Here is a 144,179-nt window from a genome sequence, read left to right as displayed (position 1 = left end):
AAGGTCTAAAGTCCGCGGTGACCATTTTTGGTCTTCTTTAACTGGGGGGAAAAAATCTGCCTTCTCATTATAGCAAAAATAATAAACAACAAAAAAAATTCCTTTGCCATGAAGGGCAGATGTAGTTTTTTTACTCATTCAATGACAGATAAGTGCACATTTATGGCCTGAACACTGGCGACTTTATTGGATAAATAGGTGGCACATTTTTTTAATGTTGTTTGTTGTTGTTTTTTTGTTTTTGTTTTTTTTTTTAAACTAATGTTTCTCATCTTTCAGTTTACAGTGAACAACCCTCTGGATAATTATATTTTTACACATATACATACAGCTCCCACAAGGCCTTGATTGTAGTTCAATGCATGATTCCTTTAGCATCAGCTAAAACGGACTCTGACAGTATCAGAGACCAGACTGCTGAACAGTGTAAATGTAAACCGATCTAAATGTGGATCTAGTTGTGAGGCTGTAGAAAATATAACTTACCTTAGATGGCTACAAATTGAGCTTTGATATCTATATACTGTACCAGACTGCAACAGAAATTGCACCAGCTTTGTCTTGACTGCAGGTGAGAGCAGAAAAAATACCCCCTCAAAAAAGAAATTATACATAACATAATATTCTCAACAGATGTTTTGTCTATTTCCTAAAGGCTGATAACACATTTAAAGAGTAACGCAAATGGCAGAAATGTGACTAATCCTCACAGGTGACAACATCTGAAATGACCTCTATATGTGAATTATTTTTTTATACACGACACATCTGAAATAAATCTCAGGTACGAAAACCTGCATTTCTAAACGCAGATCGCGCCTCTAAAATAAATAAATAAATAGATAAAAATAAGGCATTTTATGTGTGCATCCATTCCTACATGAGATAAAAATGCAGTAGAGTTGGAAAATTCCATCCATGGGTTACTTGGAAACTACTTCTTTCCCTCCCCCTTCTGTTCATCGAACACAATTGTTGTCTACTAATCCAGTTTTGATAGCATTTGGCACACTTTCTTTGGATCACAGCAAGATGCTCAACTTCCATTCTGGTCTCCCCTAGGAACCTCTGAGCCCAAGAAAGCAGCCGACACCAGGTCGCGCCAGAGCAGGGGGGTTCTCTGTGTCCTCATAAAGCACAGAAAATTATTTTTTGATTCAAGTCACCCCTTGCCACATGCACACACACATGCACACATGCACACGCGCACACACACACACACACACACACACACACACTAGCTTGTCAGTCTGGTAGTTAATTCCAGATATATGCTGAATATGTGTTTATTCTTGTCAATCTGTTATTTTGTTGAATGCTACAATCACCTAATGACCCCCCTGTAAGGCAACAGAATATAAAATATTATGTCAGGAGAAAGCTTTTTTGCCTTTGTCCCCCTCTGTATTCCCCCATCCAAATGGACAATGCATCACTAGGCCTTGATGCCTCAGAAGTCTGGGTTCATTAAAATCTTGAACGAGTGCCAAAGCTGTAGTCATAGATAAAAGGAATATGAAAGGATAACAAAATTTATGGATGGCAAGTCACCACCTCACCCTGGCATTTATAATAAACAAATGGTTTCTGTTTCCAATTTAAATTTCTCATTATACTGTGACTTTTGGAAAATGTGTTTTGATTTACCAACATTTTATCTGAAAAACTGTATAATTGATTAGATTTACATGGCTCTGATTTTAATGCTGATCGCCTGCCTTCCCGCAGCAGCCCCCCCACCCCACTCCACCCCCCATCCCAACACTCACCAAAAAAAAGAATGATCTGAACAGCTCCTGAGGCACATTAACATCATATAAAACAAACCTACATATCAAACAGTTTTTTTTTCCTGATAAAATAATTGGTTTAAACCAGCATAGAATCCAATTCATCCCTTTGAAAGAAACCTCTGTGAGGGCAACCAAAAAAAAAAAAAATTGTGAGATAGACTTCACAGCCCAAGTGAGATGGACATCAATGCAGTGTGCCAGCAATGGCTATATTAACCCATGGCTAAATCCCATCACACAAATGTCAGTGTATCCGTTATGAAACCATGACATTTAGATCCAAGGTCTCCATTGTGGTTTTAGAGGGAGCTGATGTTTGTCCATTCTTTGCATCCATCAAACCTGCACACAGCGTCACAGCCAACTGTACTCTAAACATAGAAAGGTTAAAGATCATAAGAGTTTATGTATCTAATTTTATTGCATAATACATAATAGATTTTTTTTGTTGGCTTATTCTTTTTTATTTTTTTAATTTTAATCATTTCTTTGAGAATTTTTCTTTTTAATAATGATAAATGTTCAAGAATATGTGGATTAATAGCGGTGACACAATTTGACAAAGAGCTATTTTATGAAATAAAAAACAAGTTAGTTATTGTATTTGTTTTTATGGCTATTTCAATAAAAGATTGACATTATTAGGTGTAAAACAAAACATTCTTTTTGTCTGGAAAATAATACATTTTAGTCGTGAAATTACAAACAACACAGTGCAAAAAATGCTGTTATATTTCTGAGACCTGGCTAATCTTTCTCTAACTCTTACTAATTTACTTAAGACAGTCTCTTTAAACATCACCACCGTCGCCACAACACACCGGGACGGGCCCAATCTGACACATCACGACTGTTCATAAGTCATGTGTAATGAAATGAAAAAAACACATTCAAGAACTGGACAATGTGTCATAAAGCTCTCATGTTAAGAGAGCAACACCTATAAGCCACTTTGCTGAGAATCACGAGATGTTTAATTATTGCCTCTTTACATTAGCTTGGATCTCCCCCCTCAGGCATCAGTTTGGGGGTCAGGCTGTGGGGTGGCGGAGGGATGTGGGGACCAAGACTGGTGGAGATGGTAAAGAGGAATAAAACCCCTTCATTACCAGGTCTCTCTCTCCCTCTCTGTTGCTGTCTCTGTCTCTCTCTCTCTCCTTCTAACCAGAGTCCAGATCAGGAATTACAAATGATATCATGACAATTTTTCATGCTCTTCAAACCAGTGATGTTTTACCGACTCATTTGCTATGATACCTTGTTACGGATCCAGCTGTGAATCAGGGACGTGTCATGGGGCTAGAAGCCCACCTCCTGCTGAGCCTGGCCAATGACCTGGAAGGCAATAGGGGATGCCAGTGCCTGCAGCATGTGCTGCACTGACAAAGCAGCAGGGCACCGTCAAAAACCCTCTCATACAAACTTTGCAGATCACTCCGTTTTTAACAGATGAGTAAGCACTGGTGCTGACTTTTTTTTTCTCTGCCCGAGCACAAGGTTTATGGATTTCCCTTCGCAAGTGAGTGGCTCTGGTTGACGCATAGCAAAACCCTTGCCCACAAGGGGAATAGTGTAGTGGTGGATCTGGGGTAGAAGGGTGCAGATAGCATGTGGCAGGGTCACTGCGCAGGTTAAGCAACAATTCAGTTGAGTGCCCATAAAGGAAGTGGAGTGTGGTTGGAAAAGACCAGCACACCAGCTAAAGAGGCCTCACAATTCAGATTAAACTTTGGCATTTGAACTGAAAATGCAACAACCTTTCACCTCATTCAATAGCGTATGGCCTGTAACATGAACAAATGCTTTTGAATTTTCCTTATTTCTTTTACAAAACCAGATTTTTGACAGGTTTCATAAAAAATAGTACAAAATTGATCCCCAACAACATGGTTTAACACAGTGAGACAAAGTAGCAACTTAATCCATTCATTAATTTTTGAATTCATCAACAGGAATTCAATGAGGTTAAGGTTGTTTGGGTTTCCAGATGAGAGCCCTCACGCAATCCCAGGCCCCGATGACTTCTGCATTACTAAAATGATGCTGCCAGGACTGATGGAGCTGAGAGTGTCAGGAGGCATTAGCCTTCACAGCCCAAAGCTGGTGGACAAAACCAGACTGCGCCCCCTGACCCAATCCACCACCAAGTTACTGACCCAGCAATCATAAGCGAAACAAGGAGAGAAGGAAGGTGCAGTTCTAGAGAGAAAAGAGACATGTCTGGGAAAACAACCGTGAGTAAAATATGATAATTATGCAATCATAGTGCAAAAAAACAGCAGTGAACAAGAAAGCTTAAGACATATACTGAGCCTCAGACTTTCCTGCACACTACCCACATCACAGGAAATGGTTTTAAGGGCTTTTTTCCCGTTCGGTTCACTCTGATTCTCCCTCTCTCACTTCATTTAACTAAATTAATGAGCAGGTCCAGCCAGACCTCAGAAAATTAACTTTCTTGGGCATTTTCTTGAGGAACTGAGCTTTCAGTGTCTGTGTGAATAATTTGACAATCAATAAACATGTTTTCTGTGGTTACCTTGAAATAGACACTGCTCTCTCCCTCTGAATAAAATATGATTTGCAAAAACATTCAGGATGCAAAATAAGAAAGAAAGATGGACACCTCAGATCTCTCACTTTTTAAGATCTATAAATGCATTGTAGGCCATCCATGCATTGTTTGTTATCTGGACGTAAGCTTATGAATGCTACTCCTCTCTGTACGCTGAACAAAAACACTGGGATGGTGGCCTTGCAACACGATGCTGGTGGACTGAGAGAAACCTACATCAGAGAGGAAATAAAGCTGTGTACACATGGTTCACCTAAGGACAGACCTGCTTGCAGCACAATGTCAATGCAAGACTCCCCGTGTGTGCTCTGTCAAATGCACCTCTGTGATGGCACAGTCGACAGTGTTTCCATAGCATGCTGCGGGCTATAGCATACAGGATACAGTGTTATAGCAGCAAAAGCTGTTTTTGAGATACAACGCTTTTATTTAACGGTGAAACCCAGTGGCAAGAATATGCATGCTTATTTCCATATGTTGTACATCCCATCCGATTTATGAAATGATATGAATTCATTCATTATTCATTTTGGTAGTGGAGTTATTACCATTTTCCCATCAGGCTTGCCACTGACACCATATTATTATGAAGTTTGCCCAAGGCGTTGATGCTGTGAAAAGTGGTCACAATTGACTAGTTAGCATGGGCATGCAGAACAGTGGAGACAAGCACTAAATGCCATACAAGTGACCCGTGAATTTTTAATACAAGCAAAGCGGTGACAATAAGACAAGTGACAGGAGAGAAAAATGACTGTAGAACTGAATATTACTGAGGCAAGCTCTGCTTCAAACTCACATCTAAGGCGAGTTAATACTGAGCTCTGAACAGCCGAGCGGCTACAGCACGTCTGAGCCACGAACTCAATCTTAATGCAGTCCAGGTCCGCTCTGTACTGTAGCCGCACCAGGACCCAAAGTGGGATCAGCAGGTTCCATTTGTAGAAGTTCCACTTTTATAAAGCTAAATTCTTTTAAAATGAATAAGAATTTCACGCCACAGCAGACTTAGTTGTAAGCTAATTTGTCACAGGCTTATCAAGGCCTATTCATCGCTGATCTAGTAATTACCAGAATGAGCTACAGGATAACCCCCCTTTGTCCCCCTCTTTTCTCCCCCCAGCGATGGTCAGCCTGTAAAACCAGGATGTGTTGGCACCTTTATGATATAAATACTCACACACCCTGGGCATAAGAAAGCTGTCAACAGAACATTTGTTTTCCATTTTTCACCACCCAAAGCACTTCAATCTGAGGAGGAAGTAAAAAAGAGAGACAAGGCGTTAAGAACGTACCGCAACACTAACTATTTTGCCCTTTGGTGAATTTTGGTCCTTAAACAGATGGGGCTTGAATTAGTTCCTCTTTTATTTAGTGCAACAGGACTGTGTGAGTTTCCATTCAATAAGCTCTCACCTCCACACATGCTCGGTTGCGATTGGCACACGCGCACGTTCAAGGCATAGACGCACACGCCGAACATTCACACATGCGTGATTATGTATGTGTGCTGACACGTTCACACGGCAGCTGCTATCGCTGCTCTCTCCTAATGCCCATTCATCACCAAACTTTTTGCTGATTGAAAAACACAAGTGCATGTCAAGTGAACTGAAAGACAAGGGATGTCAGAGCTGCATGATTTGACCCACGCTAGAAGTAAGCTGTTATGACCCCCCATCCACCCCACCATAAATAGATCAAAGCACATCTGTTTCTGTGTCCAGCAGCCACACATCTATAATTGCAAACTGGCTTTAATGGCTCAGAGCGACCCATCAGATGCTAAGCAGTTTGGACACTGGAGATACTAAAGCATATGAACATGGTGCAACTATTAGTAATCGCTGGACAGGGACTCTCTGGAGCCACAGTGGCGGCTGTCTGGTCTCTACTGGACTGAAATAGATATCACAACTTCAGCCTTGGGATGGATGGAGGCCCTGAGGAGCCGGAACTGACCACACAGCTGGGATAGAGGAGCAGAGGCTGATCAGTGGTGGGCGAGGGAAGAAAGTTGGCCAAAGATTGCGGCAGGAGTTTGTCAGTGCCGCAGACATCATACCTAACTGAAAAAGTTTTTGTTTTAGGCAAAAGAGAGAAGCAGGAACAGTTAATGGTTTGAAATTAGGTGTGGGAGAGTCCGAGCCGGTCTTGACTGAATGCAGTAAGTACCGAGTGACGAGAGAAGCCTCAAGTTGGCCAGTTGTCACAGTGTGACACTGATTCGGCCTAATGAGCGTAGTGCTGTCACCACACATCTGCCTCTCATTCACTTGTAGAATCTGGCAGATTCAAAACCTGCTGGAGTCGCGGCTAGATGCTGGAACTCGAGACACCGCCACCTCACTGGTTGCCAGATTACAAGGAACCTCGCAAACTAACTTGCGCTTTAACCACAGACTAAAACACAGCAACGTGAAACAGACAGTTGGAGTCATGCCTTGTCATCCACCTAGAATGAAAAGGCATGACAACAACTGTTTTAGCTAAGAAGAAGTAAAAAATTTCAATAACCAAACAACAGCTGTTGAACTAAATACCAAATTCTGATTAAATAAGACCATATTGTTTTTTCTGATCAAACATCTTCTGACTAATCTGTTCAAAAGGATATCAGGGTTTACTTTTTAGCACATTTGAGACACATTTACTGGCAGAATTAGATTGTTTCTCTTCTACAGCACATATTGTTTCTGAATGTATCGGTTTTTTAAATTAAAACATACTGCTTTCTTGAAAGATGGATCAATTGTCACTCAACTGATACAGTATGGGCCACATAGTTTTTCACTCATACTATAGGATGCAATGTACAGTAATAATAATTATAATCATCTATATGTGATATCAGTCTGTGCGTTGATTAGAAGAGACAGCGAGAAAGACTGTATGTCCTTTAAGGTGATAACGATGATTAGGTCGTGGTGTCTCTGATCTGCAGAGGACAGCGGTCCTCCCCATCTGTCCTGACTCCGAAGGCGTCTCTGCAGACCGAGCAGTTACTCAAAAATTCCTCATGGGCATCCTCCTGGAAAATAGCACAAAGGTTTACTAAACATCATTGTGGCGGTGGCACCAATTATTGTTAATATACATCAAATAGCCTCAGCCGAGTCCAAGAAACAGACTGATCACTCCGATGATGGCAACTGTCAGTCTGCTCCCCAATGAAGAGAGCTGTTGAAATAATTAGTCCATGCCCTGTGAATAAAACAATAATACAACAGCCAAGATGACATTCAAAATATGCACATCGCCTCAGATGACCTGAAAAACCTGCCACAGCGCCAACCGTGGAGCAAGGCAACGTCCTCAAACACAACCTGAGTCACTGGAGACAAATGAATACAGGCTTTGTTGAAGCATAGCATGTGCTGACGTAAAGAGCAGTAAAAGAGGAACACATAACAAGAATGCGACGCTTTTGTTTGACCTTCTGTCCATGAGCTTTCATCTTTACGCACAGTTTTCATCCAATCAGAGAGTTATGTGACAAGATTCTTGTCACATAACTTTCTGAAGAACTTGCTGCACTTCAGGCTTGTATTTCAGGCCTAATTTCAGAACAGAGTTAAAAATTCAACTATTTTACAGCAGAGATGCACAAATATGAACCCTGGTCAGATATGTGCAGGGCAAAAATTAAAAACAAAAATTAAAAAATGTTAGTGAAAAGCATTAAGCATCTGCCACATGTTATAGCACAAGCAAGATTAGGAGCTTTAAGTATTATTTCAATGCAGATCCTGAAGATGGTGCTGCTCAGCTGCATTTCTCATCTAACCCGGATTTTAAAAATGAAAGCCTTAATTTTGAATTAAAAACCAAACACCCCAAACCACACTACAACTAGAGGACTGTTTTTTGAGATCTCCCTTGAAATGACTTCAGATCTTGTTTTGGCAAAGGATCCATGCTGTTTAAAGTCCCTGAGCAAGTCCCTGAATCCCATCACAGCCCAGTGATGCTGTACTGTAGCTGGCTTCTGATTCACCTATGAAGAGTACAGAGCTACTTTACTGTGAGGTTTAATAATTAATCACATTATTTTTTCAGTAAAAACCATAAAAAAAAGCTGATGAGTTCAATAAAAGTTCAAGACATTGTGTATTTGTGTTTGCAATGTGTGTTTTTGTTGGTCATTTTGATTATGATTGTCTTTTTTTTTTGTTTGTTTTTTTACTGTACACAATAGATGAATTGTGCACCTTAAACATTAAAGTTTCACATTAAATATTCAGAGTCCCTGGAGCTTTGTGGATTCTACAAAAAAAAAAGTTATGGTGCTTACGCTAAAAACTTATCTGAAATAGTGTATACAGCAGTGATGAATATACTTTCTATGAAGGGCTGTTATTGAATGCACTGGTTTATAAAACATGTCTGAAAATGGCTTGGTCATTGTTTTGCTATGCTGAAGCAAATAGATTTTGTTTCCTGCAGGGACGTGCTGTAACCTTAAATTCTTTCTGTTCACAACTGGGCCTTGAAATCTTGACATGCATTTCATTGTGCTGCATAGTTTTTTTTTTCTGTTTGAAACCACAACAAAAGCTTTTTCTATTATGCCCCGGTGCTTCTTATGAAAATTCCCATGAGCAGCAACTTTTTAAGGTTTTACCAATCAAGAAAACTGAATCCTTTAAATTTTGTAGGCCAGTCAGAGCTCACCTTCTGAGGAGACTTGTGTGGTTGACCATGACACTTTCCTAACTGTGGTAGAAAGGTGGAGTTCGCAGCATGCACTGGGTGTGAAGTCGTGAGCAGTTCAAAAGGACACCGAGTACAATGAGTTGGTGTGTGTCATTATCAACCAGCTATAGTGTCAACACTGTGACATGCTCGATTAAGAAAGGCTCGTGATGAAATGATAAAGATCGTAGTCATTCTTTAAGAAGCTGTCCATACACACTTGTGACAATGATTGTTCTTCACACTCACGCAGTACTCAGCCTTCCCTTCATCTTACGCTTGTTTTACTCTCACATCAAGTAAGGCCTGTCCTATACTTGTCTCCGTGAAGCAAATGTGGGACTACAGTGCTCGCCGGAAAAAAACAAAAAACAAACAGCTCATCAGCGATAAAGGTGACAAACATGAAGCAAAGTGTGAACGGAGAGTGTTCACGCGAGTGTGGTGGTGGTGGTGGAGGGGCAGGAGACAGGGCCTGAGCAGGGCAGGCGGCTGATGCATGGGGGGGGAGATGGTGCTGATGAGAACAGACACGAGCCACATGAGGCCCCGTGACAATGCAGGAGTCCCCTGCGGTATGTCCAGCAGTCCACTGATACACGCACACACACATAACGCACACAAGCATGTTATTTTAGCACTACTTCACCAACTTCTTAACAATGGGGAAAATTACTTGTAATATGTTGATATAAATGTAATTTTTAAAAAAAAGAAGAATGAAACCTTCTAGTGTAATGAATTTTCCTCTTTACTGTTAACTGTTGGATTATTTCCTTCTTCTGATTTGTAATGATTGCACCCCCTCTAGTGGTGTCATGTTTTATAGCAACTAACTCGAACATTGCAGCTGCACTGCAATATTGCTAAACACATATAAACAGGCATTTTTTTCCTTAATGTATGTATGAAAAGATCTGTGTTGCTAAAAAACAACTTATTGTCCATCACCAGTTTCATTTTGCAGCTGAACGAGTCAACAGCAGCACAGTGAAGTCGGTTTCATAAACTGGAGTTCAAAGTGCGTGGGGGAAGTTTTATACACAATTCATTTTGGCAGCAAAAAACATCCCAAATTTGGTTAGGCACCGTTTGTGGAACCACGCTGGCTATTCCACACACGTTGTGGACACCAGAAGTCATTCCCAGTTTGCCTCACCAACACACCACTGGTTCCCCTCCACCATGAGGGTGCCTTTAAAACGATATGCCCTCTGGGGTGTTCTTTTATGGGCTGCAGTTGCGCCATTGACTATTGTATAATTCTCTTCAAATCAGTTTGTTCCCCTCCACTCCCCCTTTTCTTGCCCACCCCTGACTTAACAACCAGAAAAAGGTCACATTTCTGAGAAGTGACTTCCATGCATGTTCCATGCTGGGTCGTCACTTTCAATTTCCTAAGACCTTTCATGTCACAAACCCATCAACCCAGAAAACTGCAAACACACTGCTGCACTCTACCATGTGCAACTTCTCATTGTGCTGGTGCAATATATATGTTAAAAAAAAAAAAAAAAAGGTCATATATTCTTAGCTTTTGATCTCAGACATTTAAGCACATTTAGGTATTAGTGCAAAATATCATGTAGGTGCACAATATGAATAATAATGGAGGTCAACATACAGGTGAGTGTCAAAGACATTGCTCTTTTTTTGCATATCTTCCGTTTAAATCTCTTCATGGGTATACATTGCAGAAGCAGATTTTGGGGAATAAGCAGTGAGCATGCATGAGCTGAAGTGATCATCTCCTCCTTAACATGTCCTCCTGAGCTGCAATATTTAACACTAAGAGACCCTTGGGACGCCTCATGAGTGCTCAACAAATGACTGTCGTTTCCTTTTTCCCGCACACTGTTCAGATGGTATAAGATGTTTAACTCTGCACACAGAATTAATGGAGCATGAAATGCAGGCCTGAAGTGCAGCAGGCTCCGAACCTGCAGGTGACATTGTCTACATGAAGCTTTTATTGTGACCTAAGTGAGCTGTATTATAACCGCATTTGACTGGTGACAATTAGTGACCTTTTGCCTATCCAGCAGCCATCCATTTCAATTACACCAACATGGAAAGCTTTGGTGGGTGAGCAAGATGAGATACTGTAGCCAAAGCGCTTCTACTGTACTTCTATTGTCAGCTTGGCTGCAGTAAGCACAAAACTAGGCTAAGGGTGGAAGGAAATTTGGACAGCTGTCACTGTAAAATAATTCTGTTTTTAGAATGATGACAGACAAAGTATTCAGGAGTAGTCATGTAGTAGTGGGGGTCAGTGTGTGATCCATCAGATGCTTGAAGCTGATGTTAAAGAGGAAGAATATCATCGCTAAAAACAAAAGCCAAACACATAGTCTATCACTCACCTTATTAACATTTACTGGACAACATACAGTAGAGAAAATGCTGATGTCATTATTCATAAATGCACAAGTGAAATGTCATTTTTTTGTCTCAGTTTTTGTATCAATACAAAATGTAAAAACAAACAGAAAAAACAACAACAACAAACACACGAGGTAACCTGTATAATGTATATGCATGGTATATCTACTAGCCAAGGCTCATTACTGCCTCATTAGCAAAAACATTATCCTACCATTATCATTACAACACAAAGCTCTCATGCACCCAGGCAGTTGAGATGATCCCTGGATAATGGGATGAATACTTTGAAGAAATAGTAGCTATCATAGTTTTTACCTTTTAAATGTATCTACAGTAAATACCAGTATATCTCCCATTCAGCCTCACCCTGACCAGTCGAGGCACACGGCCGCCCTCTCTGAGCCTGGTTCTGCTGGAGCGTTCTTGCTCAAAGGGAATCTTTGGATTTGTTGGCTTTCTCTCTATATTATAATAGTGTACAGTCTTCATCTTAGATGTGAAGTGACTAACGTTTTGATTTAGCATTACATAAATAAAATTGAACCAAATTGGACTGGATATCGTATTGTATATTAAAAAGTTTTTTGTTTTTTTTTAATGACAAGTCTGTTACAAAAGTAGGGGCTGCAAGGTGGCTCAGTGGTCAGCACTGTAACCTCGTAACAAGAAGATCACTGGTTCAGTGAGGACAGCCAGGATCTGTCTGCATGGAGTTTGCATGTTCTCCCCATGCGGCATGGGTTTTCTCCGGGTTCTCCGGCTTTCTCCCACACAGTCCAAAAACATGTTGAGGTTAGTTGGTGATTCTAAATTGTCCGTAGATGTGAATGTGAGTGTGCTTGGTTGTGTGGCTCTGCGATAGATAGAGACTTGTGACCTGTCCAGGGTGTCCCCTGCCTTTGCCCTAAGTCAGCTGGGATAGGCTCCAGCCCCTCGCGACCCTAGTGAAGATTAAGCGGTGTATAGTTAAAGGATGGACGGATGTTACGAAAGCATACATGACAAGCCTGTTAGTTCCCTTTGTACACCATGTTGTTGTTTAATGTGTACTAAATGACTAAGAGAGTACTTTATTTCTACATTTCTACTTCCTTATCGAATGAGCTTCTTCCTTTGTACCCATCATTCTGCGTTGTGGTGCCTGGTGACTTAGATTATAACTCATGTATTTACACAGCTATTTTAAGATTATCATCTAAAGCTGATAAAATTACTGAGAATTTCACACCGACAACCGTTCTCAGAATCTAACACCATGCTTTTTTTTCTTTCTTTCTTATCTTTTTTTTTTTTTTGGTAAGTTTTAGACTATGTAGAGTGTTATGCGTTTTTAGTCTTTTTTTCAGGGGTTGGTGGTTTATATATGACATTCTTCAGACTGTTGGTGTTTCATCCATACATCATAGGATTGTGACAGATTGTGACAGCGCCAGCATTACTTCTGCTTCCTTTTGTATCTTCCATCAGCACCGCAGCAGGCCTGCCTACATTCACCTCAGCGACAGAGAGTACAAACTTGAGAGGCATCAGTGGCAAGAACATGAAATGAAACCTCACACTCTATCACTTCATCTAACCTTTCTCAAAACATGCTGCACGTACTGCACGCAGTAGCGCAAACACATGTGCTGTTTTATTAAACTGGAGCCACTACAAATCACATGGCAGGTGGTTTTGTTACAGCAGTTAAATGCGTTCAACCTCCACAGGGGCAATAATCTATGTCCTGCCTTGCAGCTTTGGCCAAAAAGTGCCTGAAATTAGAGAAGAAGAAGAGTAGTTTAAAAATTTGATGTCTATTTAGAATCCTAACATCATTTGAGGCACACAGTCTTAAATATTATATCTGAGAAATAAATTCTATCTTCATAGCCAAAGCACTTCATATCATGCAATTGCTGTCTCTAACACATATTTTGTAGTCATAGTTAAGTTTCTTACAATCACAGAATGTATCAAACCTTTAGTAAAACTCATGCTCTCCCTTTTGACTCATTGTATAACTGCAGGATCACATTTTCACAAAATTACATCACTTACTGGTTTTGATACGTACTGTCAAATACATCGGAGAATTCTCTCTTCTTTGGTTTGCACCATTCTGCAAAAAAATAACTCTTCGAGAAATCACTTGAACCAGGATTTTAATAGTGTTTGTGGTTTAAGTTCCTTTCTCTGAACATGTACAATAATGTAAATGAAATCCCATATGAGAAAAGGTTCTACATCCATCATCTATACACCGCTTAATCCTCATTAGGGTCGCGGGGGGCTGGAGCCTATCCCAGCTGACTTAGGGTGAAGGCAGGGGACACCCTGGACAGGTCGCCAGTCTATCGCAGGGCCACACTGAGAGACAGACAACCAAGCACACTCACATTCACACCTACGGACAATTTAGAATCACCAATTAACCTCGGCATGTTTTTGGACTGTGTGGGAGGAAGCTGGAGAACCCGGAGAGAACCCACGCTGCACGGGGAGAACATGCAAACTCCACGCAGAAAGATTCTGGCGCCCCCACCGGGACGCAAACCGGCGACCTTCTTGCTGCGAGGCAACAGTGCTACCAACTGCGCCACCCTGCAGCCCAAAGGTTCTACAATTTTTCACTTTAAATACTTATATGAATGGTCAGAATGTTAATCCCTGATAGGAGTAATCATATACATGTAGATTTATAGTGAATTTTTATTTGACCAATAGGTTTATTCTGGCTGGAAATGATATAAGCAGGTGACAGAAGTTAAGAAGACATTGTGTTAGCGATGATGATTATGAATTGTAGCTATATGAAGTGTTTTTGACATTTTTATTAAAAATACCACATCCAAAATTATTCACACATGTTCTCAGTAATCTCTGACAACACCTTCATTTGCCAACTGCTAACAAGCGTTGACCATCACTCTGGTTTCCAGTTCCCTCCAAAGGTTCTCAGTGGGATTCTGGTCTGGACTCTTGCTGGGCAGCTTCAAAATGCCGAAAGTGGCTCCTGTTAACCACTTTGACTGTATGTTTTGGATCGCTGTCTTGCTGGAAGGTCCAATGCTGCCCCTGGTCAGGGTTTTCTGCAGACTGTCTGATGTTTTTTTTTCAATATACCTTGACAAGGGTGTCTGGGCCCTCGGTTAAAAAACTTCCCCCAAAAGCATTACATTGCCGCAGCCATGCTTGACTGTGAGGATGGTGTTCTTGAATGTTTCTCCTGTATTTCATAAAATGGAAGCGACGTCCCTGTGTCCAAACAAATCCATTTTCAAATCATCCAACCACAGAACTGTTGACCAAAAGTTTTCTCCTTTGTTCAGGTGAACTTTTGCAAAGGCTCGGTTTGCTTTTGTGTGCCTGTCTAGGAGAAGTGGAGTCCTCCTTGGTCTATGTTCATGAAGACCAGCCTCGTACAATGCCTGCTGGAGTGTCTCCTGAACTGTTGGTACCAGAATGCTCTGATTAATCGGGATGGCCTCTGTGGTGATCTTTCTTGACAGCACAGTGTCACTTTTGGCTTCCTCCATTGAGATTTTTCACAGTTTGGAGCTCCTGGTGTTTTTTTTATTCACTTAAAAAACACTAGGATATGGCTTTATATCCTTTCCCAGTCTTGTGAGCAGCAACTTTCTCTTAGTGATGAACCCTGATAACAATAAGCTCTCTAAGCTCTTTGGTTTTAATCATGACTTGCACATGGCTAATAACAGACTAGATACAGTCATCCTTAAATTTATTCATACCCCCCCATTAAAGAAGAAGAAAAAGAGCTGATGCTGAAATAAGCTGAAATTGACATAAGTAATAATAAATAAAAATTTAATGAAAATCATGACATTGCTTTTGAATTGTGGTTCGAACAGAAATAAAAAAAACAAACAAACAGAAACAAACAAACAAACAAGCAAACAAGCATGAGTGGACCCGTAAACTAATATTTTGTCGAACAACCCTTTGAGCCAATCACTGCAGTAAAGTGTTTTCTGTAACTCTCAATCAGACTTCTGCACCTGTTGACAGGTGTTTTGATGTTGGCTCACTGCTCATCAGCAAAGTGCTCTAATTTGTCAATTTTTTTTTTAGTTATTCTTTTCAAACACAATTCAAGAGCAATGTCCATTTTCACTATATTATAATTTAGCAAATTTTTATTTATTATTATTTTTTTCCGTTTCTAGTTTTTGGAGTTACTATTGTAAATTGTAAATTGTATTGACTGTAAATACTGCATCACCTGCTCTCAACTGATAGTGTGTTAGAATACTCTGGAACAGGACAAAGATTACCAGGACTATTTAAAACAGTACAGAAGCTGCGTACTATTTTTTTAAAAAATGAGACCATTTTATCATGACATGACAGTTTTCACAAAAATGTGAAACAAAAAAAAAACAAAATAGTTAAAATTCACACACAACATCTTGCATTCTTTTTTGCATTTGAGCTCAAACACAGGTTGTTGCAATTTAAAGTCCTTTAAAAGTGACTGACAGGCTAACAATGAGACACATAATGAAAAAGAAAAAGAAAAGATAATAAAAAATATTTTAAAAAAAACATTAAAAAAGTAAAGTTCAGATTACTATAAGTCAAACTTCTTTCAAAATTGTCAGCCAGGAAGTAGCACCTTTGTCTGCAGAACTGTTAGTGAAGTGTGAAAAAAGTTTAACAGACATATGCCAACAACAAAAAAAAAAGAGGTGGGATTTTAACACGTCACACAACCATTTGTTAAAGGTATTTCTGGCATCACATCACAACTTACATCCACAGCCAGACCAAGCAGCACTGACAGAAAATTAACTTGGCTTCTCCATTTCTTACTGTAAGTAATTTTTATTCTGATTATCTTTACCTTTAGAATAGTGCACTGGTGTCTTGCTCCTTCATGCACTCTTCCCTACCTGTAAAGATGTATTATTTACTGTGTGATCTTGTCTTAAAATGACAGGTGGGATGGCTTTTGAAAATATCTCCCTGGACTCAGCTGAAAACTCACCAAACCAGAGTAGCTGCGATGTGTTTGTCTACCAAAGAGCTGCAGTGGTCATCTTCCCTATTTTCTACTCTGTGGTTTTCATCATCAGCGCCTGCAGCAACAGTTTGGTTCTTTATGTTATCTGCCAGAGAAAGCAGAAGTTCAACTCCACTTCCATCTATTTGGTCAACCTTGCCTTATCTGATGGCCTGTTCACACTGACGCTGCCTGGCAGAATTACCTACTACATCCGTCACTTTGACTGGCCCTTTGGTGACTTTCTCTGCAAATTGACTGCAGTTCTCTTCTTTGCAAACACATATGCAGGTAAAATGAGAAATTTTATTGCCAATTTGCCATCATATTTTTATGCATGTCTTTCCAGTGTGAAGCCACATCTTTGTATCCCATTCCTTTAGTTTTACATTCAGCACTTTATGTGTGAGAGATGTCAGCATGAACAGACAACAAGACAATAGTGTAAGCTTAAGGGTGTATTTACAATGGCTTGAAAAATATGGGCACAAGATCCTTAATATGTGGAGCCATTCGAGTTATTATCAGAATGGGGCTGTGATGGTGAAAGCCAAGTCATTGACTCTACTTTTGGTTGTTATGGCTGTTATCTTTGTTAACTACAGCTGTGTTGTACATCCAGGTATTGGCTTCATGACCTGCATCAGCCTGGACAGATACCTGGTCATGGTGCATCCACACCGTCTGCAGTGTTTGCGGAGTGTGAAGGTTGTTCGCAGGGTCTGCTGCCTGGTCTGGGCTCTAGTATGTCTGGAGATATCTCCTCTGCTGTTCCGCAGTATGCTGCGTGACCACCAGGGAAAACGGACCTGCATGGAGTACTTGAACTTCGAGGGCTCCCGCTCCACCCCTTATCTCCTGCTTCTGGCTTGCGTCATCTCCTTCTGCTCTCCCCTCGCTGTCATCATGGGTTGCTACGCCAAGATCAACCTGAAGCTTCGAGGTGCAGCCAAGCAGAACTCCGTAACTGGACGGTCAAGGAGAAATCATAGGGCCAACACTATCATTCTCCTCATCCTCCTTACCTTTATCATATGCTTCAGCCCTTACCACCTCAACCTCATGCAGTTTATGGTCAGAAAAATATACCACCAGCCAACCTGTGAAGAACTGCGTGCCTTTAAGATGTCTTTACAGGTAAGAACTGCCTATTTTCAACTGATTTCAAATACTTCTCTCAAGATTTCCTTTTCATAATCCTTGCTTGCCCTGCAGATTACAGTTTCCTTCATGAACTTCAACTGCTGCTTGGATCCAGTCATCTACTTCTTTGCCATTAAAACCTACAAGAAGCGGGTGACGAGCCTGTTTAAGGACTATCTCTATACTTCCGGTGCCTCCCCCAAAACAACAGCTGACAACAGCAGCAGCAACACCTGAGAGAAACCACAGCTGAGCTCACAGCACATACGTCTACCATGAGTGTCACAGAAGACCTAGTTTACCACGTTAAACTCAAACAGGCCTAGTCTAGTCTGTTGTGTTGGTTCTGGCAATGGAAATGACTAAAAAGTCCTTCCAGATATTGTGTCAGTTGTGCAGGAACATATACTGTTTATGTCACTTACATGCTATCCTTCAAACTTTAAATCAAATGTACTAATCCATCCAAAATAATATTCTCTGTACCTTGTTATAGTGTTGACAGCAGTGTTTGTACAGTATGTACAGTCTTTTTTCTTTTTCTTTTTCTATGATAGTTTACAGTATTGCTTTCCTTATTGTAACAATAGTGTCAAAATTCATTAACATTAATCTATGTTTGTGTATTAAATTGTGCTTTGTATTTGTGCAGGGTGAAGAAAATAAAGAGTTTTTGGATCTCTTTAAAAAAAAAAAAAACCTGTGGTCTTTAATGTAGCACAGCAGCAACTTTCACTTCCCTACGCATGCGGTCAAGTCATCTGGCATGCAAGTGGATGTTACGAGCTGCTGGAAATTTGAACTATGAAACAAGTTTGCAATGTGTGCTCTCGTACTATTGAAAACATTATTCATACACTGCGCATACTACCAAATATTTCACAATATACGTAAACTTTGAATATGCCAAAATGAGAACATGTTGCGCTTCTCTGGCGCGTACCCACATCTGACTTCTGTGTGGGTGTGCGTAGATAAAAATCACCACTTCCTCACCCACCTTTCCTGCTCCCCCTCACAGGCCTCATTCCTGCTGGGTCCCACATCTTGTGGTGAGACTGCTGTGTGTGCGTGTATGTGTGTGTCTTACAAAATCAAGCAGGTGCACATCGTCTTTTTATAGTTCAGAGTCCCGTATTTAAATTTAACCTTTAACATTTCCTGAGTTTTTGGAAAAGCTGCACTATTATTTTGCATAGAAAGCAACGTGCACAAACTGTGTCGTAAAGAAAGATTAAGCTGGTTTGAATGATTACTGATGTGTTCTGGTATAATCGGGACATGTACGCATTTATCAAGACACAGATTACGCAAACAAGTAAACACAAGAAATTATTTAAATGATTCATTTAGGGTCCAGACTCTGAGACAGTAAGAGAGAATAGCATGCATGCATAGCAGAAAGAAACCCAGCATTTATTATCAAAGCATTCACAGTGGACTACAAGTAAGCTAACTAAGCTATTAACTTCACACTGTAAGTGTGACAATGCAGTTGCACACATGGCATCCGGTTTATATGATACAAATGCGATAAGTAAAGGTGTCAGCCTGTGGTAGTGCAACAAATGAGGACCCTCTGATAGTGTGTGTTTTCCTTTGTTTACAATAAGCTCATTGTTGCAGATGTTCAAGCTTCTTAAAGTAAGCAAAATCATGTGGGAAATCAAAGATGCTAATGTGGGTATCATCTGCATAGAATTTGATGCCCAGAGTTTTACAGGACATAAAAAGGACCAAACACAGAGCTTTGAGGTAATCCACATTCCAAAATAAGAGACTGTGACAGTTTAAGATAACATTCTGTGTTCTTCCTTGTTATGGCTGCTGGCCCTTTCTTCTTTGTATTTGTGTTTTATTCTTTATGAAAATGACAGTGTGTCGTCGCCGGTCGCCAACTGGGCCAGGGCAGATGGGTGGAGACGAGCCAATCTCTCCAGATCCAATAGAACGTTTCAGCTGGTGATGGTGGCCTGTTCATTTTGGAGCAGCCCTGTTGTCAGGGTGACTGTACTCAGTGTACCAGTGCCTTCTTTTCTTGTGAGAAAGGTATCATGTGTAAAGTTGCACGTGTTTAAGGCACTTAGTCAAGAAACTGTCTTGAAACAGGACTAGCTTCCTGGTTAAATAAAGGTTAAATAAATAGTTGTGTTGATTAATATTATTTATTCCCATTTAGGAAGGTGTTTTTCTGTGAACTTTGATTTTTGAACACGTATTTCTGTTGTTAGTTGGTTTTACTTTGTTCTTTTGTTTTGTCAGCTGTGAGCTATTTACATAAGATCTATCATCTTACTTGTATGTTGAGTTAACCTCGGACCTTTGTGCCTTGTTTTCTCTCGGTTGGCAATTTTGTTGGATTTTGTTAAACTCAGTGAATAAATAATTAATACATTTAAACTAATTACATCTGGTTTTGTTGCTTCCCTTCTCCCTTCAATGAGCTGGGTTGTAAAATTCCTTTTATATTTTATCTGTTGATTTTATATTTATGAGGCAATTAATGAGAGCCATAAAGTGTACAGTTATTTTTTTCCAAGTCTTTCTAGATGCTGATTTGATGCTGAACCCATCAAACTGGACACTGTGATGAGTAGGTCTTTTTAAAAAAAAATTAAGTTTTTACTGTCCTACTTGCACGTCTGTCGTCACCTTCAGTGAATAGAACTGAATTAATATTGCGTTGGACTGTTCTTTTGCACGTATCCGGAGTTAAAAGGAAAGTCGTCTCATGTAGAGAGGTCAGACAAGGTCTTCTTCAAAATCAAAACATATGTAACCCTGAAACAACTCCCACGCTAAATGCTGTCAAACAACTTCTTCAGGCAACCACCAACAAACCACTTTTGTTTTGTTTACATTCACCAATTGCCATGAATTAGCTTAAATCAAATTCACCAACTAGGGATTTGCAGAACCGACAAATGCTAACATCCTTGTCTAGCAAGATTTCTTCACACATACCCCAAAGGAAACATTCTGTTTAAGTTTCATTGAAATTACTGCCACATTATTCACAAAGGTATTATCATAGCTAGACATCATTTCCATCAGTGCATGAATCTGAACCTAACCTTACCCCTGAGTTAGAACAGTTGATACATCAATTTTATCTCAACAGAAATGTTATAGGCATGAGAAATGCTTTCCATTACGAGGAAATAGACAAAACACCACTAATGACTCAAATGATACCTAATTAGATAAGCACCCACAAACCATTTGCATTTCCTTTGCATAGAACAAGTCTGGTACAACATGAAAGTTCACAGTAGTAGGAGTTAATACGGCAGCAGACTTTCTTCTGCAGCTCACAGGTGTCATGTTTGTTGAGGAAACACACTCATAGGTACTTTTTGGACTCCAAAAATTCCACTTTCTCACACTACATATTGTTTGCTATTAACCATCTGCTTCTTTATCTTACAGAAACTTTGCTGCACAATTGTCTTTGCATTACAAAGACATCCATGCAGTAACCATTCAATTCCACAAATGAAGGCATGGCAGTGACGGTTTATGCAGAAAACTTTAAAATATTCAGTTTATGTACTGTTTGCAGAATTTTTTGTTGGCATGATAGAAACCCAGCCTTTACTGCTACTTAACTTTCTATCTTACAATGCATAGGTTTTAGCATGCAACTAAATGATCGATTCATGCAAAGTCAAGTGAGGCATATGTTCCTGTTTCTGTCACACAGTGGTTCAAATCCTGCAGCTGTGTATAACATTGGTGACATTTCTGAAGTTGTTTGTCTCAACAAAGATCAGATGGTATCTAATAGGAAATAGGATTTTTGCTGTTTTTTAATGACAATATTCTGTCATTAATAAAGAGCTACTCAACTCCCCCTTGAAAATCAAAGTAGCCTCTGCTGTCGTCTCACATCTCGCACGTCAACGGCGATGCACTGCACACATTTGCAAGACTGAGGCGGGGGTGTCGTGGTTACGCAGGGCTGTTTTTTCACAGACAAAACTTAGGAGTAGGTCAAGAGCCATATTTGTGTGGGGTTTATTCTCTATTTTGGTGGTTTCTCTTAGTTGCTATGTACATTGGATTTTAGTTTAGTTTCTGAGGAAGGAGATATTAACATACGCCATGTGAAATTGGTAAGAGGAAGAAAATTTATTAACATATAGCTGAATATAGTAATGCATACAGTGAGTCTTTTCTGTGGGTTTTTGGTCTGGCGCTGTTACTTTTAGTAAGTCAAGCTGAACAATATATGAGTTTTGTAAGATACATGTAATAAATGACATCCATGAAGCAAAATTGTTGTATATGCTTTAAACCACAATGGTAAGCGGAATAATTGTAAAAGGTTTTTTTTAGTTGTTTTAATTGTGATGAGCATCTTCGCACAAAAAGAAGTTAAAATATTCCTATTAATGTTCATTTCATTTTCGATTAGCCACAGATTTGCGAACTATGGCATCTGCCTCAATTACAAGTAGGTTTTAGCCAGAGACTGGATAATACAACATTTATAGAGATTTCTTTTGAGTTTAGCACTGAATCAAAACGTATTTAGAGGACAGTAGAGCAGGTAAAGACATTGCTGCCATCCTGTGACTTACTTTTGTCATAGCACTAGTTTTTGTGTTTCGTAAACTCTGTTTACTGCGTGTGCTTAGGTGACCTACACTCTTTTTCTATCCCCCATTGTGAATGATGCAAGCATCAAAAGCTGCAGTACTTTTCTCCTGCCAGAAGAGAGCACTGTTGAACTGAAATGAAAGATTCTGGTTTTGGATGATCATGGCTTACAGTGTTGGTCACAGAGGAATGCAAGGTTGTTGGTTTTTTGGGGTTGTTTTTTTGCCAACATGGTATTTCAGATGTTCTTAGTACTGCACACTGAGAAATATTGATTGTAAAGCCTGAGACACAATTACATAACCAAGCAAGTTATAAATTGTTGGATAAATTGTGTTAGTTTGGATAAATTGTTGTGACATGTTAGTGAGAACTGCAGCAACACATGCGTTTCAACAGGCCCTCTGTTGTAACTGGAGCCGTTTTCAGCTGATCTTTAGTATAAGAACACATAATGCACAGTTTAAGGACACTGATATCCTGCTCATTGCTTGAAGTTAAAAGTATATTTGAAGGTGTTCACATCTGTTATGGCTGAACAGTCAGTCATTGATCAGAGCAGGATTCATCGCCCTCTAAATCATTACAGAAACGTTTAGGCATCGTAGAGTTTCACCGTTTCTGCACAGTTCATTAAATGTGGATGTAAGCAAACATAATAATCAGTGACCTAGTGTAAATTAAACATCATTGTAATTTAAATGTACTGGAGTCAACACAACAAGAAGTCATCACTGTCACAAACATTCTGACTGTAGTTTGCACAAATACCGCAACAAACCTCCTGCTTGATGAATGAAAGTGACAAATGAAGTCTAATATCAACAGAAAACATCAAATGAAGGTTAAACAGTTTGGAAGTTCGAAATGGATGTACGCACTCCACAACATACGCAATAAAGATCTGTGTGTGAAAAATGATGTAAAACTATTGCCTTTTGTTTCCACACCAAAACACCACAAATAAAGAAACACATTTGTAATTCTTTAGTCTGTGTTTTATGTGTCTGAGTCACGTTACTATATTGTGCCTTGAAATATTAATACAACCAAATGTTGTAGTGTGTTATAAGTCTAGACTGATGTTTGTTACTTAACCTTTTCTCTTTTTTTCACAAGTAAAATGAACAGCCGCAAAAGTTTCCTGTGCTGTTGCAATCTTATCGTACCACGTGTCGAGCAAAAATCAAGAGACCTGCCCTCAGACCATTGACGCTATTTATTAGGATGTTGTCACAGTTTTGTTCTGTTTGCGGTACCAACACAAAATACTGTATACTCTGTAAATATAGCATCTCTTATAGGGCATTTGGGAAAGATGGTAGACAGGTGAAGGCTATTTTGAGACTTGAAATGGGTACTATATATAATCAGAATGTTGTTGTTTTATTTAATTTCCAATTTTAGCTTAATGTTAAGAACCACATATATATACTTGGCACTGGAGAGCAAACGCAGTGCTGAAATGCATTCACCTCAGTGAGCAGAGTGAAACTGGAAGGCTTTACCCTGAAACACTACCTTTACACTACGTCTGAGCTGGTCACTGTTAGTTTCATTGACCTCCTGTGCAAACGACAAGAAATATATCAATTAGAGCATCAGGCTAGAAGAGACGGCGAATCCATGGCAGAAAACGATGGGTTTCATCACATACAGCTAAAGAGGATATCCTTTTTCAAGTTTCTCACTCAAAACTTCCTTTATCAGGCACAGGATGTACACAACACCGATCAGTATCACATTTTCTGATAAATTTGCAACAAAGGTCACAGTCCAACCTACAGTCTTTAGTTTATGTAATTATTTTTTGGGATCTCGTTTTCATGATCATTGAAAATATATCTCATTTGGAGAAAATGACAGATTCCAACATCTGCAGAGAGCATAGTGTAAAGACATTTCAAGTGACTTTTCTTTGGTATGGAGCCCCATTGTCTTCTATGAATAGCAGTTGCAAAATGCCATGTCTGTTGTCTGTCAGCGCTGGGTGTGATCAGGCCGTCTGAAGCCCAGTGAGTCAGATCCACAAGGCCGTGCCATGAGGAAGTTAAACTGCTTCCTCTGCCTCACCACCGGATTTGTTTTTAACGAAGGAAGGTTGTGGCCAATAAAGAAAATATATATATATAAAATTTCTTCAGACATTCTATTCAGTAGCATTGAAGTGGCCACACAATGGTTCACATGCACACTTTTTTTTTTCTCATGCTGCAACATTTTCTTTATTGTAGTTTGAAAGCAGGTGAAGTCAGTACTGAGCACAACCACTCACTTTGCTTTTATTGCCGAGAAACTGTTGAGTTCACTGGAAAGTCAATAAGTGGAGGTAAATGAAAAACACACCAACATGCATGTGCCATCATCGTGTACATCCGGCAGCTGAAAATGCGTTTAGTAGAAAGCGACATCCAGAAGGGCGGGAGTGATTTAAAGGTGTGAAAGCCACAAAAGAGCAGTTGGTGCATATAATTTCTGCTCACATCTGCGATATTACCCTTTTACCTTGACAGAATGAAACATTTTTAATGAAAATATATCCATTTGAAGTGAATATTTTTCTCTTTCTTCTATGTGATATATCAAATCATGAGCACATACTACATTTAAAGTAGTTTCTGATGTCTCACTCCAATGTATTCAGTTTTTTAATTAATTATTTTTTCACTGTAAATCATAACTAGCTATAACTACTATAGATAGCTTACATTTGTTTTGCAGAGGACTTTTTAATGTCATGTCAGTGTACTCTTGAAAGCATTGATGATAGGGAGTAGAAAAATGTCATTACAGCTTTGATCACTAAACTGATTATTTGATCATTTGCAGCACATGAAGTTAATAAATGACATATCTCAGAAGAAATAGAAGAAATGAATCAGAAGAGTGGTTTCTCTGTTTCTGAACGTCATCCGGGACTCAAAACATCAAAACAAAGGTGTCTCTGGAGCAGAGGGGAAGTTTCTCATACTGCTATCACTCATTTGTGTCTGGAGGGAAACAGATCAGAAACAAAGAGACAGAATTTAAATGAGGGATTATCTGAGAGAAGTATAATTATATTTTTAAAAAAAAGAAAAAAAAGAAACCCATTTTCTTTACACCAACAGCACAAGTTAGGTGTAATATTTAAAAAAAAAAAAAAAAAAAAGGGGGCAACTGAAGCCACATCCTCCCATGAGGACAAACATGTCATGTCAAACCTACATTTTTTCTTTCCTAAAATAAACCACAGATGGCTCTACAACTGTAGCAATCACAAATACCAAATGAAATAACTTACGACAGTTGGTTAGTGTCACATGCTGACGTTGGAAAAGTTTTTGCATGCAATAAGTGGGTGTTTCAAAAGTGTTCTTTTTTTTTGTGGCCAGATAGAACATTTGAAAAGGTTTAGCAAAAGTAAGAGGTACGGAGACACATGTGTAGGCAAAGACAGACAAAGGAAGAGAGAGAGAGAGAGAGAGAGAGAGAGAGAGAGCTACAACAGGATATTATGTCACTATGGTTACTGGCAGCAGATACTGAACACGATTTCTCTCTGTCATGCTGTTTTCACGCAAGCCAGTGTGATTGCAGTGCCGCGAGGGGCAGCGCTCGTAGTTGTGAAAAACTTTAGACCAAATATTTCCACGCGCTCTGGGTCAACGTGACTTCAGGAACTCTGAAGAGCAGCATATTCCACCTTTGAGGTAAGCTTGTCTTCCAAACTGTACTTCATTTATTTATTTATTTGGTGAATTATTTTGCAGTATGTGACAGTATGAGAACAGCTTCAGTTGACCTATGCAGATTGTGAAAATGTGCTGGATGCCATGGTCAGATTATTACTACATGTGGGACGCCTTCTCTTGGAAAAGAAACTAAAATTCTTTCCAAATGATGGAATGGCGTTTTTTAATGGCATACAATGATATCTTTTTACTGTTTATGCATAATATATTGGATTTTAAAGCCACATAAGTCTTCAACAGGGGAAATCTGTCCTAAAAACATGCCAGAGTGAAAGTAACCAGTCACATGATTTGAATAAAAACAACTGAAGAGTTCATTTGCAAAAACAGATAACTCCATCTTCGCAAACCGTCAGAAAACCCACCTTTCCATCATCTACCTGAGGCAATATCAGTCAAACTTAAGTTATCTCTATTTTTGTCGTGTCATTTCTACTGAGTCAATCCACTCAACTTCAGTTTGATTGATAATATGTCAAGCAAACAACAAAAAAGAAGGTTTTCTAACTGTTTTAATCTTATTGCAAATATGCAAATCATAGAGCTGACGTAAAGCACGGGCTGGTTTTCAGCCTTCTAAATTCATCTGTTTAATAGCTTTGTGAAAGCATTTGCATGTTTGCCCACAGAACCCCTTCATCTGTTTCAGTGGACTGGGAAGCGTGTGCAGTACTGTCCGTGCATGCGTAGGTAGCTGTACTGTAGCCAGGGCGCTTTTTAATTTTGGCTCCAACAATATGACTTTCCAACGGCCTTGCATTCTAAAGCAAAACACCCTGGGGAAGCTGACTTCCTCATATACAAGGCCATCTCTCAACACCAAGTATTTTTTATGGTGTTAGTGGGAGAGTGCTGCAGCTGCATTCAGAATCAAAGTTAATCAGAGTTAATGTATTTCCTTTATGCCTCTGTATTTGGTACAAACACCTTCAAAAGGTGTAAACATGTGGGTGTTACTGGTATGTAAATGAAGGAGATCTGTTCAATCTTTACTTATTTGTTTTTCTTTTCTCTTTATTGGCATCTTTAAATGTAAAAAATCAAAATTCTCAAAATTGTGATTATGATATAAAGATTTTAAAGCCATAAACTGCCTTCATAACCAAAACAACTAAACAAAGAGAGCTCAATAAGTATATCCCAATTTTAAGTGGAAAAGTAAAGCTGTTTTACTGCTGCAGATTTGACTTATGGCTTACTTTTTTGGATTTTTTTTTTGTTTAATCTTGAACTTTACTTTCATCTTTTGTTTTGAGAAATGCGAATGCCTTGTTGTGCAAACCCCAGTTAGCAGAACTGAGGCAAAAGTCAAGGTAGAGTTTGGTCTCTGCCGAGCTTTGTTCAGGAACCACAAGAGGGCATCATACACCACAAAAACAACGTGCATTTGACAGCCAAGGTTGTATTTCTTTATTCAATATGCAACTCGAAATGCTAATTAACTTGCTTGAAGCACAAATTTGTTAATTTGATTTGATTAGCCCAGAGTAAAACAAATACAATCACAGTTATTGTATCTTTATTTTTTTCACAACAGTTTTCAATATCAAAGCATCAAAACCTTTTCTTTGTTTTTTTAAAATAATTTGTTGCAATTCCAGAAACAAGAGTTATTTTTAAAGAGAGGCTGCTCTCTACCTTTTAACCAAATGACACAATTAGTGCATATGAGCACAATAAAAGTATAAAGCGCTCATATTTTTTTTTTTTTTTTTAACATTACAGCCTGTCTGGAAAGGAGTAATGAAAAATATTGCAACGTCTTTTACTTCCTTTTCGAAAGCAAAGTGTTATATTTGTAACCCCCCATGTGCTCTTGTGCCATGCTCCGAGTAGGCAAAAGAGTTTCATTTCAACATATAATACAATGGCTCAGTGTTTCAGTCTCCTTTTTTGTTTCCTTAATTTAAAAGAAAAAGGGAAAGAAAATGTACATTCATACTGAAGTTTACCCAAAGTTTTATTTCTTTTTTTGCAGTTACTGGTTCCTAAAATATCAAGATGGGTTCTGCCGCTGTGCCTGAGACCATGACCATCTCCCCCTCCAACAATAACTCCAATAAGACCACCTGTGACACCCTGTACGCCCATCGGGACTACACCAGGATCGTCATTCCTCTCTTCTATTCCATTGTCTTCTTTGTGGGGCTGTTCGGTAACTGCCTCGCCCTCCATGTCATCCGCCCCAACCTGAAGAAGATCAACTCCACCACCTTGTACTCCCTCAACTTGGTTATATCCGACATCCTCTTCACCCTCTCTCTTCCTGTGAGGATCGCCTACTACGCCATGGGCTTCCACTGGCCTCTGGGCGAAGCTCTGTGTAAGATCTCAGGCCTCATCTTCTACATCAACACCTACGCTGGGGTCAATTTCATGACGTGCCTCAGCGTCGACCGTTTCATCGCTGTGGTTTTGCCTCTGCGCTTTGCACGGCTCAGGAAAGTCAGCAATGTGCGCTACATTTGTGTTTGCGTGTGGCTGCTGGTCCTGGCTCAGACCCTCCCTCTCCTTGGCATGCCCATGACCCACGAGGAACCAGACGGCTTCATCACCTGTATGGAATACCCCAACTTTGAGACGGTGGACCATATTGCCACTATACTGATCGGTGCAGTCTTCTTGGGTTATGTTATCCCTGTGGTCACCATCCTGGTGTCTTACTCTGTTTTGTGCTCCAAACTCCACTTTACAGCCAAGACTAACCACTTGACGGAAAAGTCCGGGCGAAGCCGCAAAGCCATCGGTGTGATCTGCTGTGTGTCCCTGGTGTTTGTCATCTGCTACAGCCCCTATCACATTGATCTCCTGCAGTACATGATCCGCAAGCTGGTGTCAAACCCCGACTGCGCTGATCTCACGGCCTTTCAGGTGTCGCTGCACATCACTGTGTGTCTGATGAACCTCAACTCCTGCTTGGATCCGTTCATCTACTTCTTTGCTTGCAAGGGCTACAAAAGGAAAGTGCTGAAACTGCTGAAGCTGCAGGTCAGCATGTCCTTCTCCAGTGCAGTGAGGACGTCACCTGAGGGCTCCTCCAAGGACTTCCTCGACGGCAACAAGATCCAACTCAACAGCTCTACTGTGGGTACAACCAGCGAGAGACTCACAGAGAGGAGATATACCGGCACCAGTAAACAAAGGAACAGAGACATGCCAAGTTGCATAGAATGAAAAGGAGATTTTATGTCTCCGTGGGCCTATTTTAATTGGAACGGTGTCTGAACCAAACTGGTCTGAACTTTGAAATGGACTAAGTCACGTCACCATGGATGCCAGGCAGCTACGAGCAGCTTCGCAGCACCTGGATCCAACGGAGATCAGCTCATGAGGTGTTTACATTTTTTCTTTTCTTAATATGGGTGAATTGTACAGTAGGCTCCAGCCCCCCTGTGACCCCAGTGAGGATTAAGTGGTGTATAGATGATGGATGGATGGATGAATGGATTGTACAGGAAATCTGAGATTTTCATGGAAACAAAGGGAAATGTCTTTTCTTTTTTTTTCCTTAAAAAAAAAAAAAGAAGAAAAAAAAAGCATGCTTGTTTCCTACCAGTAAATTCATGATACTGAATGCATGAACTGGTAGTGAAGGTTTAGTACATGTTATAGGAAGTGTTAAATTCCTACAAGCTGTACACTCGGAAACACCTCAGCATCTGCAACTGCACACTGACCTCATTGATCCCTCCTGTGCAGTGGCACCACAATGAACTGAGACGATAATAAGGAAGTAGATCTTGTATTAGATTCATTCTGAAATGAAATCCGACTTACATGAATTTTGCTTGCGTTTCAGTTCAGCTCACAGTTGTAATATCTCAGGAAAACTGATAAGGTGGACAAATAACATTTCAACTGCCTGTCAAATAAATTAATCTTAATTTTTTTTGCAAAAGCACCATGTATTTATCTGCATTACAATTCATTTCCTTTGTTTGGACAATGATGTGATTTTATTCAATAGCTTGTAGATGGGGCGGTTTTTGAAGTACTGTCGAAACAATAAAAAGCATTTTCCTGATGTGGTTTTAATTGTAACAATTTGTCATGTTGAATCGGTGCACAATTCTGGATCAATTGATATAATTATTGGTTATAAACAAAAAGCTTCACAGCTGGTATACTAAAAAACTGATGTGTTTCAGGTCAGAATTTCTCTGTATTTTAGCTCATAATAGTGTAAGTGTGGGGTCTACATACAGAAATTGCTACACATACAACAGGTCACATGGATAACAGTCCTGAATCAAAGTGTACTGTATTAGTAATATTAAAAAAATACCACTGCAGTAATGCTAAATAGAAAATTCAAGATAAATTGATTGATACAGTTTCAAATGCAACTCTATTCTTTGTTTTCACTTCATCTAAGAGCCACTGACAGAGTTTGGACAGCAGAAGGTTGTGGGGACTGACTTGTTCACTTTGAGACTGACAGATACAGATGGGTGGCAAATTAAAGGAGAAACCTAACCTTTTGACCCCTATAGTGAGGAGATCTGGTGGCTCTGTTATGCTGTGTGGGGCATTTTGCTCGTATGGTTTGCAAAACAATAAGTGAGGGAATATCTTTAGGTGGGGTAATGTTTCATCTCTCTGGCAGAGTTCCAGAGACTTGTAGGATCAATGCCAAGGTGCACTGCAGTCAAAAAACTGTTTTGGCAATATGTGTTTGCCCAACACATTGTGTTGATTTTTCCTTTAAATTGTCACTCAACTGTTCGTCTGAATCATAGTCTACCTTTCACTCTGCTCAACTCACCTCCGATCACCCCTCTCAGCTCCTGTCACAAAAAACTGAACAGCTGAGTGAGGGTCTTGATTGATTTCAGGTAAATGAATTAATAAATGTTTCCCATATTAAACACAACTAAAACTGTTAATTTTACCGACTACTTGATTTGATTTTGGTGTTTTGTCTGTTTGCTGTACTATGTATGAAAAGTAAAACCTTAAGCTGATGCTGTTTTTGAACGTATCCTCTCTCTACTTTACGTGCATAAACCCTGTGCAAAGTTCTGCACATAGTTAATAATTAGCAATAGACTACATTTCCCCATGACAAAGAACACACACAATATAAAAATGGGGAAGCTAACAAAACTGGATGAACGGGACTTTGTTTTTCTAAAAGGCGGTAGAGGGATTTGTCCCAACTACCGCCCACTGAATCTATCAGAAGAACAGAACAACTAAAGGTTTTGTCCGACAACACAACTTAGGTGGGAGTCACTATTTTTAAATGGGGTGGTATGGGGGAAAAAAAAAAAAAAAAAGAAACTACAGCTTAATTCTCAAATTCAGACACTCAGACTGAATATTTCCAAAAGAGGTCAGCTGATGGTGCTGCCTCCAGAGCCTCACTCCCCTACTGAGAGGAGAGCTGCAAACCTCTATAGAGTCTAAGTGCCAGGTTGATTTCCAACAGCCCACAGTGGAACTCTACTCCACAGGTGCAGCAGGTCTAGCTGATGAGCAGGTGAGCTGTGACCTGGCTTTCGTGAAAGAAAGAAAAGAAAACAAACAAAAACACAGCCTTATCGTATCAATCCATAACAGACACATTATCATTTCTCTGGAAACAGAATTGCATTGAAAAATTTACAAGTGAATCGGAAGGTGTTCCAGGCGCGTCCCACCAGGAGGAGACCTTGGGGAAGACCCAGGACGCGCTGGAGGGACTATGTCTCCCAGTTGGCCTGGGAACGCTTAGGGGTCCCCCCGGAAGAGCTGGGGGAGGTGTGTGCGGATCGGGAAGTCTGGGTGGCTTTGCTAAGGCTGCTGCCTCCGCGACCCGACTCCGGATAAGCGGGAGAAGATGGATGGATGGAGTCGGAAGGCCGTGTAATGAGACCGGGTGTACCTCAAAGATTTGTTGTGGGACCTTAGCCATTGATCATTTCAAGTCATGTTAGATCCACTCTGATCAACAGAAACTTTTATACAAATACGTATTTGAACACAGGACTGTCAGCTGTGGCTAAACAAAGCTGCATATTACAGAATATTAGGATGCTTCCAACTATTTTAGGAGGAGCATTGATTTCTGCAGTGCAGCAATGCAAAATACAGAATAGCTTTGATGAAGCTAGGTACCTTAGTACCAAACTAGGGACTTAGTTTAGGGTTAGTTTATGGTTAGCAACAAACATGCATTTACCTTGCTAAATACACACACATATATATAAACTGTACAAAACAGATGCAGCAGTCAAATGTATTAACCTGAAGGTGACTTTGCCCTGCAGCTGAGAATCTCTTACAAAGTCTTGCTTTTCACTGTTAAACGTCTACATTCAGATTAGTGGTAAACAATGAAAAATACATTAAAAAGTATGTAATTTTAAAATAAAAGGACCATTTTTTTCTGACAACATACTGAGCACAGAGCCATGTTTTGCAGTGACATACATCCTATCTCTTTACACTTTTCAGGAGCATCATTGTATACTTGCACCCAACTCTTCGTAAAATCTGGCAACTGAAATGAAATGAAAAATACTTTATTTATCCCAGAAGGGAAATTCAATCTTGTAAAAGCTCACTTTTTTTTTTTTTTTTAACCGAATATAACATATATTATATACAACAATAATCATCATTCAGTCAGTTGGATTTGTTTTTTAAGGAAACTGCTTAAGCAAATGTTATTTTTACTATCTGTCTTTACATTTAGGTGTTGTATGATTATCTGATTTTCAATAACAGAATGAAATACTTTTGAAGTACTGTTGCACTGCCGGTAATATTAATGCATCTTAAGGAAATGAAAATAAAAATGTATGTTCTTTTCGAGAGTCACTAAATGTACATACTGACCGGCCTCCTTTAGAGGGTCATAAATTATAGTTAACCTGAGGAAAAAAAGCATAACACACTACAGTTTTAGAAAAGGAGAACAGAAACTTGGCTTTCAAGAGCTGAAGGCAGAACACGACTGAGTCAGGTTTAATCTCAGTTTCAGATTTTGCCCTTGGATTTGTTTACCCTTTTGCTCTCAGGTGTAATAGGGTTGGCTGATTTGGATTAAAAATCAATGGACATTTTCTTATTTACAAAGCCCTTGCCAGAAAATCGTAATTCTAGGCGGGTGAATATAAGAAAAGAGAGATTCATTGCAACCATTTCTCGTGCATCATCACAGCTAGGCCACACATCTGCCAGACACTGATGAGACGGCACAGATGGCACAAAACGCAACTGATGATACAAGATAGTCAGAACAAAAGAACTTGTGAAGAGTTCGTGCTTCAGTGAAACCACAGAGTGAAACAAAACACTGAAGTGCTTACAGTCAGCAAAACAGAAAACTCGACATTACCGTAAGTCTGAGCTGTAGAGTAAATGTTTTTTCCTTAATATTTATTGCTCTTTTTTTTTTTTTTTTTTGGCACATGAAATATACCAAGAGGATTATTAACCGTAAAATCAGAGATGTGTGCAGTAGCCAAAAATTGATTAAAAGCATGTTCCTAAGTAGAAGCATAGGCAGTCATCAAGATAATTCCTTACATAGGAACATTAAAGTATGTTGAATAGTGAATCAAGTAATTTACTGTTTTATGAGGATATGACTGATCACAGATGTTATTTGTTTTTTCACACGCAAAAGAAGACTTGAACACTAATTACCTGTGTTACGGAAACTTTACGTTAAAAATTAATTTCCAAGTAAAATCTGTCACCATGGAGATGTTAGCTGTCTCACAACAAGCTCCAAAAACATTTACAGTGACCAGGTTGCTACTGTTTATGTAACTGCGTCTCATTTCCTGCATAACCTGATTTTGTAGACTGGTTTCCTCATTACTTTTTGTTTTGTGAGTACTATATTCCATGATGTCAACATAATTTGAGGCTACTGGTTTTACTGAAATGTGATCTGCGTCTTTATACTTCAAACAATCAAACTAAATATGTAACATTAAATGCTTGAAGAGGTACAAAAAGAGCAGAGCTGCTCATTTCTGTGTTCACTTTGTGGTTACATCTTCACCTGAGGGAGCTCTGCTTAGTCATATCTCGACAAAGTGAATGTTGTCTGTCTTTTTTCTGTCTCTCTGTCTTAATCAGGTTATGCAAATTATAAAAAAAATACATGTTCCATACATAGCAGTCTGGCTTATAATTACAATATATTGAATTCACAACTGGTGCTTGATGTTATCTGAGCTGCAGCCTGTTTGTACGAGCTGCTAGTGTTGTTTGGAAGTCAAACTCAGACAGTAGAAAATTAAAGTAGTAAAAATTAAGTGCAATTTACAGAAAAAAAAGTCACTTAAGTACATATACGATAACAGAGCAGATCTTGGTTTAATGTGTTACTACCCCAAAATAGTTCTCCATTTTAGGAACAGCACAAGCATTTAGAGTTGGAGCAGACAATCAGTCAGGCAGACATTACTCATCAGCTGTCTTGATGATCAGTTTCGTTTGTTTTTTTTTTTTACTCAAAAAACCCCCCAAAATATCACCAGTTCTTCCCAGTTCCTTCTTTTCTTTGGTCTTTGTGATGATGTATTAAAGGTTATTAGATTGCATTCTGTTGATTAGTCAAAACAAGACGTTTGAAGACTCCACCCTCAGCTTTATTCATTTGTCATCCCTATTTTATGGACTAAACGATTAAATGCCTTCATCAAAGTAATAATCTGCAGATTAATCATTACTGAAAGTAGCTTTAATTGGAGCCTGAACAAGAAAATGACACCATGAACCCTCTGGCTGGCTCTGTTTTCTATAGGTCTGCCCATGACGTCCAAAGTTTTTGTACAGAGGCAAACACTCACTCTCTTTTTAACCTTTGCTGCCTTTCTGTTTCTTGGCAAACCGACTCAGTTGGCAAATGAATACAGCTATCCTGCTTTTCATGCCAATCAAGCATAACACACAGTGTATTATTATATATATATTTGCATTTTGACCCCTTCGTATAGTTTATTTTATACTTTTTTTTTCATTTGGTTTCACTGAAACCTGTCCCTTGCTGATTGTCTAGCTACTTTGTTTGCAATAAACACTGTATTTCACACATATAATTGCCATCTGCTTTATCACAGCTTTTTTTTTTTTTCTCCTATCGCCCGAGATCTTTGGGGATTGAAGGAAATGTGTTTGTTTTAAATGGATGGTTTGGAAGCATGAAGAACTCAACATAATGCAGCAATTTATCAGAGGCATAGATGCATTCGAGTGATTTAAATAATATGGAGGCTGGTTTAGTCTTCTGATGAGGAAAGTTTTCTTATGCACACTTTAAATTTCTGATTGTTGTTTTACAATTAGTTCGGTTCAATATGCAACTTACATACGAATGCAAAGTGTAAGTTTGAAACCTCCACAAAAATGCAATGAGAACAGACTTCGAAAACTCTAAAGATTTACAAATTCATTTTTCATTGAGAAAGAAGGACGGTTTGTGGCCTGAAAAGGGCCTTTAACTTTTAAGTTGAACAAAGTTATATGTCTCTCCACTTGGCAGCCATCTTGGATAATGCCCCTGGGCAGTTGTTTTGGGCTAACAAGATCACTTTTCTAAACGAATGTAGAGACAACCATAGCCTGCAATTTAAACTGTCACTAGGACATTAAAACTGCATCTATGAAGTCACCAGTCAGTTCTGATAAAAACTGCTTAAAATGTTTGGTAACTTTGCCCCAAAATAGGGTTTAAAAAAGTGCTTTTCCTTGCATGTGCACAGTTTCATCATACTTTGCTCGCATCAGTGCCGCTACATAGTTGGCTTCATGTTTTCTTATAAAGTAGGGTGACCAAACGTCCTGCTTTCCCAGGACATGTCCTGTTTTCACGTCCTGTCCTGGCCGTCCTGGTTGTTTTTAATAAAGTGATGTTCTGGTTTTAAATGTATTGAAATTATAAGGAATCTTTGAGTAAACTTTGAGTATCATTTGAGTATCTCATTGCTGGGCCGAGTGTCCTGGCTTTCAGTAATCAAAATATGGTCACCCTATTATAAAGCATATTATTGGGCTTTTATAGGAAACAGCGCAACATGTGTCACACACCTGACATCGTAGGTGTTATGTAATCCTCCTACAGGTTTAAATTCAGGACTTTTTAAATGATGAGTTTCCTTCCCCCAACTCAAAACAAAGAGTAATTCAGATAGCGTCAAATTGTGAGGAAAAGGAGACAAGTCGAGGAATGAAATGATAGTTAAGATATGGTACAGTGCTACTCTGTTTTATAAATGTCTAAACTTGATCCATCTAGCAAGTGTGGTGGTCACATGTAGGCTGGAGTCACACTCAGTCAGCACTAGCTGCCCTGGAAAGGTTGCAAGTCAACTATTTACTCTCACATTTACACCTGAAGGAAATTTACAGTCACCGATGAACCACACAGACAGTTCTTAGATCAACTGATAGGTTCAAACCCAAACCTTTCCACGAGGTGAATTTGCAAACGCCTGCACCACAGTGTCACCCTAAATATGTAAACTGAGTCTGGAAACCCTTAAAATGATTAAGTGGTTGCTTACAACAACAAAAAAAATGAATAATTCCAGAGACAAGAAATCAATAGCGGGCAGAGGACACTTTTGTAGTTCTTCCTTTCAGCCTCTAGAGGGCAGTGTAAAACAGCTTAAAGAGGTGATGAGAAAACAAGTGGAATTAGCTTTTCACAAGAAGCATATACTACTTCTAATTGATGACCAACATAACAAAAGAGGATCTATGAATCCTTCTAGTAAAATTTCACTTTTATGCTTATACTTTCAGAAAAAATTTCAGAGGATAAAATGAATGATTATAAAGGAAGAAAATTTAAAAAGAAAAAAAAACGTATCTGTATATCTGCATCGTAAGTATCGTATAAATACACATACTGTTAATTGTACAGGTGAATAATAAAACATTTACTATGGAGTGAAATACGTACTGAGGCAACCACATGACAAGTATCAAAGAGAGGAAAACATCACACAGACTGTTGTCATAACAACATATTGCAATGAACACAAAGTACCATCTGGTATGAGATTTTTAAGACACATCAAGAGGACAAGCCGATAGATAATTATTTTCCAGGAATAAGAATTAGACTGCGGCTTCCAAATAAACACTGAGAATCACAGTGATAAAAAAAAACATTAAAAAAAAAAAAAAAAAACATCATGTGGTGAATATGGAAAGAAGTTTAGCATCGAAGCTGACAAATATGGACAATCAAGACCAAATATGTGACAATAGATGCTAGCTTTTATGGAGGTCAAATAAACAGTGGCGGTCAGTGAGGAGGATGTAAGCCGTGGGAAAGTATGCTGTCTATTTCACAAGCTCTACTACAGGAATGGAAACTATGGTGTAGGAGATTTGGGGGAAGAAGTTTTGATTGCACAACGTTCTCTGCGTCAAATGTCCTAATTCATGGCTGCCACCAGCTTACACACACACACGCACACATTAATCACACACATTAATCTGTATTCAATCCGGGTCCAGACTGACCTTGAGTGTTTCACCTGAGGTATGCGCTTTGCATCCATTAAGTCGATGTGGTGTAAAACCATCTCACAGCATCAGCGTGAAGTGTCTATTACCACCGTCTTATTTCCTGTTTATATGGCAACTGCCTCAACATCCTGTTTTTAATTACTTCTCTCCAGCAGCAGATGCTTCTCACAGCAACCTGCTGTGGATTACTCCCCTGAGAACTAATGTGCTGTGACAGACCCCACTTTTCCAATCAATAACTCGCCCTAAATCTGCCATCTCTCTGCCTGCCAAACACACTCCCACTTCTAATGGCACATCATTTTCTTTAAGGGGGTGTAATTGCAGACTGTGGAAAGCTGTAGCCCTTTGTGTTCCAACTACGTAGATACTGTAAAGGAATCCGAAAGTACAGACAACTACACAGTTGACACAGGAAGTGATGGGGGGCTTTACACTGTCTCGCCACCATTTCCATCACATTACAGCTCGAGATAGTACTCACTTCCCTGTTTTGGCCGTTAGAGCAGGCTGTTCAGCTAAATCTGCCACTTTCACTTCATAAACCAGTCGCTGTGAGCTTGTCAAGATGTTTGTTTGACTTCTTGTGGTAAGTGCAAGATTTTTATTGTCCAGGCAGAGCTACCTGATCTGTTTCACATTGAAAGCGAGGGGAGGGAGGAACGCTGGCAGACGTGTTTTATAGCTACTTGCTCGATGTGTCTTTTGGTGCGAACTTTGACCACAGAACTGATTCAGATGACTGACTTGGTTTACTGTGCATTAAGTGTTTTATTTAGTTTTAAAACATACCCCATAGTTTGGGTTTTATGAAGCCGAGCTACAGCACAGTAGAGTTTTAAAAAAAAAAGTCTTAAATGTTAAACACAGAAGTCACATGATTTCTTATCAAGCTGCGGTATCAATTTCTCAGACATGAAAACTTTCACTTCCAGATTTTTGCTGTAACTAGTTATTACTCTATACATTTCTTTTTGCTGTTTTTTTTAATTTGCTTGTTGATGATTTTTAAAAAATATATATATATATATATTGGAAGGCCACATCTAGACAGACAGCATCTGTTTGTCTTCCCGTCTTTCACAGTTCAGCTGCATCGCTTTTAAAAATAAGTATTTAAATGATCAAGTGTGAAGTTCTGCAAACACTGGTATGCCCATATTTAGAAGAACCTCTGGATGTTTCAGCCTCATTGGTTGGTTTCTTTTTTAAAGTCAAATTTCAGTCAAACACAGAATCTTTAACTGTGACGTCAGGTAAAGAGTTTTATCAAGTTTGTTTGTTGTTTGTTTGTCTTTCAGATTTCACTCATGTGGACTGATGACGGATTATTTGTACATAATGTTCATAAGTAAGTGACGCGCAAGTTCAGTTGCTCCTCAGGTCATCTGAGATCTGAAAAAATATTCTAGTCAAAATTGCAGTTTCAAAAATACATTTGTAACTTTTCTACAGTGTTTTTGTATGATTGTAAGTTATAGAATTACTCAGGTTCATGCAGATGATCAGCTTCCAAAAAGACATAAATAGTGGCCAAAATACATCTTTTTTCTCTCCTTTAGTTCTTGCTCGAAGCACATGAGCCTTTTTGGTATTAGTGTATAACAGCTTCAGCTCAAATCATGAAAACATGTTTGATATATACAACAAAACATTCTATTAACGGTGCTGTTCAGTAGAAATAAACATCAATGTCTAACATTATTCTGTTTTCTGTGATTCTCAGTATGACAGTGGCTCTAAACTCCTCCAACATGTCGGTGGAATCGGGGACTATGAAGCCGGAGCAGGGACCAGTGGAGTACCGCATTGCAGGCCTGGTTTTCTACTGCGTCGTCTTCATCATAGGAGTCATAGTTAATCTCGTTGCTTTATGGGTGTTTGCCCTGACCACCAAGAAGAGGAACTCAGTCACTGTCTACATGATAAACGTAGCAGTGGTGGACCTAACCTTCATCCTGCTGCTTCCTTTCAGGATGGTTTACCACCACCAGGACTACTGGCCTTTTGGAAATCTTTTCTGCCGGATCAACGCGGCACTCACCATCTTCTATCCCTGCATGGCTCTGTGGCTGTTCGCTCTGATCAGCGCTGACCGCTACATGGCCATCGTGCAGCCAAAGCACGGCAAGGAGCTGAGGAACGTCCCGAAGGCCGTGGTGGCTAGTTTAGGGGTGTGGGTCATGACTCTGGGCAGCAGTGTACCCCTGCTTCTCTCTCAGGAAGACCCCGATCACGTCTCCAACTACAACACTTGCGTCAAGATGCAAGACATCATCTACATGCGCCACAACAACCCCGTCAACTTTGTGCGACTCGTCTTTTTCTTCTTGGTGCCCATTTGTATAATGATTGGCTGCTATGTAGTCATTGTGGATAACCTAATCCACGGCCGCACCTCTAAACTCAAACCGAAAGTGAAGCAGAAGTCCATCCGGATTATTATCACGCTTATTATCCAAGTGTTGGTGTGTTTTGTGCCTTTTCATATATGTTTAGTGCTTCGTTTGCTGGGGAGTGGCGAAGACGGGGGTTTCAGCACATGGGCGGTCTTTACCACATTCCTAATGAACCTGAGCACAGTCCTGGATATCATTCTCTATTACATTGTCTCCAAGCAGTTCCAGGACAGGGTGATCAGTGTGATTCTCTACAGGAACTACTTACGAAGTGTGAGAAGAAAGAGCAGGCACACACACACAGGCAGCATCAGATCAATGAGCAACATGACCAGCGCGATGATATGAAACAAAGCATCGAACATCATTTCAAAAAGAGCACAAGGATGCGTCCTGCACACGTTTTTTGTTTTTTTTTGGTACAATGTAACGCTGAATGCATCGCTGTGTGCATGGTTCATTATCAAAAGGATCAAAACTTGCAATTAATTTTCAAGGTGTAATTTACACTCACAGTATGGGAGTGCTGCTGTTGTGGCAAAAACATCTGTGTTCAGAGCTGATTGACTCACCCATGAGACTTGAGATGTTTTCTGTGCTTCTTTGCTCTGGTAGACAAAGCAAGAGTGTCTGTGGCTCAGGTGTAATACATGCAGGCGAAAATAAAGCTCATAATCTTTTAAAGCACAAGCCCGCACCGTCTCTCCGTGTCTGCTTTGTTAAGCACAACCACTGAAACTCTTGTCTACTTTCTTTACCACGTCAGCCAAGAACTATAAAAGGCCTGACAGCCTCCACATGGGGAAACCTACAGGAAACAATGGTGGGTTTCTTAAAGGTTGCAGCTTTTGTTTGATTGCTGCATGATTATTTTTAACTCCTCACCTTAGAGCGCCTCAGTGCTGCAGAGATGGAAGTGAGCAAATCTAACCTTCAGTGCTGCATGATGTCATGTGGTGTTGGTGTTATTTTTATATTTGTGAAGTTAAAGCCCAACTACTTGGTACAGGACATGATTATATCACACTCCGCAGGCGTCGTAAAACTTGTTGTAAATTTATTGACCAGGTGATGGCAGCATGGCACAGCTAGATCCCATCTACCTGCCAGAGCACGGCAACGCAGTGCTTTTCTTTACTTTCGCAAAGCTAATAGTGCAACATTTTCTGCTTTAAACTTCTTCGGTATTTCCGCACTTTACAACGGACTTCATAAAGTGAAATGTCTCCGTTTTTTTACTACTGTGAAATAATCTGTCCGCCTCATCACAGAGAAGTTGTTAACAACAGCTTCCTCAACCAGAAATCAGGCTAAAGTGTGTTTATGGTGCAATGTGAAGAGTATTGATTAGATGTTAAATGATTCAGTCGCTTGGAGTGCATTTACAGTAACATGCTCAAGAGATGTCAGGGAGGCTATTTACTAGATTTAAAGCAACCTTAACCTTAAAAGAGAAAACCTTTTCTACTCAGGGGTACTTCAATGTCAGGTCTCCGCTTCGAGTGTAAGCGCCACGATGCAATTTATTCTCAATTTATCCCTCAAATGACAGACAAGTAATGACTTATAACTGGATGTGTGACAGTTCTGTCCCTGTGAAGAGGCTTCAAATGAAGGGGGGCTAAAAAACCTTCATGTTTGAATGTGATGATTTTGACTGGTGTCTTGCACAAACATCAGCCAAGCTAAGAATTGATTTGGTGTTACCAATTGTAAAAAATAATTGTGTCTGTCACACCAACGCAGTCTTAATTGCATTAGACAGTAAGTCAGTGTGGCTGAGTAACTGTGTAGAGTCTCTTTCAATTAGACAGTTGGGGCACCCTGTGGTGTAACCACATGTATTATAGCAATTCTCCAGTTATCATATGGCTGATCAATTATGAACACAAATACATAAGCTGCATTAGTTTGTCCCTTAAACAGATTCTGACTGTGTTAATGTTTTGTAATTTCTTACAAACTATAGAAACCCTCACAGTGATTCGGTTCATACAAGTTATTATTGGTTAAAGGATAAAAGGGGTTTTGGTTGATTTGTACAGTATTAAAGATGAAGAAGTGGCCAGTATGTACAATAAAGAAGGTGTAGATTTATTCTGTGTTAAATTAGGGGAGGCAGCCTACAAGATTTCCACTTCACATGGAATTCTGGGAACTGCAGTCCATCATACAATGATAGGTTTATTGGCCGGAGGACTACAAGTGGATTTATAACCAAGAGGTCAAAGGTCAAATGAAACATCAGAGGGTCGTCTATCTGTCCCACCTGTTAGACATCAAAGAAAAACCAGCCGCACTGCTCACAGCAACTGGCATTTAAAACAATTAAGTTTCCTGTCAAGTCCCTGTGATGAATTATCCGGAAGCTTTACCCGCTGTAATTCTAAATCTTCCCAACAAGTGCCTTTGTTGTAGAGAAATTAATGAAAACAAGATTGTCTTTCATAGGAGCTGATCTAACAGCGCGACAGCCAGCTGCTCTTCTTTGGGAATAAAAACAGTCAGCATTAAACACAGCTCACACAAAATACTTTTTTTTCCACCACTCGTGTGGAAAACAAATCAGGCGGCAGGCGCAGTGGCCATCTGTTTTGTTATTTGATATGTGTGAATACATGTTGTAATGACTTTGTTTGTGAATCACTCTGCGCGGCAGAACACACGAGAGCTCTCGAAGTGCTGGAGTGTTCAAAGCTAATCATATAATTGGACACAATAGTCGATGACAAATGGAGACGCTTGGAGCCAGCCAGCTGGGGAAGTGAATATGTAATCATTGTAAAATCATATCATTTTTGCATATTTGAAGACAGCTTAATAGAGTTTGCGTGTCAGCACACTATCAAATGATGATCAGAGACAGTGTTGCTGTATTTGTTTTCCAAACCGCGCTTTGTTGGACTATTTATCTCCATCGTGATTAAAAGTGTTTCTCAAGAGTTTGTCTCCTATCGGTTCATTTGTGTTTCATTATGTTGTGAATGTTGAAGCAGATTTGGGACAAATGACCCCCTCTGAATTAAAAAGAAGTACTATAATGCAGAAGTAAACAGCCTACAGCAGTGATTCCAACCAGGGGCACTTCTGCTCCAGAAGGTACTTCTGCAGTTTCCAGGGGGTGCACATGCAAGGATTGTAGAGAAGCTCATCTATTAAAAAGACAAAAATTACAACTAAACAACCATTTATTTCCAGACATTGAAACACCTGACTGCCGTGTGTTGCAATGGAGAGCGTGAGGAAACAAGTGAGCAAAAAGTAAATTGCTGGAACTTGACAAACCGTGGAGACGCAGTCCTTCTGCCACTCCAAGTGATACGAACAACAATCGATGTTTGTCTGAAGAAAGTTACATGAAATTCATGAAAGGTTTATTTTAAAAAAAGAGATTCTATTGATTAAACAATAAAACAACAATAAAAGAAATATATATGTAATAAAAAAAAACATAGAGTCTAAGCAGAAAAGATTCTTTAAGGAGAGGTTTCAAATCTGTAGATAACAAATCTGATCTGAGAGTTTGAGGGCTTGAACTGCAAAAGCACAATAACCTTTAGTCACTAATTGGCCTCCAAGGATAATCTGATCGAAGATGGCAATAGGGTTCATGTGGGGACGGGAGACCCCTGATATAGTTATGGGCTTAAAAATCAAGAAAAAACTTTTAAAATTCATGCAAAAATGAGCAGGGAGCTAATGCAAGAGGGCCAGTGCTGGAGGAATAAGTACGATAGGCATAATCTCGTCCTCTTGACCCGGTAATAATCCTGCCAGCAGCATTTTGAACCAAGTGAAGGTGATAGAGGGAAGACTGAGTAATATACCTGTGTAGAGCGCTTCACAGAGATCAGGATGAGAAGAAATAAAAGCATGGACAAGCAATGTGTGGATCCTCAAAAGATGAGACAGATGTGTTTTTTTTAAACTGACAAACAAGACAACAGACCACCCTAAACATGATCTATTTAATTGTATGACAGACTATTGTCATAATAGGGTTAAATATCGTCCCATTTTGGGTTAAATTAACATTTGAAACAACAGCACAAACTGAATCCGTCGCAGTTGGGTCTGAAGCGCCGTTCACTACACTTTTACTATACCATTAGTCTTCATGCTGTTCCCATTAGAGAGCACAAGGACATGAAAGAGAGCCTATAATGTTATATAGATACTGTACACATCCAGACTCAGCTGGGCCTCCTCGTCTACTGTACGGCATTAGCAACAAGCAGCTGCCTGCATTTACATCATTTAGCGTTTCTCTCAGGGCACTTTAATACACTGAACCTCTCCCCTGGTAAACTTTACAATAGGATGTTGAAGGATACTTCTGGACTGCCATAGGAAATGAGAGGCACATGTGCGTGGATGTAGCGGTGCAACAGTGGGTTCCCCCCTGTGATGCTGAGCTTAAGGGCTGCACAATGAGACTAATGGATTCCTTTTGCAGACAAAACTAGGTTAAGCACATGAGCTATTGTTGTTATCTGTGCGCGGACGTACAATGATATCTTATGTACAGTAGGAACCGTGTGAGGTATCCTTTCACATATTTAGGATAGCCTCTCGGAGGTAATCTTTTCCTCTGGCAATCTACTTCCACATCGTCTTTTGTCTCCATTAAAAGGAGATAATCTGCTGCAAGAGTTTCAAATGCTACTAAACTGACTCCAATTGACCCTGTAGTTAGCAGGGACCAGGATAAGGAGAGGAAATGTATGGCCTTGATTACAGCTGTGTGTCTATTTTAGCAGATTGTTCTATTGCTGATTCACACACACACACAGCCAGCCACCATTAGCACATATAAATAATGTAAGGCCCTCATCTCTCTCTCTCTCTGTTTTTTTTCCAACTCTCTGCTCAGCTAAGTGCCTGTATGGAAACCTTGGCCTCCTCCTTGTCAGGTTCTCCATAGATCAGTGCAAGATTTATTTTAAGTCTGTAAAGCAGCATGTTCTTGACTGTGTTCCGCTCAATGCATGTGGGAATGTTTTTAATTGTATCATGTGAAGTGGAATAGTAGCTCCGGTGGGGACTGTGTCAGGTTGTGTTAATATTTAATCCGGTCTCACTTCAGTTTCCTCATGATCCGCCGCATTGTAAGAGCAGAACGAGAAAGCAACATTACAAGAGACATGAATAGAGACGTCGCAGCCGTGCTCAGGACGCAGCGTCGTGAAAAGCTTGCGAGGGGGACACCGTTATGAGATTCCACCGGTGTCTGTCGTCCTCGCCGAGGCCCTGGGCCGCGGTGCAAGCGCTCCCCGAACAGCGAGCGATATTATGGCGGCTAATGCAAATGCACTTATTTCAGCTGACATCTAAAGAGAGAGGGATAGTTTGTGTGTGCGATGATAAAAGGAGGATACAGCTGGTGTGTGCAGAGGAGAGAAAGGAGGGAGAAACGGAGTGAGGGAAGAAGGAGGGGAGGAAAGAAAAAAAAGAAGAAGAGAGGGAGGCCTTTCACTTCCTCTGTGTGCACATCACGTCTCCTCTCCCTGAGCTCAATTACAGGATTGATACTCAGAGAGGAAACTTCATCATGTCGTACAGATGTCTTCACTGGGAGAAAGAGGGAGACGATGCATGTTGTCATTTAACGTGACATGGTCTGCGTTCATTCAAAACAAACAAAATGAGAAACAGTTGGACTATAGATTTCATTATAGGCTAATAATAAATATGTGAGTGCAGAGTGGGGGGACTCGAGGAAGGAGAGCGCTCACTGACGGAAGAAGGAATCGGAGGATTTAACAATTCTGCTGAGTGAATTAATCTAAAACAATAACTTGTAAACAATAATACTCTTTCAGTGAGCCATTCAGCTCCATCATAGTAAACATTTTTTATAACCCAGACAGCTCTATAAAGTGCTTTAGGCATCATTGGGCACAACCATCATTAGTCAGTGCCTGTGTGTAAATCTGAATAAAACCACTGTGTTCGCTCGTCGCTGCGCAGACACGAGCCCGTATCTATTTTACACTGTTTCATTTCAAACGTGACACAAGCAGAGAACACACTCCACAACAATGGCCGTGTTTTGCTTTAATTTGATTAGGTTTTGTCTCAGCAAATGCCAAGTCCTGTTTTGCCTCAAGAACATATCTCTTAATCACGTTCCATCCAGGCTGTGTCTTTCATCTAAATCTCACAGCCGTGGCTCACACCCAACTTTATTTCGCTGAAAGGTAGAAGAAGAAAAAAAAAAGAAAAGAAAAAAAAAAGCACACACACACACACACACACACACACACACACACCAGCACGTGTACACACACACACACACATCCAACAAGGGGGAATACAATGACAAAAGCCCAGCTCTCATCTCTGTCATATAAAGTGATGTTTTGTGTTTAGCTGTGCGCATTGGAGGTGTGTGCACGTGCGCGTCTGTGTGCATGTGCATGTGTGTGTCTGTCTGCAGGGCTCAGATCCATGTTGTTTGGTTTGCTTCTCCATTAAGAGAGCTGTAAAGGAGAGGGAACAGATGGCTGCTGGCCCGCTCTGTCCTGCATCCTCTCACAACTGCCACACTTCCTGTGCGTCCATTAATCTTCTCTCACTAGTCCTGCAGCACAACTTTATTAAAACAACTCAGGAGAGAGCGAACAACAAGCCCGCGCAGCTGTCAGGAGCAAAAGACAGAACCATTCGTCCACAGAAGAACGGCCTCGGATTTCTAGACGCATCTGTAAAACAGCTCAAGTAGAATCTGGTTGGCTTTGAAGCAGCCTCTGCAGAGCGCTCGCTGTAGTAGAGACACAATAAATGCTCATTAGAACGCAGCTGGAACTGCTGTTGTTGCAGAGTTCATCGGCATAGTTTGTCAAACTTAAACACGTGAGGCTCGGGCTGGCTGTCTGGGACAGACTACTGTGCTAGAAGCTGCTGGGAAATGCTGTGTGACTGTAAAGCACGGGCTGGTTTTTAATGCAGAGCATCCCATAAACATTAAGTTTACTATTAATGTGCCTGTTAAACATACTGCAAAGAATACACACCTGATTCTGTGATTGGATGTGTTGATCTGGAAAAAAAAAAAAAAAGACCAGCTAGAGGAGCAACCTTTCCATAAAACACCACATAAATACCTCATGCTATAATCACACAAAGGCCCGAATTTATTTTCCAGTCTGATTGTTCTCACGAGAGGAAATATATGATTCTATTTAGGCGGCCTGTGCAGATTTACATGTTGTGCTCCGTCATGACAAATATTCTAGGAACGTAGCTCTATTTGGCCCTGCGCTCTGTGTCCATAACAGTCAGTGGGTAAATTGAAAAATCAATTCCAATTTAAATTATTGGAATAAAGAACTCCAGGAGCTGGGGATAAAAAAAAAAAAGAAAAAAAGAAAAAGAAAAAAAACTCCTTCTTCTAGATCCCCTTTAATTGGAAAGTCATTTCTTCAGGGTATTCTAATGGTTCTGAGGGAAGATTGCAAAATAAAGTTGATGAGCTGGGGGGGAGGTTAATAGCGTGTGCTTGTGTTTGTGTGTGTTCCACTGACCCAGTGTGTTTTCTTTGCTCCGCCACACAGTGTTCAGTCTTTCCCTCCCTTATGACAGAGGCACCAAATGAAGACTAATCCAGTGGGCTCACACACACTCAGACACACACTCCCTTACGCCTGTGGTCACTCGTCTCATCCATCTGCTATCTGGGGGAGTGTCAGGAGGCTCTTGGGTCAAACTAAATTAACCATCCCTCGCTCACAATTGTAAAAATGTAATTGACTTAATATAACCAACCCTGGTGATTTGGATGCGCTGGCTGTGAGTAATTTTTTGCAAAAGCTTGCAGATGCCACTTCAGATATGAGGCAGTTTCAAAGTCTAATATTGTATTGATACAGCAGGACATAAAGCGGCGGTTTAAAAAAAATCTAAAAATGATTCAAAGGCGACTGCAGGAACACTGCAGGAACAATGTCGGATATTAGAACAGTTATTTTGTTGGGATTTATACTTTAATTATTGAACTCACTTTAATTATATTTACTGAGATGACATGCAATTAAAAGAACGCAAGTTTTCACACTAAATAGTTCAAAATCTTCTTATTTCTAAGTATAACTGGCAGGATCTGCTTCTGGTGGCTATAATCAGATTTGCCCACATAAATCCTGGTACTTGCTTTTATTAATAAACCCACACAGAGTCTGTCTAAAGCAGTGAAATCAGTTCTCAGTTCTACTAAACTGGAATTCCCAGATTTGTATTCCCAGTTTGCAAAACTTTACTGTTTTGGTTCACTTTCACAGCGTTGTTCTAGGCTGAAAGTGGTGGGGACTAAAAATGGAGCAAAAAGAGAGCAGATGTTGGATTTGTCTTTGTCTGGTGGTCTGAAACAAACCATTAAATCAGTGCTGTTGATGTAACAATTCTCTGCAACAACTCAAAAGGTGAAATTATGTCTGTATGTTTGCTTTCTGTGGGTTTAACATGGCACATGTTGCCTATAACTATAAAAAGTGACAAAATATGGCTTCTCTCTTCGGTGGTTATTAAACGCTGACCATCCCCATCATGCTTGCCCATATGTTAGTGCAAAGACCCTTCATCACCTCCATCATTCCAACTATTATCACTTCAGTGTGAGCCTTAAACTGGCACGTCGCCCTCCACATGCCTGCCTTGTACTGTATCAACAGGGTATTATACGCCACACAATCTGCTGTAAATCAGCCTGCGTGTCATTCAAGCCCCTCTCATGCCAACCTGGTTTGAGACCTTTCCCCGTCGCCTTGTTGACATTAAAGAAAGCGCTGTGCGGAGACATTTCCATTCAAGAAACTTGTTGACACAGTTATCAGGCATCAAAGAGCCTCGTGTCATGTTGAAAAGGCCTTATGAGAGTAATGGAGATGTTAAAGGGCGTGTTGCCCCCCCCCCTCCAAAAAAAATCACAAAAGGATGAGAGGATATGAACAAGCTTCGACTGAAAGACGGAAAGGAGAAAGAGCATAATAATAATAATAAAAAAAAAAAGAAATACATTCTCCAGAGTGAGAGAGAGAGAGACAGAGAGAGAGGGAAGAAGCGCTCGGCTCCATTTCCGCCTAAGAAGCGCAGAGTTAAAAGGTGGCCCCTGTACAAATGAAACTCAATTTCACGCCACATTATCCCTCCCTGTTCTCTTTCCTGGCTTTCATTTTCATTAAGACCAGAGACAATCATAAATTAATAATTACTGCCGAATGTCTAAGCGCAGGCCGCAGTCCTATAGCCCTCCTCGCGCCTCTGTGGTCTTCCATGTTCATGCTTGCAAAATGTTAATTTAGGTAATGTGGCCTGGCCCTTGTCAGATAAAACTGTTTTGTAGTTTCACTAATACATAATGGTCTATCTGATTAGGTGACATTAGTCCTATCTTTCAGACGATCAGCCTGCACCTTCCTAATGTCTCTCCGCAGACTCGAGGCACCACTGAGTTATCAAGAGACATGAGATGTCACTGTTTTCACTAAATGGTCATCTGGTCGTGATGGCGAGGAAGAAATTAGCAAAGCTGGGGTTAACAATGCAGTTATGCTGAAATACAAATACAACTTCATTTCTTTTCTTGTGAAACTTTAAAAAAATATCCTTTAAGCGTCTGTCAGGATGAACATGTTTGCTGGTCAAGCAAGCGCACGGCAACAACACCAAATTGTGCAGTGTGACATTAGGCGAACCAAAAGGAGACAGGATCATGCGGAATAATCACATCTGGATGATGTCTTCATGAGCACGTCTCCACGTCAAGCCAAGTAAATAAAACACACGGCTCACACGGCTGTGAATATGCAATCAGCGATGTGCTCTCCACACCACAGTGAAGTAAAAACGCAACAACACATCTATAATGCACATTTGGTATTTAAAGTCTTCGTGCCTCATGGTCATATTTGTACTGAATTGAATTTATTACAAAATGTGCAGTGATATGAAACATGTAGCTGCAGGGCCTCTTTCCTCAGATGCCAGTGCAGGGAGGGAAAAAAAAGGCATCAGATAGAGAAATAAACAGAATATCTGAGTAATAGCTGCGAACAGGCCGCGTGTTGCATAAAAGCTCACTGGAGGTGAGCAGAGTGAATCTTTCACCGCAGCAAAAAAGAAAAAAAAGAGAAGGAGCGATCTAGCCATTAGATGGATAAAGTGGACGTGGTGTCAGAGTTTCTTTCACTCCACAGTGAGCTCAAGTTCTGAGCGGAGCTGCGACAGTCAGTCCGGACTCCACGAGAAGCACGGTTTCATGATTGATTGCCCATTGTGTGTCATATTGTTCTTTCAAGGTTGATTGAAACTTTAACCTCATTTTTAATAAAAAGAAGAAAAGCTTGAAATATTTCAGGGCCTTGAATTTTTACAATGCAGCATTGAATTATGCAGCAATCAGTCAATTATTCATCTCTGTGGCTGTGTTATGGCCATGCTTTAAAAAGCATGCAAAATGGGAATGGGCCGAGCATGCTGTGTCAACACATTTCACTCAGAATTGCTTACTAGAGAAATTTGTCTCTCAATGTCGATTTCAGATTTCTTTTTTTTTATGCATTTTAAGGGCTGTACCTGTTACAGTTGTTCTGAAGTGATCCCCGTGGATAAGCATTGTCTGGAGAGCAAAACAAATAGTGTCACTCAAGGAAAAGTTAGCACAACTAATCATTAAAAACATAAAGAGAAACGCAGGAGGCGCCAGCAAATGTGTCAATATCACACAGCAGTTTGGAAAAAAACAGTAACACAGCAGCTTCGTAACATCTTAATGTCTCCTTCAAAGGCTCATATAAAGTGAATATTATGATGCACGACCCTTCAGCATGTACAACTGGTTAAAGGAGTGTTGTTTATTTTGCGGTAATATATTGTGAATTAGTGTCATACACGTTAAAGTACACATGAAATAATTTATTTACAGTGAGCTTGGTCACACCCTCATTTACATATTTTATCTAGGATTAGCCTATGCATTTAAAAAACCCCACACTCACACATGCAAGGGCACACACACACACACACACACACTCGCATCTGCACTCAGTGGAAAGAAAGGAAAACGTACACAAGATATTCTCATCATTTGATTATGCATACATTTTTTTTTGTTTGTCTTTACCTCTATACAAAGCGAAGAACAATATGCTCATTCATTTTTCTACAATACAGTATACCTGCAGTGTGTTTTTTTTTTTTGTTTTTGTTTTTTTTATTATTTTATTTTAGGCCATACATAATACATAGAAAAGGGTTAAAAGACTGAGGGCTGATTGTAAATGTTTCCAAAAACCAATACAGCAAAAACACAACAATGATTCAGAACTTGCAAAGAAAGCGGCTGCCCCCCTTTCCCTCGCCTCCCTCCCCCTTTCCAACACTCGCCTACGTTTGCATCGGATCGGTCGCGACGATCCACATGTTTAGTGTATCTGGAATGTTACGTCGGTGTCACGTGTTTTCCACCTCAAACCGCAGAATTCCTCGGGGCAACATAGTTAACTCACATAGTTTATCATCAACATGTTAACTTTATTTGAATTTGAAGTACAATGAAGAGATGATTCGAGAAGCTATATAAGTTATCAGTGACAACAGACCTAGACACTCCATTGAGAACAAAAAGAACAAACACATTGTGAACATGGGACACTCCTCCTCCTCTTCCTCCTCTGCTGATTGTAACACATAAGGTCTAAACTGTTTTTGCAGTAAAAGGACTGACATCAGCTTATGTCTAGAGAATATACACAGGTGTTTCAGCACCAAAACGTCTTTAGGGAAAGTAACAGGAAAATTATAACTTATGAGTTTTGTTTTTTTTTTCCTCTCTCTCGTCAGGATATCATGAAACACTAAAAAACAACAACAACAAAAAAAATACTAGTGTAGGTTAAACAGGGATTTGAGCGATGCAATTAAATGGCATTTAGTTTTTCGAAAAGTCGACTGATTGTATCTCAAGCTGACACGTGATAATAATTAGACCGGATAATTTTTTTTGTTTTTTTTTCTTAAAAAAAGCATTTAGAGGTGCTGATTTCTGAGTGTGTCTCATGACAAAAAAATGTACAGTAAATTCCAAGAAATATTAACCTCTGTTACAAAGATTACAGTACTATCGACAGCAAAAGTCTTCATTTTGAAAGTGAAATGTTTGTTAATTATGTTTTCAAAATCATCCGGGCTTGAGTGAGTCAAACCTAGTATTTGTTCAGCACAATATAGGATTTATTAAATATCATAATTCCAGGACAAACATTTACATGCCTGCATGCTTTCTCACCAAAATGGCAGCTATAGGAAAGAATGATGGCTCAGAGATAGAACAAAACAAAACTGTAGGTTTATATAAATGGTGGTATTGTTTGCCTAATAGCTCTACTGCATACACAATACCTCTTAACGTTATATACACATACCTTATCAATCCACTCGGGTTCGATAGAGTGAGTTTTCCTATCATTATCATCAGATCTTGTATATACAACAATGGTAAAAAGGAAACTTGATTGTATTATCATCTAATTTAGAAAACATGGAAATCAAACATCAGTCTTCTCTTTTGATGAACACGTGGATAGATTCACATTTTTTTTGTTGTTTTTTTTTCTTTTGTCACAAGGTTCATCTCCACGTGTCATTTTTTAGCTTCTCCAAAATTCAATTTGAAATACAAAACAAAAACTTCAGTCGAATTTCTTTTTCGAAGCTTTCTCGCTGGCTGAGATACAGTATAAAAATCTTCAGTGCTGTGATTTTATGAGTTATTACCAACAATGTACCATGGGTACATTTTTACTGTGCTCAATATATATGTTTATCCCTCACGTTGGCCAACCCGGTGTGTCAAAACCTGCTTTATCAAACTATTTCATGTTGGCCTCTTGTGATGGAGAAAAAAGGACTTCTTATTCTACATTCAGACTCAACCTCCTCCAGCATTTGGGTGAACACAGCATTTCCATTGAACTCCTACAAGCAGCTTGACTTCTTTCCTCTACTAAATCAGCCTGGATAAGGGCTCTTGAGAATCTTCATGGGTTTTCTTTTTTCTTTTCTTTCTTTCTTTTTTTTTTTTGTGAAATTTTTTTTTATTTCCTCCAGCTCCTCGTGGCCTTATCAGTACATCACTGTGGTTTTCAGGAACAGTCTTCCATCTGCAACAGAGGACACACAGGAGCCAAAGATTAGCCAACAGCTAACATCCTGCTGACGCAAATGCACTGTTCAGGATGTGATTGTTGATGAAACGTAACTTTGAAAATGTTGCCCTCTAGTCTTCTGATTTCGACGCCGTTACTATGAATTTATAAACTGATTTAGGGATAAGATAAAGTTAGCAGCCATGACAAATATGATTAAACATCATGTAGAGAAATTTACTTCATTACTTGCAACCACTATCAGAAAATTGGTGGTGTCAAGAGGAGAAAAAAAAATAATAAAAAAAATATCTCAAAGTGGCTTCACCTATCTATTTAAGATCACATACAGTACATCAGTTAGGATGTACAAACACAATTACGCTGTTACATGCATATTTTATTACCAACAAAGCACACAACGTAAAAGCAGCTATGATAACTGCACTCAAGGCATTAGAAGCGAACGCCACACATGTTTAAGACATCTCCACTGATATGCTTGTTCGAACATAATACCGCACTCGTGATGTAACACAACTCTCTAAGTGACATTTCCTGCATGGAAATAGTGTTTATTGAAAACGGCAGACATTCCTCTGCTACGTTATCTCCAGACACCTTCCAACCTAACGAGCTTTGTCCATTTCAAGCGAACACTCTTGTCTGAGTGTTCGCCTGAGCGAGCAGCGCTGCTCCGACGCTGAGCTGGTAAAAGCATCTGTTAGGCACAGCTCAGGAGCGTGTTTGACGTTTATTACCTTCACATTTTCTCCGCCGGAGAACGCTACAGTAATGCCTTTAAAGAAGCGCACCTCTCTATGGCAGTGAGCCTAAATAATTCAATGTTAAAGAGGAAACGCACACAAAGACATTTAGCAGCGCAAGTTGTTGGACATGACACAAGCTGTGCAGGAGAGCAGAGACGTCGCTTTGGCTGTATGCTACAGAGTCATGGAGAATACACCTGGATGCAATGTCTTGGAGAGCATTTGTCTCTGCAGGGAGACGTCGAAGCATCAGGTTATTTTCTATAATTAAAAGGAGGGATTTTTTTATTCTTTTTTCAAAATCACAGAATTTTTACAGGTTTTTTTTTTGCTCAATTTCTAATTGTGTTTTATGTATTGTGCACAGAGAGTGGCGACAACAAAAGCTTGTGTGTGTGTCTGTGGGGGAGGGGTGTGTACAAACACACGGGCTAATTACCCAGCGCTGCCGTGGGTCTCAAAGGCATTGCACTCTGGCTGCCTCTATTCAAGCAACAACCACCGAGTTCTGTGTAAAAGTCATTACAGCATGAATGCACCGGTATGAAGAACAGAAAGCCAAAGAAGGGGCCGGAAAAATGCTAAGAGTGTGGGCCCGGGATACACAACCTGACGCACACACACACACACACACACAGACAGACACACACACACACGCCTCTCTCTCTCTCTCTCTCTCTCTCTCTCTCTCGCAACAACAGCAGATGAAACATCACCTCGCAGTCTGTCTAGTCTGCCTGGCCAGCCTCACAGTTGGAGCAATTTATAGGGGTGTTAATGAAAACAAAGGCAATTTGATCACTTGATGGATGGTGACAATTAATAAATTGTTCGAGACGGATGTTAAATATTGCAACGTTTCACTTCGAACAGATGAAATTATCAGGGAAAGTTGGAACGAGCGAGCGAGCGGGGCTTTGATAAGCAAATCGAATCGTTTTTCAAATCAGTGCGCAATATTAGCGCAAATGTTGAAACATCTGCTTTTACATACACGAGCAGGAAAAAAAGCCGGTGACGACACGTTGTTTTATGAAAGAGCGTCTCATTAAAATATGTTAAAACTTTAGTATTTTTATATTCAAATCAAGATGAAAAGTTCATTAAAGAGAATAAATATTTCATTAGATGCTAAATAAAACAAAGGGAATTTTTGGCTTCTCTCAGCATAAAATTCCTTTGAAAGATTAATTAATACATGTAAATTATGCAAATTATGCCCATGCAAATATTTTATGAAGACAATTAAGGGATCCATTAATTACAGTCTTTTTTGCTTCAGTGACATTCATTCATTTAATTTTAATTTCACTTTAACTGTTTTGATGTTTAATCTTGCAACAAAGAACTTTATCTCTGTGCACAGGGTCGTGTAAACTTGCCGAACACATCGAGTGGGAAGCGGCAGGGAACCAGAGAAGATACTGGGGGAAGATATTCGCATGTGCACCGTTGCCAGGCAGTACTGGCGAGGTACAGTCCCAGTAGCTTGCCTGCCTGTGAAAAGAGCCACGTTCCCTCTTGGACCCGATTCAAAACACTGTAAAAGCAATTAATAAACACAGACTGTGTTAATATCGCAGAATTAGAGAAGTGTGACAAAAGACAAATAGAAATAATTAGTTCTCTAAAATTATGCCCTCATTATTTTTTTCCCTCTCTCTCTCTTTCTCTCTCTCCATTCGCCTCCCTGACTTTGGAGTTGAGAATATACCCACACATTTCTCTCGGCTTTCATGCGAGTGATAGGCTTGTTTTTTCCCCTTCTGCTTGTGTAATTTATCAACATCATTTTTTGCCATTTGAGGTTAATTATACAGCGAGGCTTGCAGAGTAGAGTAGAGGAGACATGGGTGGCAGACAAATGCTTCTCTAATTGAACAAAACACAAAGTGCAGCCTGTTATTCAGTTTCCGCCTTCATTCCACTCTTCAAGGCAATGATCAGAGTGATTGAGAGACTGCAAAAAATTATATGCTCCGCGGTCGCGTCGCACTGTTTCAAACAGGGATTAGATTAAAGAAACAGAAACACTGAGAACACAGAGTATAGAATAATTCTGCTTCGTTTCGACCTCAACTGTACGTTCAAGTAGGACAGTGGCTGCTAGCATTTAAAGCTTTAACGCATTTAATTTGACACAATTACAGTACAAAGAGCCAGCTCTTGATAAAAGTGTAAAATATTAGAAATTGAAGTGGCTAAATATACTAATTTGGTATGAAATAGGGGGCTATAATTACACTGTATCTGGTAGTTATCTTTGTATTTAAATGATGACATATGGATTTCCTTTTTTTGGACATCAAACTGTTTCAGATCCCTGCAGTGACTGAATGACATTTAATTAAGGAGGAGTCATCATTTCTCTTAGTACGTTTTACTTATTTTTGCCCTTTCATAAAATATCAGTTCAAGTAGACTAATCAAGCATTAAAGAGTTAAAGGGCCCCCTAACTTATTCTCACATACAAAGATGAATATTTCCCACTTTTCACAGCAAATTACATGCAGCATTTTTTCCCGGATAAATTGGGACCTCTCCCACTGATAAGGGCGGTTCTGAGCAGACGCAGCTGAGGCGTATTAAAGCAAGACGTTCGAGTAATAATGAGGATATTCAACCTCTGCAAGGTGTCTTGTATCTGGGTAAACACAGATAGCAGACAGTCTACAGAGGTTATCACTGGAGCGCCCTTCCCCAAACACATACTGCACCCCCAAGGCTAACAAACAAACAAACCATTAAAAATGTACAAGGCTTATTCATAAAATGGATTGATTTGCCCGTTTATTACTATCAAAGGAGGGATTCCACTGCTTTTTGTGGTTTTATGACTCATTAATGCTTCCTGAGTTGTAAATAAATGACTTCTTTTTTTTTTGTGCTGTTTTTCTCCGCGACCTTCCAGCTTTGGTTATTTCACTGTTTTTGCCTACCGTGTAAGTGGGCAGGTTTAGTCTGTTTCCTAAAAGCGTTACAACCACTAAAAGTCAAGTAAAAGAACAATATTATTTCTACAGAAAACCAATGATCTTGACCTAGTGCTGTGGCCCAGATGGTGAGCTGTATGTCTGAACAGCAGGCACAGAAACACTAATGTTCATAAACTGAAGCGGTGTGTGTGTGTGTGTGTGTGTGTGTGTGTGTGTGTGTGTGTGTGTGAGTGAGAGAGAGAGAGAGAGAGAGAGAGAGAAAGAGAGGAGAGGAGGGGGAGGCAGAGAGAAAGAGAGCAAAAGTGAGAGCCAGAGAAAGAGAGAGAGATTTATTGTCTCATCTGAGCCCCTGTACCTTGTATTGTCCTTTCAGCATCTGTTCTTCCACTGCTGCGGTCACTCTCCATCTCAGGGGTCAGAGAGTCTGAAAGAAGAGAGGGATCACCGCCGTTAAACATCCCTGACATCCACCTATCACAATGCCAGCTTCACAGCATCGTTCATTCAAAACAAGAGACTGAGCCTTCAAGCTATATCTCCGCCGCATGCGACTGAGTGTGTGCGCTGGATGAACTGTGTTTCTCTGTGTGATTACCAAAGCCTTGATTTAACACTTTGCAGCAGTTGGCCTAAATAAAACCAGGAAAAAAGTACTAAAACGCATTAAAGCGTCTGCACTAAATATGAATTGTCATATTGTGATTTTGTAATTGATCTAATAACTCCACACTGCGTGCTGCTGGTGGCAGACCAATGAACTGATGATGAAAGAATCAATAAAAACACAGATTTGATGTGGCTGAGCGTGTGCATGAAACAGCTCTGCATTACTGACTGATGTGGTAAAGTGAAAATTTCTTTGAATTATAAAAGCACAGCTTGCACATAAAAACTAAACACAGTGATCAATAACTGTATTTAGGGAATGTGTTTTTCCTTCTACCTGTATCAGAACATGTTGTGTATATGTCTTACTTGCCCACATCTGGGACATTTCAGTGATTTACTGAAGCACTCTCTGCACATTATCAATTAGTAGATGGAGGTTAAAATAAATTAATTGGCAGATATTTTGATAATCGATAAAGCAAACATGCCCAGTCACTCTCTGGTTGCAGCATGTTAAAAGTGAAACACTGTCAAGAGAAAATATTTGGGTTTTGAACAGTTTTTCAGCATTTTGAAGATGTCACCTTGGATACATTAGACAGAAAAACATGATTAATGAATTAAATGATGAATCAGTTAATCAAGAGCATAATCAGCAGATTAAATGATAGCCAAAATAATTAAAAGTTGTAGCACAAGTAACAAAATTCACAGGATGTAATGAGAATAGAAAGCAAATCTGCTTTTAGATACTGGGGAAACGAGATGTGCACAATTTGAGCAAAACAGCATTTTTGAAATTACCACTACTAAATCATCAATCATCTATTAATTACCAGTGTTTGTAAAATGAATGTTAGTTTAAAAAAAGTCAAACATTTGATTTCCTCTCCTCATCCGTCCCACTAGAATCCACACTACGTGATGCTGTTATGCTGTTATGTACAGTAGCAGAGCCTCACTGTGGCGTTTCTGACCGTTGAGTGAACGCATGCTGTCGGAGGGCGAAGGCTGCTTCAGAGTCTGCTCAGCCTGCTCTCTCCTTTTGGATTCGTACTCCAGAGCTTCTTGGAGTTTCCTCTTGGCCTTTTTCTCCTTCTTCAGACGCTTCTGAATGATTGCTAAGATGAGTGAGAGAAAAAAAGAAAAAAAAGAAAAGCGCACAGCGACAATAAATGAGCTCTGGGGCAAATTAGCGGCGCCTTATTTTTAAACTGAAATCTGATTCTTGCTATATTCTAGCAGGAAAAGATAATAACCATTTTTCTAAATCAAGCATGCTATTATAGAAAAAGGGAAATCAATTAAAGCTAAATATTTTATAATATATAAAGATCTTCTTCAATAAAAAGAAAAAAGAAAGAAATCTGAGCAAATACTGACTGTGACTTAGCAAACTGCTAGAGGGAATTAAAGCTAATTGAAAAATTTATTGGGATATTTTTCATGAATTTCTCTCATTAAACATAAACGATACAGTTAGCATATGACTCTGATGCATTTTACATGAGGCCGAGAGTGAATTTGTATTGAATGTGTATTTCCAATTACGTTAACTGACGGAAGAGCGGGAAAACCGGAGCTACGCTATCGCTTCGTGTCCAACTAAAAGACGCTCGCCGAGGCTTGTGTGTGTTGCAATCAGAAACATTATATATACATGGAGACATCACATCTACATGATCGAGTACACGGTTGTGGGAGCGCACGCTTGCACACACACACACACACAGACACACACACACACACACAGACACACACACACACAGGGTTGATAGGGAGGATTCAGTGCCAGGTAGTCTTCAGGCAGTACCTCTGTTCTTCTGCTCCATGGCGAGCTGCTTCTCCAGAGTCTCCCTGAGCTCCCTCTCTCTGAACAGCTCCATCTTCAGCTCCGTCTTCTCCAGCTGCACCTGCTTCTCCTGAGCCCGCGCATTGTCAATTGCCACTTTGAGCAGGCCCTGCACACACGCACGCGCATGCATGCACGTGAATATATAAATATATATATACACACACACACACACACACACCAAGATGTACAGCAAAAGGGAAAGCGGGTAGCAGGGGGGGAAAGAAGAGAGTGATGTGGGCTATTTAAGCACTTCAAGATGAAGTGACAGCAAACCACACTGAAAGTATGTCACAGCAGTTCTTTGTACTGCCCACAGTAGCAAAAGCAGAACACAGGGCCAAAAGCTGCTACATGATTCCTTTCAGTCAGATTCGGTCCTTTTATCTGTGAAGATGTCATTATCTTTTCAGCGCAACCTTCTTGCTCCACAGCTTCCACGAGATCTAGTGACACGAAACACAAATCTACCAGAGCCTTTTGTAATGATAATTTCCTTTTAAATAAAGGCGGCTGATGTGAGAGTGCTGGGTACGTCTGACCCCTTTTGGTCAAAGTTGTGAAATACAAGTGTTGACAGACTACACCTGTTGGAGCTGTTGGAAGCGAACAACAAAGGAAAGAGAAGTTTGCTTGATTAGGAGAGAATGAAAGAAAGAAACACCACATTAAAGCTCGAGATGAAGTACCTGCGGTCAAAGCACCAGTCTGTCGAGTTGAGGGTAAAAGATTTAGATATTAGCGATGTCAGCTTCTTTTCTCTCCGTTTCAAAAACCAAGATTTATGCATTTCAACTTTTCTTCTAACCTCCAGTTTAACTCTGACAATAGTAACTGAAGCGCTACGAATACACGGTATCTATCACATTTTAAGCTCCTCGCAGCACAGCAGGAATGAATAATGCGAATGACAAGTATCTCATCATGTATCAATTACGTTACTGCCATTTCAAATATACTCCTGACAGTCCTGACTTGAAAGATACTGGTGGTTCTCACGTGGAAGCTGCGCAGCACTCCGGCCGTTTTCATCACAATTATTCCCCATCCACATGCAATTATATCAAATGCACTGGGCTATAGCATACTAATTGTTGATTCTTCTAACCCCAATTTATTCTAAGTTGCTTTATCTTAATTTTCTGCTTGGTTTCATTTTGTTGATTTGTATATAAATATTCAATGCGAAGATCATTATCAAAGATGACTTAGAGGACTGTTGGGAGCTTGCGACGAGTTTACTTGTGGCTTTCTAATTACCACGCGGAGCCAAAGGAGAAACAGGACTCTGATGCCAATGGTACAAGTGCAATGAGAAGGGCAGCAGTGTACACACATCATTACACTCAGACAGAAGGCAAATACATTTATCTTTCTGACTGAGGGTGTTTGAGCTGAAGCCTAAATAGCACTCAGAGTAGATGGATGCTGTTAAGGTATGCAGATTTACAGAGTAAGTGTATCGGAGGTCCTTGCATGCACGTTATGTAAAGTGGAAGGAGGCTGTCGATGGAGGAAAAACGAGCTCTTACACTAATTCTCAATCAAGACATTGACGTACATAATTAAACAGTGAAAACCTAAACTATTATTGTATAAATTGTCAGATGCCTTTATACGTTTGCAAGATTTCATTCTTGGAAGTCGTGAAACAAAGCGATCAAGTAGCTACAAAAACATCTGCTTGGTTTACTTTTTGGCAAGAAATTTCAGCTCTGTAGCGTATTTTTACGACAGAAATAAGACTGTTGGTGGATTTCAAAATGGCCCATGTGAGCTTTTCCAGCTCTACCATACCTATGCTGCTGGTGTGGCAACTACAACGACTAGTACAGACATTCCAATTAACAGCTTTAAACATGTAATATGTGTGGATTTTTCCAGACTTCTTTGAGATAGAGGCCTGGCTACATGAGGTTAAAGTTGTGCTGTTTCACAATGCAAACTGTAAACATGCGTTTCGTGAGGCCTCAACTATACCTGTATGTTGGTGAGGAGGGTCTCTATTGATGACAAGCCGTCTGGGAAGAGAAATGGGGATGGGAAACCAGGAGGCAGACCCTGTCCAGCCAATGACAACCGCTCGTAGCTATCTCTTGCTGTTGGGGTGCACATTGGGTTGTCCTCTGCAAAGAAAAATAAAAACTGATTAATAACTGATTAAAAGGTCTCGAAAACAAGATAAGTGCTGGCACATGTGAGTAGTTTCTGGCCACACTGACACATATTGACCCTAACTGGAGCTGACCAGTAGCAATGACTGGATCTGTATTGATCTCCAGCAGCCAATCCCAGCTCCCCCCATGCTTTAAGAAATATAGTGGACTGACTGGGCCCTTAGAGATTCCTTCGTATTGTTTCTCTTCAAGGCCTGAGTGCGGGGTTAAACAATATCAACCAAGACATAAATCCAGCTTCCCCCATTTAAGAGATGTCATGCGGACTCCAAAATCAGAAGCAGGCCGGCAGTTCGACCCCAGAGGCTCGGGCTTCCTTTGTGTACGCACGCACGGGTGCCTGTCAAACCTAAGATGACATCATCCTCCATTCATCACCGGCAGAAGGGTAGGGCCCTGCCATCTGCTGTCCAGCCTCTCCACCAGGCCTCAGAGGAGGGAAAGAGGAGTGAAAGAGGGAGGGAGGGGAAAGCAGGAGGCAAAAACCAGCAGACACACATACAGCCTGGTCAAACTAAAACAGTATGTCACACACTGCTGTTTGTTGCCCCATCAGATCTGACACATGTTTTTGTCCGACGAGCCTTTTCTCAAGCCAAGAATTTGTAAGTGCTACCATCTTGCAGGGAGACAGTTTATTAAACACACCCAGTGTAAAAAGGTCTCGGCAGGAAGTCTGCACCATCAGCTGTTTGATTGTTAATTTAATGTAAGGGGGAAAAGTTTTATTTGTAATGTGGAACCCTGGCTGTGTTGTGCACAGCACCTCTCTGCTCTCATCCAGTATTCATATCTGTTTATGTGGCAGGCTGAATCTTGTACAAACAGCGAGTGGAGCTGAACAGCCCTGCCTCTCCCTCCCATCAATATTCACCAACGCCAGCCAAGTGCTGGGAACAGCTGGTCTTACATTAATTAGTTTAAAGTATTTATTTCACCCATCCTCAGAGCAGATTGAGCAAAAACATTGGAGATTATTTCAAGCATCTGCAAATGCCCTGGAAACATCTCGGCGCCAAAAGTCGAGTGTTAGGATTCACAGTTTAGGTTTGTAATTTGGAGAACGTTTTTTTTTTTTCTTTTTTTCTTTTTCTGAGTGGGGAAGATGGTGAAATATGCACCGCTGGTCCGTGGAGAGAGTAAACAACCTTTCTCCTTTTTCAGATGGAGTTCACTCCTGTTGATTAATTAGAATGGATGGTTGCCTAATGGATTAAAATTTGTTTATAATTTGACTTCATAAAAATAATGAATTGCCTACTTTTAAGAAGCCACTCCTGTGGTAATTTATTTTGTTTGGTGCAGTCCTGTCTGCATTTTGAGGTGGGCGTTTGGGTGGAGATATAAAATGCACTCTCTTTATACAGTGGCATAACATGAAAGTCCCATTTTATCTCAATAAAATAACTAATCAAAGATCAAAAGCATTACAGTTGGCTCCAGCTCAGGTTGATATAGATGTATTGCATGCATTATATGCATGCATCACCCACCTCCAATAAAATCACCATAACAACTAGAGACGTTAGTAGACCTCGGGGAAAGGTCTGCCGTTGTAGCTTTGTAATTGATTTGTACTGTAGGCACTTTGTCCCTTATTTAGTGTTGGCATTAATCATAAATCATTGCTTTAACAAACTCCGGCTTCCCACTCAGCAGGCCTCCCCTCCAACACAATGTTGGATCACAGAGAATATTTGATGGCTTTGTTGCAGGGGAAACAACCTGTCATGCTCTGGGAAAAGCAAACAGCGTGTTTTGTTCGACAGACTCAAACTACCGTACAGCACCTCTTGTCAGATAACATTTCCACCAGGAGCTGTGCATAAATACAGGCATTTTCAGAAAAAAAGAAAAAAAAAAAAGAAACGGGAAGCTAATAAGTGACTAATTTAATCAATATAATCAAAAGCGGCTTAATGAAACTCAAATGTAAATTCCAGTGGAGCACGATCTAGATCTGTGATTTCTGTGCTTCTAATGTTATTGCCCCCCTCCCTCCAAGCTCCCCCCCTCTTTTTCTCTGTGCCTGGCTGCAAATGCTGGCATGTGTTTGCATGTTTATTTCTCACCATCGCTCCAGAATCATTGACTTCAACTTAATTACAGTGACAGGCGTTGGAGTGATGGGGGCCGGTGGAATGGAGTACTCTGTTTCCAGGTGATATTTCTACACTAGCAAGGCTGCCAACAGCAGCTGTGACAGCCTCTTGTGCTTACCGTACGGTAAAGGTACAGTTAAGGCCCCGGCTATGAAATACTGTGTGGAAAAACACTCGCAGGTCACCCCTGTCACAAATAACATTTCATGCACAACTGTTTCGGTGGATAATAGGAGCCACAAATAAAAATGGGACGCTGTAAATACAATGCATTCTGAATGAAATGCCATAATTTAAAACAACGCCGCCCCTCCTCTCTCCAACCTCCTCCTCCACCCTGCTCTCAATAGCTGCAGAGGGAGTCCTTGACAGTGTGCTAGCAATGATGAATCACCTATCCAGTTAATTTTCTCACTCCTCATGTGTTGTGCTGCTAAAACAGGGGCCCAGGAATTGACTTGACAAACTATGAATGTAAAAAATATCACTTGGAGGGATCTGGGCTTATCTCCAATTTACATGTTATTAGATTTGTGTTGCAAGCGGCACTTGGACCTAGCAAAGCTGAGGCAAAAAAGATGGGGCACATGATAACCAGAGATAAAACATGTCTAAAACCCACTTGAAAGCCTTTGAAATATTTGATGGAAAGTCACAGGGAGTGGAGAGAAGCAGAGGAAACTGGCCTGATTTAAAATGTGACAGACACACATTGCAATCTGTGGTAAATCTAGAAGAAACCTTGGGAAATTTAGCTGCAATCTCTGGATAAATAGCTGTAATTGACCTTGGGAGTTGAAAATGTGCCATATGTTTCTGGTTCCTGTGTTTGAAACTGGGTCCCTCAGGACATTTCAGCTGAGTACTCACACGAAGGCAGCGCGAGCTGGAGGAGAGGAAGATACAGAAAGACGCACACAAAAAAAGAAGGAGCGAGAAAGAGGACAAGAAGGATGCCAGGAATGAGAGATAGATGGTTGAAGACAGAAGACGGATGGATAGATAGTTGAGGTATATTCCGAGGTAGAGGGGCTGGAATAGAATGGGTGTGCGGCGAGTGAAAGAGTGACAGAGAGGAAGAGAGATAGCAGAGAGAGGGAAAGAGAGGCAGAGCAGAGGTACATTTGGCTGGCCAGTCAGTGTGATATATTGACAGGTGAAGCCTTTGTCCTTGCAAACCTGTGTTCCTCCCAGCAGGAGAACTGAATGCTAAACCTGGATGTTGTCAGCACAGCCAACACAAAGCAAGGCACCGCTTTTCACTGCACAATTACATTTGATTTGACCTGCCAGGGCTGCAGCGAAAACCAGCCTCCTTCAAATGGAGTAGTTATGACCTCTCGGACAGCCATTAGCAGCTAACACAGCATTATTCCACCTGCACTTAAAGCACTAGATTTGGAAAATCTTGTCAAGGGAAATATCTGTCTTCTGGTACAAATGCAGTGATGCAGAGCTGGGCAAAAAAAAAAAAAAGTAGTTGCATGCAATTTGAGCACTTGAAAAAAACATGAGCCTAGCTGATCTTGCAAATGATGTCTGCACTTTGAAGGGTCTTTCAGGCAGAAAAAAAAATCTGCTTTAACTGTATGATAGTTTTAAACAAGTAGTACAACATATCAAACAGTGATTACCAGATATATTTTTGCATCTCTTCTTAAACTGTGATCTGTAAACTGTTGAAATGTATTTATTCACCAAATAAACTTTGCACATGACAGTTTATAACCCAACATCCAGAGGCTTAGATTGACTCGCTGGCACACTTTTTCCTAAAGTAACCAAGAACCTGCAGGACCTATGCTGAGAAAAAGAGTGCGATGATCCATACAAGACAAATACCTCTGGAATGATTATCACTTGCATATGCTGTGCATATGTGTGTGTAATGTACTGTATACACTGTGAAGAAACAGAAAACACTCACGCACTCAGATGTATGCAAACAAAAACCTCCCAAACACATACACATTCATTACACACATGCACAGCACACACACTAATGTGCCCTCATCACATTTAAGCTAATTTCCTTTTCATCACGGAGAGAGGAAAATGAGTGTTTGCCCCATCCCTGCTGGGGGACAAAGTCAAGAGCCCCGGTCGGTTTGGGCTAGATTAACAGGTAACATTTGGCTCCCACTCTCTTATCACAGCATGAAAATCAAACCGCGTGTTTTCCTCTATCGCTCTCTCTTTCTCCCCTCCCTAATGTTCCCTTCACTTAGAGATGAAATCGCTTGCTGCACAAACCCATTTGGAGAGAGGAGAGAAGGTGAGTGGGATAATCAGGCTGGCCACTGGGCCGTGTTTCCTAAATGCTCTCCAAAACATTACTGTGCACAGGCATAAAATTAGCACCGGGACCTTAAAATGTTGACATTTAGCATGACTTTTTGGAGAGTGACACCCTCATATTTTCTTGTAGGATATCATTAAATTTCAACTGCCCTATGGCTGTGCCTTTCCATTAATAACCGATTCAGTGTGTCACTTCTCCCTCTCTCTCACTCTCTCTCTTGCCACCTTTTTAAAGTAATGAGTCCATTGCTTTGCCTTAATAAATTGAATCGTATTCTCAAGGCCATATGAAGATAGAGCCACAGATGGACAGGCTGCATGGAGGAAATAACCATAAATCCTTTACTGTCAGTGAGGCGGTCTGAGGTGACAAAAGAAGACAATCGCAAACCTCAATTGGGATCACACTGAGATTACAAAAGGCACCGTGTAAAGTTGATTCTTTCTGTTCCAAATGTCAGCTTCTAGCACGGATAAAAAAAATATTTATTAATGCTTTCATTGCTGACGCCTGCTAATGATTAAATCTAAAAAAAATTATGCGTGAAGATTAGAATACTGACAGATAATTGTCCACACTTGTCTGCAGTGTACATCATGTATAACACTTGCACAGCAGAGAAAATTGTATTTTTGCATAGATTACAATATTATGATGCAAATAAAAACAAGACAGATTTTTACCATCTATTTAACTTGGAAAAAGAAAGAGAGAGAGAGAAAAAAACAGCAGCAGAGAAAGAGAGAGAGAGAAAGAGAAATGGAAACAGAGAGAGCAAGAGGCAAGGGAGCACAATCCGTGTTGACTTCCATTCAGGAGGAAGATATCTTGTCTTTTTATGCGGCCCATGTCATATTTATTGCATAAAGGTCAGAGTGTTCATTTGTTCAAAGTCAGCGTTTTCCCTCTCTCCTCTCCTCCATGTAATAAATGCAGGGGCTATGTCATTATCGGACCTCTGAGGATTACAGGCTTGGCTGACTGTGATGACTGCATAAAAGCATACAGGACTTTTGTTTCTGCCAGCGCACACCTTCAAATGAGCTCTTAAAGAGAACAGTAGTGGAGACAAAATGGCATTTTGTAGAGAGACGATCACAGTTAGAACGGTCGCGGCAGAAAAAGGAGCAAGGTGGCGAAGGTTAGAGATCACAGTACTAAATCCGTGACCTTAGTTTCAAGTCAGGAAAAGGCCCAGTGTGGAGGAGCAAAACAAGCCAAATGGCAGACAGGCAGGCTCGAATAGGTTTCTGTAATTCACCTATCGACTATCAGCCCAAACAGTCGAGAAGATAATACTCAGAGAAGGACATTATTGCAAAGCACTTTGAAGGTGTTTAGATTGTCTTTGCATATTGACCTCTGTTGTCCAGGTCCATTTATTGACAGAAGAATCCCAGAGATTAAATTGGCCTCAACTATTGATTGGGTATTTTGCCTGAATCATTCCTATTTCAGAAGGGGATCATTTGTACTGTATACCCCACTAATCTTTCTGACCCACTAATCATCAAGCCATTTATTTCTCACTCTTTGTTTAGTTCCCCTTTGTTTAGCATTTATTAATTCATTAGAGCAACTTCTCGTGCAGCTTAACTTAGACAGTGACTGGGGAGTCCTGTTCCTACCCGATAGCAATGTGCATTCCAGCAAAAATATGCCACCGAATATGCACCCAACATCACAATACACATGCCAATTACATATTGATAATTAAGCATTCAAACAAACAAACAGAGAGGAAATCCCCCATAATCACCAGGTTTTAATAGAACAAGTATTAGCTTGGTGTGGTTGGCCAGATAGCCTGCTGCTAGATCAGAGCTTTCGCTTGGTTTGGGAGGAGGGACAGGGAGACACATTGGTGTCATTGCCTGGCATTGCAATCCTACAGGGAGAGGCTCTGCCGTTCTGTTGCTGTTGAGCGAGTGTCGACGATGGCTGGCGCTAATCCAGACTGGATATACTGAGCTGCTTTTAAATGAAGATGAAAGAACAAAAGAGGAAATGGGAAATGTAAACTTTAAAAAGCCTGGCTTAGGAGCACTTGCTCCGTGGCTGCCTGGTGTAGAAGCTCAAAAACTGATGCAAATCCATTAGTAGTCCTGTTTTCACAGTTATAAAAATACTTAAGGGGTTTTAATGCGAGCGACGTGTTAAACGTGTGGAAATCTGTTTTGATAACATTATTCATAACTCTGGCTTTGCGCTGTGTGAATTAATAACACTTCATTTACAGACGGAAGAAAGCTGGCATGGTATTTCCAGTTAAAGAGATTAATTTTTAAAGACCTAATTGACAGGCTGGGGTTAGGCAGGATAAGCAACAGACTATAAGGCTGCAGCTGCAAAGTCAAGGTGACTGGAATACTCAGAGAAAGGCTTTCAAAAAGCAGAATAGAGAGCAGAGAGGGAGGGAGTGAAGAGAATTAGTCCTCAAGCACTTTTCCCTCCGCCCCCTATTCTTCCTCTCTTTATTAGGAATGATTTACTTTCTCAGTGAAAGGATATAAAAGCTCAAGTATAGCAGCGTAATTATCGCAGAGTGAAAATTTAAAGGTTTGACTCACAATGTCCTCAACTCAGCGAGCAGACTGCCAGACGATAAGAGTGACTGTGTTCAACACTCGGCATCCAATTGGTTGTGTTTTATGGGCTTTGCCAAGGAAGAGCACACAAACAGCACTCGGCTCTGCAAGTCTGTAAACATGATGGACTGTGGCAAACTACTAGGGCTGGTGTTTACCTTGGCAGAGCCTGGCCCTGGCATGTCGGTAGCATCACTTAATTACTGTTTACATGTAAATATTAAATTATACAAACAACCCCACAGAATGTCTCCAAAAATACAGAAATACATATTCAGGGTCAACCTTATCTGTCTGCAACAGTTGCCACACTGCTAGGATATGAATTGTTTTGAATCGCAAATTCGCTGCATTGTACATAATCTTCATAATTGTTTAATGCTGTTGTCCAAGGGCATTCAGGTAAATATGTTCCCATAATCTGCATAATAGCAGATGCTCAGATATGTAAAACGCACCTTGTGTTCTCAGAGAGGAAGAACAAAAAAAAAGAGAAGGGAAAAAAAAGAAAAAGAGAAGGTTATTGTTCAAAACAGTTTTATCAGGATAAAGGACTGTGATCATTAATGTCTCCAGTCAAGACCGATAGATGATTGCTTTGATTACAGACCTGTTTTCCTGACAGTCCAGAACAGCATATATAGTAAAGCACTGGTGCCTACTGTGCATCTCTGGTATGGCTGAGTAAAGCACTTGTTCATTTGCAGTGAAGGGTAACATGAAACAGGCCTCAGCCTTCTGATGGACAGGGAGATTTCACCTTCGCCAGTGAATGATAATGCATTATTAAATTTGCCTCTCTGCTCACTAGATACACTTAGCTGACCACAGCATATTTATCTCCCCATCCGAGGCTCACGTCTTGGCAGGAGAAAGCATTCTGTCACTTTTGAGGCATTTCAAAGATTAAAAAGAACCTCTCTCTTTTCAACGTCCCTAAAAGCATCCCCCCTTTTCAGTGAAATGTGATTAGCAGGAGATGGTGTCACGCAATGGAACATTCATGAGGGGGAGAACAAATATCCAAATGAACTCCCATGTCCTCGAGGAATAGCCCCTCTCTGCACCATCAGCAATCTCTCTCACATGGGCTGGGGAAATTTGATTGATCCTCTATTGAATTATTTTTTTGCACTCTTTCATTTCAACAGGACGCACTGACAAGTTGTTTGATCATAAAGCATTATTGTCTGCCAAGTCACATTTCAGGGTTGTGATGGCTAATGATCTTGCCTCCTGACTTAGGGAAAGTCAGGTAGTCAGCATGTGTTTGAAGCTCGCAATGCCAAGGACATCGGGAGGACTGAACAAAACACTATGCATTAAAGTCAGAAAGATGAAGAGAAGGAGCTTACACTGAACATATCCAACTTTTTAATGATACTGTACAGAGATACCATCAATGTCAGTGAAATATTTACATCGCAAAAAGAGCACAAAACTGATGCGGAAACTTTTGCCCGACCCAAAGTCCCCTAACTACCTTTTTATCATTGCAAATGCTTATGCAAAGAAGGAACAGAACAAAGACTACAAAGGCTGGAAATCACTTTTTTGTCTTTTTCATCTTTTTTTCAAACTACATCCCCCCTCTCTACATGAGCCCATCAGCGTCCACAGGTCCTTGCCCAAAGCAGCTGTATGGTAATAGACTGTGACACTGGTACCTGCTCCACTTCATCATTCAAACTGTAAACTGGGACTGCAGACGGAGCACAGTGCACCAGCCCTAAGCGCATCAACTGGACATCCAGGCAGCATCCTGACAAAGAAAAAGGCGTGGCAAATCAGCTTTGTCCATTGTGGTCACACTGGTGCACAATGCATCAGTGATTGCTCGGTTGATAGCAGGTATGAAAGGATGCACCTCTAGGTGACATAATACACCACAGGCTTCCATTTGTGCTTCAGCGGACATTATGAGTGCATCTCCTGTTGTGTCAACAAGTATATATAACGTTTACCAGGGAAGTGCCAATATCATATTACCAATGATTCACCCGCTTTTAAAATATGGTTTACAGAATCAGTTTACATTCTGTAGTTGCCTCTGACTGTCCTGTCAGGCTTTTTCAGCTCAGCACAGAGGAGATGTGGCATGTTTAACTGCACTAGGAGGGCTGATGTATAGTGGTGAGATTTGTTGTTGGCAAAAAGCTTAAATTGCCACATGGTTTTTTACAGAAAACTCTTGTACTTCAACATACATACTGTACATATGGCTTGTGTTTCAAACACCTTTTCCCTAAGGAAATAAAATGATATCCAGTGTTTGATGTCCACAGTCAGTTTACAGCCAAAGGCTTCCGTACCTTTCAAATTTCCCCTTGTTTGTCAGCTACCTGCTGTTTCACGAGACAGAGGCTTGTCGGAAGCTATTGCCACAGACTTTCTGTTTGAAGCAATTCAATTAGTCACATGTGAGATAACACTTAGCTTTCTACTTGCCTTTTTTCTCACACATCATCTAATCTCCCTTTTTTCTCAGGCAAAATTTGGACAAAAAATAATCAAGTTCAAACAAGCAGCCCCCCAAAAAAAACCTACCATCTGGTTACTCTGCACTGGGTGACACAACTTTGGAAACTGTCTTTTTTATACGACAACAAACAGCCTTTGTCCTTCATCACCAGAGATGACATGAAAAAGATGAGACATGTTCATAGGATATGAGTGATGAGACATTATACCGGCTGTCTCTGAGGTGTCTGGCTATTTAAATAGCCTCCATATAAGCCGGGGCACTGCATCCTTCCTCTGCACCCACTGTGCTCTCTTCTAAGAGTGCATTGCAAGAGATTAATTTAATGCTCTGCCAGGATCATAAAGATCAAACAAGTGGAGAGATATCATTAAACCATTGGAATGTTATCTCATTTATCTAAACAAACTGATGCGATGAACAAGCCTAATTAAAAAGCTCACCATAAACAAAGCTTGGAATGGTGAGGCCTCTTCCCTCTTTAACAATGGAGCACATTTATTTTATTAATCTAATGCATCGTGTATCATATCATTACAGTTCAATATATCTATCATTAATTTTATTCCCTTCACTTAAAGCTTTTATTGGAATTACTTTGGTTATTAGTTGGTTCTAATGTATTGGTTACCTCTGTATCTGGCTGCTACAATCTCTCTTATCTCGCTGCATAAACCTGTGCATGTTATTCAAATTGCCTCATTTATTATGATAGCTTCCTCATGTAAATTGTGCTGACTGCTCGCCCTTGCACAGTCCTCATTAGACTAATGAAAACCTTCAAACGAAAAAACTAAACAACCTGCCAAATAAAGGTCTGGGGTTATTATGAAAATTACAACTGTGGGAGCCGGGAGAAGCTCTCTTCATTAATTCATGCTCAGCAAATTGGTAACTAATTTAGTTGCACTCCTCTGCATTAATGGGTTATTTTATAAAAATGTTTTCCACAGCCCGAGACCTCTGGTGCACACACTGGAGAGCTCAGAATCCTAATCAAGTCCAGTGACATATTAGGAATTGACAATCTCAAAGATAATACAGCGTGTGTTTGCGAGTAGATGCGCGTAGGTCAACTAGTTAGAACTGGCGTGGATTGCTGGGTCATTTGCTTTCTCCTCTAATATTGCGAAGAAATTAGAGTCATTTGTGTTGATTATCCGAGTATGGAGGAGGCACTTCAGCTGAGAAGTAAGATTTGTACTACTGAGGAAACATTTAGCTGATTTATGTATGTGGATACTTGATTAAACCTTCCTCTTTTTTTTGCATTGCTCTTTGTTTTTGTAAATCTCTTCTCTTTTTTTTCCCAGCACATATACGCACACGCAGTTAGACAGTTTGTGACCCATAAATTCCGCTCATGATCCTGCTAATTATTACTATTCACTGCTTCACACCCTGTGAGTGAAGGTCTAACACTGATCTTCACGTCAGCCTGGCCAACAGGGAACATACAGCCCAATGATTTCCATAGTGGTTTTAATATCATTATCAGCTTCACCCCACCCTGCAACACCCAGCACAGCTCTGCTAAAACCAACAGAGAATACTAAAATCTATTATTTGCTTCGTTTTGTATTTAATCCGGCATACTTAGAAGATTTCTATCTGTTTCTTTTTTTCTTTTTTTTCACATGCACATCAAAATTATAATGAAATAATCAAAACAATTAATAGTGAAGACAATGTGATTTAGATTCAACATTTGGAATTATTTTGACTTATTAGTTCCAAGTTTGTGCTGATTGCAGAGAACAGCAAATACAGTAAGAACAATTATGCTGCTCTGTACATTTTTATATTTATGTAAGAATATATTAATTGGATGTATAAAAGAAAAAAAATTCAGATTCTAAAAAAATCAATAATTGAAAATCTGTGTAAAAATCCACTATCACTAACTCTCTAAAACCCATTTCAAATGCTGGCATTTAATAGTTGCACTGGTAAATATTTTTATAGTTAATTAAGGAAACTCCAAACATGTCATTACGCATTATCATTACAACGTACGGCTGACATATTTTGCAAATTAAACACATTTACAGCAGGTGAACACAGCAACACCCAGTAGAGCTTCTAAACAGATCCAACACACACATCCACACATAGTTACAAATATATAGATATAGTCTACCTCCTTATCAGTGCAAATTGATATTTTGTCTGTGAAAAAAAACACATCCTAAACTGAGAAACTTGGTGTAACGGGCTCATTTAGGAGTGCTGTTATTGTGACACAATCTTGAGCTGGGATAAAGTGGAGGCAGGCAGAATAAAGGCGATGGCTCCAAATTAAAGGCTTAACGTTTCTCAAATTGCATGATCAATTTCCAAGGACTTCAAACATCATCAAAAAGTTCTAGAAATCTTAAGTTTTTTCTTTTGATAAAAAAATGTCTCTTGGCATGCAGACAGCTTCCTGATGGTTTATCAGTTTCTTTCAATTTTCTTTTCAGTGATAAAAGTCACCAAGTTGTCATCTGTCAATTTAATTAAACTTTCTTAAGCTATTCTGCCTTTGTTGACCCTTTAACCAAATGTGGGCTTCTTGTTTGCATGTTTAGCTCAGTCCCCTGTTGTGATATTACCTTGATTCAACACTCCTACACCTGCTCTGTCCTCACACGATGGCTGAGCCTTCACCTTTGTCTTCAGACTTAATTTCCAGAACATTATATTACTGGCTCCTTGAATAAAGTCAGTTCTGTAGCTTGTACATTGAGTGTTTATGCGTTTGTCATTTTCAAACACAAAGAAGCAAACATTCTAAGTAGCATTAATGCGCTGTTATCCTATACTGCGAGTATAAAATTAATGCATCACTGCTTGTTTTCTAACGGCCTTCCTGAAAATCCCTGCTGGCAAACAGTTTATTGTGAAGATCTCTCTATTGCATTATTTTGAACAATGAAGTTCATATTACCTTTGTCAGCGTGCATCCTCTTTACTTCATGGCTCATGTCGTGGGCCAGATCTCCCTCTTTAGGCCCAGGTGCGATGTTGGGGGACAGACCTAGCAGGGCTTGGTTCATGGACAGGCCATTGTGGTGTATTGCTGCAAAAAAGGACGACCAAACCAAAGTGATATTACTGAGATGTATTGTATTTAAGCTCCATTTTTTTTCTCCTGTAAATGAAACAAAACAACAATCTGTACAGACCCATTTGATACTCACGTATCCTGTCTGAGGAGCTTTCTGTGTGGGCTGGGGAGCTGGACACACTGCTGCTGCGGTGAGACGATGGGTGACTCCCCGGCCTCCTGTTGTCTTCTAAGGAAGGAGCAGGGGAGGGACTGTCCGGCACACGCTCCTGCAACCCCAGCAGCCACAACAGCATACACCCAAAATAAATATCCAGTGTAGACTCGAATGTTGCCCAACAAGAAGGGGGGAGTTGTGTTCACACCGTCTACTGTTGTGCTTGCTGTTTTAAAATTTACCTTTATAACAGAGGTGACCATTCTGGAGGGCAGACTCTGGCCCTGTGCTGCGGCGGCCATGTTTGCAATGGTGCTGAGGTGGTTCATCTGGCTCATCGCCATGGTGACAGAGGCTGGGGGCAGGCTGACTGGGATCAGGGGGTGTGGCATCATCATGAAGGGGAGTTCCAGGCCTGAGACACATGAAGAGGTCGTTGGTTACTCAATGGTGCATATTATGAGTGAGATATTCGCAGGGGAAACTTGTGAAGCTCTGGCTGAAAAACTCAAAAACCGGCTGGTGTTAATTCAGCAATCACTAATTCCCACCACTAAGGCACCCTTTAAAACTGGTGTCCAATAACACTAAAGCTTTACACTGCTATCCATTAGGAAAAGAATGGAATGATTTAAATTAATCACTTCTCGGGTATCTTTCCATGTTAACATAATACACATAAATGTTTTACAGCACACGTTAATAATAGATACCACTGCAATAATAATAAAGAAAAAGGGGATGATAACTATATACACAGTCATTCAAAGACCAAAGTTTACACTGCAATAAAGATGCATCAATTATTCCGGGATGAATAAAAAGGGCACATTATGGAAATTGTCTCAATATTTACATATAAAAAATATCTCTGTAAAAACAAAGGCAATCTTGAAAGCCATTACCCAAATGACTAGTTAAATGTGCTAATGACAAACAAGTACCGCTAGACTACAGCATGGCAATGACTTTAGGCTAATCATAGCCGCTGATATTCCAGACCAGGGAACGAGAGACGAAGAGAGTGAGACCGAAAAGAGGAAGTCACTTTCAGCTCGCACAATAATGGGATTTTCATTTTTTTTTTTTTTTGTCTCTTTTATATGCACACAAATTATTCCATTACAACATCAGAGATATCTTACAAATGTTTTAAATTATTCAATTGCTGTCTGGCAATGGACGCCTAATTGGGAAAATTGAAGACATTAGCAGTCTGAAAATGTAAAGAATGTCTAATAAAGATACCATAGGGGGTTAGTAGCTAGTCAAACTGTGGCCCTGCACTGTGCTTCTGAATGGCTTAATGAAAACAAGCCAACTTTCAAAGGACATGAGCGCAGACAGAAGGTCAAAGCTAGGTGTCTGTACCCCCCTCCCTCAACCATGGCACCCCCCTCCCTCCCCCTCTGCTCTATGGGGACTTTGAACTGGCAGGATCAAAAGTGACTGGGAACAGTTTGGTCTCATTCCTCCGCCACTCAGATGCTTTTCCTCAAATGCTTTAAAGAAAACCTCATAGACACTATTGGATCTGATTGAGCCTCTCTGTTGATTTTTCACTCCTTTTTTTCTCTCTTTCTTGGCAGCCTGGTTCAAGGTAAAAAAAAAAAAATATATATATATAAAAAAAAGCTGTGTGAAAGAAAGAAGTGAGGGGAGTGGGGGGGAGAGAGAAAAAAAACAGATACCACACTACAGAAAGCTATCCACAAAACAACTCCACTCTTCTTTTCTGACAAAACATCAGTAGCCAAAGGGCAAGGAGATCTGCATGGCGAAGCCTCTAAAGAGAAGGACACTGGTTGAAAATGAAAGGACATGAGAAGTACTCCTCTCTGTCATTCCCCTCCTTCCAAAAGAAGCATTGATTTCCATAAGAAAGATGGCATGCAGTTTCTCAGTGGCGAGTATTCCCAAACAATATAAAGCAGGGGAGATTAAAGAAAGGCGGAAGCCAAGCAGCACCTTGTATCAGCGCCTCTGCTGAAGCTCAGACTGAATCAATTACCACTCAGCAGGCTAAGCTCAATTAAAAAACGCCACAGAGGGCCTGATTGCGGGGGTACTTACTGTAGGACAACATGGAGAGGTCTAGGCTACCTATCAGCCTTTCAAGGCCACTCAAGGGCCAGAGTGAAGAGACTTATTCTGCCTTCGCTGTGGATACATTACACCCATTCAATCAAACACAACTACAGGCATAAAGACGGATTTTCACCATATCAATAAAGCAGAAAAAAGAGGTGAAAAGAGGTGAAAAGTCCCCTAAAACACACAAAAGTCTCTGGTAACAGCAGACTTATTTCTTTTTCTATATACACACACATATATATCTCATACACGATGGTATGCGAATTTCAGCGACATGTCTCCACCTGACTGACAGCCTGGCGCAGAAACACTGGACGTCTGTTGGCTCTAAGGGGTATTAGTCTCGCTTTCAGTGCCTGTCCGGCCCCTTTCATGTCACCCCGTCCTAAAGCGATGTTTCTCCCATAAAGACCCATTCAGGCCACTGTGGGGGAATGTGCCATAGACCAACGAGGGTCCACCAAATCCCTTTATTTGTAGCTGAAAGGAGCCAGGTGAGGAGGATATTCATTTATTCAAGGAATCTGGCATTTTTTGCAAGACAGTTAAGTGTTTTTAGTGTCCTTTTATTCATATGCAATTTCCTCCCATTTGCTCAGTTTTTTTTTTCTTGTTAAATGAAAGAACTACAAATAATTACACTGCCACAAACATTTTTTTTTTTACCCCCCAACTTTGCAACAATAAACAGTGATTTTTGTGTTATTCTTTTTCTTTTCAAAAAACAGAATCAACAAACATTAGTCAGACTCATTAATCACTTGTATATTGTGTAGATATTCCAGTGGGCAAACTGTTAGAAACATATTTGTCAGTTTCTGTTTATCTCTGATACAGAAGTTCAGACCTGATGAGAGGTGAATTCCCACAAGCCCCCCTCTCTCCTGAAGGGCATAAACAATGCATTTGGAGTAATTTACCTGAAGTAAGCCTGAGGGACCTACAAAGGTGAACTCCTATTTACCATCATTAAAACTACAAATCACTTAATACCAATATAAACAGCTCAGCTATTATGTCGTGCAGTGCTTGGGAGTTCACGCATGGATAAGCAAAGATCTGAATCACGGAGGATGAATTGAATGAATTAAAACAGCCCTTGGTAACAACATGATTAAAAAGCTGTTACATCAGAACCAAACCGCACGGCTGACGGTAGGTCTGTTACTTAAAAGAATCACACCAAAAAAAAAAAAAAAAAAGATTGAATGTTTTTAAAATGATTAAAAAGAGAGCAGTAATTTATTTTGATGACAAAAAATGATAACTTGCAGTGATTTGTGCTGCAGTTAATCTTCATCAAAACACAACTTCAGCCTCTCTGGTCATCTAACCCTACAGAGGGAAATAAGAAAAAAAGGAACTAAGCCATTGTCATTGAAAATGGTATGAGGAAAGCAGCCAGCCCCTTACCCTTAACTCTGTTGTGGACAGATTTCCCCTGACAAAAATTAAACTAGCTCCTACTTGGCACTTTATTATCTCTTCAACTGAATGATTTATTGTTTGTGGAGCGAAAGAACCAAAGAGAGGGGGAAGATTACATTTCCAGCCAAAGCTCAGGCCTGATCTCGTTTTTTACTCCCTCTGTCCAGGAAAAAAGCTCCCGACAAACAATAATGTCAGCTGTAATTGATCGGAGGTCGCTGGCTGGGCCTGCAGTAAAAGCGCACTATTTAAGCGACAATCGGCCCCGCGCTCTTCAGACGCTGGCTAATGAAGCTGTCTGTCTGGGCTATTTACCTTCTCTTAAATGGAAGGGGAGAGATGTACTGTAAGAGACAGGGCTGGAGAGGATCTGCCTCTCGCTCCTGTGAAATAGGACCTGCACATGCCTCAGGAATGTATAATTGGTTGGCGCAGCCAAAGCTGGGGATCCGGTGCTAATTAAATGACTTGTTTAAAGCCTATCTGTCTTTGTTTGGGAGGCTCTGGGCTTCAGAACAATGCATTGTAAATGCTGTTGTCAAACAAACATTCCTGGTTATCCTTTGATTTGAATTGAACAAGACAAAGGGCTGATTTGCTCACTGCTAAGCCTTTGGTTTTCATGGTGTTGAGATATTTTTTCCTCTTCTGATCTGTCAAACTGAACAGGACCATTCCAGTCAAGCAGCTAAATGGACTGACTCACCGCACAATGCATATGCAGTCCGCCGCTTGCAAAACAATCTCAGTTTTTCCTCCTAATTGCGCTTGTAAAATGCCCCCATGTTGTGTATGTATTTCTCCAACAAAGGTGAGACGGTGGTGTACACACATGGAGAGTCTTTGTTGTGGTCATATCAAGGATTTGCACACCAGTCCCAAAAGGAAATGAATGGCTCATGAAAAAGTGTCTGTCATGCGGCGAGACATTTAGAGGTCTCTCCATAGCACTAATCAGCCATTCATCTTTACCATAACTGTTAATCTCCTTCAAAATCAGAAGCCCTGCCATGAGAGATGGAGGAAGTCTTCTACCCATTAGATCAAACATAAGACACAGCCTCCATAAATATGTTGTCTGGCATAGTGGTGCCACTTTAGACAACACAAGTGCATGCTTACATGTGCACAGAAACACGGCTTCTCCCACATTCATACAAACACGCGTACTCTCACACACACACACACACACACACACACCCGCACGCACACAAGCAAACAAGAAAAAACAGACACACACAGATGGCAGGTTCAGTCAAGGCTGGTGAGTCCTGTTTCTCATTAAAATGGGGGGAGAGAGGAAGGTATTGAGCTTTGATGTAGCCACCCACAGCCCTTCAGTGTCATTGAATGAAACTTTGAAGCTTTTTGTGTTTACGCAGTTAATGTTGATAATAAAGCAAACATCTTGTCTTTGTTAAATACCTGCTGTAGCACTCACGTATGCATACACACGCGTGTGCGCGCACACACACAAGCAAACACATAAACGGACACATAAAAAGAATACATCTTGCCGTAACAAAGAGAGGTAAACATGAAAACACTCGGTTACAGACAATGATGCAGTGGAGATAATTGTGTAAAGGTACGTACACACACACACACACACACACACACACACACACAAGCAGCCAGCCAGACATAAAAACACATGCAAACAATATGCTTTACATTCCGAGAGCCACGATGATTGCATACATTTCCAGCTAATTCACATCAACAAACAAAATGTGTTCAGCATGCCAGGATAAAGATATGTACTTTCCAATGATTCAGGTGGGCAAAGATTTCCTGCCAAAATGCCTAATGTAATGTAAGAGAAACCATGATAAGAAAACATTTCGGGTTTGATGAGGTAACATAATTGCTTTCCAACCCAAACCACTGGAGTGTAACATGTGGTAGAAATTATCAAGGAGACAGACAGAGGTGTTTGTCCTTTAAGTGTATAAAATCTAAGGCAGGCAACTTTTATAGGATAATTTAAATCCTCAGCTCTAATGGCATGCATTCCTTATGAAAATTGAAAGATCAATCATCTCGGTGACAGATCTGTTGTGAAAGAAGTTCTTCCTGTCTTTGAGGGGAAAATGCTAAACACGTTTCAGCATTGCCCCACCCGCACCAGTTCCCATTTTAGCTGTCTATTTGTCTCTTTGCTGAAAATGTTAACGAACAGGGCAATAATCAAGCCATATGCTTGCATGTGGCAAATCTCATTACAGTAAATGACCTTTACCAACCAATGCCAACATCCTTGTGCTTGATAACACAGCGAGTATAGAGCGGGGGAGACAATGGTGGGTTTAGTTAACGCAATCATGCACGTGGCCAGGGATGGCCGAGACAGCCAGGCCTTCAGGACACATTAGCAAAGCACTGTTCGCTTCCCTAATTTGGGTCGGAACCAGGCTCACTTTACATTTGTCACACATCACTCTTGATAAACACGCAAAATCGGTGCGAGTGCACCAGCATCCCATCACTTACAATAAGCTGTGGCACGGAAAGTGTTGTGAGCAGAAGAGGAGAGCAGAAGGAGTGGAGAGATATTACTAGCAGCTGTTACTACTGCGGCTGCAATATATTCAAGCCCAATCAATAAAGCTCCTACAGACAGTGACACCCAAGCAGACAGAGGAATCATTTTCATCTGATACTTAGCAAAGGCTCCCCTTTTAAAAAGATTGCTTTCAGTCAATGACAACCAGTTGTCATTTGACTAAGGCTCCTGAAATGAAATATATTGACGAGCGTTATCAATCACGACCCACTCTGCCGTCATATCACTTTAGTGGAAGGGGGTGGGGGTGAGGATCGGTTTGCATGTGGTCATCAGATCATCCGTTTTAATTACAAAATTAGCATCACTACCTCCTGCGCTCTCACTTCCCCTGTTACATCCACCTCGTGAGAGAAAATCAGTAATGCAGTGTATAGTTTACAGTTTGCAGTGCTAATGAGTTCAAGGTAACTGTGATGTTTCTCATTGGAATGTAAATTTTGAACAGTTTTGTAAAAGTGTATTTTATATTTAATTATGTTTAAGTACAGGTATAAAATACTTAAAAAAAATATTTGGGGCTATTTCAATTATTTCATTGAAGAGAGTAACTCTAAACATAGTTTATCAAGAAATACCTTCCTTTGTTTGTTCACACTGTGAAGGACATGCTGATTGTGAAATTCCTCAACACTGTTTGAACTTGCTCACTCTCTCCCTCTTTATCTTGGTCCCAGAGGAGAGGCTTTGTGATGGTGAAGATGTCTGGGCTCAGTATGGGCTGATAGCTCTATTTGGATGAGGGTTCCCATATCATAATTGGGAAAAAAAAAAAAAACACCTTTCCGTCGAGGCAACTGACAGAGTGCTTTTGTGGAACAAGAACCAACTATTTCTATCACACGAATGATTTGCTGTATAGTCAGACAATGGGACATATTTACAGTGTAATCACAGCAAAAGAGATTGTCATTTTGTTGTTGTCATTACTGTTATTGTGTACACAGTAATATCATTACTCTATGCTAATGTGTCCTCTTAGACATAATCATAGTGAAATGAGAGCGCATGATATCCAGGCTCTTATGCCGTGCCATCGTAGCTATAGTATGTGAAAACTGCTCCGTATTCTACGCAATCACATGCCATGTATATTTCACATTACACCGACCTGCGAAAGCTCATCATCACTGAAAGGTTGAATGTCATTTATTACACATATCACATTTACACCAAGTGACATTGTCTTTTCAAATTGTGTTGATCTCTTCACTTTCAAAGGTCAGCCCCTTCCCTGGCTAAATTCAACCTGACAGAGAATAGTGAGGAGGGGACAGCCGAACACATGCATCACCCCCGCATCAAAGCGCTCCAAATTAATCTATCCAATTAATGAAGAATGAGGCCTAATGTTGATGAGGGATGACAACTCGACTGGTCAGTTGTTTTTTATAGCTCTGCTCCTGCTATTGTGAACTAACCGCAAGAGACAATCAAACAAATATTTCCATGACACGGTTTGTCTAGCCTCTCCTCGTGTCTCTTTCTCTCTACAACACTGCTACGCCGCTGCCACTCAAAGATGATAGAACTTGATATGGATCATTACGGAAATAATGTTTAATCAATTCCCCCCTGTTATTGTAATCTATTTCTGCAGTTGTCTGCGTTTGTGTATTTTGTAGTTACATCAGTGTGCCTCACAATTTCCCAATCATGCATATTCAAGTATTACGCTGATGCTTAACAGCCGACGCAAACGGAATTAGAACGAGGACATTAGACTTCATTAAAAAGAGAAATGATTATCAGGTTTATCTTTTGAAATGTCTATTAAAATGTGTGTGTCGTTCTTCACTTATCTGTCACCTGGCTCCCATGAGCCTGGCAGACTAATAGAGAGATGGTGAGGGCCAAAGCCCAAGAGAGAGACAGAGACCCATCAAGCTCTTCACTCAGACTGGAAGGCTGTCTGTCTGCTCTGCCAGTCTCTGTCGAGCTCAGTGTGTCTGACTCAGTTACCACCACTAGTCCCCCAATTTCCCCAACACCAGCAGTTTAAACAGATCCTATTTTGTCCGGTGTAGCTCTGATAGCGGAATAAAGAAAATCACAACAAACCACGCTCTAATTGCGTAAATCAGACGAGACAATAGTCTGTCACAGTGAGAGAGGTGTTATGATATGTTCGTGAAATGAATTCTCTTCAGCCTATGGCTACAATCTAGTCTCTCCAAAGAGCTTTGGCTGACAAAAGCTCCCATAAGAGAGCTAGGGAAGGAAGATGGATGAAGTTGCCCCTAGACACTCATATCAGGTCAGTATGTGCTTTATCCCCTAATGGTTAAGGTTAGGATTGAGTAGGGGGTGATACTAGATCTGAGCCTGAGGGCCAATGTTCTGTCTAGAGGAGCAGGAAGTTGCCACCATCCTCCATCATGGCCCACATTTAGCTGCGCTGGGCCACCAGCACTAGTGCAGCTAGCAGGTTGGAGCGTGTAGTTAGCTAGTTGGATGTGTCCTTCCACCCAGAGAGCTTTATTATTAGAAAGGACATAAACAGACTAATTAAATCGCAGCAGTGGAGCTGGGCTGACAGCTGGCGCAGAGAGTGTGACCAAACAGATCCCTATCAAAGTGCAGGAGCAGTGTCTCTATATGTGTCCTGCTTTTGTGTGCGTGACTGTACGTGTCTGCTGACATGCATGCCTGTATGTTCTGTAAGTATACATAAGTGTGTGTGCGTGTTACTTTTTCCTCATTTTAGACTTGTGCTCTGTTCATAATTGATGACTATAATTTTTTCCACTGTAATTCCATTCATTCACACTGTCAGCTTAATGTCTTATTTATCAGTCTATTGCAAAGTACACGGACTCAGTTATATGGTCCAAAATGGTACAAATGCTATCCAACAGAGCAGTAAACACTCCAGTAATTAGTGCATGGTCTCCAGGCTGACTCCACTCAGCTCTGCAACATGGCCAAGCACGGACCCCATATAGAGAGGAGCCTAGTTATGCATTGATCTCAGAAAATTAAGGCTAACTGCCCCAGATTGCGGCGTCTTGATGTACCTTCTGGATGAGCAATGTACTATACTCGTATTGTTTGTAGAGTAAACAGGATGATTTTGACTTGCTGTGCTTTAAAATGAATACACGTTGAATAATTAATGGTGTGTGCCCCCCCCCTTAAAACGTTATCTGTGTGCACAAACGTAAAACCACTGATGATGAGAAAATATGGTTTTAACAAGTCAATAATGGTGAGTGCAACAAGAACGGCCTAATCAATGAGGCTGCAACGTTTGCAAACAAGGACTTGAATTATAACGCCAATAATTGATCCCTTCCATTTTTTCCCCTCTCCTTCATGTGATGTCATTGTTTATCGATTGCTTCCTGCCAGTGAGAGATGATGGGAAGTTTCAGAGTTTGTTTTTTGCTATGACTTTTGCCCCCCTCCCCTCCATGTACTACACCGCGCCTCCCTCCCCACCTCCCTCCCTCACTCCCTCCCTCCACCACCTCCCATCCCTTCCCTCCATTTGAAATTTGCAAGCTGTAGCACCAGCTTAACCAAAAAGGATTAAGTCCCATACCCAACTGAGAACACAGATAATGCTCAGTAATTGGTAAAAAATGAAGATGAATGGGACAGCTAGATAAGGACCAATTAGCTGCTGGGAGTGTACAGCTGTGGTCTCCTCACAGAGCGCTCTCAGGGGCCAAGGCCCCCTCTTTCTCTCTCACGCAAGCATGCGCACACATACACACAGACACACACACAGACACACACGCACACACACACATTCAAATACACACCCAAACATGCAAGCATGAGGGGTAGGGCTTGCAGAAATTAGCCTGATGACCCTGGGAAGAAAGAATGATGCTTCCTCATCATCTCACCCAGAACCTCTTCTCTCAACTCTCAGTCAGGCAACACTCCAGGTACCTGTCACCACCCGTCCAACTTCAGCCTCGCATGTGGCTTCCCACTCCCTGTTGGGCGCAGGCGGCCTGGACCGAAGCCACAGATGTAAGACAAAGGGCTTTCAGGTTTGCGATTAGCACCGCACAATGCAACTGCTTCTGCGGTTTAGTGGCGTTGTTACAGGTTTAAGACAAAATGTGCAGTGATATCTGAAAAAGTTAGCAGCGGGCTGTTGTGTCTTCTCCTTTAACTGCGGCGCTGTCTTTCGCCGAGTTGTTTGGTCGGCATGTCGTGGCATCATCTGGCTGATGACAGTGGAATTCCCATATCTAATTACAAACAGGATTTCAGCTCCATTAGAGTTGTGTGGTGAGGAGTCAGATGAGTGGCAGGGCAGCACCCAGTGGCCAAAGAGAGACAGAGGGTGAAAGACGGAGACGTAAGCGAGACAGAGCAAAGAAAAGAGAGAGAGACAGAGAAAAGAGGACAAGGGCGAAGCCTGCCTTATCTTTTCTTCCTACTCCTTTTCTGCAGTTCTAAGAAACACTTTATTTTCCTTCCTCGGCTGAAAAACCAATTCCTTCTCTTGAAATTGGCAGGTGTTTGTTAGTGGGCAGCTGACAATATTTTTTCTCCCAGTAATGAAGGTTGTGGCTGGGGTCAATGCACTGGGAGGGAATGGTGGGCTGTTTATCCCCCTCAAGGCCAAGCGCCACACGTGTTTTGCTTGGTCTGTGATCTGTAATTGTGGCATTTCCTGAGAGGCGCAGGAACAATCCACATTGTGCTTTGAGAGGGCTCCCTCTGCCCAACTAAAGAGTGTGAGGGGAAAAAAAGAAAAAAAAATCAAAGAAAATCACCCCCACACCTCTCATTCTGTCTCTCTTTACATTTTGATGTCGCTCCATCTCCATGTCTCTATCTGTCTAACGCATCTTTTTTTTAATTTTTTTTTTTTAAATCTCCTTCATACATTTCTTTAAACCTATCTATTTCCTTCTTTCCAGCCCTCAGTCAGGATGTTTGGTTATTTTAGCAGAGAGTTGAACTGGCTGTTTTTTCCTTATAATTAATAACATTGATGCAAACAGGAAGGTCTAATTGTGATGAATATTTAATGCGAGGGAGAAACATTAGCCTGTTCAATTTACATCAACACAAAGACAGCGGCGGGCAATCCAACTCTACAAACAGTACAGAGTGTCCTTCACTGGCTTGCTCTGCTGTGCTTTGCTTTAAGCGCTTCACAATACAAGATCTGCTTCAGACAAACACTGAGATGAGGCACCTGTATTTTAGCCCGAGGAGGATTTTTTATTTTTTTTTCCTTCAATGAGTTTATGTAGTAGTTCGTTTTGATTAAATGGATCTATGTCCTTTGTGGTATTATCAGAAGCATGCTCATTATCATATCAATTCCTATCATGGTTGGCAACATAATTTGTGTAAGTAAACACATCCGTTTGTGTGGGTCTTAGTTTAAGCTGCGTGATTATAAAACAGCCCAGTCCATTTCCTCAGAGCAGCTGTGGTCTGAGTCTGTTAAAAACAGCATGAAGTCATTCCCCAGTCAGCACTCAGAACAACAGTCAGTCCAGTCCCAACAAAGCTACAGCCAAATACAGTTCCCCCTCTGCCCACTCCATGCTATATCAGTCAAGTGATTTATATGTTTGGATTGCTATTGGATAATAGGCTTGAGAGCTGGACATATTAGGCATTCACACTCCAAAATACTCAAGCTCATAAATCAGACCAGACTGAGGCACTTTTGGAATGTTAAATAATTCTGTAATCACGCTCTCTTGTAAGTCCGTTCCCCCCACCCCCCCTTTTTTTTCTTCGTGAAATTACAAAATTCCTCCGTTAAAAATAAACATGTGAGCAGAAGTCCGGGGCTAGATGAAGAAGACAACACGCTGCTAGCTGTGTTTCATGGCTCTACAGTGCCGAGCAGGCCATATATCTCCAGCGTATTATCAGGATGACTCCTGCTGGCCACCCTGTCACAGGAGAGTGCTTGATATAAACAAGAGATTGCTGCGACACCCAGTAATCAATATTAGGATGGTTTCAGTACCAAACATCATTTGTCTCTGCGACCATTCCTTTGACCAAACGAAGCATTAATTCAAATCATAAATCTGAGCTGATTTAAATCCGAGGAGAGTGAGGGAGGGAGAGAGGCCCCTGTCTGACTGCCTGCCCCTAATGATTTATTTTCTACATTTCTGCGAGCGAGAGATTTGTCCATACTCACTGACAGGTCACCTTCAAACGCCAGTGGCAGACTGTTCATCACCATGCAGACGAGCATCTCATCGCTGCAAGTAAATATTAAAGGAAAAGAATCCAATTGATTGTGGATGGGGCCGAGAGGCGTCACTGCCATATATTTCACTCAGAGAGCTAATGCTGTGGCCCATGCACCCACACCTAGAACTGCTCCCCCTTGCCAGAATTATGATTCTACCGGGAGCCTGTGTGGCTGGCTGTGGGCTCAAGGTTACAATTTAAATTGTAAAAAGATAAAACAGTTTCTTATTAGCTCCATTGCCATAGCCTTGCTGTTGGTACTCACATTTATCTTTATTTCTGTGACCTCGCAGGCTCGTATTCTCTTTTTTACACACTCCATTCTCTCGGAGTGATGACCTCACACTTTATGCATTTTGCATTGTTAAATCTGCTTAGAAACACATCCTGTTTTCATCTTGCACACTATAAGCGCCGCGGTGTCAAGTATTACTGCAGAAATGTATTCAGGAGTCAAGTCATTTATTACAGTAAGTGAATCAAAACCTCAATTTAGCAACCAAAGCTGCGGGGATTACATTTGGTTTATAATTTGGAATGGGCTCATGAATCCGCACTAACATACATTATCATTCTCTTTAATACACTAAGTGGTTGTGTGTGATATTACAAAAATCCTTCCGCATTTTAGGGCTAATAATTAATTGAAATGGCACATAGTGAAAAACCAGAGCTCTCACAGCAATTCAATTAGACCTTGTTAAAAGCTGATAGCTCTGGGAAACTGTGTTCACAGTTTCACTTAGCTATTAAGATTTTTTTTTTCTTTCAACATAAAACACTTCAGGAGAAAACAAGACATACATTACCAAGGTGAATATTTTCACTGCATACAAAGTAAGCACAATCAATAGCTTACCATTTCAGAAGCATAAAGAAAAGAGCAGTATAGTGAGTATAGTATCATACAAATCTTTGGTTTAAAACAAGCTGTATGTGTAGGATTACTTATTTCCTCTGGTAAAAGGTTTTAGTTTCTGGTCCTGGATATTCATTTGCCTGTTTCAGGTTCAGGTTGATCTAAAGTTAGGTAATCAGTCAAGAAACAAGGGATGGAGTTTTGGTGCGATTCCCAAGCAGTGGCACTTTTCCCCTCCTCTTGCCATGAGATAGAGATTTTTTCCTCTCTTGGTTCTAAAAGAATACAGCAGGACAAAACACTCCCACTTCAGTCTAAAAATGGTTGAAACTACTATGATTTCTGGCATTCTTGCCTTTATTGGACAGAATAGAAGCAGACAGGAAACAAGGACTGAGTGAGAGAGAGAGAGAGAGAGAGAGAGAGAGAGAGAGAGAAGTATGACATGCAACAGTGGTCCCCAGCTGAAATCAAACTGTGGATGTTGTGGTTTTGTGCGCTTTAACCGTCTGACAAAAAAGTTTGCGGAAGTCTTAAAATACGAACTGCAATTTTCTTATCATCGGTTGCCTGGTGGGTGTGCTTATTGAACATTATATGCAACTGCACAGCCATTCAACACCTGCACTGCAAAATTAACGAAATTACACACATTTACTCGACCCTGCAAAACTTCATGGCATTCTGGCCAAATGTGTTGCTGACAGAAGTTGATACATTTAAATGCTCATAACTCAAATGTCAGGTGTCTGGTTAACATGAAATTCATTTTTTGCAAACCCATAATTTTGAAGCAAACTTTACTCCAAATAGTCATAGCTGTTAGTAGACAATCTGCATTATCTTTCTTCGTAATGCATATTTTGATCCTGTTATTAAAGTGTCAAAATATGCTATTACTAAAATAGACAGATATTGTATGGACAACTGTGCAGTCCTGGAGCAGGTCTGAGCTCTTGGAGTCTGTGCTGAGATAGTGACAAGTATGTAAGTCCTAACGTGCCTTGTTTGTGTCTATATCTGTAAAACACTTTGCAGCTTGCATTTGTATTCTGTTAATGTGAGTGTGGATGTGTTTGTGACAGTGTGTGTGTGTGTGTGTGTGTGTGTGTGAAGGGCATCCTCACCAACGCTGGAGCTGAGGTCTCCATTCTCTCCATCGGCCCCATGGTGGTTGGCGTTGCCGTGGTAGCTGCTCATCGCCTCCAGCTTGATCTTCTTGACCTTCATGGCCTCTGCGATGGCTGCGTTGGCAGCTGCTGCCGCTGCTGCTGTCAGGCCTGGAAAGAAGAGGCAGAGGAGACAGAGCGCTTACAGACCGCTACATGTCTGCTGGGGCTGAGCCACTGCACCTGCAAAACCTTTTCAGAAACCTGCCTTGGCGAATGAAGAAAACAAAGAAAAAGGACTTTTGAAATAATAAAACAATGAATAATTTTATACACTATGGGGAATAAGCTCATATGAGATCATGACTTGGTTTTTCATCTTCTGACAGGGGATATCTTCACAGCAGGTTATCATGCTGATGAGATGGATCCCCGTGTGTGTGGCAGCCTATGATTTTTATGAATGTTTCACAGACTCCGGCATTCCTCGCCACTATATTGATGTATTTGTGCCTTGATGGGAACAGATGCAGTCAAGATAATAGTTCATGATGCAAGCATTTTGTGTATACAACTTACAATACACAATGTATGTATAATAAAGGAATTGTGATACAGTGTGACACAGAAGGGTTCAGGGAAGAAAAAGTGAAAGAGTAAGTAAAAGAGGTTCAACATGAGGTAAAATACAGGTAGAGAAGTGTCTTATGAATCTTGTTATAGGGAGTATTTCAATGATACCTTCTAATGTATTCATCAGATCTAATCGACCTGAATAATGCCTAACACTGGTATTCAAATTCCTCACAGCAATATACTGTAGTGCCTCATAATAAGTGGGCTCTTGTGAGTGTCAAGGCGAGTCATCAAGCACAATGGAAAACTATAAACCATGTACCATGGATTCAAGTTGTTTTATTCTTTGGCTTCGAGTGTGCTCAACGCTTAGAGGGTCATGTGTGAAAATTAACTAAGGAGTGCGATCAATAAAGACAAGAAAAAGGATGCGATGTATAAAATACCGCATCATCTCTGTTACATTTTTAAAAAATATTCTCAAAACTACTGCGGAAAGAAATTGATTATAGGCAAAAAAGGACACTACTCTTCAAGAGGCAGTGAGTTTGGACATATGTGCATCAGATTGAAGAGTGGAAAAAAACCCCACAAAAACAGAGGACATTGAAGACATTTAAAGTTCCCCATCCCCTTCAAAGTCAATTTTCGAGGAAAAAATATTTAACAAATATTCATTCTACTTTATGGTAGATTTAATATTACAGCAATTATTGAATATTATTTGTATGCACATCACTTGAAAATCTCTGACAACATGTCAAATAGCTTTGAGAATTTTTCATGGATTCTTCTCAGGCTTCTGTTTTCCTGAGCAGACCAAATGATTATTGACATCACATTTTAAATAATCACACACATTTCCACTGAAATCGCCAAATATGCATATATTAGCAACATTTGACATGGTCGTCCACCTCGATCAAAATGAACTTGATATGATTGATATAGTAAGACTGAGATTATAGACATACATATGCTGAGCACACTGCAGAGATCATAAAGCACTGGTTTGTCATTGTGGTAGTTCCAGGGTTCTGGTGTATTGAACGTGACTGAAATCTTTATTCATGAGGCTAGTCTCAAACAGCAGGGACAGATAGTGCTAAAGCTCCTCTAGGCCTGGTGTGTCTCAGGAGAGGCCCACGACTCTTCTTGCCAACCCCAGCAACAAAATCAAAGATGCATGGCGAGAGAAAGATATGTACCTATTACTGGAATCGCTCATATTCACAATACGGTATATCACTTGCCCTTTTACAGGGGCTGCTTGTACTTGATATGCAGGTTTGCCTTACGTTTGACGCAGAACAAAGCAACGTCTGCGTTTATCATCACTAAGCTGTCACGTCTCCGTGATGGGACTCAAAGCAGCTATTAGCCGTGCATTTGAGGGGGGAGACACAAGTACAAGGAGAGGTAGAAATCAAACATGTGGCTCTAATAGATACATGCCAGCGTACACAGGCACAAACACACACCGACAAACATGCACACAAGAGCATACCAGCCTGGACACCCTCTCCTCTCATCCACAGCTGATAGGCAGATGGCGAGAGTCACTCTGAGCCACTGACATGGAGGTGCATATAATTTAAAGCCTTGTTTGCATCTTAAAATACATCAGTACCATATTGACGTACAGTATACATCATGTCAGCGAGGGCCCTCTCGTTTGCAATGGGCCCTAGCTGCTGTTCCATATGCATAGGCAGAGCAGGAGGAGAAAAAAAAAAAAAAAAAAAAAGCCACTGCCTCATAAGAAGGTGATACTTCTCCACATAATGAATGTGGCCTCTGCCCAGTCTGAAGGTCAGCCTTCATTTGTGTATAATGGGCAAGAGTCAACTGTTTTCCAAATGAGACGTATGCAGAACAGACTGCCGAGTAAATATTGAAATCACCTCTGAGCTGTTTGTGTGATAAATTCCCCCCACAAATCAGGTGCCGCTCAAAGGAGTGCTGCAGTGGAGCTTTTCTGATGCTCGCTAACTTGTAAGAACACCATAGTTTATTGCACTGCAGCAGTTCATTTTATCGTTTGTAGACTGGACTAAACTGCGGGAATGATAAAACAAAAAAAAAAGAAAAAAAGGGGGAAATAATTAATGTACAAGAATGTGATGTTTTTTGATCCAGTGTGTCGTGAGTAAATAAAGGCTAAGAAATTGATCTGTGCCATTGTGAACCAGATGGAATGATCACTTTTCCATTTTTCATTTATCATTCCGCTGCTATCTCCACCCTGTCTTTGACTAAGTGACACACTCCATAAATCGAAATCTTTGTTCTGATAATTGTTTCATTTCACCAGATCAATTGTCATATCCAACATAACACACACCTCAATACAATGGATGTAATAAGGAAGCCAGGGAGATGCTGGCGCCCAACAACAAGTCTATTAAGCCACTAGAAGTCTAAACGTCAACAAGACCAATCCCACTCAGTGCTAATCTGCATTCATTACTATGCAAACAAAACAATCCAGCCTCATATATTCTTTCAAAGTCACCTTTAGATTCAGACACTTTTCTCATATAGACGCACGGGCAAGTCAGAATCCTCCTGAGCACAAAACAAACAGCACATCACGGTCGCATGTAGAGAGCCACACCAGTGAGAGAACAGAAAAGGGAACATTTCAACAAATAGAGAATAGCATGGCACTGTCACATGGGGAGCACAAAACAGCAAATAACAGAGACAAGGTCTGATGGTAGCCCTTGGAGCAGCTGTCATATTAAATAATAATGAAGGATCTATTAATATGCAAAGGAAGCAGCAGCCGACTGGCTTAACGCTGTCATGCCTCTGCATATTGTCAGGATCTTCATCATTAATTAACATGCTAGCTGCCCCATACCTGCGCCAATGTCAGAACATTCTTACAACAAACACCCCAATGCCTGTGCCCTCCGCAACTAACTCGTATAATTAAATTAAAATCAGATTAACTTCACATCAGTACACAAAAGACTGACTTTTACGACTTTCTCTAGCAGTGATTAAAAAAATAAAAAATAACCAGAGCTTATCTGTTGTGTTTCTGTTCTCTTCTCTGTTAGGGACTGCACCACGGGCAACAATGAAAACACATTTTATTTATCGGGCGGGCAGGATAAATAGAGAAGAGATACTCCATGTCAATGAGCATGGTCGCCTAATTTTATGCATGGACTGGTGGCGGCACAGCAATGACAAACTGGGGCTGAGAACAACGCAACTCTTAGGTACACTAAACCACTTGAACTGTGCTATCCACATCATGACAAATTTAGTATCAATTACAGAGCGCGCTAACCTTATGACAAGCAGCGGACTGAAAGAGGAGGGGCAGAGACACAAAGAACTGACACTAAATTACCTGCTGCATACTGGATCTATTTTAAAGCAGCCTGAAGTGGCAACGGATTAGATGATCCACTCTGCAGTTGAAGATGACATGCTAATTGTACATTGAAAGAGTATAAATATGACAAAATGTCTCCACTTATAGTACTTGTAAGAGGAACCGGCTCTTTGTGTCACTGGAGTCTGCACACATACCTGTACAGTACGGCAAAGCCAGACAGCATTAGGAAATATTGTTTTTATCAGTAAAGTACAGGATGCACCCTGGTAAGATGTAGGTGACATTCATTTCTCTAATGGTAAATGCAGTACTCTTGCGTTATTCAAAAGGTTGAAGCCATATCCAGGACATAAATGAATTATATTGGAGCTGCTGCTTAAGTAGTGGCCAGAGTGTGAGTGGAGGCCCCCTCTCCACTTTAAAGGAGATGTCATCTCAGTGTGGTGTCAGTCCACAGCAAATAATCCGATTTGGGGGCCAATCTGCCTGTAATGCATCAGCAACTGGAAAGGCTCCAGCGTAACCCCCCCCTCGGGGGCATAAACGCAAGCATGCACGCATTCAGACACTCACACATACGCACATGTGCCTTCACACACATATGAGGGTATTTCCTTAAGTGGAAAACTAAGCATATTAAGATGTCCTTTTCTAAATGGAACTGGTGTCAAGGGCAAAGATACATATGTTAACAATGTGTTTCACATCTCCTCCCTGGTCCTGTTGAGTGTGAAGAAGACGTCTTTCCACTGTGTTTAATATAGCCACTGATTTTAATCTGATATGATTGATGAGTCTATGCCTAATGTCCGTGTGTAATATCTTGAAAAAAGTTTGCTGAATATAGTTTGCATGCAGCCAACAAACATCCCTAATATTGTAAATTTAGTGAAGGATGCCGCACACTGCACGCCAACAAAGTTGTCAGCTCATGCTGCTCTTTAAGGCTGCAAGATCAGACAACTGAACAACTTTCTGCATCTATCAGGAGGTGAGATTTTTTTTGCCAATTTTGAACACAGTTAGACGCTCTTGAGTGAAAAGTGACTAGAAGAAGCACCAGCATCATGCATTGCCTTTGTTCTGGGTAGGATTTCATTTATCTCCTGTAAAATTAGGAGAAACACGGATATTCAACAATGAACAACACATTTCATGCAATATTTTGCTCTTTCTCTGCAGCCCAAATTAAACGGTAGAGTGGTTTTTTCGCGGAGTCTCGAAGAAATGGTGAAGCCTAAGGAGAAGCCGTCGGCCCATGTTCCATCTGTGTGTGCAGGCGCCAACTCATCTGAAAAATGAACTAATATGACATGACACGATAGTGTAACTATTTAAGACAGTTTCTCAATGTCATTTTTTATCATCAATCAGAACATTTGGACATGACAGGAAGATCAATTAGTCGCCTACTTAGATACCAACTTATGTGTGGTCAATTATACTTAATTACTAATCTGTCAAAATCTGTAACTTCCTTGACGTTTAATGCTCAATGCTATCATCAAAACAATAAATGGTTTAATTACGACACAGAAAGTGGTGTAAAAGTTCTGTCTCGCCACAGTTAGGAAGCTTAAGGCAGTTATGAGAAGACCAAAAACCTCAATTACTTTATCTCTGCCCCCTGAATACCCTGACTAAATGTCAAGATCATAGAGTCCCTCTGGGCTTAAAGGGGATGATATCAAAAGGCTTTTCTGTTGCTTTATGTTCCACTAAATAACACGGGTCTTTCTCATCATTGTCCTTCTTCTTGTGTTCACTTCGGCCTTTAAGTTCGCCGTCTATACTACAGCGATCGCCAGTGACCTCACCCTATTCCCAGAGTTCAAAGCACTAGCCTGTGAGTCTCCATTGTACTGAATCACATGGATGGACTTGTGTTTAATATTGAATTTCAAAGTACTCATAGATGCAGCTTTGTTGCCTCTTGGAGAGAGAGAGAGAGAGAGAGAGAGAGAGAGGGAGAGAGAGAGAGAGTGAAAAATGCTTGTATTCTGTTTATTTTTCCAGCGATGTAATTAAAATGGGGAGATAATTACAAGTCCGTTAAAATTGCCAAACACCTAAGATCACCGTGAAAAATATGCTGTTGGTGTTTTATCTCTTTGTAAAGTGCTACAGTTAGTAGTTGGTTAAATACAATATATACTGTAACACCAAATAAGCATTCAAAGAGCTCCTTTCGACAGTACAATATCATTAAAGACGTATCAAGAAGGAGAGCAAAATATGCAAATCAGAGCACTTACAGCCACCAACATCAAAGCAGTCACAATGAAGCCAGCCACAAATAGAACAAAAGCATTAGTTGCAATAAGACTTGGCCCAGGGGTAAGTTAGGGCACAAATGGTTGTTGTTGATTCTTGTGGCGATAAGCTTGCTTTAGCATCACCACTGCCTATGTACATATACCAGTGGAGTGGATTTAATCGCACTAATTAGAATGCACTCAAGGCAAAATGCAACATCTACTGGAATAATCTGAGAGAAAAGATCTCCACTCCAATTTATTCTCCCCCTCTTGGTTTCCGGGGGTTAAGCAGAGGATCTGTTTTTGGTAAACGAGTGAGCGGCTGGTGTCTGGTGGTTGGGTGCATGTGTCACTTTGGACTGGTTGCCATTTCGAGGACAAGCTGCGGGGAGGCCACTCATAGGGAGATGTTGTGTGTGTGAATATATGAGTGTGTGTGTGTGTGTGTGACAGAAAGAAAAAGAAAAATTTAAGAAAAAAAAAAGGTAGAAAAGACGTAAGAGAAGTGAATTGGAGCTTTAGTAACAGTGACAGCGCGGTTACAGACTAAAACCAAAACCGTACCTGTGGGCGGGATCATGCCGGGGGACATGAGGCCGGGGACCGAGTGGGGCATGATGTGGGGGTTCTCTGGTGATGTCACACTCTGGGTTCTCTTCGGAGGCCGGCCGGGTCTGGAGCTGCAAAAAATGGGGCAGAGAAGGAAGAAGGACGCGGGTGAGAAACTAGGAGGAGACTGGCAGGCGGAGGAGGGGCTGTGTGGGTAGTGGTGGCGGCGGGGGAGTGTTAACATTTGGAGCTCTCCAGAATGCAATTCCATTCCAAAGAGCTAACATGTACTGTAAATAAATTTCTTTTCAAGGACAGTTGCTTTCTGCAGCTCAACATAATAGACTTCCATAACTAATTAGATTACACGGTGAATTCATTTCCTTTATTGAAGATCAACCACTTTTTGATGCATAATTCATAACCCGTACCTCGTTACCTGTTCCTCCGTATTAATATCCCCACACTATTTGAATTGCCTCGTTTGCATATGCTAAAATCCAGTGCGCGGCCCTCGGCCTGGAAATTACATGTTAACTTGTTATAATTATTGCAGTCAGGCCACTATTGATTTATGAGACTTTTAAAAACCAAATATGTGTAGTTCTGGTAATGAATGATATTTTAAGGTTCTTCAGGAAATTAAAAGGCAATGGCTGCCTTAGGAAATGTTCTGCTTGCTTGATTTAATGCGTGCCTTAGCTGGAAGGTGGTGTGACAGAGTGATTCAGACCTGTTGGACGGTTCTGATGGGGGAGTTTTATTACACCAAACGAGGGGCACAGATCCAGCCGTGATAAATGACTGTGCCACCTTACTGTGGAGGAGAAAAGGCCTTCAAAGCAGATACACTCCTGACTTTCCACACATCTTACTCATTCACTTATTAATACAGTTTCGAGTTTCAATCAATACCTACTTTGCTGGCTTATAGTTACAAAGAAAAGCCTACAGGGTGAAGAAAAAACGCAATGAGCATGTAATGGGCAAAGATTCTATAGAGGTATATTCTTTATGAACAAGGAGCTGGATGTCTCAGCTGAAGATGAATTACAGTGACTTGACATAGGTGACATATTGGCTTCATACATTATTTCACATACAATAGTCCATTTCAAGCTTTACCGGGATACCAAGTTCTTTCTAACATGGACTGAGTTAAATCTGGCTTTAAGACACCAAAGAATGTCTCGAAAAAAACAAACAAGAGAAAATTTCACATAAAAAAAAAAAAATCTTAAATATGCATCTTAGTAGCCAATTCTTGCAGTCACAAGAATAATAACAAAGACTAACTGTATTACTTTCTTTGGTAATTTATTAGCTGCAGATAATGTTTATTACTTTTCAATCTTTTTCTAATTATTTTTGACCAAAACACACTGTAATGATGTTTTTCTAAGTTGTTCAGAACTACATTTTAGATTCAATAAATGCAACCCAGCTGATGAGCGCTTCTGATGTAACAATAAGGTCTTATTCTGGACTTTATTACAGTACATGAGGCCATTCATGTTACAGTACATTTCACTACATTTCCCAAAGGCAGTATCTACACAGTGATGCAGTGTTTTAGTTCAGATACCACACAGCCTTAGTAGTTGAATTTATTCAGCCATGTCTTGTGAGGTTTATTTACCTCAGTCCTGCTAATAGAGTGCACTCACTCTATCTGTCTGAATGTGCTGACTCTCTCATATACCGGCTCTGGAGGTTTTAGGACTAAAAGCAGACCTTCACCCAACTGTGTCCCTTTAGAAGCGAAATACACAAGTGATAGAAAGAAGTATCAAGAGGGAGAGCCATTGGCAGAAAGTGAGAGGGCAATGAGAGAAGGAGAGAGAGAGAAGGAGAGAGAGAGAGAGAGAGAGAGAGAGAGAGAGAGAGAGAGAAAGAGAGAGAAAGAGAGAGAGAGGGGGGCAGAAAGAGAAATGAGTGCCCGCTCAACCTAGGAACGTCTGGAAACGTAATTCCTATTTCTATAGAAGCACCTCTTTGATCTTATGAGAGGGAGAGATCGCAGACAGTTTTGCTGTCATCACTTTCACTTGTACTCTGGCTGAATTATTTATGAAAGACCTCAATAGAGGGTATGTGATGGGTAAAAGGCTTTTTACTAACAATACTAAAAGCAAAAAGGCCCTCAAATGGACAAAAAAATGTCACATCAACCTTAGATCATGTCAAAGGATGTGAACTCAGGTACAAAGGCCCAGTTAAGTAAAGGTAATGTTTAGATAGGCTGCAGAAGAATCTGTCTGTGTGTTTAAAGGGATAGCATTTCAGCTACGCTCCGCACACAAATAACACTAGCCAGCCATGAAAGCAATACGCCAACTGAAACGGAGCTTTGAACTGAGGAACCTCCAAGCAACAGGAAAGCCTCTCAGAAATTAATGTTACAGTCTCCTTTCCTTATGGCTGAGTAGGTGTCTGAATGTGCAGAAATGGCACACAGTTGTTACAGAGAGGGGCGTAGTGACTGTTCTGCTCTTTTATTCAATATTTCTAAAGCCTTCATTTAGTTTGGTATAATGTTCCTTAACAATGTGTAATTTAGCGCCTTGAAAAACCACAGCTGAGGCATACAAGCTAACATCCAAACAGGTCTGTTATGGTCAGAGCCATCCAGGCTAATAAGCTGGGTCCAGAGAGGAACTCAACCTGGCCTCAAACAAAAGAGTCAGGCTATTTATCAAGCAGCAGATGCTGATTCCTTAAATAGCCTGGCACAGAAACCGCTCCAAACTAGGCCATTATTGCAGAAAAAGATAGCACAACTGGATTTATGATTGGAATTTTGGTACCTTTGGTACATTACTTATGCCCTGTTGTCTTTTCTAATCTTTGCAGCATTATTTTTATTTTCTCTTTCCTACTTTAAAATGTTTCAGAAAACACGGACCTCTGGCTTTCAAATCACTCTTTTTTTGGACAATATTATTCCTGTGCTGGAGGTCAGTCATGAAAGAATTTTATTTCATGCTTTATTTATATTTACACTAAAGACGTTCGGGGCCCTCATATCTCTGGCTTCAATTAAGGAAACAAAATAGGCCCCACCAGCTTTGGGCTGGGGCCACAAATATGTTACACATCTATTCTCTCTTTTTTGTTTTGCTGCCATGGTGAAAAGAAAATAGTGGTGAACTTTCCCTGAACCAGACTTCCTTTAATGGCCCGGCCGTGTGTTGACCCAGCAGAGTCGGCTGGAACCTGATACTATCCAACACACTACGCTGCGCAGGCAATCAGATTACACGGGGCCCAACAATACACTCCACACGAGTCCAATTTCAGCACTACAATGCAATAAAAGCACAATAATTAAATTCACGTTCTCACCCCGTTTACAGGAAGCCAACACGAGGTGATAGGTATAATAAGAGGTATAATATCACATGAGATATCGGGATGCTTTTTGATCTCATGGCAAAATTCTGACATCTCACTATCAGACTCTTTTCTGACGACGGAAGCAGTGACTGAGATCTTATTACCCAGAACGCTGTTAATGCAGTGATTATGATCTGTTATAAATCAATTGAAACCACAAATGTAATGTTTAGCCCAAGTGAGCGCACTCCCTTAGTGGATTTAGTTACACACACACACACACACACACACACACACAAAAAGAAATCATCTGCTCCTCCCATCTCCAGATATCTTTAGGAATTCAACCTGATTATGTCAATAGTGAGTCTAGTTTACAGAGAAAGAGCATAATATTATTTCCTGGTGGTTATGATTGAGCCATTAACCTTTTATCTCAGTCTTTTGTTTGATGTTTCTAAAAGGTAAGGATGAAGATATTTATTCCATTTCCGCCCAGTCGGCCAAAACAAGCGAGTGAATCATTCGTCTGGGGCTTGTGTAAACAAAAGGCCTCTCCAGGTCTCTGCCAATCAGGCCTTATAAAATATTAACCCAATGTCATTGCCCTTTTAAAATCTCTCACCTAGAATTCCCTAATTGTTCCTTTTCTTTATCTCTCCAGTGCAGAGAGTAAATAAATTAACAAAATAGCTTTTATCGCCCTGAGTAACCTTTTAACTGAAGGATTATCTGGGGTTTATTTTTCATTTCTCTCACAGCGATAGCAGAGCATGCCCCATTGATTGGTTTGCTGGGGTGGTGACCAGCCATGAAAACAAGGTCTTATTGATAAAACAAAGCAGCTCCTTACCTTTTAAGTGCCAGGTCAGGCAGAAATTCACAGGCCTTGGACCATTGGGGGCCTGAATATGCTGAGTTTATAGTTTTTCTCTTTTTTTATTATTATTATTTATTTGGTTTTAATCAAACGGTTTAAAAATATGCGCACGACTCCCCCGAGAGGTTAACTATGTTTGTTGAAAGACAGGGGATAACATGTCTGTGGTGTATTACTGCCAATTTAAAAACCCCACAGGTAAGATAACGGCGCTGGCTGAAAGGAGAAGAGGAAATTGTTTAACTATAATTCTAGAAATTAGTTATTTTAGAAACTATTAGTTTTCTTTGCTTTCGAGAAAATGCTGCCTCGTGGCAATAAAAAAGGGAAAAGACTGACATGCGATTATTAAAAATAAACTACAGTGTGAAAATGAACAAATACTGCTTTCCCACCGTGGATTTGTGATGATAACATATATGTCTAATTAATTATCAGCTGATGAGAATGTGATCTGAGCTCTCTGGCTCCCAACTTAATCAGCTGCCTTAAGATCTTCTATGAAGGATAGAAGAGTAATGTTAGCAAACACAGACGCACAGATAACATCGCTGGCTGTGCAAACTAAAAGATAAGGAACCAATAACTATTTTATTAATTATCTACATATTCAAAGAGGACTTTTAAAACAACTTTTTTACTGAGAACCATAATTATTTTGCTAACTTATCATTAAAAGCCACTTTTTGGGCAAAATTTACCAACTATTTCCTGGACTGGCTGCTTTTTAAAAAATATTTTCTATCATTTAAACTGAATATCTAAACATCTAAAAAATTTCATCTTGGGCTTCAGGGTTATTAAAATAAATTAAATAACAATTTTTACATCCTTAATATTTTATGAAACAAACAATTAATCAGTTAATAGAGAAAATAACTGTCAAATTGATTGAAAAAGACAATAATCCTCCGCAGCCATACATGATCGAGTTCATAACAATTTGACAAAACAAAACTGGTGAAAATGACAGGAATATATGTTGCCTTCAACAAAAAGGCAAAAAAAAAAAAAAAAAAGATGATTTATATTTCCTGCTGACCTTGGCAGTCTATTCGCTGTGATGATCATAATCTCAGAGTCACAGTGTGATACATGGGAATGTATTCACTCATCCATCTTTTTCATGCATCCATCTATCCTTACCCTCATCTTGTATCTGTATTTGCATTGAACCTATTCTTGGATTATCTCAATCAGCTTCCCCTTGCACCTGTCAAACACCGCCTCGCACAGGTAGCCACATCGCACTTATCTGATCTAGATAGCCGGATTACAGCGAGTTTGTGAGTGCGAGGAGAGGGGAAAAAAAACACACACTTTTATTTATTAGGGTTAGGAACAGCTGCATCCGCCAGCAAACTGTGAACCTTTGTTACGGAACAATATATCACAGATCAAATGGTGTGAAATCAAAGGCGGGAGAGAGTTAGCATCAATCCCACTAAAACCCCTTTTAAAGTGCTGTCTGTGCTCTGATCCCTGTGTGGACTAATGTGCAGGGTTGAGATCAGTAGTAGTTGGGAGAGTGGGTGCCTTCCTGGTGCCTTTGTCTGGGCTCAGGCCTGATTAGAACCACGCTGGGTCAGACCATCTGATGGTACAGAGGAACTTGGAGCCAGTCACGCTCCTTAGACTGTCCTCAAGCCTGTGTCATGAAACCACAGCCAGGCTTTAGGAGGAACGCACTGTTACAGTAGCTACAAAGAGCTTAGCCTTGTAATCACATTCTATTAGAGCCGTTTGAAGCCTCTCAGCTGTGAAATAGAATCTAAAAAAGATCTAAAACATGATAAATTGCTGATTATTCCCATGCATCATTAATGTTAAAAGCTGATTTCATAATTGTATGTCCCATAACTACAGAGTCTAAGATTGTTTAGTATCACATCAACAGACTCTGATAATGAGTAAGCAGACTTCCTACATCACGAGAACTGATGAGGAAAGCCTAATTGGTTGACTTTTCCATGCCTAATGGATGATTCTCTTAATTAAAAAGATACTGTACCAAATGTTAGAAATCAGATAGTGCTTAAAGTAAATGCAGTTAATCAAATGTATGAGAATGAGCAGTTCCAGGAAAGCCTAAATGAGATTGGTAGATATGATTTTGCTCCAATATTTATTAATTGCAAGTGCCTTTGGTTAGCAAAACAGAACAGGTCTTATCTTCAAACTGCGAGGAAATTTCATCTAACCACTCTCACTGATCTCTCTTTTTCATGAACTGCGATGCATATGAAACAAGTCTTCAAAACAAGGCTTTAAAAACTTACCCAGTCAGGGTGCCTTTGAGGATATTTAATTAAAATCTAATCCTGCATTCATTAAGGCTCACATAAATTAAGCTGTCATTCATAAGATTTATGGATTCTCATTTGCATATTGCATACAATTCATCAATTACTCAAGTATGAAAGGAGCGCATTTCCCTTGGAGCTGCCTGCTAGCCTGCCAACATTTGAAATGAGAGAAAGAGCACGACTGTCAGGCATTCACTGCAAACTTTTCCCCACAATGTCTGTGCACTGATTAATCTCATTTTCTAGGCATCCCTTACAAGATTGTACACAGTCCAGCTGCACTTTTCAATTATTTCTCCTGTCCTCTCAACTAACTTTGAAAGCAGGACGGGCTAAATGTGGACTGGGGGCTACTTTAGTCTTTATGTATATAACATGTCTTTTTTGCCAGGGTAATCATAAATTAGAGAGAGGGGTTTTAGAGATCCTAATGGAAAGGAAATGTAGTAATTTTATTGCAAATCCCATCAGGCAAATATTCTGCATGCTATAATAGCATATTTCCTGTCACATTTAGAGAGGAATACATCCAGCAGGCATTCTGACAGAGGGAGAAAGCACAAGAAAAAGATGGAGGGGGAGGGCGGATGGATGAGAGAGAGAGTGGCAGAGAGAAAACAAAAGAGAGGGGGAGAATCTTAGTGCTAAACACATAAAAACTCCCCTTTTGGACATGAGGCTATGGGAAACACAGTATGGAGTAAGTGCTTAAACCAAGCGGAGCGTGAACGCATCTAAGATAAAAGGTCAGGCAAAAACAAACAGACCACTCGCGAGGACGAATGGAATTAATTGACTCATTAATATGCATGGATAATAAAGCTCAAAATCCTAAAACAAAAATCATTGTCAACCATTCCCTTTTAATGGCTCTTATTTTCAGCTTGAGAAGAGCTAGTCTACAGGGTGTATCAATCTTAGGAGGGGTGGAGTTCCTCCACCAAACAGGCTTGGGGTAACCTCGGTGTTGTATGCTCATGTCCTCCCCAGCAGACAAAGGCAGAGTTGTTCTGGTGGAGGGATTAATTGAGAATTAATCCCAGTTTCTGGCAGTGGAACAGACCGGCAGTTAGAAGTGAAAGTCATCCTGAAGGGTAGTTAATTGGTTCCCCATAGCAAAAGCTTTGGAGAACAGAAATCAAGCTGCATTTTCATTAATCCTCCCCATTGTTTTGTGAAATTGTTGTGGAGAGTGACTTCAGATAGAGTCAATAGTTAAGGCTTTTAATTTGCTTTTAATTCTGCCAGTGGGGTGACAATTAACAAACCCCAAAGAACAATAGCTGTGAAAATTATGCGTTCGATTGACTCTAAATGACTCTGAAATCAAAAACCGATAAGCAATTAATATACTGTACTCTACAAATGGTAAGTACCTCCAACATGCTTGGTGCGCTCCATCTCACTCTGTCTCTCCCTCCATCTCCCTCTCTCCATATATATATATATATATATCACTCTCTCACTACTAAAGCTTTTGAACTTTGGGAATAGCACCACCAGATTGTCGGATGTGATTAATTTCAGGTCTAAATGGACACAACAGACAGAAAGGGTGATGTAATCATAACATGAGGAGACACAGTGACTAACAGCAGAGATGGAGGAGGAAGAGAGTGCAGAGAAAAAAGAGGGGGAGAGAGAGAGAGAGAGAGAGAGAGAGAGAGAGAGAGAGAGAGAGAGAGAGAGAGAGCAAGAAAAAAACAGACAGCAACAGCTCACAAACACACTCTGAGTTCAAGCTAAACAGGAAGACCGTGGTGATTAGCATTAATTGCACTGAGGATTGGAATCCTGTGTGAAACATTAAACAAAAATTATCTACTGTTTATTCGTTTTTTTCCCTGATTTTCTTTTTTTTTCTTTTTTTTCAATAATTAATGAAAAGTAAATACTTGGAGGAGTCCAAAAATGATCTAGGGAGGAAAAGAAATGTTTACATAATCAGGAAAAATGTTCCTGTCCTCTTTTTCTCTCTCTGTCTCTGTATACATGGAAAGGTTAGGGGCTTGGGCCTGTTTCTCACTGTTTCCCCCATCAGAAGTAACAGTGTCTGTTCCCCCGAGTGTCGACTGCTGTGAGAGTGTTTGCATATTTAGATACAAGCAGCCCTGTTTATGCAGCCCCACTCTCGGCTGCTCAAGTTCACTCCAACGCAAGCCCTGATCAATTTGGCCAGCTGTGCTTTAAATGCTGTTTACAACAATAACATCGCGGCTAACAGAGCAGAGCCCGGTGTGCAAGCTCGCACACGCACATACATGCACACACACACACACACACACACACACTTCCCAGAGAGAGACCGAGAAAGAGAGAGAGAAACAACTTCAGAGGGAGCCCCCAGCCTCGCAACATTCCCAGACGAGCATTTGTACTGAGTTAAAGACGAATCAAAGCCCGACTCCTCTGCGAGACACGGAAGAATTGGATTCCGTCTGTGTACATCTCTGTGATCCTTCCGGAAGAATCTCTGACTGTGAGCAAAGAGAGGAAATAACAAGAACTCAAACAGGAGTCCCACCCCGAAGTGGGCCAAACTGAAGGTGGCATGTTCCATTTGCAGGCTTTATCCCTGATGAGTGATTGGCATCGAGTGCAAAATAAAACGTCAGGCTCGCTAAAATCCCCGCGCACATGACAATTGCTTTCGACAAGCTGCCGCGCATTTCACAAATAACTCTGTTTGGGTGAGATACTACATTCCGTGAGACTTCAGATTTCTCTTAAAAGCTAAAACTCAATTTAAGCCTGGCAGGAGAGCAAATAGGCCTACTCAGCAGATAGCGGTGAAGCTGCTGGTGTGCTCTCACTTGATGATATAATTCTTAATGTACAGCTTGACTAGACATAAATCTTACCCAAGCATCACCTCACCTGAATTCTTTTCTCTCTTTCTTTCTCTCTCTCTCTCCCATGATGAATTGTTTGCTACATCTCGGAGACTAAAACCCTTCAACCTCTTCAAACCCGGGTTTCTAATAACGCGTAGGTGCTGGGGAGAGGTGACAGCATGATGAATATCACAACAGACAGCTCCAATATGGGACAATTTTACCAGATCGATATCTCACTGCAATATCAGAGAAAAGGAGCTGATATTAGTCTACACAGTGTATTACAGATGGGGTACATTTCTTCTCTCTGCACTCCCAGTGAACCTAGGCTATATTTCATCCATGTCGGCAATGGTTTACACACTCACAAATGCTCTGGAAACTAATCATAGCATGGTAGCCACGCCAGATGCATCTGCTTAAAATTATCCATATGTGTGACGCACCCATAAGCCCTTGTTCAACACGGCGATGGACTTGCAAATAAACTGTGAATCACATTAGAGGATGTTACAGACCATTATTTCTAGTGAGAACAAATGTTTTGTCACATTCTAATAGAGAGATCACAGGCATCATGTGGGAGATGCAGCTTTTGGAGGAAAGCTGAAGCAAAAAAGGGTTTCTCACATTCAAAACAAAAAAAAAAAGACACGGGAGCCACACAATCAGGCTACAAACGGTAGAAGTTTCTTTGACTAACAGGCAGCAGATGTCACTAACTATTCTTTACACCGGTGATCATTTTAAAGCAGGTACAAAATCACAGTGAGTGAAAATTTTCGCACAAATTTTGCTTGACTAAAACTGCGAGACTAATTAGGTCCACAATCACAAAAGCATGGCCACAACCAAAAAAAAAAAAAAAAGTGAGAATAAAAAAAAATGTGTTCTTGTCTCGCAACTCATTTTAAAATACTTCCATAGTGTTGTGTTAGTTGGATCTTTTTGAAATGTTCAAATGAATCAAATCTGTTCAAATAAACACAGTTTTCCTAATCAAATGGTACTTTGCGTGCATGTGTGTGATTAGAGGTCTGAATTTAATTTGCACTAAGAGTAAATTATGGTTCAGGGGATTCATCACAGTACAAACATTTGTTGAGCCCTAGATGAATAAGTCAATCACAAATGCTCTCTGACAAATTAACTGACACTATTCTCTCTGTCAAGCTCCGTGCTAAACACCGTGGTCAAGTAACGTGTGCCTGAAGAAATAGAATGAGACACCTTTTACTTCCAAGGGAGACGGATGCATATAGGGAGAGAGACAGAGAGAGAGACGGATTGAAAAGGAGACTGAAGGAGGGAGTGCAGACGTTGCTAACGCTTAATATCTTCTCTCTCCAGGGGGCCGGGGCTGAGGGCCCCACTGCTGTCAGCTGCAATAGGACCAGTCTTTTTGTGAGTGCCCAAGGTTCGTTAAGGGCTATTAATGGAACACAGTATCCCTTGTGCAGAGAACTTGTCAGTGTTTCATTAGAGTCTGATAAACATATAATGCATAAGTGTCAAACACAGTGTGTGTGCAGTGTGACGTGGTGGCGGGAGGGGAAAGGGATTTTGGGATTGCAGTGCAACAGTCATTCCCATGCTCTGCACTGACAACATTTAAGATTTCATAAAGAGGGAGGAGCACAGTGCACACATCAGGACCTGTTGAGCACACTGCTGGCATTACAAAAAAGGAAGTCTATAACTGGGGTGTAGCTTGGCAAACATTGAAATGTATTACAGTCTTCAATGGTGATCTGAGTAAAGAAAAGCATTTTTCAGTCGATTTCTCGCCAAGATAAGACAAGCTGGCGTATCTCTGTTGTTCTCCTCTAGCAGCTTAGGCCCAAAAGTACAAGAAAAAGAAATACATCATATTCAATTAAAGTTCTTTTTTCACCACTACTGAACAAATCAGCCCACAGCTGGGACTCCGAGTCTAGTTCACAAAGTCCTTTTGATCATTTTGTGGCAGTAAGAGAGTTTGGAGTCCCATGGAGTATGGGACCAAGCTGATCTTATTATGATAATTGGGATACATCAACTTCAGATAGCACTAATGGAGTGAGATTTCAGTGATCAAGAGCGCATATTCGACTGTAGAAGCAAGTTCACTTTTTTAGAAGGAGGCATTATGCAATGCTCTGGTTGTGTTCCCAGTAGGCAGCTACTGAGACTGCCAGCACAACCAGGAGTGTGCTTTTAGCTTTGGTGTTGGAGGCAATGTGACGTTTAGCACCGAGGAGGAGTGTTACTCTGGTGAAGTTAAATCTATTTCCCCATGAGTGAGTAATTGGTTACCATGACCATTAATCAGTTAATCTTCTCTTTTTACCCCCTCTCTTCAACAGAGAAATATCAGAGGTTCAATAATTAAAAACGTGTCAGGTGAAAGTCCAACGCGCTTCCTCACACTGTATGTTCTCACATTCCCTGCTTTGTTCATCTTATTAACCTCCTCTCCGCTCGCCGCGCCTTTAAATGAAATCTTTAGCCCCTTACATGTGAAATTAAAACTGCCCTCCCTTGAGCGCTTTTAATTATTCTTCTTCAGGAGAAACTTCCACTTCCACTTTTGTCAAGGCGGCCTTCTTTCTTCCCAGTCGCCCTTTTCCTCACTCCCACTCACTGCCCAGGTCTGTCATGCTTCACTCCTCCCTCCAGCCCGTTGCTCCCCCCTTTTTTCTTTTTTCTTTTTCACTTCTTCTGCGGGTCTGTTTAATTCTCACCTTGCTCTGCCCTTGTCATCAAGCCGTTGAAGCACAAAGCCAGGAGCAAGGGAGTGTTTACTCATTTCCCCACTACATTACCTCTCCTATTAATCACTGCATGGAAACTTCTGGACACTGAAGCATCTCTACAGTCGCTGCCCCAGCTGCCCCTATGCTAACAGGGCAAACTTTACATAAATGGCATTCTGGAAATGATGTTGTATTGTTTAAAAGTATACGAACACAGAATACACTATGAAGTCAGGGAAAACTTATTACTTCGAGAAAAGTCCCTCAAGCCAAGCCTGTCATTATTTTTGAAGGGTTCAATAAGTCAAATATGGGAAAATCAATTTTTTTTTTAAATGCCTCAAATTATGCCTTTGTGGATACGAAACATAATGACGGCTCTTGAAAAACACAAGTTGAAGTAAACATTAGTTGGTTGACATTGAAATGCAAGATACATTATGTGCACACAGGACGGGCAGAGGTTAGTGTCTCTAATTAATCAAATTTAATTGCATGTAAATTGTATTTTAAATGCAGATGAGGAAAAAACAAAAAGCAGTTTTTTTTTTGAGGAGGAGAACACACCCTCTTGTTACTCTTCACTTATTTTATTTGTGAGACCGGAGAGATGAAAAATTAACAGGTTGTAAAAGTAAGTCATGTCTAATTTCAAGGTTTATATAGATGAATAGTTGATTTTGTTTTTCCTCTGAGGGCTTTGAAAGACAAAGATGAGAATTTAATATAAAAAAAGAAGAAAAAAAAAAACACGAGCCAGCGAGCGAGTCAGTTAGAGTCCTACGTGTCCACGCTGTCCTGTGAACGAGGCGAAGCTGCTGCAAAGGATTCTTATGAAATTCAATTAACACACCAGCAGCTTTCCTTTTCTCTCCTGCCCTAATTCCCACATTCCCGCTGAAATGACTGCATTCCCGGCGATTATGCTAACCGCTCGGAGTGCACCATAAATTCACAGGTCTGGGAAAGGCTGTAACAAGAGCTCCTTAAATATGGGAAGGAGACGTTTGAGAAGATGGATCGCCGTGGGCTAGCGGTCGACCGGCAGTGGGCAGGGGGAACTTGTTTGTGAAACACATGCTACTAGCTGCTATACTGCTTCTAATGAGGCTATGGACATAAGCAACATTATCATTAATGATTGAACCCCTCCTTTTCCGGCCTTTTCTCCATGTGTTGTGTTTTTTTTTTCTCGCCCCCCCCCCTCCTTTTGCTGCCACAGCCCCCTGTCCTTTTGCAATTACTGTTTTACTGGATAGCCCAAGGCGGCAGGCTGCATGTGTGTCTGCAATATATGGGAAAGAAAAAGAACCCAAAATATTTGAAATGCAAATAAATGAGTAATGTAAATAGTTTTGAGAGAGTTTACCCAGTGAACAATGGCCCCTTATGAGACACAAGTGCGACAGAGGGAGAGAGAACAGGACTGCTGGTGTGGGGATCGGAGCGGTGGGGGTTGGAGGGATGATCCAACACAATGTGGCCCTTCTCCTAAAGCAACTTGTTATCAGGCGCTACGCAGAGCCCCCCATTCAATCTGCATTTAAATACATTTCAGTCCACTCACTCATTTGCATTCATTTCTCCCATTATATTTGAAAATGGCCAAATGTCTAGCCAGCACAATGTGGGAGCCTATCACCGGCCAGGGGAAGCCCACACCTGATGCCAATTTAGCCTGCTTGGATCTATTCATTGCCATGGCCTGATCTGACAACTCCAGCTCTTCCCCTTCCAGGAGACTTTTCAATTGGATCTGCTTGTGGTGACAAAATTGTTTTGCTCATTGAGTTTTTTTTTTTTCTTCTTCTTCTTTTTTTTTCTTTTTCTGTTTCGCCCCCCTTTTCCATCTTGCTCTGCCTCTCTCATCGTCACTCCCTCTGTCTGTGCGTCTGGGTGTCTGTTTGGGAGCCATGGGAAAAGGAGAGGCAAATGATTCTCAGTGGCTTCTGATTTCCACTATTTGTTCAGCATTAGGCCCACTTATCTCTGAAAGAAAAAGCAACATGTGGAGAGAAAGTGACAGGCAGAAATTCAGCCTCACTAACAGGCCTATTGTGTGCTGAAGATCTGCATTCAAACATGAGGGGCCCTCTAACTCTTTCTCTCTCTCACTGCCTCTCTCGCTCGCTATAAAATGTGCACATACTTGTGCATAGACCTCTGTCACAGTCAATTACTGCTGCTAATCTGTACTGCAATGGAGAGTAAATATTTCATTACTTTTTCAAATAAACAGTTGGTCTGAGCCCATGAAGTGTCATCTATCCTGTGAAAGGAGCTGTGACGTTCACATTCAATTACACCATAAAACCGCCAAGCTTCTGAAGTAGAGTTTTTGTGCTGAGAGCACACTACTAAAATCATTAGACTTTGGTAGCAACATCTTGAGATGAAAAGCTGAGTTGAGAGCCCACCATTTACACTACCGCACCTTTTCTTTGGCCCAAAAACATTCTGTAAGCGCTGCCCCCTGCCTCCCCTTCCCCTTTTCTCCATAATGCCCTCTCTCTTTTCCCCCCTTGCCTTACAGAAAAGTTAATCAGAGTTGGTGTCTCCGCAGCTCAGCAGAGACACACAACACTGTTTTCCCTGCAACATACTAACTAAGTGGTGTTGTGTGAGATTAGCAGATGAAATAATGCAAGGAGCGGGGAGGGCAGGGCGGGGAGGGGGACTGGCGGGGGGTTGACAGAGAGATCCCAGAGTCTACTGCTCATTAATCACTGCAGCGTCTTTGACCTTTCATTTGCCAAGGGCGCAAAGAGAGGAGGAGGAGGGTGGCCGCCGCTGCTAACGCTGCCCAGGAAAGAGGGAGAAGACGAGAAGAGCGAGGGGAGAAAAGGCTGGAGAAGAAACACAAAAAATGCGACCAAGGGAACTGTGCGGCGGTACAGAGATATGTTCAAGTCCGGAGAAGACGCCACAACACATTCTTAATGAAGAGTGAAATTAATCAGCTTCACGGACTGTTAGATGAATCAGGCATTTCCCAGCCCCTAGGTGGTATCAGCTGCTCTGCTCTGCTCGCCAGGCCTGATAAAGACCGATAGGCCCCTTTCCCATTTACACATGTTATTAAAAGAATTACAAAGATGTCTCCTCGGCTCCCTCCCTTCACACCAGTCTGGGCTTTGGGAACCGGGTGCTGGAAGTGGCAGGGGGGTGTGACATTAAGCGTCAGGCATATTTTTAGCGTCTGGATGCTCAGCTCTTAGTTACCAGGTGGGATGGCATAACTGAAGGCAGCCAGGCAGTGGTGGTGCTTGGGGTGGTGAGAAAAGCTTGACACACCACGGCTATTGAAGAGAAGTGAGTGTCTATCTGAGCATTTCTGTGTGAAAAGAGAGAGAGAGAAGTTGTACAGCTGTAAAAGCTGGATTGTGACCCTGCTTTAGAGACTTGTGTTGAATGATAAGTAGAGTGATGCCTGCTATACATTGTCACAGCTCTATTGTCTATTGTAACTTGGAAACTCACTCCTGTAATTAGATAATGAAGTCGCGATGTTGCACAACGAGAGCGTTATCTGGTCAAAATAATTAAGCTGCAAATAAGCACGAGAGAAAATAAATGATAATGCAGGCTAATCAAGTGAAAATAATGCCACTTACGGAATCAATACAGGGGAAATGAGTGATACAAGTGTAGTATAGTTTAGCATCAAATACGGTGGGCAGTTATTAATATACATTTAAGCTTATTTTTAACCCTAATTGATGTTCAAGGTTAATCTAATCAGACCAATTGTACCTCTGAAGAGCCTGCTCCAATTTAATTGGCTATTTTTATTGCCTCAGCGAGATTTTAATTGAAACCAAAGGGGATCTAACAACAACTGTGACATGTTGATGTCTGGGGGATAGTTATAAATATGTGACAAAATATGTGCATTATTAATGTGATTTCTTAATGCATTATTGTAATGTGTCCCCAGAAACACAGATATTACTTTACGCAACAAGGGGTGAGGAGGGGTGGAGGGGAACTCAATTCATCCTGAATATGTCAACAAAATAATAAAAGAGACATTTTCCTGTGACTCCAGGCAAATCTAGAGATTTAAATCAAAGAAAAATTTGAATCTGTCAACAAAAAAAAGGGGGAAAAAAAGCTAGTGGTTATGCACATTGACCACTGTGGAGGCACACATCTACTTTATAATGTACATCTTAAAGACTGCTGAGAAAACTGGTCTTCATAGAGTTTATACAGTCGGAGTGGTGATTAAGTCAGCAAATTTAGAGATTTTCTGTGTGCAACAGATTATGCGATTCAAGAATAGTGTTACTTCCGACACTGGAAAAGCGATGAGACCATAAAAAAGTGTCATTGATCCAAAAGAAGAGATTACATTGTGTCTGACACAGGCGTGAACATTAGCATGAGACTCCTGGATCAAATTCTGCACGGCAGCAGTAGCCATTGATGATATCGATCAGAATCATGGCTACTACGATTATACATGAGCCATCAGTTGGCACTTTAAAAAATGTGCTTCCTCTCTTCATAGACATCTGTAGAAATTTTCTCTATATCTGTATGAATGGATCTCCTTCTTTTTTTTCCCCCCACTTGGCAGAACTGTGAATTTAGAGGTAAAAGGCTTATTAATTGCATGCCTGCTTCCTGCTGACAGATCCAGTGAGAATTCAGAGGCACACAGGATTCAGTGCCGTTGGAGTGTTATTTGTCCTCTATGGGATGACAGTTACTCTTTACCAGTGCTTTAAATATCAGACCTATTTCCAGACCTGAAATGACAGAGGTTAAGATAAGGAAAGATACAAGGGGAGGGAAACAGACAGACTAAGAGAGGGAGTGAGAGTAGAAAAGAAAAACTTAGCATTGCTCTGTCATCTGCGAATAAAAGAGAGTCTAAGGGGGCCCGTAGTCCCACAGAAAGAGTGGAAAACACCACCTACTCAAGCCTGACATCTGTATAAAAACAAAAATAATCTGCTGTCAGCAGAATGTTCAATGACTCCTATCACCCGGGCGCTGATAAAGACTCTGGCTGCTGTAAGGATTGGGCTGTTATGCGAGGGGCTCAGTGGATCGGAATGCATGCTAATTGCCATCAGAAATATGTGGTGAGCCTTACAATTTCTGGCATTGCTCCGCACCTTGGCGAAGGATACGCCAGAAGGGCTCTAGCAAAACAAAGATTAATGAACAGTGTTGAATCGCTGTAATGCCATGTCAACAGTACCATACATTTCATTACAGAGGTCACCAGTGCCTCTGTGCTAATGCCATGCGAAAAATTTACACTGCACAAGTCCTGGTCGTTCCAGCAAGCTGAAAACACGAGATAAATATTTTACTTGTTGGATTTTATTATTCCATTGATGTTATTACAAAGAGTCCTTTAGAGTGGCCAAATGCACATTTACTGAGCCAAAGGTACTAAAAACTAAAAAAAAAAAAAAGGTGGCATTGAAAAGGGAAAAGTTCACAGCAACATCACAGTGACAGCAGAAAAATATATTCAACATGTCAGTATAATTCAGGATGTCAGTAAAACCTGATGCTCTAAACAGGAGCAAACCTCCCCTTTTAAATAATTGATATTTTCTGATTAAATGTGGCAGTTTGGAGATAATGAATTCTTTATAGTGTGCCTTGAGCAACTCAACAGCTTTGCCCTGCATGACAGCTTTATGGGGCGTCTTTTTGCCCAAATTTTGAAAGTTTAACCTATGTAGATCAATGTGCTTCCTTAAAAGAGTTTAATAAATTAAAGTGCAGAGGGCTTTTTTTCCTCAGCGAGCAGAAAAAGCTGATGAGACAGGTTTAGTTTAATCTCAGGCAATAGAAGTCATTAACCATTCTCCCAGGAATTAAAATATAGCTTGCCCTTTTCTTCTCTCACTTATCATTAGCATCACTTTAATCTCCCCGCGTTTCACACTGCTATTTTAATCATTACTTACTGCCTTTTGACAACTGAAGAACATGGCTTCTCCCCGCTCAGGCAATATCCTGATTTTAGCTGACAAAATGTAGGACATCATTTAAAAATATCTAAATTTCCTCTTCCTTTTTTATTCTTCTAACTTCCACTCTTTAGACCCCTGAATGTCTGTCTATTTATATCAAAGAAAGCACAAAAGAGGAGAGGAGATTGAGTGGACGACATTCAAAATGTAATTTGAGTTGGCTGCAAGGGTAACAAAATGTATAATACGGTTTATTTGTGCCTGTCGTGTTATTCTAATAGATGGTGAACTTCACGTATCGCTCTATGTGGGTCATTGTAGGGTGTTGGGGGTATATTTGTCTGCCCTTGAATCAATGAACATTTACAACAGAAACCACGTATCTCCAGAACAGAATATAAATAAAGTATTATGGCCAGTCTCTCGATGACAATGACAGATGTAGGGCAAGCAATTTCTCCAACTTTTGTTTCTTTATTGTTACTGGTAACAGTAAAATTGAACAATAGGAGTGGATTTAGAGCATGATTAATTTGAAAATGATGAAAAAAAGAGAACACAATGGCCTATAGCTGATAGTGTATTATATTTCTAAATTTGGTATTGTGTGAAAATTTATACTTTGGGGATTTCAGGATCCAGATTCAGAACACTTGGTTTCGTTTTTTTTTTTTTTTTTTTTTAAACAACATAATAGGCTGCCGTGGCTACCGTTTTTAAAAGCATGACTTGTGACACGGTACAGACATCCCACATAATTCCTATGATTCAGTTTTAGCAGTTAATTTCCATTGAGGAAGCACAAAGCTCGGTGTTTATGCAAATAGACACATTTTTGCGTCATTACATTTCATTTCACTGATTTAACAGTAATCCATCTAAGCTAGTGTAGTTCTCCCCTAAAATACATGAAATTGAACTAATCTGCTTTTCCCTCAGTGACTCACTACTTCACTGCCTTTTCTAAAACTGTGCCAAGATTAAAGGCATTACCAAAGAACAGAAACCTCAAGTCCTTTAGATTAGTGTTCAATTACTTAATCCTTTAATAGAATTTGAGTTTTGTCCAAAACAACAAAGTACCTCAAATGCACATTATTATTGCTGTCAAAAGCAGCGAGCAGATTAAGTGTAACTGTTACAGGAAGGTGGAAGGCTTGAGATTCGGTGCACGTGCAACTCTTTTACAAGAGGGAAAACTGATATAATGATCATTTAGTGAAACATATGGATGGCATATTGTCCTAATGAGCCACACAAGCAAATGTGGAGCTCGAGACTTTGGGGTAACTTGAAGACCGTATCTAAAAACTCCATTCTCCGGGAATAAAAGCTGCTGTTTTGCTATCCTTGTCATTGGGTGCACGTGAACATGAAACCAGCACCCTCCCTCCTGTCCTCTCTTCAAACCCCGTGCCTTCCCCTCCCTCCCCTCTTTCTCCTGCCACAATTTAAAAATCAACACTCAACTTGTTCGCTAAACGGTTGGAAGCAGTTTATGAACATTTCAACAATAAAATCCCCTCCTCTCACATCAAAAAGAAGCTCGATTCATTTCTGATCTCTATCCAAGTTCAAAGGCTAAGTTAAAGTGATACTTCAAAGAAGCGTGTAATCAAAGACATGCAGCTGTTAAAACAATCTTTTGTTAGTTCATTGTCTTCAAACCAGACTCTTCACAAAATCCCCAAATGAAGGGAAGCAGAATCAAATAAGTTACATTCAATCATTTTGAGTGGGGAGGCTTTGGTGTCATGCTAGAATAAATGCAACGCTAAAGATTTACTACTATTTACAGCAGCTGAAGCAGTACAATAAGGCTGGTATCCTGCCGCAGGAAAAACTACCAGGGTCCTCTTAAATATGCCAAGGGCTCGAGGCACAGTAAAATATGCCCTAGACAAAAGTGAGGCATTTTGACAAATTAAGCACCTAGTTACGAAGGCTACATTGTTATATTTGATGTTGTATCCTTGCCTCTCTGCTGCAAGGCTCCGTGGCTGTGTGTAAGCAGCATAATGTCCTCTCAGTCTTTCCTCCGTGGCCTGCTGCACTGTGTCATTTGATTTCCTCCACAAGGGCAAGTTGCAGCTGTATTAACAAGTCCCTATCACTACTTGATGCCATTGAATTTTAATGCTAGACCGTCCAAAAGGAGGTACAATGGAAAGAGAAAAGGGAAAAAAAAGGGGGTATAAAAAAAAAAAAAAAGGGAGCTTTGCCAGTCCACTGGCTTGGCTTAATTTTTTAATATGCGTTAGCACCTTGCTTTAATCCGACTCTAATGTACATCGTCAGGGGTTACTGTTGAGATAGAGAAAGGGGCTGTCAATCAAGCCTTGGTCAAATTATACCCAGACTCCATTAGGTTTAAAATAGAGCGATGAGGTCTAGCGTGAGTCAATCAAATCATTTAAGGATGGCTGTTACGGTTATTACGTTCTACTTGTTATGGAACCTGCTCTTACCTTTATTACCATCGCTGGCAAGTGAAAGTGAACGATCACTGAAATGCACCTGTTGTTTTCACGTTGTAAATATCCCTGAAACTCTGCTTTATAGAGACGATCGTAAAAAAAGAAAAAAATGAAAGAAGAAAAAAATGATACTTGCAAATCACGTCTCATGCAAATATCCAGAGAATGTAAGTATTAAATTACTAAGTGAGAGTTTGTTTCATTTGGGTGCTAGTTAAAGCAGTGGCTATGAAAAGTAGAAAGCAAGGAAAGGGGGTATTCAAGTTTAAAAATAAGTGGCTAATAATGTGGTAAACCTTTGAATCAATCTGCTTACAAAACAAAAAATAGTAATAACTTGTCAGGGGATTAATGTGGGCTCAGTTCAGAGTAAATTTTTTTTTTTTTTTTTGCATTTTGTTAACACAAAGACCACTAACCTGTACGTGAGAAGATCCAAACAGGAACCGAGCAGGACACCACATGTAAAAACAGAGAGAAGGGAAAACAAACAACAGCCAAAGTCAGACAAATGATACAAAAAACAACATTTCAAAGAGTCTAACTTGACTCAATCTATTTACACAGTCAATAAAAGGAACCATAATGTGTTTTATTCCCAGAATAAAGAATTTTTTTCCATTCCCATCGCTTTGGCTTTCTGGGCAGAACATAACAGCAAAATTAGACAAGTCGGCTGCATCTGTTGTGCAAGTCCACAAATTTTTGACAATATGCCTGACAATATGCATAAAATGAGAATACTGCCGCGAAACATTTTCATTTGGACTGTTTGCAAACATGGCGTGAGCTGTGCAACTGCCAGGCAGCTCTTAACAACCACATTTCCGAACTAAAAGAAAAGTAGGGGGAAGACAAATGGCCAAAAATGACATTATCATCTCCGTATATGTCACAAGGCAAGTAGATCTATGTCAAACCACTGAAAAGAAAGTGTGTGAACCTGCCTGTGAGTGTGTGTGTGTGTGTGTGTGTGGCTGTGTGAGTGTCTCCTTGTGTATGTGAGTCTGTGTGTGTCTGACCTGCTCCATCTGGAGGATTCGAGCACTCAGGGGCTGTCACACAATAGGGAGACGAAAGCCCGCTGAAGGATAACAAATGACTTCATGGCAAAACAGCCATTGAAATTCTTTCAGTATGTGGCATTAAAAACAACTGAACAAATAGAGATAAGAAGGTGGGTAGGATTTGAAATGAGATTTTTCTTCTTTTTTTTTTTTTGTGCTCTCCCCTCTCCCTTCCTCTCTCCCTCAGCTTAAAAGCTAAACAAAACAAATGGAGCTTATTACTGCAGATTACCTTACACTGGACAGATTCACCGCATGAGGCCCAGTGTAAACAATGTCTTTCTCTGGGTGTACTAACTATGTGCCATTTATAACAGTGAGCAATCATATCCACAGTACCCATAGATAAAGCAAAATATATCCTGGCCAGCGGTTTAAAAATATAATTGTTTAAGGGGCTGTTTCCATGTGGGTTACCATAGCAAACACTGATAAACCAATTAGGGCTCTGTTATATTACTGCTTATTTTACCTCTGCATAAACAGCGGCTGCCACAGGAGACTGACTGGTTGTCTGTGAGTCAAAGGGAAAAGCTGAGCCTTCCATCCCTCTAACGGTGTCACTCACAAGGTGTCGGGATGTGGTGATAATGCCGCCAAGGACTGAACAATCTTTTCTTTTTCCATTTGCTAAATCGTTTCATTAAATTCACATCGAGCGCGCTGCGTTGTCCGTTTTAATCAGAACTTTTTCGGGTGACTACAGCCAAGTTTCCGAGCCAAATTTGGCACTCGAATTTCCAGACAATCACTAAGAGAAAATCTAAACGAATGCGTGTTTTCTATCCAGCTCTGTTTGGTGAGTATTACGAGTTGGGTCGAATAAACAGCTGTTGGTGCTAAATCACCAGCAGAGAGCCTTTAAAACTTTTGCAGAAGAAAAGGGTAAAGCAAGATGACGTAAATAGGGGTTTAAGTCAAATGTGACAGAAACGTGATGAAAATATAAGTTTTCTACTTTAAGAGTTCATTTGTAAAAACAGATAGCTCCATTTTTGTAGATTTTTAGAAAACTTATTTTCTTGTTGTTTGCTTGAGATAATATCAAACTGAAGTTGAGTGGATTTGACTCAGTAGAAATGACATGACAAAAATAGAGATTAAAGTTTGACTGATATTGTCTCAGGTAGACGATGGAAAGGTGGGTTTTCTGAAGGTTTGTGAAGATGGGGTTATCTGTTTTTGCAAATGAACTCTTCATTTTTTTTTCCTGTATTAATTTAAGAACGTAGAGACTTTTTATCTTCACAGTGGACGATTAACTCCCATGCTTCTTTCATGTCATAGGTAGTTACTCAAAATAACGCTGTTATCATTGTGCTTTGTCACATTCTGTTTCTATTTATACAACTTTCCCACCTCAGCCAAACAAGTGAAGCCACTTTGCGCTGATTTTCCCTGTTCATTATTTTTCCGCAAATGGAAAATGTGTAAGAAAACACACCTGTCTGACGTCCACCACCACCGACTTCCTTTCGAGTGATGGACAGAGCGCCCGTATTGATATAAAAAATAGATTTTGTGGGGTAATTTCCTTTACATCTTTTCAATAAAATAGCTGTTATCTACACTTGGGGGGGCAAATGGTCAAAGGAGTGGAGTTTAAAGGCGGTATGATTCACGTTAGGTACAGGGGGCAGCAGGCACACAGCTACTGCACAGAAACAACCTGCTCAAAATTTATCATGCGACCTAGTCGGCCTAACAATCAGGCGTTAAAGAGAACAAAAGCCCATTCCAAATAAATTCCCACTGTATTTGTGCTGGGATTTGATTTACTGGCCTGTGGGGAGGCACCATTTGGTAGCACAAGAAGAGGCGGGGAGAGGTAGGTGGTGTCTGAGAGGAGAGTGTGTGTGCGTGTTGTTATATTGTGCGTCTGTGTGTGTGTGTGGTTGTGTGTGTGTGTGCGTGCGAGGGGGCTGGGCACCAGGGGATGGTGGGTAGGGGGGTGCTCATGTGCCAGAAGTGTTTATTGTGTCATGGTGATTTATTGAGTGAGCTTCATTTCACTGAATGTTCTCAGATATTTATTTCCCTAAAGGCCCCACAAAGATATGAACAGGCCTGCATCCACATATGTCATCATTGCCCATTTTACAGCGTCAGGAGATTTCTCTCAAACTAAGAGGGGGAAGAAAAAGAGAGAGGTAGAGAAACAGCTAGTGGCGATCAGGGCACCTCTCCATCAAAGCCCTGTAAACAATGGTACCTCAGCAACACGGAAATGGCATTTTGGAATATGGCTGACGACTTTTCAGCGTTCATCCCTCCTCCTCTCACCGCTCTTTCCTGCCAAATACATACTTACAGAGCATACATAATTTAAATCAAGACTTCCAAGGCCCACTCAGCAAGACCGGTTCAATGTTAAAGAACTCCTTTAAGCTTTATCCTTTGAGCTTTAAGTTTTTTGTTTGTGTGTTACAGCTCAACTTCGAGAAAAACTTGAGTTGCAGACTCGGAAAAAACTTTAATATCTGCAAAGAATCAAGGACAAAACCTTGCTGAAATTGCCAAGAAAGTAATGATTCTAATGAAAGTGGAAGGCGACAGACAGCAATCGCTTAAATTGTGCACATGTGACAAGTGTTAATTACTAGCTAAAGCGCATTTTGGATTACGTTTCAAAACTGAAAGGTGATTCTAAAAATTATAATGGTGTTATTCTTTGTAATAAAGCATGATGATGATCTTGAACGCTGTTAGCTAAAAAAAACTTTTCTATTCATTATGCAAATACGCACTGCAGATCTGAAAAATGGACATGTGTTCTCCAAGCAGATGTGAGATTGATTTTAAGAGTGTGACAAAAATGGAATTAGCAAATATCAGGTTTGGCAGTCGGATGAGCATATGCTCTTTTTCAGGTCTGATGTTAACATATGATGGCTTGAAGAAGGAGGGTCAGGTTGATCTTCCCGTTCTCCAAAAAAACAAAACACACAAAACGGTCATCTTGTGTTTATGGACGAAAGGCTTTTTTTTTTTTTTTCCTCCTTTTTCTTTTTTTTAAACTTGAACGCAGTTTTACCTGACTTTTCCACCCAAAAGGCCAAGGAGTGTTATGGCTATGTACTATCTGGTTGATTCTTATTCTGTGGGGGTAGAGAGTGGGTGAGGCAGCCAGATGGTAGGAGTCTTTGATTCTCCAGATGGCTGTTCTGTGTGGTGCTCGGTGACACTGGGCAGGCTCATTGACATGCTGCCTCCCTCCCCTCCATCTCTTCGCCTCCTCTTCCTTCACCTCCTCCTCCAACATAGTCACTGTTACGAAGATGGATACCAGCCCCCTGGCCTCTAGCTGCAGATCTTGAGAGGATGGGATGGGACTTTCCACTTAGCCCCAACAAACAAAATATCACTGTTTGGGATCATATTGATGACACCCATTTGCCACTGTCAGAGCTCCGTAAATTGTCTATGGGAGGTGACTGCTATTGAAACCAAAATGATTTGAGGGATGAGCAAGCGCAGATCTCGAGTCGGTTGCAGGATGTCTGCAAGGCAAGTTCGTATTAGGGGTTTAAATACAATTCCACAAATCCTCAATGTCACACAGCAGCACGTCAAATAACATTTATAAAACATTTGTTGCGCCTGTCTCTTTATTAAATTTATGAGAGCTCTGTTTGATGGTTATGTGATTATTCATTCTGCGATTGGCAATGTAACAATGCATAATAAACTTTTGGACTTTTATATGAAAATACACCACAGACTGCCACATTATTATTATTAAGTCATTTTGTCAGTGTGTATAATTTATTATAGCAGGCGTTGACTGCTGACATCGAGAAAATTGTCATCGTGACCCTCATCATTATTTTTATGGGAGGAGAAAACACACCCTAGCCATACTCACTGCTGGAAATGAATCTACATTCATGCACATCTAAATTAGCCAGTTAAGCAAATCTTGGCCTAATTTGAATTGGACCAGTTAAGACCGTGTTTCTGCAGATCAGCCAAGCTCTGGCATTAAACGCTCCCTGCTTTTATTCCCTGACCCCTGGTGCACCTCTCCTTTTGGGGTCATATCATCATTACCATAGTGCAAGCTCAGAGACTGTGTTTCTGTGTGCCTTAATTAATGTGTGTTTATAGGGGGCCACAGGAGTGAGTGCACTTAATGAAACATTGCTATGGTAGCCTCCGGGGTCCAGAAGAGACAGCTTCTCTATTGTGCTGCTGATTCTTACAGGCTGTAAACACTTAATTGATCTGAGGAGCATATTTCACTGCGCATTCTAGGGAAATCCTTTTCGAATTGGGACTGTTCATGATTACTTTTTAACTTCTCTTTCAGGGAGTCGGGGAAAAAAAAAATAAGACTGTCTGGAGTCTGTTTATTTCTGCAAAGAGAGGTTTAATTAATGATAACTCTGTACATAAACTGAAATGAAAACATAAGAGAAAGGAAGATGGTGAATAAAAAAAAAATCAAGAATGAGTCTTTCTAAGTATGCATATGCATGTGTGTGTGTGTGTGTGTGTGTGTGTGTGTGTGTGTGTGTGGTTATGATGATGCCACTGAAAATTATCTCTGGTTGTTGTGATGTCACGTCTGGGAGTCTAGGGGGGAAAGTACTGGTGCTATAAAAAGGCCTGGAGGTCCCTCTCTTGTGGTGGATTGCTTTCCTCTTGCAAAGAGTGATCCTGTGTTTGCGTGTGCGTGTCTGTGTGTGCACTGGGGCCGATGACAGGGGCCATGGCCTCCACACCCGGGGGACCGCCAATGAGAAAGAAGCATTTCCTCTAACATTCCATGGGTCACAAAAACAATTTGCCCAGAGAAAAGTGGCTAAACAGCCACAATGCTCCTCAGTGAAGCTGAGGGAGAAAAAAGAAAGAAAAAGAAAAAAACACTAAAACTAACTGCTCGGTTTTTCTTTAACTCTTCAACTTTAATGGGAAGAAATGCGCAATACCTTACAATTAAGCAGACAAAACATGACAGCTTTTAAAAATAATATTCTGCCAGCTCAACAACACTGTATAATTAATAAGTTTGCTGTGTGTGTGTTCTGAAACTGTTTTGCATTGGAAGAAACAAATTCATTTTTCACGCTTCAATTGCTTTGTGATTACTGTTAATCGAGAACACAGAATGATTCCCTACTTCATTACCCTGTACACATACCATGTCTGCAGCAAAAAAATGTAACTACGTGACTAACCCCTCTGAAGTGTCCGCGTCCCAGCAATTGCTATTCTAAATATGTCCACTTCAGTTGGCCATATTATCTAAATATAAACATCGACGATCAACAGTTCACACACACACACAAATACACACACAAGCGCATGCGATTATCTGCTGTCCTTTAATCAGCGTCGAGTCAGAACCCCCAGAGAATGTTCGCGATGACATAACATCAGGTCAAGTGAAACCTGGAGTAGGAATGCCGTGGCTGAGCCCACCACAAATACGCCTTAGCTGATAGAGACACACAACTGCTGAAGCACACGGGCCACTTTCTCTTTCTTTTCTCACAAAACCCACATGGGCTGACTTCTGGGACAGGTACAGAGAACAGAGCGGACATTCCTCAAAATACTCCTGATCTAGGACAACTGGAAAAAAAGACAATGACAAGTTGCCGGTGCAGTGTTACTAGGACAGTAATCTAAGGACGGGTACAAAAAATAAATAAATAAATAAATAACCTTTTGTCAAACGACCGTGAGGCTTGCCAGTGATAAACTGCCGTGTTGTGGGCCGCTGTGCATTTTGAGAAAAACAGCACCGCTTGGCTTATCCCTTTTCACTCATCCAGATAAAAGTTGGCGAGAGCATGGAGTCCTCTCGCTGGCTGAGTATGAAAATGTGTTTAGCGGCAGTCTTAAGAGGAGTTGATTGGGGGTGGAGGATTCTCCCTGAACACAGTGCTTTCCCTGGGAGAGTGAGGCCAGGTAGTTAATAGGGGTCAGAGCCAGGGCTGAAGTGTAAATTGGCAGGGGTGCATCAATTAGAGGGTGGCAGAGGCTAGGATAAGGAGAGGAGAGAAGAGCTAGATGGAGCAGGAGACAAGCATATAATCTTTATCACCACTGCAAGATGCTGCAGGAGGTCTGTCGAAAAGGGGGGAGAAAAAAAAAAAAAAAAAAGAAAGCTAAAATACATCGTACAAATTAATGAGACAAAGCAACGGCTACATTCGTGGCCAGAATGAGATTTGAGTCATCACTGTATCGCACAGAGAAGCTTGTCAGGCTTAACATGTCAGACTTGGTGCATTATGCTCAGTTGCATCGTCCATATTTCGCTGAGAAGAAAAAAACAAAAAAAAACAAATGTGGTTTTTCTGCTCCTGAAGTGTCTGCCTGTATTTGCATGAAAGGGATAGAAGCAACCACCTGGCTCACCTGGACACAGATGCACTTCAACATATGTAGGCACCCAGGAGAAAATAACTCAAGTAGCCTCTTTTGCTCTCGTACAAAGCAACCGAATGTATCTGTCTGTGTGCATATATATGTGCCTGTATGAGCCAGTGTACCCTCTTGTCTACTAACATGCGTGTCCTTGTGTCCACGTGCAGGAGTTATTCAAAAGGAGAGATATTTAATTATATTGTGTTCACCTATCCAAGTGATCCAAATGATCTGAACATTGAGCATTGGAGCAGACGGGCACTACAGAGCTTACATTTGCAATCTTATACCGTTTAAGTGTATATTGGAAAAAAGACAATCTCGCTTATTGAACACATTCACCCTGGAGGGCAAACTGCTACGGTAATGAACACCACACTCTCAGAGAATTACAGTGTCCTTTATCCTGCTGTAGTGGAGGATGAAAAAGGATCTGGCCGACACGTACACACTGACACGCACGCACACACACAGAACGAGGGAGAGGAAAAAAGAGAGGGAAAGTGGAAGAAAGAGAGAGCAAACACGCATTTCAAGACCCCATAAACCTGTAAACAAAATCTGTGGAGCAGATAAATTATAAACGCCACAATGCAATTAAAGCCAAATTCAATTTGAGCACACACTGTCCATCTGTCACGGTGAAACAAAAGCCGAGAACCTCCATTATTACCAAATCCCTGCTCCCGTTAATTTGCTTGCTGGGAGATTTTTAGTTTCTAGGAGCGAGCCGTACTTAAATGCCAGGGTTGCTCACTCAGGGCTAGGTCCTCTGAAAACAGCCTCCAGATGCTCCCAATCAGCCCTCATCAAACTGCCACCTCTTTTTCTCCAATAAGAATATTTTTTTTCTTTTCTCCCTGTGATCTTAATGAGCATTTTTGTTCAGCAACAATACAGCAAAACAAGGATATCTCTGGAGAGAGGCGCCATAATCTACATTCTCCGGTGTTTGCTAATGGTACAACAAAAAATTTGCAATTAAAAAAAAAAAAAGAAAGAAAATTGAAACATCTGAACGAGAATTTGTATCGGAGTGTGCTTTTTAAAAATCTTCTTTTGATCGTATTTGCATGTCGTACAGAGGATGCCTAAAAGCTCCTCTAACAGGTGAGAAAATAACAGCTGATACAGTCACAGTGTGCATCTAAGATCTTTAGTCAAGCTCTGGTGAATTGAGAATTGTGTATGCTTCCTTGGTCCTGGTGAAACAGAAGCGCTCCTCTTCCTAATCCTGTTTGGCCACTTTAGAATGGGAGATAGAGATCTGTGCCCCAGAATCTGAGAGTGGGGTTCAAGGGACTGAGCTTTCGTTGCTTTATGTCAGCGAGAAAAGAAGAAGAAAAAAAAAAAACTATCATCTTCAAAGGTGGAAGGAGTGTGTCAATTTAAAATCAGAAATGTATCTGGCATCTTTATGCTTCTTAAACTACAATACATCTCGGCTGATTAAAGCACATCAAAGACGGCTCATTCATTCCTCAGAGCAATGAGGGGAGATTTTAATTGCAAAATGTTAAACCTCACAATTAAAGGCTTTCTGCTACTCAGAACTAACCCAAACACAACCATTAAGGACACCATACAAATTAGCCTTAACACGAGTGAGACTCAGGGACAAGGATGGTGCTAAGAAGTGCGCTGCACAAATGATAATCTTCCATCAGAATCATCTCAAGGCACTGTCCGTGCTATTAGAGAGCGAGGATGCAGCTGGAGATGGGCTTTTCATGATCTCGCCTTTCTTTGTGACACTTTCTCTTACATGCCTGCTAACAAAGGGGGACAAAAATACAATAAAAAAAGGCCACATCACTTTGTCTTTGACACATTTTGACAAGGGGAAATAAATATATTTATAAACAGAAAAAAAAAACATATAAAGATTAAAATAATTACCAGACACAGACCTGTGCATGCCAACAAGTGCACACACATGTACACACATACCGGTGAGGTGTCAGTGTGTCAGAAAGGGCTGTAGCTGCCATGATAAGAGGCTGACAATGATACTGTACAGCTATTAGGCTGAAAATAGCCTGCCAATACAAACAGTTGTCGGGCCAGCCCATTGTCAGATTGTGGATTTACAGTGAAGCCCAAAGAATTTAGTCAACTGCACTTTTGTAGGTAGTTTCCTGAACCTATTCAAAACATTGTTTTCCCTCAAAATACTAGAGCATTAATAAAGAAAAATAAACACAGTGGAAAGGTGTGACAGTAAGTGAATACATAAAGCATGCAGTTACATTGCGCACACACACACGCTATGCACACACATGCCTCCTTGTAACAAGCACAGAGCCCCCTTTTACAACCCCTTAGAGTAACAACCGTGTCTAATTAAAATTCACATTTCAACCAAAAAGGGAAAACAAGCCATCTTTGAACAATCCCGTCCGTCCTCGCCCTGGTCATGAATTTCAGATAAACACTGCGATACACAGAGAGTAGTGCCACATTAATTAAAAGCCTTGATAGACGCGGCTTCCATCTAACAGACCTATCAGGAATTAAATTTGTATCAGCAGCAGAAAGAGCAGTTGAGGGGTCCCTCAGGGGGATTAATGAAACAGACTTTCATAGCGGAGTCATCAGAGCCCTGGGCTGAGGGGAGGAGGCAGGGAAGAAAGGGCCAGCAGCAGGATGTCATGTGTGGGACCGTCGCGTCACTGACCTCTCATTTCATACTTTAATAAAGTCGCACCCAGGTGTCCTTGATGCCTTCCAGTTGCCTGGGGCTCTGGGAAAAGCTAAACAGGAGGCAGCCATAACATAATTCTGAATGCTCACCCCTCCCTTTCTGTGTTCCCTCTGTGGTGTTGTGTTATACATCCATGGGCATGCACACACAAGCACTCCTGTAAGCTCACACAAACATACGTTGCAGACACTTGGCGTTATCTTGATTGTACAGATTTTAGGTAGATGAAACTGTGCATTGGTTGAGAAACGTGGGGCTGTTGCCTCACCGAGAGTATTTACCTCGAATATTCAACTTGTGCAATGCAAAGTAACAATGTTACATCAGTTCTTCAAAACAAGCCTGTGGAGTTGGTACAGCATTCGCCGTGTCACTTCAGCTTCATGATTTACTATCATGTGCAGTTGGTTACAGGAAATTGGAACGCCGCTGACTTGCTTTTGAATTGCGGTTGAGACAGTTTTCTGTTGAAAACAGAAGCAGATTATCTCGACGAGAAGGCAGCAGATTTAGAGATGTACAGTATGCAATATGTTATCACAACGCAGTCAGCCCAGACAGCTGCTATCTGTCATAAACTCTAGCTATTGTTGGCCACACTACACAGCAACATGTGACCTAATCTAGATGAGCAGCCACTGAGCAAATACAGAGTGGAATGGTGTCATTTTTAATAAAGCTGTTTTATGGACTCCAGTCAACAGAGCCAGAGGAACAGGCTGAAACTTCCTTGTGCAAATGATATGGCAGTAGGAGTTTCATAACTTCCTCTGCTCAGACAAGCCTGTGGCAAGTCTCCTAACAGAGCACAGAGCGGCAGTCAGAGAGAGAGAGAGAGAGAGAAAGAAAAAAAATAACCTCAGCCTTATCAAGATTTTACAGAGACATTTCTTTAATTAGTTTTAATATTTCTTGTTTAGATAATGTCAGCCAATTGACAATTCGGTCCCAAACGGAACAGGAGGAGGAGGAGGGGGGGGGACTCTGCACTTCTCTGATATAGAGAAAATGGCTGATTAAAAAGATTGCTTATTTCATTTGTTTTAAATGCATATGCATATTTTGGACAGGAATCAAATACCTTTGCACAAACTTTCAGTGCCGATTTTATCTCTCGTGTCTCAATGATATCGAAGCTGTAGTATTTGTGAAAATTAGAGGCAAACTGTTAAAGAAAGAAAGCTATCGCCAAAACATTAATTGTGCAAACAACGCTCGCGACAACTTTACGCTCTCCGGCCCTACGTGCTTCTATTTGCTGTCTGGAAAGGCGACATGAAAAAGTTCTCACTGGTGACGGAGTGGTGATGGAAAAATAATTAGCGTTGCTGAGGAAAAGTTTCCTCTCTCGGAGATCTCAGACAAACATGCCGGGCCTCAACCCCAAAAAAACAATGTTGATCAAAGCACGTAAACATCTGGAGCGAGGAGACTCCTGCCTCTAGCACAAAGATATCTATTTATATGTTTCCAAGATTACCAGCAAAGATAACCACGCTTTACGCATAAGGGAGCACTTAGAATACCAAACGTTTAGAGTGTGTTACTGTAGCCTACCTGCATATCCCCCCACCTGTCTCTCCTCTAATCTTTGTTTTTTCACAATCCTCACTCCCACATTAACACATTCTCAGGCTTTTGTACTCATGTCGCCTCTCCCTAACCACCTATCTCTGTCTCCCCCCCTCCTTCTCCCCTCTCTCTCCTGAACACACCTTTTCTCTTCACCGGGCAGCAGGTGTTGAGTGGTTGTGTTTACTCCCCCCCTCCCTCCTACCCTTCCCTCTTACTAAAGCTCTCTTTCCCTTTCTCTCTCCTGTCTTTCTGTGAGTGTCTCTCCCTCCCTCTCTCTCTGGCAGCTGGTAGGAGGAGGGAGGAGGCTATAACAGCTGCACATGAGGGCGGGTGGAAAAAAAAAAAAAAAAGTGCACAAGGAAAACAGCTCCAATCCCCTCAGGGTTGTCAACTCCAATCCCCCCAACCTCTGGCGTTTTTTAACCAGGCAAACAGAGGGAAAACTGTTGCAGTCGGAAGACATCGGGGTCCCCCGTTCTATCAGCCCTACCTGGTGATCCTCAGCCACGGCAGGCAGAGTTTATGCTCCCAGAGGGTCTCTATATGGAGCTGTCTAGTAGGCTGCGAGAGAAGTGTCCACTTAAATCCACTTACTACCATTTAATCATTTTGAGTTTGAAAAACATGTCACTTCCAAATGGAAATTGTGCTGGAGGTACTCACATCTGCTGGAGAAAAACACAAAACAACGGACACCATCAGGGTGCTTTTTTCTCTCTCTCTCTTTTTTTTTTCATCCCTCTCAAAGTCTAGGCTGTGTGTGTGTGTGTGTATGCGCATGTGTGTGTGTGTGTGTGTGTGTCGTTTTCACAAACAGCATCAAAATACATGAGATCAGCTCTCGGGCTTTGTTTGGCCCTGGCAAGGTTAGGCCAGCCTCATTCCAAATTTCCTGAGGGGGAACAGAGAGAAAAACGATTCCATGCAGATAAATCACTCGCACAGATCAAAAGACAAATCAGTGGCAAAGACAAAAGATGCTGACTTGCAGAGAACAATGGAGACAGGGAGATGTAGGTATCAGAGGAGTCGGCCCTAAGATCCCCGGCACCGCTCAATCAAACCTGCTAACCAGGGTTTGCACACTAGGTCAAACAAACTCTGCCTCTGCAAGGGAGAAAGTGTATTTAAACTGATCTTATTGGGCTGTTTTTTGACAAAAGGACGGATTGCTGAATTCTATGTGTTTAGTTTTGTAGAAGACACGAGTAGGACTGAGTTTCTGGCTTTGCAAACTCATCTGCTAGGTTTGATTTAATGGCTAGCCTGAGAGTGGGAGATGCCCTGTTTTGAAAAGACAAATGGGAGGAGAAAGAAAGATAGGGGGTAAACTATTTGATATAAAGCATTGGTGTGTGTGTGTGTGTGTGTGTGTGTGTGGGTAGGTGAGCATGAGCACGTCTGTGCGGTTTGATATATGCGTTCAGCATGGCTTTCTATAGTTCTGCATCTAAGACGAGAAGTCCTGTCCCATGCAGCCCTTCACGCATCGCAGCCCACAGTCTTCTATTAACTTCTTCAATACGAGCAATAAATAAATATATAGAATCCACAACTCTTTACCATCCACTCATCACTTCTCAGAATCGAGGTGTCACACAGAAAGGAGCCCTTTGGGAAGTAACGTGCAAGAAGACAAGAACCAGCAGCGCCCTCACCAATATTACCTTTTGATCAAACTGCTTCAGAGATACCGCAGGAAGCAACACATCACTTTTACAGCTCTGTTCTCTGCTTTAAAAACAATCCTCACAAAGGGAAGGGTCATATGAAAAGCACCTTGTAACTTAGCTTTAAAGCATATTTTATAATGTAGAGGACCAAATTATGTTCAAAAACACAGTTCACCATGCACCACTGACAGTCATTATTTGATCCCCTCCTCCGAGATCCATGTATGATAACACATCAATTTAGATTAAGGTGATATGAAAGAGAAATGTAAAATAGGTTTCAAGAGGGAGGAGCTGATGCATTTGAGATGAATAAAATGATATTAAAATTAACATGTTGAGCTTCGGTATAGTCACAATTGACCTGTGAAGTGTGCTTAACAAGAAAATATTTTAAATTGAAGCGCCGGGTCCAGGTAGGCTGTAATAGCTGCCCATAAAATCTGCTGAACTCGTCAAAAAAAATGTCACACAAGTCTTGACATCGGGCTTTATTCAAATATAGGTGGTGGGGATAAGGAGGCCGATAAGGTCAAAGGATTTACCTAATAGATTTGTATAGAGGATGAGAGCCCCATTCAGGTGTCACGGGGAAGATTAGCATGAAACTATAACCGTTAACCAGAGCTGGGTCGAGACCTCAGTGAAACTGAACCGCGCTCTGTTCGCTATCTCCAGTCCAAACATTTAAGATTTGATACTGCTGTTCTTGCCTGGAACAGAGGGAAAAAACAAGCCCACTGCCACAACAAAGACAGGAAATTCGGCATAGATTCCTACTTCTCTCTTTTCTCCTGCCTCTCTATACCTAACAATGCTGGTAATGGAGAGAGAACAGTGCCCGGAGCTGGCAGAGACACCTGCGACATATTTTCTCCCCCCACACACCACTCACCCCCCCGCCGACATCCCCCCACCTCCCCATCCACCCTCCCACTCTTCCCACCCCCTCGACATTAAAGTCCTTCACAGAAATCAGAATTTAATAAATCACCCCAGAGCCTGACAGAGTTTATCTCCGGGGGTCGCCTCCACTGTGCAGAGACTCACAGACAGACAAAGCCCGGCCCGATAAGATGTGAAATTAAATACAGTTAGCAGTTTGAGACAAAGGAGGGAGAGTGTCAAACCGAGCTTTGTACGACGTAAACGGCTGGCTGCTAGTCGGGGCACATACACACACATGCGCGCACCCACACACAAACGCCACGGAGACAGCAGGGTGATTCATTTCAGGTTTCCTCTCACATTTAGCCTCATTTGCATCATCCACTGTCAACATATCGCCTCTCCCAGATATGTTCAAGAGCTTTCATTAGACGTCCAAGGGATGACATCCTTTTTACCCAGATGCACCATTATTAATCACTAGCTCTACTCCTATGTGGACTCATCTCCATCACGGATCAAACGCTATCTGCCTGTGTTTCCTTTCATTCAGCAGACATCCCTGACACCAGCCATCACTACAGCTAAAGGAGACTTATGGGAGTGTGTTGGGGCTCAGACGACCTTATGAATGCAGTACATAAGCATTTAGTACTGAGAGGATATAAATGTGAGGATTTGTTCGACACTGGTAGGATCTGTCAGCAAACCTCCAGCCGCCTCGCACACATACAGTACAGCATACCAACTGGAGGGCTCTGTGAAACAATTAGTGGTACTTTAACAAAATGAAACATGCAATTGTGAAATCGCTGCCTGGTGTTATAACGCGGAATGATTGCAATGCCTCCATGTGAGTATCCAGTAATATTCTTTTCAATTAGCTATGGTCTCCAGTTCACATCAGGATATGGCCGACCTCAGCTGTTCAAAGCTGATTTTTCCCCTACTCAGTAGTTAAGAGAAAGCACAGTCAGGTTTCCAGGAAGAAGTAGTGCGGGCTGTTTAATAGGCTTAGCCTGGTCGTTGGACCTGACCTTTCCCTTTAACAATACTGGGGCCGTCGGGCTCGGGCCTGCTCTGGGAACACAATGACCCATGGGTGAAGCCTAATCTTCTCCAACTCCATTCTCTCTGCTGACCAGACAGCCTTCATCCACAGCTTCGCTGTTGCTCCAACTGATGTCTTCCTGCTGAGACAACACTGCCAAGGAACTGTCAACAGGCCTGGCCCAGCAGGGCCCCGACTGGGTCTCTCACACAGAGCCCTTCAGGGTCCACAGGCACTGACACTCTATGCTCAGACTGTGAGTGCCCCTCCGTAGAATGCCAAGAATGACAGGAATGCTGGGTGCCATCATGAATCCCGATAACATTCTACATCTAAGAGCATGATTAGCGGTCTCTGTAGTCAGCCCGTCTATGGATGTGATTGAAAAAATGGGCTGCTAGATATTGTAGGCCTGTCACTACAGTGCAGCAGCTTGTCATTTTGAATAACCTGAACCTGAACCTCTCACACCACACATATAACCATCAGCTACAAATTGGGCCTCAGTAGCCATATTGATGGACAATAATTACATTATTTCCTATGTGTAAATTGAGGCATTAAGATTATAGAGTGCAGCAAGTGCAGGTGAGAAACTTTAAATTAACCAAGTCCTAGTCATAGAACTGCATTAGACCAGAGATCTTACAGCCACACATCCTTTTTATGTAAAGTTATGCCATTTTAATTGTACACTGTGAAAAGCTTTTTGTTGGACAGCATCAGTTAAAATAATACCAGCCCACCTAACATATAGTGAAAGAAAAAGCATGTGGTGATTGATGAAGTAAAAAGCAATGCAAATAGTACGACAAATGCATGTTTACACGTATGCAAACACATACGGACACACTCAGATGATCATGGATGCACTCCTATAAATCCCCTTGATGTGGCAAGATCATATCAGATGAAGAAAAAAAACTAAAGAAATGCCTCAAAACTCAAATGTATGCGATGCTGCATTACCTCAACTTTTTAAGCGTTTGATCTGCGCGGCTGCTGACAAGGCAGTTCATTCTTTCCCAAATATTTTTTGGTTTTGTTTTTTCCCCATGTTCAAATGATGTGCTGTGAAAGGTTGTTCTTTCTTCTCCGTGGAAGTAAACTATACAAAGAGGTGTTTGATCTCTGAAATCCGATCTGTATTTCTAGCATTGTCTCCAGTTCCTACTGTGGCATCTTAAAGGTCAGGAGTGAAAGGCCATTTGATAACTACAGAAAGACCTTTCGGCTTTATTACACTGCCTTTCATCTCCTTTCCTGCGGAGGTTAAAACAAAGCATTGCATCCTTTGAAAAAGAAAGGATAAAATGGATCGCTTTGGAGCCTCAAGCCTTTTTTTTTTTTTTTTGTCACTAGGGGAAGTCTGGCATCCAGTGTACAAGGAAAACTCTAGTGGGATATGTTTCTGAGAGAGACGAGTCTTCTCAGGCACAATTAGCATATGTCCTCTCAACCTTCTACCAAACCTCTCAATGAGACCCTGAAATCCTATTGAGATATTATTACCACTCAAACAGGGCATTACATGAAACATCTAAAGCACGCACGCACACGCTAATACAGGTGCACGCATGCAAAAACACACACGCACACACAATCACAGCTCAATGACACCCACTTCCCACTGAATATTCCTTTCTTTTTAATGGTAACCTTGGGAGACGGGCTGCACCGGCGCGACACTTAACAGCCACTAGTCTGAGAAAAATGTTTTTGATATGCTTGTGTCATTTAATCATCCACATTCTGCCGAGACTGTGCAGGACAATTTTGCAGGATATTAACTCCCAACTAAACCCTGGCTTGTATCATTTGTGGGGCCAGTCAAGCAGGAGTCCCAGGAGGAGCAGAGACTTCCTCCTCGCAGTCGTAGTAATCTAAGGTTGACTGGGCGCACTCACACACACACACACACACACACACACACACACACACACACACAGACAAACACACAACTAATAGACAGGTAGAATGAACCATAAAGGAATAAAGGAATCAGGGAATGTATGGCACAAATGAAGCCCTTTACTGACAATCGCAACAGTAAAAGCAGGATGAGTTTATTTGTGATTTGGGCGATCAAGTAACAACAATACTACAGACAATAATATAGCAAGTAAGCAGTGGCAAGAAAATAGCACTGGGTGTATGGTGGAGATATATATATATTCACAGACAGCAATATTACTTCCTTTTTCTTTTTATTTCCACACCAAAGTTAGAGATTGAAGAGCATTCGTAAAAGTGTCACTTTAACGTGATCCATTTGGACAGCTCACATTGCTTAATGGGGTAGGAAATTCATTTTTTCTGCTGTGGAACAGACATAGTGGATGATGTGATTCTATGCAAAATATATGAAGCCATTACTAGAAAAATGCATGAGTTTCAATAGTTGGAGGGGGGAAAAGTATCTCATTGCACGGAGGCTATCCCTATTCTTTAGCGGGGGAGCGTCACATACGCACACACACACACAATGCAAAAGACAGCAAAGGCAACTGATGAAAACCATTTTTGTTCCATCACAAAGAACTAGGTCACCCTCTCATAATTGTCAATCATGCAATAAATCTCTCTGTGGCACAAATGAATACGGCATTGGAAATGAGACAAAGCTTATTGGCATGCTATGTCAGCTTGACTCAATTCATCCTCCTTTTCACACAAGACCATTCATATGTGAAGTTGTGCGAGGGTGTCTCTCCCTCTCTCTCTCTCTCTTTCACACTCTCCCTCTCCCTCTCTCACCAAGCACCCCACATGCACTTGCACACAAGCAAAAAAAAAACACACTCCTAATGTGAAAGTTACGCAGGGTTAATATATGTGGACAGACCATTTCAGCCAAGGGCCGCTTTATTATCATAACCGTGTTTATTTCCATAGAGAACATGTCTCAGTGTATTTTCTGTGCTACTGTGGAATTACTGGGAACATACACAAGTAACTGCTACAGCACATTGCTTTCAAGGCGGACAGAGTTTGACGACTTGAGACAGCTACAGCGATTCCTATCATATGCCAACTCTTTTTCTGTTCAGTCGTTTTGTTGTAGATTGTTTTGCCTTCAAATGAAGCGAGGCAGCAGTGATGATTCTGAAGGATAAAACTCAGCTGTACTGACTCCTGACTTTTTCCTGCTCACCTCACAGCACCAGGTGTACAGTGGTCCGCTTCCTGCTATCTGATTGGCTGCGAGCATTGGCTTGACACAGCACTACAGCTCCATCCACAGAGGTTTGTGTCACGTCTCTGAGGGCCCGACTGTCACTCTTTAAGAGGAGGGTAATAATAGCCAGGCGCCACAGCAAGTGGTGGCACAGGCGATTTTAAAGAAACATCAGGGAGACGGTGACATTTGAGTCTACGAGGAGAGAAACCCAAGCGCTGCAACCAATAAAGACTCCCACCGATATTCTCGCTAGGCTTACAGAGGGAGACGCAGAGGCAGAGAGAGAGGGTGAAAGCCAAAGAGAGATGTCAGTGTTAGATGAAAATGTGTTGACCCGGTGATATTGATACCCCGTTCATAACCTCTACAGGTGTGCAGTGCCATCAGGAAGCGGCCCTGGGTGTGGCTCTCTCTCTATGGATAAAAGCCAAAATTGCAGACCTTATCGTTTCACAGGACACTGAACGAGCTGCCTAGTTCACTTTGAACGGCCAGGAACTGAAATGACACCGTATGAAAATAGAGCTACTGTGCAAAAAAACGCACTAACAGACAGTACAGTAGACATTTTTTGTCATAAATATCCACTTTTAACCTAACAATACACCAATGGGGGGAAAAAAAAGCTGAGATATCAACTAATGAAAAAAAAAATTTGAGCAGTAGGAATGTCATAACCAGTTATTTTTTTCTTCATTTTCTAATTTAAGAAATATTTAGCTGACAGTGACCTTAAGATTAATGACTACATTTTGATTGAGAGAATTTTCCCAGTTTGAAAGACAGATCTGGAGCAATCTGACAATCAGTGTCAAATGCTGTTGTTTGATATGCCGTCCAGATATGACCTATAAATGTATTAAGTGAAGAACAGAACTTGCTAATTTGCCATTTTTGGCAATTGTAATTAAAAGGCACTGCTCTTACAAAAAAACGGTGGAGGAGGAGTAAAACAAAAGCGTTGCAGATGTGTAATAAAAATCACCAGTCGTTATTATTCACTAATGCAGTGTTTAGTTTAACTTAAGTCGCTCATTCAGTTTGTTTCACCAGGCTGTCTGGTGCCTGAACAGAAAGCAAGACTTTTGTGAAACTCCTCAAACCAGACGTGAGAGAGCAGTTCAGCGTCTGGCTCAACAGGAACTTATTTTACCCACATTGTTAGTTATAATTCAATGCAACAAATTGACTGCATAAAGTGTTTCTGGTGTCTAAGTGAATTCAGATTCACATAAATAGCTGTGGGGCTGTTTTCTTAGTTTTTCATCAGAAGGTATTGACTGAGCAGATGCTTTGAACCACCATAGAATGTGCTGCTAGTCTCAAGTGTCATTAGCTTCAGGGCTTTTCCAGCTAGCGCCAGGTAAAGATTAGATAACAATCAGCCCTTTAATAGATACTGTTGGAGGCACTGGAGCCGTTCCTGTGCTGTGCCGTTCATCTGAAGCTAACAACAGAAGAAGAAAGAGTGGAAACCGATGTCATTTCCTCCCTGGTTTCTTTTCTGTGATGTACCGCTGAGCCCAGCAAGGACCACGGCTGTTGTTAAATTACATGTAACTGTTGGCTCATACGTGTGTCAGTGTACAGTGTGTGTGTCTGTGAAACGGCACATTTATATGGTGGGATTATTAAATAGCAGTACACGCCAATATACTGACATGGATTTGATAGGTTACACTTTTTTTGCTTTTTACAAAAATGGAGTTTCTGCGTTCACATTCTCCACATTCACTCGCTATAAATACATATTAGTTTACTCTAACTAACTGACATACTAAACTTGAACAAACTTAGACAAAAGACGTCATTTCAATTGTTTGAAATTAAGCAAATATACTTCTTAGATAAAAAATATTTTGTGTTGAGTGTGTTCTTACACTCAGTAAAAAAGAAAAAAAAAAGTTGTACAATACAATGTGCATTACTTCACCGAAATTCCAAAAGTACAAAGGGCTTTTTGTTGGATGACATTCCTTTCTTAATATACTTCAATTATTAAGGAGGAGTCCTTTGTATTGAAGCAAAGAGCTCCAAAAACATTGACACTGGAGGAATAACATCTGCATGTTTACTCAGGAGAAGATTCATCCCTGATAGCCTCCACGAAAATGAAGAGGGGGAGAAAAAACAAGTAAAGGAAATTTGTGGAATCCCATCTGAGATTGCTTCCCTGATGGATTCCTTTTCCTGTCAGCTCAGACGAGAAATGAAGCCGGGGAAAATTAACTCCTGATACAGCTACGCTGAATTAGACAGAGAGGGGAAAAAAAACCAACACACTTTTTAAGGATTCCAGCCTTGTCATTTTCAATTTTCTGCTCTTTGGACATGCTTGTATTCAGATTCCCCAACATCTATTCGCCATATCAATCCTAATTAGACAATCTGGGCCCACGAAGGATGGGAGCGGAGTTATTTGCATAATTTAATCATAAATACTCAGTGATACATATTTCCAAATGCATTTGTACAATTATCTTTTCATCCTTGGGGCAAAAGTATTAATATGATTAGGCAATAATTCTTTAAAAAAGGGGGAAAATAGGAAACCAGCAAGTGTGCACTCTTTTTTAAACTCCAGCTTTGGGCTATATGAAAAATTAATTAATTTCTGAGGAAAATCAATTTCTCTATGTGACCATATTAGACAGAGCCAGGCAAGGGCCTGCATTCCTTCTCCAATCAGGAAATCTCATCTGCTCCCTCTAACTTCTGTCAGTAGCATTTAACATCCTGGTACAAGCGTCAGTGACTTCCGCTATGCTCCCTAAATGTGCTGTAATGTGAAGGAGCCCGTAAGTAAAGACAAGCTAGGGAGCTCTGACAGAAGAGAGAGGAGAATGAAAATCAGCATGACCTAAAATCTATTGCTGGCGTGTTAGGCAATCACTCTCAAGTGTAAAATCATCAGGTAAAATCACTGTTAACAGATCTAGTTTAATATGCAAGATTACTCACGTTGACAGACAGATTTTAAACAGCACAAGTCTTTTGTCCATAAAAATTAACGCTAATACATCTTTATGATGTGTGAAAGAAATAAAAATAAAAAACGTTAATGCACTGATGAATGCACAAAGACCTGATGTTGATGTGTGATTTTAAGCCATTTCATTTTGCAAAAGAATTAATTGGTAATTCAATTGCTGCTGCCGATCCAGTAAAGGCATGCAAATAAGATAGGAGCATGGAGAACTAATGCATCCAACAGGCAAATTAACAATACAGGCCTCTTTGCCATGCAAATATCCTCTAAATCCACAAATGACATTAGACAGTGTCAAACAAAGCCTCTCTAACAAGTGAAATCTGTGGTTTCAACAGTCTTGGCTCAGCTTCATTTTAAGCTACAGAAATATGATCCTAAAAGAAATGAAGAAATGGAATGTTACTTTTGTTAACTGAGCTACTCGGTGGACATTTTCCTAAAAAAAAAAAAAAAAAAATGTTTTAATTTGCTCCTGTTCCAACTGAGTGAATGTCAAGTCAATAAAGCAATTCTGATTTTCAAGGAGACTATTTGTTTGCAAAAAAACACCTTGCCGCCATCTGCCAACTGCACAGTTGACTTGAGCACATGTACTGTACCTAATCAAATTTAGCAGAGCCCCATTGAAGGATTAAAAATCTCAACAAAAAAAAAAGGAACTTTAAATGCATTTTTTTTCACTTCAATAAAGAAACAACTCACAATATGAGGGCCAATTTGGCTTTCAAGAAAGTACTGCAATAGATTTGGATTTTAAACAGCTTTGTATACCATTATCTCTCACTCTCACCCTCTCTCTCCCTCTTTCTTTCTCCGTCTCTCTCTCTCTGTCTTTCTCCTTCTCTCTCTCTAATCAGGCATCTGTCACTCTGTTTTTGAAGTTATTATCGCCCAAGCTCCCTCTTGGATGTGGTTGCTGGGTGACGGGTATCTTAGCACCCACTCTGACTGGGAATGATTTGAATGGAATCCAGAAATCTCCCCTGAGTACCTGTAAACACATCCGTGCCTTGTAGAAAACAAATATATTATAAGAGAGCTCAGCAGAGGAGAGGAGGGAGAGAGACAAGCTGGCACCCTCAGTGGCAGCTCACACTGAGCGCTAAACAAAACAATTACCGTCATTTGCAAATATGTGTGTTTAGGCATAAACACTCTTGAAATAGGAACAAGAGAGGTGATAGCTCTCATAACACTTGCTGTCATATCAGTATCAATTAGATACTTTTGTTCAAGAAAAAAGTGGTTTCGCCGTGACCTGTCACTTGTAACGTTTCAGAGTAAGATCTGTTTGACTGAAACAAGCCAGGGAAAATCTATTTAAGAAGGGCATGTAAGTGAAAAGCCATCCCATTCCCAGTGGTGGGACATTGTCTAGGGCGTGTGGTTAACCTTCAGGGGTAGACAATGATTGTCAATTAACTGCTGTATTTCTGCGCTCCAGCATCGGATAGCCTGCCTCCACAAAGCAGACCAATGAGAGATATGCGATATCTCTGCACCGCCCCCCCGTGTTATAATAACCTTTCAGAGAGTTCAAGTGTCACACAGCAATAAGAACCTTTTTCATCCCACCGCAGGGAAAATGAAAAGGAAAACAAGTAGCTGGAACAGAGGGCTCCTGGAGGGCTCCTGGAGGGCCAGAGTCATAATGTAGGGGAGATTACTGAACCTGGATCAGTATGGGAGCAAGAGCGAACACTGCTAATCTGGCACGAGAGTCCTTAAGAAAATGAAGGAGTCGACAATGACTATATTCCTTGCTTCTTTTTTCTTTTTTTTAAAAAGATGAACAATAATTAAGTAAGTAGACGTAGTTCAAACACTCACGGTGAAACCAAGACAGGAATTTCTTAAAAAGGAATTTTATTTTTTTATTTAATTTTTTTTTTAAATCTATAACAAAAAGACAAAAAAACAAGTACAATTCTGGAAAACACTGTTTTCCATTAAATGCTTTCAACAGAGTTATGCTAAAGTAAGCATAGTAGGGAACAATTTGGTTGGAGCTTGTTTGTGTCCACATCAAAACTAAAACAGCGGGATGCAGTGGTGCTCTGTGATGCTATTCACATTCACACTGAGTGCAAAATGAGAGTAGTGTTGTTTTAACACAATAGGCTGTGGGAGGGGAAAAAACAGCATGTGAAATAGTAAGACCCATTGTACAGGAGTATTATTCACTTCATTGTTATCACTCTGCCACTGTATAAAAAGAGTAGTGACATTGTGGTAATAGGGTGAGATGAAAAGCTAAACTATCTCGGGCAGCAGGCTGTTGTTGTGTAACCTGAGCGGGTTAACCGGTGAACTCAGATACTTTTTATCTGACAGTAAGTCGGTGCAAAACGGAACATCGACTTTGGAGAGGGAAGTTGTTTTCACCTACAGGGCAACCTGTGTCCTGTTTACTCAAACTGATCATTTTGTCAGCGGCAATTCAATGACAGACGGAGTAAAGCACACATCCCTGCAAATAAAATCAACTCTTTCTAAGTAACAGAAGCCTTTTATCCAGCGGATGCCTCACTGTTCCATGATGTAATTCTCCAAATGGGGCAGGCAGGCGGACAGGCCGGGTCTGAGTGATTGATTTCAGCCCAGCACCGGGAGAACCTGGCTGCTTTCAGAGACAATTACAGTCCTGTCCATGTGCCCGTAATAGCCCAGCACTTTAGCGTCATTAAAGCGACGCGAGGCACTGCATTATCCTTTAACCCCATCGCTGGCCATCCCCCCATTGACAACCCAGAGAGTTCAACCACATACTTTGTCACCTGAAGCCCCACGCCAGGCTTGAGAGGAGGATCACCGCACGGTACGTTTCTCTCTATGGAAGGAGGGGGGGTTGCTCTGCTCCCTTGATGCTTTATGTAAATGATGCTTAAGCACCAAAGTGCACAGGTGAGCTGTTGAGACGATTGCTACTGGTATGGAAATATGAAGCTGCAGCATATTCATAAGCACCACATATTGTATGTAGATGCGTGAGGATGACTGTTTTAAAGCAAGCATGAAGAAAATGGGAACGGTGTTTACTGCTTGCAAAAACTGTAGCCCTCCTCAAACTTTAACTAAATAAACTGCATGACAAGTAGATTTAGAATTAATAAATGTTTCACTTTAATTACATCACTGTCAGCCTTCCTCAAAATGTTGTGTTATTTCAGCTTTGTCGTTTCTGACCAGGCCTAAAATACACTCACACTTTTTTTTTTTTAGACACAGCAAAGCTTTGAGCATCAAAATATATTTAGTCTCACCATACATCTTAATGACTTCAAAAGATACATAAAAAGAATCTGTTTGCACAGCAGCTTGTGTGTGTATTTATATAGGTGTGTGTGTGTTTGTGTGTGTGTGCATGTGTGTTATTTCACACATTCTTGTCACACTTAACTGTGCATCTAAAACTCAGAAATAAGTTTAATCTCTCACTGTAATTTTGTGCAAAAAAAAGATGCCTGTTTTTAAAGCTGAAACTCAAAGTGACTCCAAGTGTTTATTGCTATTCCCCACTGATGTGAGCCTTTCCATCATATTTGCATTTCCAGCTCATTTCTGGCTTTGAGATCAATATAGAATCAATCATAGTGACAGGTAAGATGGTAAATTTGACCAGGCTGAACCATCCTGTGAGACTGAGCGATACATCAAAGCTGGGAGCAACAGGACAATAAAAATGGCTTTTAATCAAATATTGATCTCTGCTTAAATCACACCTTTTTTAAAAACACATAAAGCTCCAAATTTCCGATTTTGCTCTTATAGAGAAAAGCATTTATTTTCACACGTGTAGTTGTTGACCTCAGTTCCTGTATTTTTATTCCTTTGTTTTAAGGATTTTTATTTAAGGTATATTCTCATTAACTGAATTATCCCTATAGCACTTATAGGGTGTGGATAAAAACATAGATATCGCCACACACTGTTTTTCTACAGAAGCCGTGAGTGCACTGTAACCTCCTGAAGAAATGTAAAGGGTATCACAACTAAGAAAACAATTCAGACAAAAACATTCGCTCTCCTCCAAATTCTAATAATCTGGGTCTGTCTTGTTTACTTTCTTAAAATTCAAGTTATCATAATTGAAATCATATTGCCCCTTTGGCAAGGGTATATAATGAGGCACAGCCTAGTTTTATTTCAGTCATTAAAAAAATAAAAAAAAAAATCGAGCTAAAAGTTGCCTACAATTAAAGAAAAAAAATTGCAGTATGACATGGTTTTAAAACAAGATGACAGGCTCTTATTAGTGGGATTGTCTTTGTCGTGGCAGCTCTACACCTAAAGTTTATTCAACAGCATTGTGAAACTCAACCGATGTGTAGCCTACATTATCGATTCATTTGTTCTGAGGCAGACAGGCTATCCATCATGGCACAGCTTTTCCTTGCACGTGTTAAAAACTTTCACTTAACTTTTTTTTCCCACTGGTGAAGCGCGCTGGTCTCTTCCTGTCTAACACACAACTTACGAGCACATTGCTGGCGATGTTTGGATGCAGTTTGACACACACCAATCCCGCATATCCACGCAATTACACGCACGCACAATAACGATCAATTATTAATTTCGGCGAACAAATTCTATCGGCCGAACCACTTGTTTTCGTCAAGGAAAAATGTCTCCCCCTTCCTTGCTCGCTGCGCCTTTACGCACGGCCGTAAAGGACATTTAAACCCAAAAATGCACAAGAGAGCTTTTGCACTAACCTCGCATTGGTGCAGTCGTTGTACAGAGTCTCGAAGTCTTTTCTGGAGATGAGTTTACAGCGGTTCACCCCGGGTTGGATGGCGCCGAGCCCTCTGAGGATGCGGACCTGCTCCACATTGCACACCACCGGCGTGATCTCCAGCCGCTTCAGCTTGGTGTAGACCGTATGCAGTCCGCCGACCAGGTGCTTCAGGAACAGGTCGAAAGCCTGAGGAAGGCAGATGAGCTCGCAGCCGTCCACGGTGAAAGAGGCCACTTTGGCACCGCGCAACTCGACCATCTTGCACTCATTGTTTTGCGGTATGTTTTCAACAGGCGACGGGGTCGAGTACACGGGTTTGCCGGGGGGTAGAGCCGCGGTCGGGGTCGGGATGCCCGGGCTGCTGGTGGCGAGGAGCTCTGATCTGAACAGGTTCTGCCCGGGTCCGGATGGGGGGGCCAGGGATGGAGACGGTGATGAAGTTGTCGATGGCGGGGACGTCGTCGCGGAGGGAGTCGAGATTGGAGGCGGTGGGACCAGAGGAGTTGGTGGGATCAGAGCAGCCGGTACGGCCATGGTCACCTACAGGAGGGGAAGAGAGTAGCCGAAGTTCAAAGTATAAAACCCAGCCTGCCGAGACACCCCTAAATGAAAGAATCCACGAGAGTTTAGCTCCTCAGATAAGTTGGGAAGTAAAAAGAGCTGCCGAAAAAAGGCGTGCTGAGTGAGGGTTTTTTTGGGGGGGGAGGGGGGGCCGAGCGGCGGGACAATGATCAAAGATAGGAGGAGGAATGACAGGAGGAAAATGAGCTGAAAAGTGCAGCTCCGCTCTGTGGATGAGTTGTTGTTGTCACACGGTACAGAGAGGGAGGAGCTAGGGGACAGTGGAAGCCTTTGAAGAACAGATAACTGGGCTCTGGCTACAACTGAAATGTTTCAGGTCTGTTAAATATCACATTATTAATTCCGCACAACAGAGACTCGGTTACATCGGATCATAATCGTGTAAAGAGTTGCCGTTTTTTTTCCCCTCCCTCTTTTCTGTGCTTTAAAAAAATATCATATCACAGTTATTTGTAATTACTTTAAACAGCAGCACTGATATCCAACGATAACCAAATCCCACTTCACCAAGGTGATCCGAAGCACCAGAATGTTTAGGAAAAAACTTTTGCATTGTGTTTGTGCATTTTGTGATTGTGTAAATGCACATTTGAATTATATTTGTCATAAACTTCAACACCTCTGTGCATTTTTTTCAACTTTAATTCTGGTGTCATATTTGTCATATTTTCAGCCTGAGCATGCCGGTATGAGTCACTGTTCAAGGTACACCCTATCAGTGAGAGAGGACAATATGTCTCATTTAATTAGACCTCTCTGGTTAGTATTGACACAGTCAATGTGGTTACAGCCTTTTGAATGAAGTAACAGCAAAACTCAACAAGAAGGAAAGGCTGGAATGGTTTTTAAAAGGTTATATATCCAGTTTAAATCACAGTATATACTATATTTAAGTAGTCAGATTTTATTATTTGAAATTTGCAAGTAATCAGGTGACAACTAGGTTAGGAGGTTAAAAAGTTAATAAACTCAAATTTGCTATATTTTTGAAGGCACTAACTGAAAAACAACAACAACAAAAAAACATTTATACAGTTAGAAACCTTTAAAGACCACAAAAATAACCGTTTGCTGTGTGGGTATCTTGCACACTGATACACAGGCATGACACACACATGCTGCACCACCTCCAGTCACAACACCAGCTCATTCAAGAGCTATGCAATTCTGTAATGCTGAATATTTAACCCAAACTTTTCCCAGCAGCCTGAACTCTCAAACGCTCCCTCAATATCAATCTCAGACAGCCCAGGAAAGAAGGATAAAGGCACAGAGGGGAGAAAAGTGAGCACTGTATAATGTGGTAGGGTCACATCCATGTACAAGTGTATTATTGCAGCTCATATAGACTTTACATGTATGTCCAACCACTGAGGCACACCATGAAGCACGGTACCTCACCACTTGCCTTTCTTAACAAATCTGTTAGCTGGTGTGAGACAGTGAACTGTGAAAACGTGAATCGCCTTATACCAGAGAATTATCTATTAATAGATTGCAATTCATTAGAGATTTGTGCTTGTGTTTTTTCCGTCCTTCTGTCACCTTACTTAGTCATTACATTAAATGAAAGTATGTCAGAGTTTTCTTAGTTTTACTTTGCAAAGTTTTTATCACAATTATCCGTTTGCCCTTAGATGTATGCGCATCAGCTCAATTTTGGAGAGCACATCAGCACTTATTATGTATTCTCGTTAAGTGGAATGAGAGTGGTGCATCATCTACAAGAGCGTTACTTATCTGTCTGTATTTGCCTTAATATTCTGTGTATTTCTGGTGTCCTGTTGTGTCAGATCAGCTTTAAGATAAGCAGTGTGCCATTTCAAAATTATCATTCAGGGAAGAGGTAGCTTGTAGTGTAAAATCAAT

The 144,179-nt window shown here is 40.8% G+C and overlaps 4 protein-coding genes across 8 annotated transcripts; 3 read left to right on the top strand and 1 right to left on the bottom strand.

Annotated features, from left to right (window-relative positions):
• Window positions 1-16,196: 16,196 nt before the first annotated feature.
• On the top strand, window positions 16,197-18,295 carry LOC103357536 (G-protein coupled receptor 183). 2 transcript variants are annotated; one of them, XM_008282145.1, is made up of 4 exons: window positions 16,197-16,264; window positions 16,391-16,744; window positions 17,076-17,590; window positions 17,669-18,295. In XM_008282145.1, the coding sequence occupies exons 2-4, from the start codon at window positions 16,396-16,398 to the stop codon at window positions 17,831-17,833; spliced, it is 1,029 nt and encodes a 342-aa protein (XP_008280367.1). In that variant the 5' UTR covers window positions 16,197-16,264; window positions 16,391-16,395; the 3' UTR covers window positions 17,834-18,295. The 2 variants fall into 2 exon arrangements, with proteins under 2 accessions (XP_008280367.1, XP_008280359.1); XM_008282137.1 differs by lacking the exon at window positions 16,197-16,264 and having other exon boundaries at window positions 16,347-16,744.
• Window positions 18,296-25,611: 7,316 nt separating this feature from the next.
• Window positions 25,612-30,818, top strand: gpr183a (G protein-coupled receptor 183a). The gene is made up of 2 exons (XM_008282155.1): window positions 25,612-25,890; window positions 27,911-30,818. Exon 2 carries the CDS (start codon window positions 27,934-27,936, stop codon window positions 29,104-29,106), a length of 1,173 nt encoding a protein of 390 aa, XP_008280377.1. The 5' UTR covers window positions 25,612-25,890; window positions 27,911-27,933; the 3' UTR covers window positions 29,107-30,818.
• Window positions 30,819-37,852: 7,034 nt separating this feature from the next.
• On the top strand, window positions 37,853-42,754 carry gpr18 (G protein-coupled receptor 18). 2 transcript variants are annotated; one of them, XM_008282114.1, is made up of 3 exons: window positions 37,853-38,002; window positions 38,715-38,764; window positions 39,140-42,754. In XM_008282114.1, exons 2-3 carry the CDS (start codon window positions 38,724-38,726, stop codon window positions 40,158-40,160), a joined length of 1,062 nt encoding a protein of 353 aa, XP_008280336.1. In that variant the 5' UTR covers window positions 37,853-38,002; window positions 38,715-38,723; the 3' UTR covers window positions 40,161-42,754. The 2 variants fall into 2 exon arrangements, with proteins under 2 accessions (XP_008280336.1, XP_008280345.1); XM_008282123.1 differs by lacking the exon at window positions 38,715-38,764.
• Window positions 42,755-50,647: 7,893 nt separating this feature from the next.
• dachd (dachshund d) lies at window positions 50,648-142,415 on the bottom strand. Of its 3 annotated transcripts, none has more exons than XM_008282088.1 (11): window positions 141,706-142,415; window positions 94,984-95,099; window positions 88,249-88,401; window positions 74,222-74,394; window positions 73,941-74,100; window positions 73,703-73,834; window positions 61,103-61,248; window positions 59,084-59,231; window positions 58,248-58,391; window positions 57,017-57,085; window positions 50,648-52,969 (listed from the first exon to the last, which is right to left on the bottom strand). In XM_008282088.1, the coding sequence occupies exons 1-11, from the start codon at window positions 142,260-142,262 to the stop codon at window positions 52,932-52,934; spliced, it is 1,836 nt and encodes a 611-aa protein (XP_008280310.1). In that variant the 5' UTR covers window positions 142,263-142,415; the 3' UTR covers window positions 50,648-52,931. The 3 variants fall into 3 exon arrangements, with proteins under 3 accessions (XP_008280310.1, XP_008280317.1, XP_008280324.1); XM_008282095.1 differs by having other exon boundaries at window positions 73,956-74,100; XM_008282102.1 differs by having other exon boundaries at window positions 73,956-74,091.
• Window positions 142,416-144,179: the final 1,764 nt, after the last annotated feature.

The sequence above is a fragment of the Stegastes partitus genome, unplaced genomic scaffold (assembly GCF_000690725.1).
Source record: "Stegastes partitus isolate 25-593 unplaced genomic scaffold, Stegastes_partitus-1.0.2 Scaffold7, whole genome shotgun sequence".
NCBI lineage: Eukaryota > Metazoa > Chordata > Actinopteri > Pomacentridae > Stegastes > Stegastes partitus.
The sequence above is the reverse complement of the archived record's forward strand: the minus strand, read 5'-3'. Positions and strand labels throughout refer to the sequence as shown.

Excerpts from the sequence above, each read along its gene's own strand:
- LOC103357536 (XM_008282137.1), top strand. The coding sequence starts at position 16,384 with ATGACAGGTGGGATGGCTTTTGAAAATATCTCCCTGGACTCAGCTGAA. Across the intron at positions 16,745-17,075 it reads CTTTGCAAACACATATGCAG|GTATTGGCTTCATGACCTGC; the intron begins GTAAAATGAGAA and ends TTGTACATCCAG. Across the intron at positions 17,591-17,668 it reads CCTTTAAGATGTCTTTACAG|ATTACAGTTTCCTTCATGAA; the intron begins GTAAGAACTGCC and ends CTTGCCCTGCAG.
- gpr183a (XM_008282155.1), top strand. The coding sequence starts at position 27,934 with ATGGGTTCTGCCGCTGTGCCTGAGACCATGACCATCTCCCCCTCCAAC.
- gpr18 (XM_008282114.1), top strand. The coding sequence starts at position 38,724 with ATGTGGACTGATGACGGATTATTTGTACATAATGTTCATAA. Across the intron at positions 38,765-39,139 it reads TTTGTACATAATGTTCATAA|TATGACAGTGGCTCTAAACT; the intron begins GTAAGTGACGCG and ends TGTGATTCTCAG.
- dachd (XM_008282088.1), bottom strand. The coding sequence starts at position 142,262 with ATGGCCGTACCGGCTGCTCTGATCCCACCAACTCCTCTGGTCCCACCG. Across the intron at positions 95,100-141,705 it reads AACGACTGCACCAATGCGAG|CTCCAGACCCGGCCGGCCTC; the intron begins GTTAGTGCAAAA and ends CATTTTTTGCAG. Across the intron at positions 57,086-58,247 it reads CAGCATGCGTTCACTCAACG|ACTCTCTGACCCCTGAGATG; the intron begins GTCAGAAACGCC and ends CTCTTCTTTCAG.